Raw genomic sequence first — 143475 nt, 5'->3', positions numbered from 1 at the left:
TGAGTTTGAACTGTCCATAGTCCAATGTCCACTTGGATATATGTCCAACAATTTCACAACCACAGGGATAAGAAAAGGACAAATATCTACACATTCTCTCTAATAAATTTTTTTTTTAAAAAAAGCAAGAAACAAAAATAAAATAAAATAAGATGAAAATATCTTTAGATCCTCCCCTTCCTCCTCCTCCATAATTTGTACTCAAATTTTTGTGCTCTTCTTAATTTGCTCTCCTTCTTCTCTCTCTCTCTCTCTCTCTCTCTCTCTCCCCTACACCTTCACAATGAGTAGCACCACTCCATGGTGTACTACTACTACCACTACTACTACTAGTACTATTTCACCCTCCTCCTCTTCCTCTTCCTCCTCCTCTCTGTTACATCCATTTCCACACAATTCTCGCGCCGCTTCTCACCGGAGAAGAAGAAGAAGATTCCCCCTCCTCCGCTGCTGCGCCCTCCGCCGCGACGACGGAGGCGAAGTGCGGGATCGCCTCCTCCCCCGCCTCCTCCTCCACGACTCCCTCGACGCCGCCGGCGTCGACACGCGCCATGCAAGGGTATGATGATATTTTTCTTCTTGTTGGATGCGGGCGACAGGTTTCTGGCTCGAATTTTTAGAATTGTTGCAATCTAAGTCCCGCAATATAATTTAGTTGGCTAAATATTGACGTATTGTCGATGTGGAAGTGACATAATTTTTTAAATTATTAGCGTACCATCAATCACGATACTGTCAAATTGGATATAAAACTCGATTGTAACAATTCTAAAAGTTCGAGTATAAAATTATAATAAATTTAAATTTTGAGAACCAAATTGTCATCGATAATACGAAACAACTGTTATTTCTCAGAAAACTTAAGTTGTTTAGAGAAATGTAGCGGCGTCTTAACCTCTCGAGGAATTGGTTGTTTCGCATTATTTTTTTCTCGTGTTTTTATTTCCGAAGATTATGAAATTGTTGAACACGAGAGACGAGGATAAGCACAAGTGTAGTCGCAATTTCGACAAATGTGAAAACACATGTCGCTCTCTGAAAGCTTAAGCGGTGAGATCTATATTTTTAAATTTCTATTTTCAAAGTTTATAAAATTGTCGCCTCGAGGGAACGAGGATAATCAAAAGCGTAGTCACAAGTTCGGCATTGGGACTATATTCAGTGTGATCGAAAAAATAGGGGGCTCGAAAGAAATTTGCCATCCTAAATTTTGTAGCTCTATTATTGAAAAGTATGAACTTCTGTGTGTGTGTGTGTGTGTGTGTGTGTGTGTGAATTTGTTTGATTAATTTATAGGTTATTCGTAGTTTATAGTGTAATAGTTCAGGGCATATATAAAGGTAAATTTTTTTAAAAAAATTTAATCATCATATCTCTCATCATTTGTTCAGAGGAAAAATGTGGAAAAGAAAACAAATTATTCATTAATTAAAGATGAATAATCGATGATCTCTTAAATTATTTCATTGGTATGTAGTTTTCCACTCAGCATTCACATAACAAATAATTAGGAGAATGATAGGGCCGGTGAAAGTTCATGAATCATTATTAAGTTCATGAATTATTCACAATTTCTCTCCGAAATAATTGAAGAATTTTGTGATCATGCAAATGGGTGCACTCCACCAGTTTGATGTTTTGCCTCTGTGAGTGAAAAAAAAAATTTAAATTTAAATTATGCAATGATGGGCGCGCAGGCGGCGTGTGAGGGATTCCAGCGGCAGATTGGACGGCTGACGGCGATCGACAGCACGATGATCATCGCGGTGAGCAAGGGCGCAGACCTGGGGCGCGCAACGCTCCACGTGGTGGAGGAGGACGACTCGCTCGTCTCGCACTCGTCAGTGCCGCTCCCGGTCGACGCATTCGTCGACCGCCTCGACGATCTCTCCATGGGGTTCTGCTCCTCGGCCTACATGCCGCCCTCGGGCGTGGCCCCCGCGGTCTTCCTCGGAAACCTGGAGAGATACTTGTATGTTCACAAGGTAAGGTTGCTGTCCCTTTCTTCGATATCGCGAATTGCATATTCTCTCCCTATATGATACAGTAATTGAACTGAGTCGATTGGCTGATAGCACATTGTCGAACAACCAAGTTGATAATATGGAATGCAATTTCTTGACACCAGCAACCACCTTGGGTGCAACTACTGTAACTATTTCTCATCTTTGAAGCCAAATTGAGGTTTTGTTACAGTTATGTTAGTTGAGCTTTTCTTTTGTCAAAGCAACTGTTTAATGTGTTATTGAGGTGTCGGCAGCAGGTTTCTTTTGCTTGTAGCAGTACATTAGTACAAACCATCAGAAAACTGTTTTTGGAACTATACTTTGTTGCTAGACATGTGTCGGTACGTAGAAAATTCCGCGGCTTATGGTGTATAGATTTGCATCCCTTTCACTTCAACAAATTTGTTGAAATCGGAAAAAAAAAAGGGTTCTTTCGCCATTTCTTTTCGGACGAAGGACCATTATTCTGTGGCTTCTAGCGGTTAAAATGCTCTGATGATTCTCAATCTTTTAATTTTTACAACTGTATCTATGCCCAAAATGCTACTAACATTCTTAAGTTCGGATGCGAACTCTCTATTTTATTTGTAGTTTTCCTTGTGCGTTTTGAGAATTGTGATCGATCTTTTGAAACTACAGTGATGGAAAAACTGCAACTAGCTAATGTGCCATCCTTGATTTTTATCTTCATCTCAAGTTCATATATATATATATATATATATATATATATATATATATATAGAGAGGCCAGCTACTATACTCTTATGAGTACGATCACCTTCGTACTCATAAGTTGTTTTCGATGATAGAGCTTCCGAATCGACGATCCATACCGTTAAACATTATCTAGAGCATTTAAAACTTCTAGAAATCAAATTTTATAATTTTTCGATATCATTTACCTTACGATCAAAAGCTCACAAAATTGACAATTTTTAACGACCGGTATGAGATATTTGCTAGTTTAACGGTGAAAAGAATCGGAATAGGCTGAATTTTTAATAGAAAATTCTATTTACTACCTAAATAAAGATCAATAATTCCGATCTTAAATTGAAGGATTCGATCATCCATTTTTAGGATGTCGTTCGATTTTAATCGTTCATTTTATACCCTATATATATATATATATATATATATATATATATATGTATAACATCAGAGTTGTTTTACGACTACAATAGATTCGCATGTCGCTTTTGAAAGCTTCAGTTATAACATAACTCTTGCTCATAACTCTTGCTCTGTTGTCAATAATTGTCGCATAAGGCTAATCAAGTTTATTATAATCAGCTAACACCAATCTGTTGGAAATCACTAGCTGTTATTTCCAGCCTCCTCATCAGAGTCACAGTGTAGGACTGATTAAATGAGAACTAAAAGTGTACCAATTTTTTCTGCAGTGGTCGTGCAGTCGTGCTACATTTAATTTTGTTTGTCTTGTGCATATGATTTCAATGTGTTTCGAGTGTACTCGTTTGGAAAATTTCTTGGATTGTATTTCAGATATTGCTGTTTGATTGTATTTTTTTTCTGTCTGTGGACTTGGAAGTCATGTCAGAATTGATAGAGCTTTTCAGCATTTCAGATGCTGCTTTGTGAACAAGTGATCTAATATCTCTATCACACAGGGATTTCGCAGAATAAATGTTATGTCAGATGCTCGAGCTTTGTATCTTCACTCGGTATGCATCTCCTCTTGTTTCTCATTTCTTAAATCAACTCCGCATACTATTTTCTTCTGTTGCAGCACCATTCATCAACTATTTCTATCCAATAAGCAGGTTTTAACATGTCGATCGGGATCAGTTGTCATGCTGTCGTTAATATACTCAGAAATGCTCAAGATGCTAAGAATCTATGGCTTTCTCGACTTTGATGCAGAGATTTACTTTCCTTTTGATCTCAACAGTCTTCCTAGAGGGTATGAGAAACAAAAGAGCAAAATATCAGATGAGCCTCATATTATGACATCCAAGTTACTTTTGGTGAAGGTTGGTTAGCACACTACTCATCTTAAAGTATTTTGGGTCGAGAAAGTTTCACCTTTGCCAAATGTGTTTTTATACTCATGCACGATAGATATATTCGAAAAAGAACTGATATATAGTAGAAAGCAAAAACTTCAAATTCGAACTTCTACTTTTGAAGTTCAAAAATTTATTCAGCTTCTTACATCAAACTCTAAAACCTTTTTTTTTTTTTTTTTTTTCTGGCTTTTAAAGCGGAGATCTCCTTCAAAAGCTACGCTAAATTGGCACTTTAGTCGTATCAAATTTAGAGAGGGTTCTTAAAGTTTAACCAGCAATGGTCTGCGTCAATGATTTGTCGATGTAATTTACTATTTTCCTTTTTGTTTTTTGGTTGTAGATCCTAAAAGATCTCAAATATGCTTTCTGGCCATTCCAGTACGATAAGTCAAGCAGTTTATTTCTAAGGGCTGTGCGCACTTTAAACCAAACCGTAGGTAAAAGTTATTCATCATCAGATAACAGTGTGAGGTTAGGTTTTTATCTTTTTCTCTTTTAGATTCTGAACTCCATGATGTTATAATACCTACACATGTTGAAAAAGTATTGAGAATTCAACTGCTTTTGCAAACAGTTCTTTAGAGATAGCTTCTGCTAAAGCTGCTCAGCATAGGCTAGAGCGCGGAGTTTGGACTAATGTCCGTTTCGGAGATATGCGGCGTGCATTAGCAGGTATTTATAGGTTTCTTCCATTGCTTCAGACCTAATATCTAAATGCATGAATCTCATGGCTTAAGGCCTTCGAATCTCCATTATACCTATACACGCCAAATATAATACGAATATATTAGTATAGTTTAATGTAAGTATAGGTTAAATAGATGCTAAATATGATATATATGAAATACATTTGCATGTGAAAATCATTATTTATAGTTATTCTTATGGCATGATCTGCAACTCTGCAATTGCACAGTTCTATGTGCATGCCATGCCGCTTCGAATGAGTTTTTCTCCATTAGCCGATTGGTTATTGAGCATTTGGCTTGAACTCAGGCTCATGGGCTTCGCATTGTGAATGGGTGAGAATGTATCTTTCAGAAATTGTGAACTAGCATGTATTAAAATGTTGTGTCGCAAATATTCGCTAGCACACTAATGATAGTTCTGCTATTTGGTTAGTAATCGGTTCAGTTCCTTCAGTTATCACACAAATGCTGCAAACCATCTTAAGACAGTTTGATTCTTGGTGAATCCTTCTAGATCCGAACTAATGTTTTTGTTTGTATCTCTCTTTCGACAGCATGCGAGCGGCTTATACTACTCCACGATGATTATCGCGAACTAAGAGATTATGCTGTTCTTCTATACCACTGCGGATACTACGAAGATTGTTTGCAGTGCTTGACATTATACCATGCTTCAATGGTATTGCTTACTCTACCTGTGATGTGTTGGTGTTTTCGCATTACTCAAAACTTTGAAGGAGAACAAATTTGGATTTTTGTGTTTTTACAGGAAAAGGAATCTCAATCTGACCCAGAAGATGTTGAGGGCGAGGCAGTGAAGAATCTCGTGGCACGACTCAACCTGATTTTAGCAGATGAAGGTTGGAGCAAGCAAAGAACAAGCACGAGTTATTGGAATAAGATCTACGAGCCGTGGTAGCTCTAGTAATCTCGTTTTCTGCAAGTCAAGGGAGTTTATCCGGACCAAGTCGTGGATGATTATGACCAAATTGTTCTTGGAGCAGCGGTTGAGAACAATGAAGATTAATCAAATTGAGCAGTCGAAGACCCGAAAGGAAAACAGTAGTTAGAAATATAGCTATTTGTGTACGTTATTAATGTATAGCAAATTCAATTATTCGAAATTACAATAATTATGGCTTGTATATGTGATTTAGCAATTCTTGTACTGTTCAAAGTTAATTCTTTGTTATATACTTGCATTAGAGTCCAGCTGGAATACTTCTAATAGTAAATGAATAGTATTTACTGTTTACTTTTTAACCCTTGAATTCATAATAGTATCACCACCAAATAATAAACCCTAATCATCTAAGAGATAAAAATAGATATCTAATACTATTCCTCTACTATCAATAGTATCTATTATGTGCTACCATGGATATACACATTTGGATGATAGGTACAGTATTCAAAGCTTCAAATACTTCTTAAGCTCACAGGATAAACTTGATACTCGCATTCGATGAATTTAGGGAGCTTACTTTGTAACTTTCCATGTCAAGAAACTCAAATAATTCAAATGGCTTGTATAAATGATGATCTTCTTAATTACAACACCAAGAGAATAAATGTTGTTGTTTATTTACGAAGCAGGCCAAATCATAAACATTGCATTAATATTTGGCCTAAAATGACAGTAACAAAATCCCATACAATAGCAACATCCCATACAATGTTGGTTTCATCAATGTTATGACAAACAATAGTGAGGCTCATAATGCGACATAACTCTTAAATTCACCTAAATGGAGTATACGTACCGTTCAGTGCCTCAATTTTATTTTTTCTGGAGTCTGAGAGTGAAAGCCTGCAAGGACAAGAGGACTTGCTTCAGCCGTACTTTAACTTCCGGGTCGATCAGATTCCCCTCCCCGTCGAACTTCTGAGGCGGCTCGAATGCTTTGATGAACAGTTCTGGTTTGTTGATGAAATGAAGGTCGACAAAGACGCCCACTTGGCGGAGATGGTATTGAGATCGGCCACCTCCGAAGGCGCCCCCTGCGCTTATAATGGCAGCGGGCTTCCCGGCCCAGCAGTTCGGGGGTCTCGATGCCCAGTCAACAGCATTCTTCAGAGGAGCTATTGATATGGAACAGAGAATGGAACAATAAGGTTGAATTTAGCATCATTTTTTGTTTTATTAAAGGGAGTTTGGGGCCAAAAAGTATGATTATTTCCACCCATCATCCATAATTAGTTTGCAAACTCTCTTCATTTTTGGTTGAGGAAAAGGAGACTACATTTTCATATGTTTGTTGTTAAACAAACCATAATAGCAAATTAGGTTAAAAAAAAAAAAAAAAAAAACCTAGGCATCTTTAATCATATATAATTAGAGAAAAAGTAGTACTGAGAAAATATAAAATGATGCCAATCACAGCCTAAATTTTATTGATCCAAAAAGAAATTGCATTGATCATAAAATAGGCATTACCTGTAAATCATAGTCATAATCATATTACATGATGCAGCAGCTGAGTTTTTAATGTGGATTTGAGTTCAAACGGGGGGAATTTGAGCACATTTCAGCAGCTTTATATTTACTTAAATTAAAAATATTTCTTTGGTGGACACTAAAATTGTTTCAATTTGAGTTACTTTGCTTAATTCATTTGGAATTTCGTTTAAATTACAGCTCCATCAGATTTTAGCCATTAACAGTGAACAAAATCTACAATTCCATCGGCTAAAATAGCAGTTGGATTTAATATATATATATATATATAGAGAGAGAGAGAGAGAGAGAGAGAGTTAGGCTCCTATGCTTTCGAAAGTACAGAGGCTTCCGTGTTTGTAAATTATTTTCAATTATAGAATATCCCATTTGACGATCGGCTCCGTTAGACGTGATGTACGTTATTAGAACTATTTAGAAATCAAATTTCATAATTTTTTTATTACGTTTGCCTAGTGAATGAATAGCCTCAAAATGAACGGCTGAAAATAAAAATCTCATAAAAAGCTATGATAAAACACTCAAAATTTCAAATCGGAAGTATTGTTCTTGCTCTTGATGTTAAGTAGAATTTTCTATTAAAATTTCATATAATTTAGATTCTTCTACACCATTGAACTTACAAATGCCATATCGGCCGTTAAAATAGTTATTTTTGAGACGCTTTAATCACTTGGTAAATAATGTTAAAAAATTATGAAATTTGGTTTCTCATTAATTCTAATAAGGTAGATCATACTTAATGAAACCGATCATCGAATCGGATGTACTATCATCGAAAACAACTTACAAGCACAAAGACCTCAGTGCTTTCTAAATCACAAAAGACGTACTCTATAGAACTAGGCTAATATACTATTAAGCACCAAGTAATTGGTGCTACCAAGTTTTTGGCCATTGGATTAAGAGATGTGCAGTTAGGATGATGTGGGCCCCCTAGGGTTGAGTGGGTGGTTGGTTGAATAGTATGATCTAACGAGTGAAAATAGTCAAAAGGTTAAATCTAACGGTGGAAAACTTGATAGCATTAAATGCTTGGTGCTATCGATAGTATCCCAGCCGGACTCTCTCTCTCTCTCTCTCTCTCTCTCTCTCTATATATATATATATATAGATAGATAGATAGTACCGGATCTCTGGTACTATAGTCTTGTTTTCGATTTAGGATGTTTAAATCAACGATCTACACCGTCAAATATGACCTAGTATATGAAACTCTTAGGAATAAAATTTTAATTTTTTTCCGATATTATTTATTAAGTAAATGATGTCAAAATAAACGATAGAAATTGAACAATCTTTAAAATTTGAGGATAGGACTTTTGAATTCAAGACCAAGGATGCTGATCTTGATTTAGATAGTTTATAGTATTTTCAATCAAAATTTGAATAAATTTAGATTCTTTCACACCGTTAAACTACAAACTCGTCATTATAGCCATTGAAAATTGACAGTTTTGAAATAATTTGATCATAACGTAAATTATGTCGAAAAAATATAAAATTTTATTCCTAAAAGCTTCAAATACTCTAGATCAATTTTAACGATATTGATCATTGATTTGAACACCCTAATATCGAAAACGAGACTATAGTATCGGACCCTTATAGATATTATAGGAGCCTAGCTCTATAAATATATATATAGAGAGAGAGAGTAGGACTTATGTGCTATTAGGAGCACGGTAGCCTTCGTGCTCCTAAATCGTTTTTTATGATAGAACTTTCGAATCGACGATCGGCTCCGTTAAACTTGATATAGCGTATTTGTAAATATCAAGAAAATAAATTTTATGATTTTTCGATATCATTTACCTAGTAATTAAAATGACTAAAAATGGACGACTGAAAATAAAAATCTTACAAAAAGTGATGATGTAGCACTAAAATTTTCGATATGAGGTATTCATCTTGCCGTAGATAGTATAAAGTATTTTCTATCAAAATTTCATCTGGTTTATACTCCTATATCGTTAAATATGTAAACGGCACACATCAATCATTAAAAGTTGTTAATTTTGAACCTTTTCGATCTCTAGGTAAATAATATCGAAAAACTATAAAATTTATTTTTTAAATACTTCAAATATGTTAGATCATGTCTAACGGAGCCGATCGTCGATTCCGAAATTCTATCATCGAAAACGGCTTAGAAGCACGGAAGCCTCCGTGCTCCTAATAGCACACTAGTCCTACTCTTTCTCTCTCTATATATAAAGAATTAAGCTCCTATACTTGTAAAAGTACCTGAGTCATTGGTGCTTGTTGGTTTTCGGCCCTTGGATTGAGAGATGTGTGGTTAGGATGATAGTGATTGGTTAAATAGTATGATCTAACGGTGGAAATAGTCAAAGCGATAAATCTAATGGCGAAAAATTTACAAACACCTAATGCTTAGTGTTTTTAAAAGCACAATTGCCGGACTCGGGAAAAAAAAAAAAAAAAAAAAAAAAAAAAAAAAAAAAAAAAAAAAAACGTAGATCAAAAGAATTAAAAGTTGAATGGGGGTGTAATCAAAAGCAAGATAGTTGAGGGTTATATTCTAAAATGGCCAATAGTTGAGGAGAGCCCCTATACATACACGAAAATTAATAAATTAACTTAAAAAGAAGTGCTTGGACCCCTCAGAAGCCATTTTTTAATAAGCCTCTCAACTTTTTATAATCCCTAACTTTTATATATATCTATATTTGAATTATTACAATCAATTGAATAAGAAATTTAAATTTTAATAGCTCTTTTAGCTAGTAGCAGATGAGTCAAGCAAATTACTTAGGGAAAGAGAGAGAGAGAGAGAGAGAGAGAGAGAGAGAGAGAGAGAGAGTTAGCTAGGGCTACTTCGAGAATTAGAGCTTGGAGGGAGAGGGGAGAGTTGTGGCGTACCGGCGCGGAGGAGGCCGCGGTTGAAGGATCCGCGGCGGAGCGAGCCGCAGAGCGCCGCCACCCTCACGGCGGAGGAGCGCTTCGTCTCCGCCTTCGCCTCCGCCGTCGCCGGAGAAGACGACGCCCCCGCCGCCATGTCGCTCGCGCGCGCGGTCGCTTTTTCTCGTCGCGTTACGGAGCCGGTTTGGTTTATAAGGGGACCGCGAGATGCTTTAATTGGTGGAGGCGGAGTTGGTCGTGTTCGCTTATTCCCTGCACCGGACGTATAATTACATCTCATACACCGACTATGTATTAAAATGGCGGAAACTCGCACAACTTACCTCAACTATATACATAAAAATTTTTGATTCGGCACTTAACCTTTCAAAATTTTAATTTTGCTATCCGATTTTTTAATTTATTTAATTTCAATCTGTTGCGATATTTGTAATTCAGTATACTTTATACAGTTATCGCAAATATAAATTTACTAAAATAATGATTAACTTAAATTTTAACGTCGACATACCGTTGATTTACTCAAATCAAACATATGGAAAGATTGGATAGTAAAATCAAAATCTTAAAAGGTTGGATATCAAATAGTTTATAGTTCAACTAAATTCTCAACGATTTTACATATTAAATTTTATATATTTTTAACACCACTTTTAACACTATAGTCACATTATCACCACATAAGCAACACGTTATTATTTTTTTAATTAATTGGGCTAGTAATAATAATCTAGAAAGAAATTAACATTTCAATAGCTAAATTTGATATTGTCAAATATGTGTGTATTGTATTTGTATCTTGACTTAGATTTTTTTTTTTTTTTTGCTCCAGTAATATATAAATTAGTTTTAAAAATATCAACTCTCAATTTAGTAAGTTTGAACTTCGAACTACGAATCAAAACAAAATTGAAGTTGAAAGGCTAAAAATATTTCTTGCCTCAAATTTGGAGAACCAAAAAGGGTAATTTAGCCTTTTGGTTACATATTAGCATTGGTGTATGAGGCGTACGAATACACCGGGTTCAGAAAAAAGTTGCGTGTGTTGCAAAAGTCATGTGGTTGAGCGACGGTCCTCTTCTCCCACTTGCCACCGGTCTACGAAAATTCCAACACCTTATGCACCATTTAATAGAGTATCTCCAAGATTTTTTTTTTTTATTTTTGAAAAAAGGGAAATAGATTTCCTATCGTTTACCACATATACCATTTTATTTGTTTTGACACCCTGGAAAAATGATTATCCAATGGATTTATATGGTTTCATTAATAAAAATTATTTGTTTATTTTACTGATCTATAATATTTTAGAAATATAATATATTTTATATTTTTTAAAAAAATTATATATTTTATGTTTAAAATGACAAATTTGTTACGAACTTCTCATGTTAGCTTGAATCGGAAGATTATTAGGACTTAGCATGTTTTTGCTTATGAATTACTAATCATTCCTATATATTAAGTATAAAAATAATAAAATCTTCTAATTCCTAGAATTATAATTTTTTAACTTGAGTTAGATAGTAGTAATTTAAATTGTTTTAGATAAAAAATAAAAATATTTTTGAAATATTATTAAATTTGAAAGGAAAGGTCAATAAAGATAATTTAGGATATACCGTGTGGAGAAGCCTCTTGGTAGGGATGTAATATGGGCCGTACCGTATGTTACCTGGGGCGAATAATTCTCTATTTTTGAAAAAAATTCGTAGACGGACTGTTTAATTCGAATTTTCAATAATTCACGAATTAACTAACATAGCTAATGAATCAAAATTGTTTAGTCGACCAAAATCACTCTTCCGAAGGCCTGTGGTGGGCCTAGTGGCAGACGTCGGAAGGAGAGCACTTGGAGCCCGTTCTCCCCGGAAGCTTAGACCCCAAGGCCGAAGACAAGTTCCTTGGGTTCCGGGCCTTGCTGCGGGCTGCTTCTTGACATGGTATTGGCCGGGCGGCTGGTGCCATCCTGCAGCCCGGCCCGAGGCCATGCTGGTCCCGGCAGCCCACGAGTTGTTGAGCCCGTTTTACATCCTTGCCTCAAGGCATGCGCTGTTCACGTTACAACTAGGGGTGGCAATCTAGCTCGCTGTTCGCGAACCAGCTCATGTTCGGCTTGAAATGAGCTCGAGATCCAACCGCTCACGTAATAAACGAGTCGAGTACGAGCTGAATTTTTCAGCTCTGTTTAATAAACCAGCCGAAGCACGAGCTGGAGTCAGCCGCCTCGCTCCGTGTTGGCTCGATAACAGCTCGGATACATATATTTTATATTTATATAATTTATTTTATTTATATTTTATATATATAAATAATTATATATAATATATATATTTTATTATTTATTTTTAGTAAAATAAAAAATAAATGCGAGTTTAATTATAAAAGACTCATTTATATGTAAAGTTTAACTATTAGATCAAAATCTAATGGATAAGATTTTATAAAATTTTATTTTTATATATATTTAATCTTAATTCTTTAATTTATGTTCGTTCGACCAGCGCGTGTTTCGGCGTCGTTAATAAATGAGCCGACACGAGCTGAATTTCGGCTCGATCTTTAGGACGAGCCCAGCTCTGTGTTCGTGCTTGTTTAAGAAACGAGCCGAACACGGACGCCGACGCCAGCTCGCTCCGTGTCGGCTCGTTACACCCCTAGTTACAAATCGTAGAACATTGGGATGTCAATGGGTACGGATACCCAAAATTTTATCTGAATCCGAATCCGAATGGAGCGGATATATTCAATACTAAGCTGATATGGATTCGGATATGGATATCAAAAATAAAAACTCGACGGATATAAATTCGGATATGGATTTTGACTGTACCCAACCCAAACCCTAATCAGACCCGAATCCGAATTTATTTTGAATTATATATAATATATATAAAAATTTGATATTATATTTGAATTTGTGTTTTAAAAATTTAGATTTAATATAATATATTTTGACTTATTGAAAAATAATAATAATTGTTTCAGAATTTTCGGGTTCGGGTTTCGGATTTTCGGCCGAGTTCGGATTTGGATATGGATTTTTAAAATCCGTCTAGTTCGGATTCTAGTTCGGGTCTTGGATTTGGAGTCGGGTTCACGTTCAGGTTTTTAAAAATTCGCCCCAAATCCGATATGTTGACATGCGTACCCAGCTGATACCATTGGTGAATTTTTATTTTTATTTTTATTTCACATTACCTTCGCACAACAAGTACACTTATGATAAAATGACATAATGAAACACTAATTTCATATCATATTTTACAGCAAAAACTAAGAAAAAATTTGGTAAAGATATACAAAAATTACCTGAATAACGGATCACTGTGAATTAGCTACCCAACCTTTCAAAATTTTGATTTTACTATCCAGCTTTATAATTTTTTTGATTTGAGTTATTCAACGATATTGTAACTTTAAAAGTATGCTAATTACTTACTCCAACGAATTCATAGTTGCCAAAATTATATAAAGTATACTACTTAGATATGTAAAGATAAATACCGCATTCTAATTTTAAAGTCAAAGTATTGTTGACTAACTCAAATCAAATCAAAATTTTAAAAAGCTGAATAGCCAAATCAAAATAGTTTATAGTTTTGATAAGTTTTGTACAGTTTTACCAAGTACTTTAACAAGAAAAATTGCATCTTTCTAATTTTTACTACATACGAGTCTTATTCATTGAAATTTTAAAATAAATACAGCCAGAGCAAATTTGAACACGAATATATAGCTAACAAATGCATCCTTCTGCAGCTTCCTGGGAACTCATGTGTGCTAACTAGTTTACACCACTGCTGCATACAGTTACTAATAAATGTAATATATGATCCAAGTAGCACAATTCCTTAGAAGCAGAATAATCTGCACTAAATACGTTAGCAATGAATTTTCATATATAATTAAACAAATACGGTAGCAGAATTGACCCAAGGTTAGAATTCAAATTCTGCCAAACTCAATTTTTTTATTTCCCATGAATACAAATCATACGGATATAGACAAAGAGCTAAACTGATAAAAACAAAATAAAACAAATTATATATGTATAATTTTCTTATAAAGAAAAAAAATACAGAGCTGAATATATAATACAAGATACTATATATATAGCCTATAGTTTGCCAGGCCGCACAGAAGCACCGCCATTCATATCGAAGACAACATTTTCTTTGGTGACAGTGTCCGGCAGCTCGATGAAACGCTCGAAGAATTGGGTTCGTCCAGATTGGCGGCCTACCGTGGCAAGACGATCAGCCACGCTATTGCCCTCTCGGTACGTATGTTGGATGATGATTTTGGGAAAACTGTCGCGGAGGTCCTGACACTGTTGCACCAACTGTTTTGACCCCCGGGGCGCATTCTTGCTGATACCCCCGCCAACAAGGTGGACCGCGGAGGATGAGTCGCTCTCCAGAATGACACGCGGCAAGCCAGCCTTTTTTGCCTCCGTCAGCGCAGATCGGATGCCACACAGCTCCGAATATAGAGGATCGACGCCCCGGCAGTCCGAAGCTCCAGCAAAGAGGAAGTGGCCGTTGCAGTCTCTAGCCACGAAGCCGGCACCTCCGTTCGAATCTCTGCTTACGAAGGAACCATCGGCGTTAAGCTTTACCCAACCCTCCGGAGGTGGGCGCCAGGAGACGAGGTTATTTTTCATGGTGCGCTCGCTTCTTCTTTATCTTCAAGATCAGCAGGGAGGTCACGAGCGTTGTAGGGCTGCAGAGGAGACGGAACAACGCTGCCGTAGAAGCTGCTGCAGCTGCAGCGAGACGCGCGCGGGAATGAAGCTAGCGGAGGTGGAATCAAACTAAGCGAGGGGAAGCTGCGGCAGACGCGCGCGGGGATTCAAATTAAGCGAGGGGAAGCTGCGGCAGACGTGCGCGGGGATGAAGCGGACTTGGGAGTGATCGTTAATTGTGCGAGAGAAATATATATAAAGAAATCTTAAGTTAATTTTTTTAAAAAAAAACAGTTATATTCCTGTCCTACTCGAAGTACTCGACGTAGAAAGATTACTTCGTGTGCGAGTAGGAAAGGTTGCTATTATAATGGTTATAATAATAATAATTTTAACTAACAATATATAACATTATCCATATCTAACCAATCAAATATTTTCTTTGATAAAAAAATATAATAAAAATATTTTTCAAAAAAAATTAAGTTTTTTGATTGGTTGGGGACACCATATCATATCAGTAATATAACTATTATATTTTAAACTTTTTCTTCACACTTTTAGTCCAAGTGGGTTTAGGAATAGAAGTGGGACTGAATTTTCAATTAATATTCGTAAATAACATTCGCATCTATTTGATATTTGATTCGTATCCGAATTTATTTTTATAAAATTTATATTTAAATTTTAATATACAATTAGTATTAAAATTTGGATATAGATTCGACATAAAAATATAAATAGGATATGAATTAGGCACTATCCAATATATATCCCACCCATTTTCATTCCTACAAAATGGGTGTTGATTTTCAAAAAATATTCTAGACAATATTTTTTAGTTAAAAGCTAATTTCTATCGGTTTGATTTTTTTTTAAACAAGTAGTTTTTTATATACTTTATTTTTCAAATTTTATGAAAAATAGTGCTTTTATTTTTTAATTTTTTTATTCAGAAAATAAAAACTGCGAAAAGAACTTTTCTGTAAACAACAACTTTTTTGAAAAACAATTTTTCATATCTTTTCCAAAGAACTAAACAACTCCTAATAAAATAAAAAAAATAAAAAATAATTATAATAAAATTTTTACAAAGTAATTTATTATTCATGTTGGCTAAATGCATACATATAAGTGCACAAATGCAAATTTTTATATATGTTTTGCTTTAGTATTTATTTATTTTTTTTAGTACACTGCCAAAACAAAAAAAAAAAATCATTTGACCTTCTTCGTACACTTTATATAAAATTAAAATGCTATTATGTATTAATGTGTATTTTCCCAATAATATTTTTATTTTAAATAATCAATAATTAATAAAAAAAATTTGCTGATTAGACTAAAACTTTTCTTAATACTTAGAGCTAAAAACACCGACCGTATATAGCACAGTTGACTAAGGATTTAATGGTCAATATCCGAATTCCTAAGTTAAAAATCTAGCTGCTTCATACTCCGCGCTCTAGCTGCCTACGCTGAGCAGCTTTAGCAGAAACTATCTCTAAAGAACTGTTTGCAAAAGCAGTTGAAAGAACTATTTGAGATCTTTTAGGATCTACAACCAAAAAAAAGAAGGGAAAAGTAAATTACATCGACACATCATTGACTTGAACCATTGCTGGTTAAACTTTAAGAACCCTCTCTAAATTTGATACGACTAAAGTGCCAATATAGCGTAGCTTCTGAAGCAATTATCTGCTTTAAAAGCCAAAAAGAAAAAAAATAGTTTTAGAGTTTGATGTAAGAAGCTCAATAAGCTTATGAGCTTTAAAAGTAGAAGCTCTAATTTGAAGTTTTTGTTTTCTATCACATATCGGTTCTTTTTCGAATATATCTACTCAATTTGCAAAGGTGAAACTTTTTCGACCCAAAATACTTTAAGATGAGTAGTGTGCTAACCAACCTTCACCAGAAGTAACTTCGATGTCATAATATGAGAGGCTCATCTGATATTTTGCTCTTTTGTTTCTCATACCCTCTAGGAAGACTGTTGAGACCGAAAGGAAAGTAAATCTCCGCATCAAAGTCGAGAAAGCCGTAGATTCTTAGCATCTTGAGCATTTCTGAGTATATTAACGACAGCATGACAACTGATCCCGATCGACATGTTAAAACCTGCTTATTGGATAGAAATAGTTGATGAATGGTGCTGCAACAGAAGAAAATAGTATGTGGAGTTGATTTAAGAAATGAGAAACAAGAGGAGATGCATACCGAGTGAAGATACAAAGCTCGAGCATCTGACATAACATTTATTCTGCGAAATCCCTGTGTGATAGAGATATTAGATCACTTGTTCACAAAGCAGCATCTGAAATGCTGAAAAGCTCTATCAATTCTGACATGACTTCCAAGTCCACAGACAGAAAAAAAATACAATCAAACAGCAATATCTGAAATACAATCCAAGAAATTTTCCAAACGAGTACACTCGAAACACATTGAAATCATATGCACAAGACAAACAAAATTAAATGTAGCACGACTGCACGACCACTGCAGAAAAAATTGGTACACTTTTAGTTCTCATTTAATCAGTCCTACACTGTGACTCTGATGAGGAGGCTGGAAATAACAGCTAGTGATTTCCAACAGATTGGTGTTAGCTGATTATAATAAACTTGATTAGCCTTATGCGACAATTATTGACAACAGAGCAAGAGTTATGAGCAAGAGTTATGTTATAACTGAAGCTTTCAAAAGCGACATGCGAATCTATTGTAGTCGTAAAACAACTCTGATGTTATACATATATATATATAATAAGAGGTATAAATGAAATAAAATCGAACAGACACAAAATTGAATATGATATTCAATTAAATCGGAATATTGAATCTTTAATTTAGGTAGTAATGAATTTTCTATTAAAAATCAGCCTATACCGATCTTTCACCAGTTAAAACTAGCAAATATCTCATAACTGGTCGTTAAAAATGTCGAATTTTTGTGAGCTTTTGATTCCGAAGGTAAATGATATCGAAGAAATTATTATAATATTTGATTTCTAGAAGTTTTAAATGCTACTAGATAATTTTTAACGGGTATGGATCCGTCGATTCGGAAGCTCTATCACTCGATAAACAACTTATGATACGAAGGGTGATCGTACTCACTAAGAGTATTATATGCCGCTCTTATAATATAATATATATATATATAATATATAATAGTACATTGAAACTTGAGAGAAGATAAAAATAAGGAATGCATTAGTCTAATTGCAGTTTTCCATATGTATTTTAAAAATCGATCACAAATTCCAAAACGACAAAATACACAAATAAAATAGAGATCGCATTCCGAACTTAAAATAGTAGCATTTGGGCAAGTATAAGTTGTAAAATTAAAAGATTGAGAATATTGGAGCATTTTAACCCGCCGGAGCCACAGATAAATGGTCGCTGATCGTACCGAAAAGAAATTGGCGAAAGAACCCTTTTTTTTCCCGATTTCAAAAAAGTGTTGAAGTGAATCACCATCTATACAAATAACCGCGGAATTTTCTACTACGACACATGTTAGCAACAAAGTTAATTTCAAAAGCAGTTTTCTGAAAAATTTAGGTTTTAGCTAATTGTACTAGCTACAGCAAAAAACCCTGCGCCTCAAATAAAAACACATTAAACATTGCTTTGACAAAGAAAAGGCTTCACTAAAAATGTAAAAAACAATCATTTGGATTCAAAATGATAATAGTTACGTATTTGCACCCAGGGTTGATGTGTCAAAGAAATTGATCCATATATCAACTGTTGTCGATCATGTGCTATCACCATCAGACTCAAGTTTAATACTATAATATATAGGGAAGAATATGAAATTCGCGATTATGAAGAACAGAACAGCAACCTTACTTGTAAGATACAAGTATCTCTCACAGTTTCCGAGAAGACGCGCGGGGCACGCGAGAGGCATGTAGGCTGGAGCAGAAGCCATGGAAGATGTCATCGAGCGTCGAACGAACACAGTCAAAGGGAGGCAGCACCACGAGCGTGAGACGAGGAGTCGTCTCCCTCCCACGTTGGAGTCGTGACGCGCTCGTGCAGGTCTGCGCACTTGCTCACGCTATGAATCAGCAGTGCTGTCGATCCGCGTCAGCGTAATCGGCCGCTGGAAATCCCTCACAACGCGCTGCCGCCCATCATTGCATAATTTAAATTAAAATTTTTTTTTCAATCACAGAGGAAAACATCAATAACTGTGATGCACATTTGCATGATCACATACGTAAATTTTCATTATTCGGAGAGAAATTGTGATATTCATAGAACTTAATAAATGATTCATGAACCTTACGCCTATATTCTCCTAATTATTGTTAGTGACATGCGAGTGAAAACTACATACCAAATTAATATTTAATAGATCATCTATATTATCTTTATAATGAATAATTTGTTTTCTTTCCACATTTTTCTCTGAAAAAATGATGAGAAATATATATTAAATTTTTTAAAAAATTTACTTATATATACTGAAATATTACACTATAAACTACGAATAACTATAAATAATCAAACATTCCAACAACCAGACAATCACCCAAAGTTCATACTTTTCAATAATAGAGCTACAAAATTTAGGATGGCAAATTTCTTTCGAGCCCCCTATTTTTTCGATCACACTGAATATAGTCCCAATGCCGAACTTGTGACTACGCTTTTGATTATCCTCGTTCCTCGATTTTATAAACTTTGAAAATAGAAATTTAAAAAATATAGATATGTCCGCTTAAGCTTTCAGAGAGCAACATGTGTTTTCACATTTGCCGAAATTATGACTAGGCTTGTCCTTATCCTCGTCTCTCTACGTCAACAATTTCATAATTTCGCGAAATAAAACCGAGAAAAAAATAATGCGAAACAACACATTCTCGAGAGGTTAAGACCGCTACATTTCTCTAAACAACTTAAGTTTTCTGAGAAATAAACAGTGTTTGTAATTATCGATGACAATTTCGTTCTCAAAATTTAAATTTATTATAATTTTATACTCGAACTTTTAGAATTGTTACAATCGAGTTTTATATCCATTTGACAGTATCTGATTGATGTACGCTAATAATTGAAAATTATGTCACTTCCACATCGACAATACGTCAATATTTAGCCAACTAAATTATATTGCCGGACTTAGATTGCCAACAATTCTAAAAATTCGCAGCCAGAGAAAACCTGTCGCCCGCATCAACAAGAAGAAAAATAATCATTACACTTGATGGCGCGTGTCGACGCCGGCGGACGGCGAGGGAGTCGTGGAGGAGGGGCGGGAGGATGGCGATCCCGCACATTCGCCTCCGTCGTCGCGGCGATAGGCGCAGCAGCGGAGGAGGGGGAATCTTCTTCTTTTCTCCGGTGAGAAGCGGCGCGAGAATTGTGTTGAAATGGATGTAACAGAGAGGAGAGAGGAAGAGGAAGAGGAGGACGTGAAATAGTACTGTAGTAGTAGTGGTAGTAGTACGACACCATGGAGTGGTGCTACTCAGTTTGAAGGTGTAGGGGAGAGAGAGGAAGAGAGGAGAGAGAGAGAAGAAGGAGGCAAATTAGAAGAGCACAAAATTTGAGTACAAATTATGGAGGAGGAGGAAGGGGAGGATCTAAAGATATTTTCATCTTATTTTATTTATTTTTTGTTCTTGCTTTTTTTAAAAAAAAATTTATTAGAGAGAATGTGTTAGATATTTTGTCTTTATTATCCTGTGTTGTGAAATTGTTGGAATATATCCAAGTGGACATTGGACTAGGGACAGTTTCAAACTCACCATGCAACAATAAATCCATATTATGTGAAAATATGTTTTATATAAAAATTTGATTTCTAGAAATTTTAAATGCTGTAAATAACGATTAACGGTGTCGATCGTCGATTCATTAAGCTCTATCATCAAAAACATTTGAGTACGAGGCGATCGTACTCATAATAGTATAGTAGCCGACCATATAGGCCATGGCTACTATACTTTATGAGTATTGGAAGCCCTCATACTCATAAGTTGTTCAATAATGGAGCTTCCGAATCGACATCCCTCCGTTAAATATGATCTAAAGTATTTTGAAATTCTAGAAAATAAATTTCGTAAATTTTCGAAATCATAATAAAGTCCATCAAGGGGCCATAAATGAATGGTTAAAATCGAACGACGTTCTAAAAAGAAGTGATCGGATCCTTAATTCAAAGTCGGAGTTATTGATCTTTATCTATATAGTGAATAGAATTTTCTATCAAAAAATTCAACAAATTTGATTCTTTTACACCGTTAAACTAGCAAGTATCCCATACCGGCCGTTAAAAATTGTCAAATTTGTGACCTCTTGATCGTAAGGTAAATGATGTCGAAAAATTATAAAATTTGATTTCTAGAAATTTTAAATGCTGTAAATAACGTTTAACGGTGTGGATCGTCGATTCATAAGCTCTATCATCAAAAACAACTTATGAGTACGAGGGCGATCGTACTCATAATAGTATAGTAGCCGGACCCTATGTATATATATATATATATATATATATAGAATTGAGCTCCTATGCTTTTAAAAAGTACCAAGTCATTGGTGCTTGTAGATTTTTAACCATTGAATTAAGAGATGTGCGGTTAGGATGATGTGGGCCCCTAGGGTTGAGTGGGTGGTTGGTTGAATAGTATAATCTAATGATTGAAAATGATCCGAGAAGTAAATCTAACAGTAACAAACTTACAAGCACCAAGTGCTCGGTGCTTTTACAAGCACCATAGCTAGACTCTCTCTCTCTATATATATATATATATATATATAGAGTAGGGCTAGAATACTTTTACAAGTATCACCCAAGTGATACTTGTGTGTTTTTAACCATTGGATGGAGAGATGTGAGGTTGAGATGATGGGGGTAGGTGGTGGGTAGGTGGTGGTAGGTGGAATAGTGTTTGATCCAAGGGCTATTTATAATCAAAAAGTAGATCCAATGGCTAAAAACGTGATAGCAACATGGGGATGATACTTGTAAAAGTATCCTAGATCAACTCTATATATATATATATATTTAAAAATTAGGCATAAAGTTTTGTACCCTATATATCAAAAAGTCCATATTAATCAAAAATTCGGTGTGGACCGAAACTGGGCGGAATAATTATTAGATACAATGAATCTGTATTGATCACAGCTTGGACAACAAAGTGGGTCCGGATTCCAAAACCCCATTAGACTTGATTTTAAGCTAACTCAAAAAATTTAAATTTAAAAATATGCATTAATTCAAAATTTGAATGCAAATTTTTTATGTTAAAAATAAAATTGTAAATAAATATTTAAAATTAAAAATAATTTAATATAATTGTTTAAATTAAAATGAAAAAAAAAATGCTAAACCATACGAGGGAAAATTGAAGTTACTTGTTTCTTATGTAAAAAATAATTTATCCAAGGGTGAATTGAAGTAGTTGAGAAAATTAAAGTGTGCACATAATAAAATGTTATTATGCCCGTACTAGTTCAATCAATTTCTCATCAAATTTTGTTCTTATTATTATATAATGAGATTTTGGAATTAGTGTGAATTAAAGTTTATCATTTCAATAACTTTTTCTTTTATATAATTTGCTTTTAATGCAATCAAAATTTGTACTATCTCAATAAGGTTGCATTGTATTCACCCTTCATTAATCATTAATGCAACATGACAAAAACTAGCTTGTGTTATCATTAAAAGCAAATTAAATTATTAGATGACCAAACTAAATGGTCTAAAATGATGGCCTCTTCCTTGTATTATTTTGTAGTATAAAATGCAACATTTTGCCCTCTTATTATTATAATTAGTGGGGGATAAATGTGCAAATACCTCCTCTAAATTTTTAAATTTGAAAATTAGATATATTAAATGAAAGTCGCAAATGAATTTAGCATGTTCTTTGATTTATTTACATTCATTAGAAGAGTAGTTTTATTTTTTTATTTTGTATTTTAATGTTTTACAAGATTATCTATAAGAGGTTGTTTGGTTTCTCAAAAAATTGCAACAAATTATTTTTATTATTATTTTTGAGAGACAGTTAGCATGCTATCCGCTTCGTTTATTTTATTTAGAAATAAAATTAGCTGAAAATGTGAATCAACTAGGATTCGAACTTGGGACCTCGAGTACCAACCATCAAGCCCTTTGCCACTTGCTCCAGAAACGATCAGTCAAAAAACTATTTGTAGGACCAAAAAAAAAAAGTTTCAATGAAAAACATCATTTTCAGAAATTTTTTCTGAAAAATTCAAAAAATATAATGTGGAGAAAAATGTTCTAGAAGAACTATTTTTTCTTGGAACAGAACGGATGAAAAATACTTTTCTAGTAAGAAAACTATTTTTTAGAATATTTTTTAGGGAACCAAACATCCCCTAAGAAATGTCACCAGTGAGGCTGTTTAATTAGTTATTTTTCTTGAGGAAAATGAACCATTTAAGCAACATAATAAAATTTACAAATCAAAGTTATTAAAATTAACTTTACAGGGTCATTTAATTTAACAAAATTCTAAAGTTCAGAGGTGTCTTCTAGATTTTTCCATTTTTAAGCAACAATAGCATACTCCCTTAATTTGTATGAAAATTTTAGCATCTAAGAATATTAGTGCTCTATTAAATTTTTTTAAAAAAAAACTTCTAGGGTGTATGTGATATTACAAATTTTTTACCTAATAACTTAAGATCTTGCATTAGTTCAAACCTTTTAATTAAGTTTTAACATCTAAATTACTTGGCAATATTTTAGGGTTAATAAATTTATGGAGTTAGTTTTTTTTATAATTTTTTTTGTTTTTTGTCCTATTTAGTCCTATCATTGCCCTTATTTGATAGTTTCATCATTGACTTTATATTGTAATTTTGTGTTAGCTAGTCTCATTATGGATCTATAATGGCCCACTATAATTTTTTTTTCTATAATAATTGAAGAATAAGTTGAAAAAAAAAAAAAAAAAATGGTAGCATAGGCCTTACCTATGAACCTTTTTGCACATTTATTTTAATGTCGATTGAGTATAATACACGAGATGTTGCATAGCTTAAGTTTTCTAAATTATTGCAATCAAGTAGGGCTGACAATTCAGCTCGCTGTCGCGAGTTAGCTCGTGTTCGGCTCGAAAATAGCTTAATTGCTGGTTTAATAAATGAGCCGAACATGAGTTGAATTTTTCAGCTGGAAATCTTAACAAGCCAAACATGAGCCGAGATCAATTCGCTTGTATTCGACTCAATATAGCTTGAATATATATACATATAATATTACAATTTTTTGATTTAAATTAAATAAATCAAGTGGTTCTGAACTATGAACTATGAACCACTTACTTTAAATAAATTAAATATTACAACTTTAAATCCATTAAAATAAATAATTAGTTCAAATTTTAAGTTTAAAGTACAGTCGACTAATTTAAATCAAATAAATTGAAAGATTGGATAATAATATTATAATTTTGAAAGATTAAATAATTGATTCAAAATAGTTCATAGTTCAGAACCACTTACTTTTGAGTCAGTATATGGAGTATCAACCAACTGAAATAGACAGTGAACTGTGATATTTTTGGTTCCAGAAACACCAAATAATTCCTTACCCAAATCCATAGAAACTAAATTATAGAGGGATGATCTTCAAAGAGAAAAGGAAAACACTGTAGATGGATAGTAAGATTAACCAAGCAGATATTAATCTGTTATGATCAGGTCAGGAGGATCTGTTCCTGCTTAAATCCAGAGAGGCAGCATCATGCCATCATCTGAACATCTGAGGCTTTTGTAGTTCTTATTGCTTTAGCCTTTTAGGTCACATCATCCTAGATTCATAGTCAAAAGATCATCTGATTTGGAGATCTCAAAAGCTACTCCATTGCTTTTATGTCCCTCTTTAACTCCTAATTTAAAGCTCACTTTACTCATGTTCCTTACTGAAGATCATGCTAGCAAACTATACCATAAAGTTTCATCAGAGTGTGCATTTGATTCTGAATAACCTTTATCTGATTAGACAAAGAAAATATCGTAGCGAACGCTGGTTTTCATTAAAAATTTAAACTGTTAGACAACGATACTACTTAAAGCCGATCATGCCCTTTTACGTACAAGTTTTATACACATATATAATGCTTGCTTTATAGAGAAAAGTTAAAACCTAATAATGGAGATTGCAACTATAAAAGGCTTGCTTAATGTTGGAGTTACCCTAATAATGAAGCATTAGCTGTACCCAAAATTTCCACCCCACCCAATGAATCCCTTATTTACACTTAACTATCATCCTAACTATTTTTTAATCACATCAAAATTATGGAGATGGAATAGCTTCGTATCTGTATACATACATAAATATATGTATATCTCCTTGCATCACAAAATATAACCCAACCCCCAAAATATAATAAGCTAAATAATAATAATTATTAAAAAAAAAAAAAAAAACCCCAAAAGAAACAAAGAAATAAGGAAATTCATAAGAGTCTCTCTCTTATGCTTAATTTCTTTTAAATTTTTTTTTTTTTCTCCATCTCAAGTGACTGTAATCTCTGGCCTTGCTCACTCTCAGTGAAAGCCCTCATCATGCTTTTCTTTGCTGCACTGTTGCTGTGCTGTTGCTGCTGCTGCTACCAGTGCTGCTGCTATATGTCATTGCTGTTACTGTTATTATTATTGCTATTATTATTATCACGTTGCTGCTACTGCTATTATCATTTTCCTCCTGATTCTGCTTACTGATTCTGATTCTGCTCTGGGTTTCCCCTAGCAAATGGGGTTTGAGCTTTCATTGTCTGAGAGCTGCACTGGCTTGAGAAGGAACCTCTGCCCTCTTCAAGCATCTGTTATTATGTGAACACCAACAAAAGTAAAATGAATAATCCAACTTCGAAACAAGATTAATAGAGAAATTCAGTAAATCTGATTAGTTATCATCAACTGCCTCAACCAGATTCAATAAACCTGATCTGCAAGTGGCAAATGACTTGATGGTTGTACCGCGAGACCCAAGTTCGAATCCTAGTTGATTCACATTTCCAGTACGTTTAGTTCTAAATGAAATAAACAAGGCGGGTAGCGTTACTTATCTCTAAAAAAAAAAAAAAAAAAAAAATCAAATTTGCTTGCGTCAGAATCACCCTCCTGACATTATTTCTAATTATTATTCATCAACTGTATCCGACCAGATTCAATAAACCTGATGATTGCGTCAGAATCACCCTCCTAACATTATTTCCAACTTTTGAACCAGGGAAATGACTTCTAATGAATTTTAACTCCAATAGTAAAAAAATCCATGTGTATCTATACACATTTGTTTGTACCAAGAAAGATCCAAGTTTTAGAGCCATCATCCAAAATAAAGGCCACAAAAAAAAAAAGAAAAAGTTGGGACCTCTCTCTCTCTCTCTCTCTCTCTGTTCTGTTATCACATCAGTCAGGACACTGCAGATCCAAACAATAAAAAGGAAAGATTTTGAGATATTGAGATGTTTGTTTGACTAAGATTTCCACAACAGGGACCACTCAACTCCCCTGATTCCCTTCCAGATTTTGACCACTGAGAGAGAGAGAGAGAGAGAGAGAGAGATCAGGACCAAAATGTTCAAAATCACAAAGCATCTCACACCATAAACTTGTAAAAGAAATTTAAAAAAAAAAGGAAAAGAAAAAAAAAAGAGGACTTTGAAGGGTAAGTTGATTGATCAGCATCAGTGAGGACAATGAGAGGAGACCTTTCATAGATTTGCATCCTTTTCATCAAGATATGCAATTGGGAAGGGAAATCCCATGGCATTTATTGCACTGCCCATCAGAGGGATTCATGAATTTCTTGAAACTTGGGGGGGGAGGGGAAGGAGCAAAATCCCCACCCCTTTTTTGTCCTATCAAATCAGAATGTAGTTCCCTCCTTTATTCATGGGGGACCATTACATGAACTTTGGGTGTACACATGTCCAATTCCCTATACAAATGTTTCTCCTTTTTCTTTTTTTTTCCTTTCCTTTTTTCTTTTCTTTTTACACAAAAATACATAGAATTTACCTGCACTTTTATTAGAAGCTTAATCTTGTTACCCAATCTTTATTTTATTTAATGTAATCCATTTCATTGCTCTTTCTATATAAATTTAATTTCAGACTCACTACTTAATTTAATAAAATTGTAATTGTTTTTTTTTTTTTTTTTAACCTAGGGTCATGAATTACATAAAGCATATAGTTTTTGGGTGCAATAATCAAGCTTTAATCACATGTTATGTAAGTAAACTCATTTAAAAAAAAAAGAAAGAAAAAAACCAAAATCTCTAATTATTCTTTGCACTGTGAACATTTATGGAAGCATGGGAACCCTTATTCCTTTTGCTCCTCTACATACAACAATAAGTACACTTGCTACAGCTCATTTAATCAAAAGAATAAATCAATAAATAAATTTGCTGCAACACAGCAACTGTTTTAATCAACCTTAAAACTGACAAACTGACAGGGTAAACTATTTGAAAGCCCCCCACCCATCTACAAAGCCTTTTGGAATAGGCTCCTGAATTTCTTTTTTTTTTAATTGTTCATCTAATTTGGTTTCAACTATTTACTCAGCTAAATTGAAGAATTTATAAAAAATAATAATAAAATCCATGCACACAGAATCATCAATTCAACTGACCAGAATAAATCAGACAAAATTTTTTTTTTAAAAAAAAGCAAAGTTTATGAACTACTTCAAAACTGAAACAATACAAACAGAAAAAGAATGAAATAAAAAGAAGAAAAAAGCATGCTTTGGGCTTTTTCTGAAGTTAAAATTTCTTACTGAAATTCTTCTCACCTGTCGATTCTGGCAGGCACGTTCTCAGAAGACATGATCACAACTGGGATGTCTTTTAAAGAAGATGATCCCTGAATCAACCACACCACAAATTTTCCCCCTTTAATAATTGGAGAACAAAAAGAAAAATAACAAAGTAATTACAAGTGATGTTAAAGATTGAGCATATATATTATATATATAAAAATAAAAAAAGGCACCTTGATTCTCTTTAGGAGGTCATACCCAGTCATTCCAGGCATGCAGTAATCAGTGATTATCAAATTCACTTCAATCTCCTGCACACACACACCCAAGTTAAATTAAATTCATCACAAAACTCAAATTCAGCATCAAATTTAAATTCCAAAAAGAGATTTTTTTTCTAAAAAAAAAAAAACCAAATTTAGTTTCAAATTAGCAGCACACCTGGTGATCAGGGGAGGCAGAGGGTGGGTCAGCTTGATCACCAACATCAACACCATCCCTCAATCCCAGCAATTCCAATGCCTTGCTCCCAGAATCCACTGTAGTAACTAGAAAAATAAAAAGAAAAAAAGAAAAAAAAACATCCAACACAGTTAACAGATTCAGCCAAAAATAAAGGAAAGAGTGTGTACTTCATCAACTAACTAATTAATTATATGCATATATATATATATTAAAAAAAATAAAAAAATTTACCTTGGTAGGAAGAGTGTTTGAGGAGCCTCTCAATGAGCTTCCTGTCAATGAGGCTGTCATCAACAGCAAGAACATGGAACTGGGCTTCTGCATCAACAGCCATGGCTTCTTCCAACTCCTGCTGCTCCAAACTGCTTCTGCTTCTGCTTCTGCTTCTGCTTCTTATAGCACCACCAAAATAACAACAACAACAAGAACAAGAACAAGAACAAGAAGAAGAACAAGAACAGCAGCAATTACAAAAGCAATTGGATTAAAGAGGAGTGTGGAGGTGGAAAGAGAGGAGGAGGGGGTGGAGATTTGGTTTCTTGGTTTGGTTGGTGCTTTGTTTGTTTGTTTCTGACTCTTTTATCCTTTTCAATGGGATTCCACTATGAAATGTTCTAGTGGAATTGGGATACAAAACACACACACACACACACACACAGACACACACACACATACACACACACTCTCTCTCTCAAATCGCACCCAAATCCAGAACAAATGTTGCATGCACCTGGTGCACACAGCACAACTGCACCTGTAAAAATTAAATTAAATTAATATTTTAAATTTTTAAATATTGTGAATGGTATGCATTGCATTGGATTATCAAATATTAATTTTAATTACTAATATAATATAATATAATAAGCATTTAAGTATGGTACACAACAGATGTACATTTATTGGATATCTCTTCTACTTTTCTGGGAAATTGAGATCGCAAATCTCTCTCTCTCTCTTCTCAAAACCAGTCGTACAAGTGAAGCTGTTACACAAAGTAAAATTATTACTGCAAAATCAATTACGCCAGCGAGATCTTTAAGATTCGTGAGGTGTGATGATGGTGGAGATTTTGTGGGTTTTTTTTTATTTTTTGTTGAAGTAAATAAATAAATTGGGAAACGAGTGGTGGTGGAGGAGGAATTCTAGATTGTCACACCTACATCACGTCATTAATAACAAATCAATTATATTTCTTCTTTTTAAACAAAAGTATAATAAAAATATTTTTTTACAATCATGATGAGACATATCTCCCTAAAAAGAGATATTTGATTGCTTTGTTACGCCATGTCACCAATATACCTGTTGTGTTCTAGAATTTTTCGTGGTGGAGACCAAAAACGGTGCTCACTGCCGTGGGACCCAATTCCATCGGCCATGGACCGGGTCCACCACGTCAGCTAATAATTTATTATTTTTGGTAAAAAAATAACTTATTTTGAAGTGACTATCTATCTTTTTTTTTTTTCAAAGTTTTAATGTTTCCGAACCATTTGATTTGAATTCGTTAATAATTTTTTAACTTTAAAATTTAAATGCAATGTTTACCCAACAAATCTAATTAGTATGATTTATAAAATTATAAATTTATTAAAATAAATAATTAAGTTAAATTTTGTATCCAAGGAACTATCAAATAACTTAATCTAATAAGTTGGGCATTGAAATTAAAATTATGAAAAATTTATTGGTCGAATCAAAATAATCATATAGTTCACACTCTCTCAAAACATTTATTTATAAGAGTAACCATTGTTTCGTATAGTATAATATTAGCGTAATTGGTCTTAAAATTGAATATTATTAGACTATTAATTTAGTTTTTAATATTTTGAAAGTGTTATAATCACCATTTTTTATTTAAAATTTTATTTTAAAAACTTATTTGCCCCACTATACAATATGGAGTATAGTAGTGTATGTTAAATTGTTGTTTAAATAATGCAATTTAGAGAAGCGTGATATTAAAATTCCTACTAATTTTTTATTGTCGAAAAAATTCATAAACTCTAAAATTAAGGCCTTCGTTTTGGTCACATCTCCAATTTTTTATTTTTTTAAAACACTAATTTTATATAATTAATTAGTCAAAATAAATTTTTTATTATTATGATTGATTAGTTTACGATACATTTGGCTAAATAGTATATGACAATTTATTTAAATAAAAATTTGAAAGCAAAAAAATATCTCCAAATTTTTATTTTTTTGCTAAATAAAAACCTTTAATAAAAAAAATAAGTCATTCGCAATCCACGTACTTCTACACTTTTTTACATATAAATTTTATCTTTTAAAATAAAAATTTATACCAAACAACTCTCATTTTAGCTTTTTGAACTCTCTATAAAAAAAATAATCATTATTAAAATTAAAATCTAAATCTAAAAAAAGTTTCCTCTAGAATCAACTTACGAGCTCTTATAAAGCTCTGAATCGCGCTGTGAAGGAATGGTCCACGGTGGACCAGGTCCACAAAGGATTTTCCTTTTTTTATTTTAGGGGGGTGGTGGTGGGGATTGAGTGTTCCAATCGCTATCTAATTATTTATTAAATATTTTTAATACTAAAATTTAAAATAATTAAAATTTTAAAAATAATAATTTTTAACAAAAATAGAAAAATAATAGGTTGTGATAAATTAAGACTTCTCAAGGTGATGTGTTTTGAAACTCTCCATCTATATAATTTTTTTTAGTTAATTGCATATAGCTCCTTATAAATATAACAAATTATAAATATATATTTCTATAAAATTTAACTTTTTATATTATTTTTATAAAAATCCTAATATTTTCAAATTCACCCCTGCAGCTAGGATCTGTTAAAAAAATTTAGGTAGTCGTAGATAAAGTACTCAATCATGATCAGTTAACGAGATAAATTGACATTTTTATTCCTCTTATATTATATTTTCTCTCAATCAAAACTCAATAATGAAAACTCTTCTTCTTCTTCTTCTTCTTCATGCTAGTGTCGAACCTGCAACAAGAATTTCTCCGTTCACATTCATTCCCGACACGTGTTACTTAGCCCATGTCAAACGTGTGTTGCTTCCTCATTCAATTTTCTCTAAATTTTTTTTTATTTTGCTCAAAATAAAAAGATCTAGAAGAAAATAGGTAAGAGAAGAGATTGCAACAATTGTGGATTGAGTTGGGTTTTAAAAAGAACGAGATGATCTTCGAAATTTTTTGGAGGAACATTTCTAGAATTTTTAAGGGGATATTTCTGCACGATTATAGCAATTGAAAGTTTTTAGAGAGATATCTTTATGCTGACAAAATTGATATTTTACTTAATCTATTATTAAAAAATAAATAGTTTTTCAACGGTAACAAATTATAAAAATAAATATAAATATCACTGAATTTTTACAAAAATAACATTTGTAATTTATTGGGAAAACTTCAAAAAACACTCATGTGGTTTTGCACCTTTTTATTTTAGTATTCTTTGGTTTAAAGTGTATTAAGTTAGTACCCTATGCTTTCGCACTTTCTCACTTTAGTATCTTGTGGTTTAAAGTGTATCAAGTTAGTACTCTGTGATTTTATTTTTGTATCAAGTTAATACCTTGTGGTTTTTAAACTACAGGGGTACTAAAGTGAGAAAGTGCGAAACCACAGGGTACTAACTTGATACACTTTAAACCACAGGATACTAAAGTGAGAAAATGCGAAATCACAGGGTACTAATTTGATACAGTTTAAATCACAGAGTACTAAAGTGAGAAATAGTGAAACCACGAGGGGGGAATTTGAAAATTTTCCTATATTTAATATGGAGCGTTATGTAATAAGGAGATTTTTCTTTTTGGGTGGTGATGGAGTGGTGGGCGCGGGCCAATCTGGGAGGAAGATCCGCTGACGTCACGGCTGTCCACTCCTTTTTTTCCAGTTGTGTGAAAATCATGTGGTCTCCACCTCGGCTGCATTTCCATGTGATCTTTCCACAGATTTGCATTTTTTTTCCCTCTCTCTCTCTCTCTCTCTCTACAATTCTCTCTCTAAATCATTCTATTCTCTCTCTCTCAGATAAAATTATACACAACTTATTTGAATTATAAATTATTCTTAATCAGCTACCTAATTTTTTTTAAAATTTTAATTATATTGCAATCCAACTTTTTTTTTTCTTTTTTTCGATTTATTTGTTTTGAGTCACTCAACTGTATCTTGATTCTTGAGTTCAAAATTTAAAATAATTATTTATTTTATTAAATTTATAATTATAAAAATTGTAATTAAATCTGTGAAAATAAATAATGTATTTAAATATTAAAATTAAAGTATCGTGGACCGACTCAAATCAAATAAACTAAAAGATTAGATAGCTGGTTCAAAATAATTCATAACTCGGACAAATTAGTTGTATGCGCTTTTGTGGATTAGAAAATATCGTGCGCACTAGTTGTGCGAGCATGACTGTCTCATGCACCGCAATCTTAAAACTGTTCTGGTTATAATAAGAAAGCGCGATAAATTTAATTTCGCAAGTAATAACAAGTAAAGCGTATAGATTATATTGGTTCGAGTCGGATGTGATTCGTACAGCTCTATCTACCTGAACACGAAAAAAGTATAATTATACAGCACTTCTACGATTATGAAAAAAGAGTATAGTTATTATTTGATGATAATCTTTTAAATATGTTCCATCTGTTTTCTCGATAACTAAAGAATACTCATTCTATATTATTAATTTTTGAGAATTACTTTACGCTTAAATAATAGATTTTATAAATTTACAGCAGCATCTGTTGTCATCAAATATTAGATGCAATGTATGAGGCATATAAATAATACGAATAAACGAGGAATTCTATACTGTCACACTTGCACCACGTCATCAATAACAAGCCAATTACATTCCTTCTTTTCAAACAAAAGTACAATAAAAATACTTTTTTACAATCGTGATAGGACATATATTCTTAAAAGGATTATTTGATTGATTTGTTACGCCACGTCATTAATATACCCGTTGCATTCTAGAATTTTTCCGAATAAACCAAATACATAAGATTACCTCTCCAATTATTAATTTCTCTCTCTCTCTCTCTCTATCTCTCTCTTCAAATATATGGTAATTGTACATGCCCATCACCATCATCACTTTCTCTCTCTAGATTTGGTGGGTAATGGCATGGGGATTATGTACAATACACAAGTCCAAACCAAATCATGGAGAGCATCGAGCTATATCTTCCGTACCAACCTTTTGATAATCACTGTAACAATGAATGGTTTTAGTGCATAGGATACAATGCATGTATATATGCACCATGCATTATAGTTTTACATTTTTTCACTGTATATAGTATCCTATAATTTAAAATGTATCAAGTAAGTGTCATGTGATTTCATTTTTATTTTTTCGTCAGCTTTTTTGTTAATATTTTGTTAAATTATATAAAAAAATCTTCAGATACCCTACCTAGTTTTATCAAATATTCACTTTAATACCCTTTAGTTTTAGCTTTATCACTAATTTAACAAAAAAAATTAGTGGAATCGATAATAAAAAGATGAAAATAAAACCACATTACACTAAATTGATACACTTTNGTTTCATACGTTTTCACTTTAATACCCTTTAGTTTTAGCTTTATCACTAATTTAACAAAAAAAATTAGTGGAATCGATAATAAAAAGATGAAAATAAAACCACATTACACTAAATTGATACACTTTAAACCACAGAATACTAAAGTGAAAACGTATGAAACCACGAAGAAAATATTTAAAGTTTTTCCTATAATATAGAGTTGAGCTAGAATACTTTCAAAAGCACCAAAAGGTTGGTATTTTTGAATTTTTAATTCCTTGAATGGAGAAATATAAGTTTGGGATGACGGTGGTAGGTGGTGGTAGCTGATGGTAGGTGGAATAATGTTTGATCCAAAGGCTACTAGTAATTAAGGAGTAAATCCAAAGGCTAAAAATCTAGAAACACTAAGGAAATAATGCCTCTAAAAGTATTCTAGCTATATTATAAGTGTGACACACCTCATGTTGGGGAGTGCTTATAATTGTGGTCAACAATATATATTTTTAAGGGGAGGGTTTGATTTTTTTGGTTCATTATTAATTTGGTACAAAATTGATGGGTTTAGGTCCATGGGAACATGATCCACTTTGGATGAGTGTGAATTAAGGGTGCATGATGCATCTCATGGGTCTACAATTTTATAGGCTATATATGTAGGGGTGTTTTTTTAGTCTAATTGTAAAAGGGTTAGTTGCAGCAGTGATTTATAATGTCTGTAGAAATATTTTTTTTAAGATGTATAGAAATATATGAAATAATTATCTAGTCTTTAAAAATTTTAATTTTACTATTTAATTTTTAAATTTTTCTGTTTTGATTCGTTTTATGATTTTAATTTTTTTTTCTCCATATCTAGTGCATCTGTATATTTCTGCACCATACTTTCGTATGTATCTCGATCGATCTAATTGTTCAACCACTGTTACTTAATTACTTATAAATTTTTATACTTAAAATTAAATAACTGATTTTTTTAAAAAAAATGAATTTAAAATGAATAAAAGCCCTGGTGCACAAATGTTTGGATGCACTGAGTGTAGGGAGTAATTTTACAAAAATAAAATCAAATGATGTGAAAAGATATGCAGTTAGTATATCAAATCTCGAATAGTTATTTCCACATGACCATTTGCTTAGTTTTATGCAATTTTTATCTTAATTTTTATTCTTTAATTTTTTCTAGTCTCGTGCGTTATCATTTTGTAATCAGATATTTAACATTATTTATTTTAATGATCAAAATTCTTTCGTAAAAAAACTCTTTTAAAACAGGCAAAAATTATGATCATATGACACGTTTGTTACTGACGCAACAAATACTGCTTAGTATACCAAGAATTTGTAAACTAAATAATAAGAGATAGAGACTAAATTGCAAAAAGAGAAAGATGTGAGACTAAAATGAAAAATGGAGGACATGTTAAGACCAATGATGCATACCCATGGCAAAAATTTATGAAGATGCTGTAAAATTACAATATTATTATTATTGAGCCTATATATGATTTTTTTACCACTAAAAGCTACAAAATTGTATAAGCTTGTAGTATGGTATAAAATTAGAAGATCTTTTAGCTTTGGAATTATCCACATTGGACAAGATTGTGAGATCAATTTGGATAAGGATGGAGCACCATCTTGTTCATATTATACATGTGATTTTTGTGCCTCTTCTTTTGATTCTAGAAAGAAATGAAAAGGCGCTCCAGTCGACGGAAACTTTGATTAGGATCACAGAAAGAGTGTTTTACATGTAATAAAAATATACAGTTGGAAACCGACCGTTCCTAGAATAAGTGGCAAAGGGCTTGGTGATTAGTATCCGAGACCCAAGTTCAAATCCTAGTTGATTCATATTTTTAGCTAAATTTATTGCTAAATGAAATAAACGAAACAGATAGCATACTACCACCTATCTCTCAAAAAAAAAAACGGTTGGAAAAATAATAATGCATCTTGCAGATTCACTAGTTTGATTAAGATATAATTTTGATGGTACGTATTACTGAAAAACGAAAAAGTATACTAACGCAATGTAAATCACTAGTTGTCTAAAATGTACCATAAAATGAATGCACGGAACGATGATGAAATAGTAACGGCGCAAGGTTAAGTACTATAATTTTAAATTTTGAGGGAGAAAGTAGAGTTTTTAAAAGATAGGGGGATAAGAGAGTAAAAGTGAGTAGTTATAGGGTGTTTTTTTTTTTTTTTCATTTTAGGCACAATATTATTCTTTTTGGAAAAGTCAACTTACAGTAGCTTTTAATATACAAACAAAATCCAAAGATACCAAGGAAAGCAACTAAAGATATGATCCAAGGAATTAGGTATTATATTTAATGATGAATCATATTTTTACACAATTTTAATGATTTGACAGGTTGATTAAAAAAACAAATAATTCTCTACCCTTCTCTTTTCTCCTACCTCACAAAAACACAAAACATGTGACAAATATCGCCAAATCACAAAATATTCATTTAACTGTTCATTTGTACAATAAGATTTTTTTAGATCTTTGCTTTATTTTGTTCATACATAAACTAAATTATTCTTTTAGAAAAAATAGAAAATGATTAAGAGCCCCTTCTACTAGATTAAGTTACAAAATCTTCATTTTGCAAAAATAAGCATCATTATTTATAAAAGGGAGGATTTTTGGATGGCGAGATTAGAAAAATAAAATATCATAAAAATTACCACTATATATAAAATCAGATTCTCGACAGCAACACACGTCTAAAATAGAAAATAACTAAACTTGTCGAAATATATATAGCAAAGGTGAAAAGTTGTTAGTAATAATTTTCTTTTACAGTATAAGATAGATTAATTCTGAAAAAAATCATTAAAAGGAAGAAAATTTTCAAAGATGATGATTATTATGACAACAACAAAGCTGATGATGGCTCAATTAGAAGACCTAGTATCACAGCTTTTNGTCAAAGACCCTTAAAAAAAAAAAAAAAAAAAGAATTAATAATTATTTAGCCGTTCGTCGTGGATGACTAATCCATTAGAGCTAAAACCATGGGTGATTATAGTGGTTTTGAGACTCCATCTCCATAAGATAATATGTAGATCTTAATTTGGACTTGAAGAGGAAGTTATAGTAAAGGAGGGTATTGAATCATTGAATGATTGGATCCAACAATGTAATCAAGAGGTCAAAATTAAAGATACTATAAGATCTCATTCTTAATTGCATGCTATGGTCCAACTGTTTCTCTCCTTTTTTTTTTTGTCCTTTTTTTTTCTTTCACTAAATGATCAATTTATATAATTACATTTTGAGAAATGTCATATGGAGTACTTGTTAAGGAAAATTGCAACCTAGGTATTATGAGAGCAAAATTTGTACATGGAGCATATAAATGTACTATCATGAGGAGGGCTTAATTAGATACCATATAAAATTACTAAAGCTTTCAATTAAACTATTTAGATAATATTTTAAACATATACTTTAAATCAAGAAAAGAGAACAATTCATTGGATGATTGAGATCGGATGGTAAGAACACACATCTTCCTGTTATGTCCTCTTTATAAGAACTTCTATTTTGGAACTTCTAAAACTTCTTTTCAGGGCGTAAGTTCAAATCTAACGTAAGAATTTGCACTTTATATTTTCAGGAACTTCCGATTGAGTCTAATTAATTTACATACAATGCAATTTGAATCTTTAACCGAGCTGACTTAATAACCAGTTGAACCAAGTTTATTAAGTTTCAAGTCAACTCGCTGAGTTTTTGAATAGTTCTTACAGAGAATTTTAATAACATTTAGGGTGCGTTTGGTTCGCATTATGAAAGATTACTAGGAATAAAAGATATTCGAGAATCTTATTCCTATTATCCTATTACTAAGAATATGGAATTTTTGTGTTTGGTTCGCACGGTAATATTAATTAGCCATGTTATTTAATATTACAAAAAATATACAATTAATTAATTAATTAATTAATTTAATTTTAAATAATATTACCAAAAGTTTCAACATCTTTTTAGAAAAAAGGAAGAGAGAGTATAAGTTAGAGAGAGAGAGCGTAATTAAAAACATAGAAAGAAAAATATAGTCGAAATTAGAGGGAGTAAGAGAGTTGAAATTTTAGAAAGAGAGAGAGAGAAGAGAGAAAGCTTAGTTTAGAGAGAGAAAAAAAAGTTGAATTTTAGAGAGAAAAATAAGTTTAGAGAGAGATATAAGATTAGAGTGTAAAGAAAAATAATATCAATTAACCGGCGGGTAGGAAGAAAGAAAGAGATTAAACATATTATGATTATCCCAATCCATTAATATGAGGATACCCACCCTCCCTCAAGGAAATGAGATTAATACTTTGGGGTGAATCTTATTCCCAAGTGAATCCAATATTACCAACTAGATTACTTAGTAGGTTTAGCCAAACACCGTCATATTTTTTTATTCCCATTGGATTACTAGAAATCTTTAAAAGATAGCGCGAACCAAACGCACCCTTAATATATTAGAAGATATGTTGGTTTTTGGACAAGAGCAATGCATAAATAAGCTTTTCTTTTCTTTCTCTCTTGCTCCCTTTTTGGTTTAAAAAAATGATTAAGTTCATCCCACAAAAAGTGTCATTTGGCAAAACTTGAAAGGAAAATTATTAATAATAAATTAATAATACCACCTAGTTTTGACTCTTTCTAGAGCTAAAAATGGTAGAATTAAGACACCTCTGACCTGCCCACATTTTGACTTGTTGTGAATCCACTACTATAATTAGAAAAATTCTCATAAAGTTTCTAAAGTGAAGGTTAAAAATCACATTGCTTGAGAGAGAGAGAAATGTATAGATTGTGCATGTTGCTATGCATTGGATATATTGCTCTTCTAGAGAGAGAAACAACTTGTATACAGATATATTGTTACAATATCTACATATATCCATTGGTTGGAGCAACTTTGGAGTGTCAAGAGGATTATACATGCTACCCATTAAACTAACAATATCATTATGATACAAGTGGAATGCATCATATATATATATAAGAGGGGATACAAATATAGAATGCAATATTAAGAAGACTACATAGCGTAGTTCGCTAAGGGCTTGATAACTGATACCTGAGTGCAAGTTTGAATCTTATTTGCTTTATATTTTTAACTCAATTTATTTCTACAAAAATAAACGAAACAGAAAGTTTACTATCTTTCTCTCTAAAAAAAAAAGAGTGGAAAGTAAATAGGAAATATTGCTTTGAATATATTTAGAACTATTAATTCATAACTAACTAAATGCAACTAACTAGGGCTATATAAATATTAATTAAAGACAAATTGATATGTAACTCCTTGACTTTCAGACAATTGAAAAAAAGTTTGCTATTTTTCATCTTTTCATTTAAGCCTATGAATTTTAGATTTTACTTTGGAAACCTCCTCTCCTTGGTGTCCTTCAATAAAATTAGAAATATTTTTTTGGTATAGTTTATGATGTTATCTTTTAAATTTGATATGTATATGACTTAGAATTTTTAGGGGTGCAAAAAGGTGATCATTCATAATGTTCTAATCAAACTAAGTATCTCTTTCACTTCGTATTCCAAAATATGGTTTTAAAATAATAATTCGTCTTAAGAGAAAAACTTTTCTATTTTAAGTTCTCACACTCATATTCAAAAATAAGCATAAAAAAACGTAATAACTAGTCTTTTTATTCTCCAACAAATTAATTAAACTGCGTGTTAATATTAATTTGTATGTTGCATTCTCATTAATTCCATGCTTGCTTTTACGTTACTTAGCATCTAATTATTTTATTACAAGAATCTTTGACATCTCTATTTACAATTAAATATGTGTTAGATATCGATGATACGGATTAATTATTAATTAAGAAGGGGGCTAAATAATGAAAAGAACATATCTTATGTACCTCATGATCGATTTGTTTAATTATTTTGTCATTTATATACACTCTTTCAAAATTAAACTTGGACCACAATTATTCATAATAGATCATTCTCTTTCTGATCGATCTTTCCAGTGACCTAAAGACGGGAATGTAGATTAAAACCTTTAAAATGCAAAGTCGGAAAATTAAATTAAAATCTCGCATTATTACAAATATTTAGCCATGCCCAAACCCGGGTAACACACAACAATAATTAATCTCGAATAAATCATACTATGTGAACTTTACAGTAAGACTCTATTTGTATGTCAGAACAAGTTACTCGATGAGAACATATTTAGTAAAGAACTTTCTTAGAAATTTTGTAGCCATAATTTATAAGAGTAGTATATATTTTACTTACGAGATAATTTATCTTATTCTAAAAAAATGGCTTGAAGGCTAACTACCAAACAGTGAAATTTGTCTTTAATTAATCATGTCCAAAAAAAGCCAAATTTCCTCTATCAAAACCAAGATATCAAAAGTACATATAGAAGAAAATTAATCATGTCCAAAAAAAGCCAAATTTCCTCTATCAAAACCAAGATATCAAAAGTACATATAGAAGAAAATTAATCATGTCCAAAAAAAGCCAAATTTCCTCTATCAAAACCAAGATATCAAAAGTACATATAGAAGAAAATTAATCATGTCCAAAAAAAGCCAAATTTCCTCTATCAAAACCAAGATATCAAAAGTACATATAGAAGAAAATTAATCATGTCCAAAAAAAGCCAAATTTCCTCTATCAAAACCAAGATATCAAAAGTACATATAGAAGAAAATTAATCATGTCCAAAAAAAATAAATAATAAATAAATAAATAAAAAGAAAGGTACTGGAGGAAAAGGCATAATAAAAAATTAAAGTGATAGAGACACACTTGAGCTTTGTACAGCACACAGGAGACCACAATATCAGAAAGGGCACATGCTTTGGTGTGGCAAAGAGGTGAGCAGCATCAAACCCCTTGATTTCATTATTAAGGGGTCCCCCTAAATGCCTTTTTTTTTTTTTTTTTTTTTTTTTTTTTTTTTTTTTGCATCATTGCTTCTTCAACTGGGACCCAAAAAGGGGACATGCAAATTATTTTGTTCCATCTACTTTACATCATCATGATCTTGAGTATGAGATTGTATGCTATGCAACAACAGAATTTTGGAGAGAGTTGGATATATGTGTCAAATTATTAAGAACCCTGACTCGAATCGGATCCTGCTTCGTTCGCGGCAATGCGTTTAAGAGTGTAAACGAGCCGAACTCGAGCTAATGGTTCGTGAAAATCCGACCCGAATTCGGAAGCAGAGTACACTGTGTTACATGTGATTCATTCTTTTTTTCTTTTTTTTTTTTTCTCTTTCCAGTATTTTGATGGGCCTCATGGAGCCAATGTGAACGTGGGTTGTCCCCTCTTTGGTCTTTCCCTTTACAGCTATTATGTACTACATAATGATTAGGCCACACTGTTGAGAGGTGCCTAGATTCAATTTTTAAAAATTTAAAGTTTGAATTTAAATCATGTTGGGTGTTTATTCTTGGAGACAGTATTTGAACAGCACAAGATTTGGTTACACAAATGCATGTTGCCATGTTCTCAAATCCAGCCTAAAAAATGAAATGAGCCACATCTTGTTCACCAAAATTAATTTGGTCTCATTAAGAAATTTATGGATTTGCATATACATTCCAAATAGACCAATAAGATGAGATAAATTAAGCACAAATAACTAACTATAATTGAAACAACACTATTGTACTCCAACAAAGATAGTCTGAAAAAAAAGAAAGCAAAAAAAAAAAAAAGAATTTACAGAAAGAGCGTTGATTTCGGCACAAATCATTGCTATTAAGAAAAGATACAGAATCATTTTACTCTTTAACTATGCCACTGATAAACTTAAATAGGGCAACATCTTCCTCAGTATGCAACCAATATGCTCACATTTTAAAGCAACAAATAGAAACTCATTTTGTACAGCAGCTATTCAATTAGATCTCAACTAAAAGAGGATTTTTGGCATCTTTACTCCCACCATTCAATTCGCGCTTGACGCTTTACATTTATCAAATTATAAATAAAACGAAAAGGAACTAGAAAAAGATAGCTGTCTCATTCGCTTATACATTTACAAGACTAAAAATTAGCCATCTGCCACTAGGAATTTACATTCCTCAAGCTAAGATTCGCTCGATTTTCTCACACAAAAAGAAGAGAGAGAACCCGAAATATTTTTTTTTTAAAAAAAAGAAATTATTGTGTAAAATACCAACCAAGAACTCTTAGTTGCAGAGGCCCTGAATTTTTGTTTACTTTTCTAATGGGGCTAAATAAAACTATTGCCATCATACCAACCGGACGAAAGCGTCTTTCACGATTGGGGCCTGGCTCTAAATTAGTAATTCGTAAATTATTTTTAAGTCACATCTAATATTAATGAGATGCTTCATCATTGCCGATACTGGCGGTGGATTTATCGACAATGCGGATATTGTACTTCTCGTATACCCACGCGCGGTTCTCCGCCCACCATTGCTCTGCTTGTCTTTCACTGAACCGCTTTCGACTGCATTACACAAAATGAATATGAGTAAAAGCTTTTGAAAGGAGCAAATTGCACATATCTGCAGAAAAACATTATAAGTTTGTAGTACCAACAAGGAAGATATTTGCTTAATTTCACACGTCGGTAGGGTTATATCCAAAAAACCCCTAGAAGCAATAATAGGAAACTCATAAACAAGAGAGGCCTTGTGCGAGTACCTGAAGCGAACCCGTCTGAGTTCTCTAGCACCCCCAGGCAAAGAACCGAGGGTAATATAAACCCCAGGTTCATATTGCTCAACCCATTCGGGTTCGTTATTACCATCCGCATCGGTGACTTTGCTTCCATTCTTCACCACATCGGAAGAACCTCTCCGGAGATTGCTGATGGAACTTGCTCCATGTGTGAATGGAAAACCGTTAGAACCATTTGAATCTGGTTCACTTGAATTTAGTGGGCTGTTCACAAAATCAATGCCTGTGGATGCTGTTTCACTTGTCAAGATGGGTGCTACAGGAGGTAGTCTGCCATTGTTCTTGGTAGCTCCCACAGGAAGCCGTTCGGCCATGCCCTTCAACTATATACCAAGAAGAGCATAATGTCATGAGATTTGCATAAACATGTTAATTAAAATTTCCTGTATGGAATTGCGTACAATAGTTTCAAAAGCACAAAATCTAGCAATAAACGAAATTTGAACAGTAAAAGCCATGACGAGAGCACGCTTCTGACATAAGAGGGGGAAAAAGAAGCATTAGAAGAAGCCAAGCAACAAAAAATAGGCGTAGGCGGTCTAATCTACACAAATTGTTTCTTCCATCTATGTATTGCCACTGGGACTGCTAAGTCTTCATGCTGTCCATGAGGACGAAGCAGAAATTTTCATTTTCCACATGGAAAAAGCGGAAAACTAAAACTCCCTCTTATTGGGCAATCTGTAAAACAATTTCACGTGGAAAACTCATTTACATGGAACCAAACACTCCCTCTTATTGGGCAATCTGTAAAACAATTTCACGTGGAAAACTCATTTACATGGAACCAAACAGTAGGAAAACAAGTTTTTTACCCAAAAACTCTTTCCATGCAAGCAAAGACAACTTGGGCCAATTTTAAACAAGAGTGTGCTTCTGTTGCTTTCATTTAAGGGTTTAATGACTATAAATTGATGCCAGAAAGCTAGTTGTACCAAAACAAGTTACATACTGAATTAAGACTTTATCCAGGTCAAAGTTCGGAATATGCAATCTCACCTGTGCAGTGAGTGATTTGATAACTTCTTTTGCTGCTTTGCACTTTGCAGTTTCTTCCCCTGCAATAGCAACAGCCTCCTTCAACTGTTTAGTTGTCCTTTCCAACTCAGCTTCTTGAAGTTGCAACTTCCGAGTAAGACTCTCCACCTACAATAGATATAGAAGTTTAATCAGGATTATTATTTATATAAGCTGAAGTTTGTCACTTTCTTACTCTACATGGCATGTTTTCCATTCTTATGTTCTAATCAACTAGAATTTGGGACAAATAATTTGATGTTGATCCATGCAATTAATAGTTACGTTATATGGAACAAACATCAATAACATGCTTGTACTACATCAGCTATTAGAAGAATTGCACAGTGCTCATGACTACATCTCAAGACACAAATCAATTTATTAAGTCCCATTTTCTTTAACAAATAAGCATATTTTGCGTATAAACACGAGCAGCATAAAATAAGTGTAGCAGTGTTCTTTCACCGTAAAGCATGCAATATTGTATTTTACTCTTGCAGGTGGATGCTACTTGCCATGACTACAAGCATGGAATATTCGATACTCTAGCCACATATAAAATGCCAGCGGCATAGTGAACCACTTGGAATAATGGTCTTAGGATGGACGAGAAGATCAAAAGTTGGCATAGGAAGCAATAATGCGACAAAAACATTATATCACTTTGCTTGAGTCTTTATGAGAACAAAATAAAGCATTAAATAAGTGGTATAAAAATAGAAAACAAGTACCTGAGCTCTCAATGTAAGAACCTCTTGACTTAGGCTATCATTTGTCATTTTCGTATCATCCGCAACAACCTTCCAAGAAGTTAGTCCCCCAAGAGTTGGCGTTGGTGTTGTTGAACGAGGCGGGCTCGCCCTTCTTGATATAGGCGATGTTGCCCTAGAAACAATTCTTGATCCAGGAACAGAAGCTGAGAAAAACTTTTTCGAAGTTCCAAATACAGGATTGAAAGATTTCGAAATAGTAAGTCCACCCCAATGGGAATTTCCATTGGGGACCGGACTATTAAACTCAAATTTCTTGTTTTTCTTCAAAGATTTACTATCGGCATGCTTAAAGGACTCCATTGAAGACAATCTAGAAATTTGCACATTTGATCTGAGGTCCGGTTTCTCTTCCTTCTCAATCACGTCACCAAACCCTTGTATTACATTTCCTTTCCTGTTAGCTAAGGAATTGATTTCTGAAGCCCTATTTAGCCTGTTATAACAGTTGTCACAGACGCGATAGGGCTTGTTAGGGTTTGGTGACATCGAAGCCCTAAGAGACTTTTTACTGCTGCAAGAATGACAAAACACTAGGGCACAATTATAGCAATTATGGCGTTTCCTCTTAAAATTAAAAGGCAAGCGGCAGCCCGAGCACATAGACTGATCAACACCAGAAACCCATTTATGAATGCAGATTGCTGCAGTAAAATTAGTCCCGCAAACAACACTTCTGACTTGTTTATCTTTCAAAGCTTCAACCAACGTCGGTGAGTTCCGATCGTCAGTGTCGCCATGCCCTAATCGGCCATTTGCTCCTTTGCCCCATGTATAAACTTCAGTCCTTGAAGTCAAAACTGCAACATGATAGGCCCCACAAGAAATCTCCTCCACAAAGTTTCTGAAAAGCTTTCCCTCAACTAAAACGGGAAGTTTACCGTCCGCTTGAGGATTTCCAAGCTGACCATAGACGTTGCTACCCATTGTAAAGACATGGCCAGATGTTGTAAGGGCTACGGTCAGGCTATGGCCGCAAGCCACTTGGCAAAAATTTGGCTCAACCAAAGCAGCCACACAGGTTGGTACGAGTCTTGGTTCTCTGTCGCCATGACCTAGACGGCCTTTATCACCATCGCCCCATGTGAAGATCTTACCAGAAGAACAATTGCTCAAATTCGAACTTCCAACCATAACCTCTACAACCGCAGCAGTATGCCAAACCCCACAAGCAGCTCGCACTGTACGAAGCCCTCTTAGAGATTCTACTTCCCTAGGAATTAAAGAACTTTTGCGGTCTCCATGACCTAGGGCACCAAAAGTCCCATCTCCAAAGGTAAACAGCTGCCCAGCAGAAGTTACAACAGCAGTATGCCACGGCCCACAAGAGATTGATGAAACATGTAGGCCCTCCAGAGGCCCATTAACCCTTTTAGGGGCCCAGTGGCTCACTTGATTTCCATGACCAAGAAGCCCAAGATTGAAAGTACCATCTCCCCATGTGTACAATTCTCCAGAGAGTGTAACAGCACAAGTGTGATACTCCCCACAAGCTAGCAATTCAATGTTTGTATTAGCAAGAGCATCAACGAGTTTCGGATGCGAGGCATCAGAATCCATACCATGTCCTAGCCGGCCCCCTGATTCCTCCCCCCAAGAATAGACCTCTCCTTGCTTCGTCACAAGCGCAGCATGCCTCCCACCACAAGCAATAGTCTGAACATCAAGAATAACAGCTGATTCAAATGCTTTTGGCATAAGAAAGTCCATCTTGGGACCGGAACAGCTTCCAAGTCTATTGTTTCCACCGCCCAAAAGCCCTTCCCCAGTACCTTCCCCCCATATGAAAACATCTCCTAAAGCATCACCTTCATCATGACCAGAGCCTTGGCTTGATGAGCTAACGGCACTTGACAGACTTACCCTGTAGCCATCCATTGTTATGCCTCTTGAATGCCCATTAACGTTATCAGAGTACCCGGAAGACGCAGAACGGACGGAGCCAGAAGTCGAATCTGAAGGAAAGAAGCCCTTCGGAGGAGGAGCATATAATATAACATCGGGAAAGGGCTTCTCTGTACCATTCTTTGGTGGACTACCATACGGACTTCGAATGCGAAAATTTTCACTGCCATCCTGAGACCAAATATACACTCAAGATATATCTTGCATGCCATAATAGCAACAAAGAAAAAATGAAAAATAAAAAAGAAACAGAATTACAACGAAAAAGGAACCCTCCTTACAAATAATGTTCTCCCTTGAAATATTTGAAATCTACAATTTTAACCCCAGTGATACTATAAACAAAGTGAATGATAGCTGTCACATGAGGAACTCTGATTCTAGAAGGCAGAGTGATAAAAACTTGCAGCATAAGGGGCAGCATATATAGGCTTAACATTTCAGGGTGGCAAAGAGTGAAAATCACAATATTTAAACAGGGATTTCTTGCATTTTAGCGAAAAAGAATTATGATCGAGAAGAAGCACCTTCTGAAAGCTATCGTTGCTGCTGAAAGGAGAGCTTAAAGGTGAACTTCTACGTGTATATGTTCTTGGGCTGGTTGTGCCTGACGATATTCCATCACTTCTTGATTCTGTTCTCAATTTTCGGTGCTGGGTTCGTGAAATCAATGTCTTTAAACCAGCAAACCAAACTTCAGCTTCATCTTTATCTTTGCAGATCTGGTATAAATTAGAGCTTAAATAATCCGACCATGAAAGATTGCAAGCGCCATGAAAGAAACAACAAGTTGACCGTAAAAGATGAAAATTTTATAGAAGAACTTACAAGATCCAATGAGCCATCATTGTAGATGAGAGAAAATGATTGACACTCTTTCTCAGGCCGTGGATACCTCTGAAATATTGCCTGCAAAACAAAACTATCTCTTATGACTAGGTGGTAATTTCTAATACAAAGTTGCTGAAGCATGACTAACTGATATAATCCTCTAAAGAAAAACTACAACTAGATAACAAATAGACATCACAATTTCAAGAATAAGAGAGAGATTTATATTCTCAACGTAAGCAATGAGAAAAAAACTACAAGAGAATTTACGAACGGCTATGAAGATTCACTCTGAAGGTGGTAATATTAAACTACTAGAGACTTCAAAATTTCGAACAATTGCTACAAGTAAGACTGATATCATCCTTTTATGTTACCAAATAATTAGCAACAATGAGGATGGACAAAAATCAAGGGTGAAATTTATCAGTAAATAACCTTTACATAATTACATGGTTATCAGGAAAATTAGGGTTCTAGGTATAATTTGACCTTAGGAAGAATTTCCTAATTTTGTCAAATTCAGGACTGACATATGGATCATATCCTTTCAAGCCTATCAAGAAGCTGATTATCCTATCCAAGGAAACTAAATATATTAGGAAGTTTGTGCCCACACTATACTCTGAAAGAAATTTCAAGGTGACCGCTATTATGTCCTGGAGGAGCAGAAAAGGAGAAACAGGCAACAAAATGTCTCAGTTGGCCACTGAAAAAATTGCAAATCTACATACCTACTTAGACAGGACCCAACTCAAGACCTGTCTTGTACTGAGCCAAAAATACCAGGTTTCTTTTTCATTGATCAATAAACCTGGAACTTTTTACCTATAAATATGGTAAACTGAAGGTCCAAAGATCATCCTATAGCAACAGTAACCAATATAAGTGACATGGGAAAAATAACATAACATAGCCCAATAAACTCACATAAAAACAAATTAGGGAAGCATATTGGGCTATGTTATTTTTCCAGCATAAGTCATTTATATTGGTTGCTGTTGTTATTGGATGGTATTTGATAATATATTGATTGATAGAAACAGATGGATAAAAAATCCACCGTTAACACGCAAACGATGAAAGAAGACAGAATATGTGAAGATAAAGTATGCGAACATGATGTAGATCCAATTCCATAGCCGACAATTTAAATGCTATCTTCTTGAATAACATACCCTTCTGAATAAATTACTCAAAATATGGCAGCATAAGTAGAAAGCTAACTACAAGATAAATGGACCACATAGAGTAGAGAAACAACACACAAAAGTTCTGTAGCTCTAAAAGGAGACCAATACACTGGAATACGCCATAACAGAAATTTAAAGTACAGAAAGTACAAAATAAATATGAGAATGACAAAAAGCTTGAAAACTCGAAATAAGAAAGGATAATTCTATAGCTTAATTTATATTTAACAATGATGCCTAACAATTGTTCGTAATTTTATTGCATTGTTTTTGCCAATCGCTGAAGCACAATTATTGAATGAATGAGGGAGAATGGCACAAATTGTCAATTTTTAATTTTTTTCCCCCCAAAGACAGTTGAAAGCAATACAAGTTTACTATACCATACAGAAAGATCTGAATACTAACAGTTCGTTGTCCAGGAATTATTCTGGATACATGACTCAACTTGAGGTGTTTCTCCTCTTTGCCTGAGAACCATATTAGCACAGATTCATCCTGAAAATGTAAAATATTGAAGAAGATTCATTATAAAATAGAAGCATCATGTCATCATTACAGCAAAGTGCATTAAAAAGTAAACTCAAAAACTCCAAAAATGAGCGATTAAGAGAAGCACATGTAAATTCTCAGAAAGTGAATATATGCTACACATGTGCTTACATATTTTGGCACTTATGCATGCTGCATATACTGAGGTTAAAATTATCGACAAATCAGCAATTAGAAATCATTGGACCTAACTTTCCTAGGCACACAATGGCTCACATTTTCAATGCAAACTATGAGAAGAAGCTCCTTACTTCAATGTCCGTATTCATTATAATTCTTCTTTTTTGAGCTTGCTCCTTTAAATGACCAAAGAAAGACAACAAGAGGCAAAAGAAAAAGCTTGATAGCAAGGATTGTCCTTAACTTCTTATGGACAAATTATTAGCTTAAACTTCATAATTTTCAAATCAGCATGCTTTTGCCTATTCACATTCCAATTTTACGACCGAGGTTTACCGAGCCATAGAAAACAACTGAAATGCTCGATAACGGAGACTAATTCCAATACTAGATAATTAAAAAAGTAGAAATACTGGAAGGCATCACGACAATAAAAATGGAGTGCTTGATAAAAGTCCATTATTTAACTTGCTGAGGCAAAATATGAGAATGGGACAGAATGAGAAGAAAGGGAAAGTTTGAAGTTCTATTTTGCACTAACACTTTCCCATTGATTTTAGTTGAGTTCTAATGTTCTATTAGGAGTTAAGATTTAAATATGTCACTAACAAAAACACCCAATGCCAAGTTTGGTGACCATCTAAGACCAATCCTCACAGTTTTTACAAGGTTATCAGAATTCACATTTGAATTGAATTTGTAAGATTATCGAAGCATAACACTAAAGTTGAAGACTATTCGATTGATACATTTGGTCGTTTTGGTCTTTAACTAAATTTGGCAGCATATCTACATATCTTCATGAGAAGTGTGAGCATGGCATATAATTGGTATATCAAAACAAATGTGAAAAAATTGGTTAGTCCACTAACAAAATCTCAAATGTGACAATACATAGTGAATCTAAACTCACATTGGACAGCCTGAATGGACAAAATTTTGGCTTGCCTCGGCGCCCGTACTTGAGTAAGTATGCTCCCTTTTTAAGAGCAGTGATGGCCTGTAAACACGAGAAAAGGAAAGGAAATAAAGTGTCAAGGCTGCAAGAAAAACATATACTGTCATCTTAAAGCAAGATCCTTCTACTTGAAGAGGAAGGAGTCATCTATTCCCCTACAAGGAGTGAGACATTTGATAAGGGATGGATCATTCTAATAATTTCTAATCAAAGGCAATCCAGTGTATCATTTAGAGCTAGTTTGCCCAATCTTCTTCAACAGCCTATATAGGCTTTTGATCCAAAATCTCAATTTGCCAAACATACTACAGGCGGGTAACTTTTACAACATTATCAAGAATGATTCATATAGGAGATCACAAACGGTAGCACATGAACAAAAAAAGCTAAATCAAAGGATAATGTTACTCTAACTCTAAGCAAAGGCAAAAATGCAAAGCACTCAACCCTAAGTGAGCTTCATACCTGAAAATGAAATCAAGCATAGCAATAAAACAGGCTGTAGAAGCAAATATAGTGTCGTCGCAATCGTAGGAAATTCCACAACTTATACATTTAATATAAACAGGTTGACCTCTTTCAATCAAGACCATAAAACTATTTTTTTTTTTCCAAATATCATAAAATGGTGGAAAATTGTAAAATGATCATTTGGCAATGGAAAGCTCACGTTTCAAATTTTCAATATTTACCAACAAAGCATTGCCTCATCAAAGAGCACAAAGTACAATTCTACTCACAACAGCAACTAAACCAAACTAAATCCACTACCATATGCATGCAAAATCACTTCACATAATCAAATTACACTAAATCGTAGCAATTCAAACCATTGATTACATACCACCACCACATCCATAGCAATCAAATCAAATCAAACTTAAATTTTGAAACTAATAGAACAAATTACACCCTCACCTGCTCAACATCCCTCTCGACCGGCCCCGCCCGGCCGAGATCCGCCGCCGCCATTGACACGCCCCTCCGCCTCCTCCTCCGGCTCCGCCTCCGCCGCGGCCGAGCATCAATGAGCCAAATCCCCCTCTCCTCCTCCTCTTACTCCCAACTACGGCCCAAACCCTAGTCACATTCCCCCAAACCAAACCCCTCTCCCTCCTCCAATCCCTTCCAAATCCCCTCTAAACACCAAAACCCCACCGCATCAAAAACCGCTCTTCTCAACGCCGCTCCACCAATCCACCCCCACCCCCCCTCCCCCTGATTCCCTTCCCCAAAATCAAAGCAAAAAAAAAATCTCGGTCGATGAATCGCGGAGCGGAGGAGAAGAGTAATGAGAGAGAGAGTAGAGAGAGAGAGATGTATGTGTCTCCCTCTCTCTCTCTCTCTCTTCGTTCTCCCTCTTTTTCCTTTTCCTCTGCGTTTTACTCTTTCTTTTTTTTTTCTTTTTCTTTTGTGGGTTCTTCTTTTTTAATTATTTCTTTTTTTGTGTTTTTTTTTTTTGGTTTTTTGGTTTTTGCTTGTGTTTATTACTGTATATATATAGTGTTTACTTAAGTAGTAGTACTACTACATTAGTTTTTACTACTTATGGTTTTGTTCCAATAAAAAGGGGAAGAGAGATATTATTGGTAAAAAAAAAATACAATAAAATATCATAGATTAGCTCTAAAAAAAACCCTCATTGGATAGTTTTGATTCGCTGTAGTATGATGTATTTATTTTATTCTTATTCTTATAAAAAAACTTATTATGTATTTTTAATATTATTTTTTAAAAGAAAAAATTAAACTCTATAGTAAAGAATTATAGCCTTTGAAAAGGATCGAGGATTCCTGAAAAACTCTCCACTGATATTTTGTTTCCGACGAAGTAACCATGAATTTGTTGTAATATCTGGCTCGAATTTTTAGACTTAACATGCAATCCAATTTAATTGATTAAATAATAATGTGTTGAGAATGTGAAAGTAATTTAGCAGTATTAAGATGTAGCATTATTTTTACAGTACCGGACAGACACATTAACATTTTATCAACTAAATTGGATTGTAGGATTTGATTGTAACTATTTTTAAAGCGCAAGTCAAAAATTATAATAAATTAAAATTTGAGAACAAAAAATAATTTTCTAATTTTGTTTACCGATTTTATGAAAAGATAGTTTTTATTTTTAAATATTTTTCTAAAAAAAAGTGTGGAAAAGTTTGTTTTCTATAGAAAAAAAAAATTCAGAAAATAATTCTCCAGTTTTTTGAGGAACCAAACACCCCCTTAATTTGAAAACTAATAGGATGGGCTATGATTAACCACTTCTAATTGTTTTACTTTTTATTCTACAAACCCTAATCATGTCCACAATCCAAAAAACTAATCTAATTAAAGAACAACCTATGACTATATTTAATAGGATTGACTCGAGTATAAGCAAAAAGCCAAATGAGTTTGTACGTTTCCAAAAGTAAAAATTTTAATTTAGAGCTGCAAATTCAAGGTTCGGTGCGAGATCGAATTAGCATGAATTGGTTTTCACATTAAAATGATTTGATTTTTGATAAATTTTGTAGCACCTTTATTTGGTACTATGATGATCTGGAAAATTTGGTGGTTCCACAACTCAAGGTTTAGGTGATATATTTATTTGTTTACATTTCTTCTAATGAATGTTCTTGTGTGTCCCTTTTGTGCCAAAAATTTATTTTCTTTAAATTATCCAAAGGACTTGAATACAAATATGCCATATAAATGTTGCTGAAGTTTCAACTACAGATATAGCATACAACATCGAACCTAAAAGCTTAAATCTATGAATTTGAGCATACGCGGATCGTTTTGGTTTTATTTACTATTCTATGTGGAATTAATCCGACATACGAATTTTCAATACTATAAAGTGAAAATTTAAATACTATCAGGAGCTACTGTCATCTTTGATAAAAATTATTCAGAAGACGGAGAAAATCAAAGATTTTTTTTTCTCCTTCTAAATGTATAGATATTATCTAATCTATTGGCCATTTTCAAATGGCTCTATACGGCTCTGAAAGTTCTAAGTTTCCTACCTCATATATTACTACTTTTTATTTTAGAAAATTCTTTCAAGCTTGTTTAGATTTTCACTAGAGTTAATATTTTTTTTTAAAAAAAAGAAAAACTAGATAGAGAGAGAGAGAGAGAGAGAGAGAGAGAGAGAGAGAGAGAAAGAGAAAGAGAGAGGATCGATGGACTTTCCATTACCAAGCAATTTAGAATTTATGACCAGAGGAGATGTTGCAATCAAATGACCATGCGGCTTTGTAGCATTTAATAGGTGGCACCATAAAAAAGTGTATATATATATATATATATATATATATATATATATAGAGCAGGGCTGCTGTGCTCTCAGGAGCACGGAGGCCTCCGTGCTCCTGAGCCGTTTTCGATGATGGAGTTTTCGAATCGACGATCGGTTCCGTTAAACTTGATCTAGCGTATTTAAAGTTTTTAGAAAATAATTTTTGCGATTTTTCGATATCATTTACCTAGCAATCGAAAGGATTCAAAATCAATAATTTTTAACGGCTGAAAATAAAAATCCTATAAAAAGTGGTGATATAGCACTAAAATTTTCGATCAGAAATATAGATCTTGTTGTAGATAGTATAAAGAATTTTCTATCAAAATTTCATCTGATTTGAATATCTTTCACACGCGGTAATGAGCTTGAAAAACGGCAGATATCAATCATTAAAAATTATGGATTTTGAATCATTTCGATCACTAGGTAAATGATATCGAAAAATCGCAAAAATTATTTTCTAAAAACTTCAAATCGTTAGATCAAGTCTAACGGAGCGCATCGTGCGATTCGAAAATTCATCATCGAAGACGATTCAGGAGCACTGAGGCCTCGTGTCCTGAGAGCACAGCAGCCTGCTCTTATATATATATATATATATATTAATATATATTATTATAGAGTGAGGCTACTATGCTATCGGAAGCACGGAGCCTTCCGTGCTTCCAGTCGTTTCGATGTTGCGACTTTCGAATCGTCGATCGGCTCCGTAAACTTGATCTAGAGTATTTGGAGTACTAGAAAATAAATTTATTATTTTCGATATCATTTGCCTAGTGATCAAATGTGCTCAAAAATCAACAAATTTCAATGGCGCGAGTGAGCCGTTTGCAATTTAACGGTGTAGAAATATCTAATCATGTGAAATTTTATAGAAAATTCTTTATACTATATAAAACAAGATCAATATCTTTGATTTAAAATTTAATGTCATATTATTACATTTTGTAAGATTTTTATTTCAGGCCGTTCATTTTGAGCCCCTTCGTTCACTAGCAAATGATACGTAAAATCATAAATTTATTTCTAGATACTTCAATACTCTAGATCAAGTTTAACGGAGCCGATCGATGATTCGAAAGTTGCAACATCAAAAACGAGCTGGAAGCACGATGGCTCCGTGCTTCTGATAGCATTAGTAGCCACACTATATTATATATAATATATATATATTATATATAAGAGCAGGGCTGCTGTATCTTCAGGAGCACGGAGGCCTCCTTGCTCCTGAGCCGTTTTGATGATGAAGTTTCCGAATCGACGATCAGCTCCGTTAAACTTGATTCTAGCTTATTTGAAGTTTCTAGATAATAATTTTTGCAATTTTTTGATATCATTTACCTAGCAATCGAAAGGATTCAAATCAATAATTTTTAACGGCTGAAAATAAAATCCTATAAAAAGTGTGAATAGGCACTAAGAATTTTCGATCACAAATATTGATCTTGTTGTAGATAGTATAAAGAATTTTGTATCAAAGTTTCATCTGATTTGAATACTTCTACACCGTTAAACTTAAAAACGGCAGATATCAACCATTGAATATTATGGATTTTGAATCCTTTCGATCACTAGGTAAATGGTATCAAAAAATTACAAAATTTATTTTCTAGAAACTTCAAATGCGCTAGATCAAGTCTAACGGAGCCGATCGTCGATTCGAAAATTCCACCATCGAAAACGGCTCAGGAGCACGGAGGCCTTCGTGCTCCTGAGAGCACAGTAGCCCTGCTCTCTCTCTCTCTCTCTCTCTCTATATATATATAAAAGAAAATATGACTCATAACAATCAATATGTTTTTGTACTTTGTTTTTTGTTTTCCTTTGCCAAGCCCTAAACCCTAAATCCTAAACTCTAAAAGAAAAAGAAAATTGCAATTTATCTATTTCGTCTTAAATGAGCCGCTTATTTTTTAAGAAAAAACTTTAAATTTGATATTTCAGATGCTAATAAGTAAGCATATAGCCAACTGCATTAGATGCGATTTTTTTTTTTTGGTTCCAAGTGAAAAAGAGTGATGGACCATAGCTAGCTGATTTGATGCTCCATATCTTCCATCTAAAAAGTTAGGAGTAATGCTTCTATACTCTTTTTTTTTTCGTTACCGTCCATTCCCTCCCATTCAACGGTTCAGATTTAATTTTCTTAAAATTATGATCTGCAATAGCAGATCACTTTGAGAGAGGTACCGGTTACCAGGTATCTCGAAAAAGGATATTTTTATTTTTTAATATATGAGCAATTTAGTCATTTTATCTCTACTATATTATCAAAATTTTTATTTTCTCTTTGTTTCTTTTTTTTTTTCTCTCTATCTTTCCTCTCATATTTTAGCATTTCATATAAAAAAGTTTCAAATTATTTGACAACAAGAACGTGAGATTATTTTGTGGACCAACTATGATTTTGTCTAAATATCTATCTTGAATCCGACCCGAATCATATATAAAGTTTAATATTATATTCAAATTTATATTTTAAAATTTTAAATTTAATATAAAATATTTTGAAATATGATAAAAAAAAATAATTGTTTCGGGTTCCGGTCTTTGGGTTTGGGTTCGGTTTTGGGTTTCGAAAAATTGGTCAGTTTCGGGTTTAGATATGGATTTTTGAAATCCGTCAAGTTAGGAAATAGATTTTGCGATTGTTAGTCGGGTTCGAATTCAAATTCCTAACCTTTTTTCTGAATAGTAATCCTAATATTTTCAATTTTTATATTTAAAATTATGTTAAAAATATTTATTAGCTCTAACTGTTAAAATGTCATTCTGTTAAAAATGTTTATTATCTTTAACGGTTCCAGATTGTTCTTAATCTTATTCAGTTTAATAGATTGAAATCAGATATTTGATAGAATAGTTTAAAGTCTGATCAGTCAAATCAATCGGTTCAATCTGGTTTTTAAATCATTGATACTAATTTAATTAAAATGAATAATAAAAGTTAAGAAGCTAATTGTAAACCAAAAGGTAACAAACTAAAATTTTAAAAAATCAACTAAAAATTAAAAATATTTAAAGATAAGAGTCAAAATCAATTTAAGAAATCAAATTAATTGGACTGATCAAATTAATAAAATATACAAATAGCCTAGATTTGTTCAATATAAATTTATTTAATTTATCTACATTTCTAATTTTGTTTACTCTAGTAAAACTCTAGATATTTATTATAAGTTTAAAATTTAAATTATACAGTCTAAATCTATTTATTGGTAAATTTAAATTGCACTACACTATTTAAATTTATTGGAGGTTTCTATTTACCTTTTAGGTTCTAAACTTCAAATTTTATTTGTTTTCAGCTTATATTTTAAATTACAATATATGATCTTATTATTTTAAAAGATTAATTTTTACTATTAAAATTTGAATTAATTTTATCTATACAATTCTATTCTAAGAATAAATTTGAATTATACCCTATATTTCTAATCAATTATCCACATTAAAATTTTTAAATAGTGATAAAGAATTAATATCTAAATTAGAAAAATTCTTAACTTTTTTTAAACATATTAAATATGTTGAATTTAAATATTTGCCCACATTCAATTTTTTTAAATTAGTAATACAAAATTAATGTCTAAGATGAATTCATAATTTTGTTAAACATATAAAATATGTTAAACTTAAATATTTACCAACATTACAAACTTTTTTTAAATAATGATACAAAATTAATGTCTAAGTAGAACAATTCTAAGTTTTTTTTAACGTATTAAATACATTTAATTTATAATTTTTTTACCTACATTCAAATTTTTTTAAATAAGTGATACAAAATTAATGTCTAAACTATAGAAATTTAAAAATTTCTTAAACATATTAAGTATGTTGAATTAAAATATTTATCAACATTACAAATTTTTTAAATAGTAATACAAAATTCCTCTAACTTAAATTTCAATTTTTTAATTTTAAATATTTAATATTTAATATTTAAATTCAATGTATTTAGAAATAGAACTATTTCTAAAATTCCTATAATTTAAATTAATGCCTAAATTTTAGAATCACTAAAATTTCTAAAGTAAATGCGTAAATTAATGCCTAAATTAGGGTAATCAATCAATTTTCCAAATTAGTGCAAATTAATGCATAAATTTAGGATATCTATTAAAAGTTTCTTTAAATATTGCATAGTTTAATTACCAAAATAACATTGCATAATGTAACCCTTTTATTTGCTAAATATTAAAATTACATTTTTACCCTCTATTAATCGACGGCTAAGATTTATTTTATTTTTTTAATAATAAAGTACCGAATCATTTCTCGAAATTTAGAACCTCTCCATGTGGAGTTAGCATTGGTGTGTGGTCTCATCACTAGAGTGGTCAAGCTTTATCACTATTTGAAGAATTATACGAAGAACCACCCATGTGAAGTGCTCGAATCTCAAAATAGTGTGAACGAAAAATCAGATTGCCTTTTCATGGAGAAGCAGAAGTTTTCTGTATAATTTACGTTCCAAGCTGTTGTCAAGCTTCGAAATCGACGATCGTAATCTCTTTCTGTGTTGCATTATATATGCAACGAAAAGGAGATGAAATCATTCCGCCCATGCAATTACTAAGCAAAATTTGGTATGGTTCAAATCAATTGGGTTCTGATATTATAACATTCAGTTGATTCTGATTAGAATATATAAGACCTACACGTTAGTAATAATAACTGGATTTAAACATTTTGGACCGGTGGTGTGGGCCCAACGAGTTATTGTTACTAGCGGTTAGGGTCGTTATAGATATGGTTCAGCTACGAGCGCCCGATCCAATATCTAGCAGGTTGCAATGAGATTCAACAACCAATAGTTTATTGGATTCGTATTCGTATTTAGATTTTGATGTCTTTGAATTCCGACCGAGTATCATTCTTGAGACAAAATGAAGTTCGCTTGCTCTTACGTCTTAATCGAATCGGAGCCTGTGTTTTATGGTTTAGATTGGATTCAGAATCAATATCTGATTAAAAGTGGAGTTGGATTTAGGTACACACCTCTACGAATCCGCCCCGATATCGCCTCGCCAACCCATAAGAGGAAAGCAAAGCTAGTAGTGGTGTTAAAGCTACTTCAAAAGATAACTTCACATCCCTATCAAGGGCCCTCCTTATGGTATAACTCATTGTGTCCACAGCTCTCTCTCTCTCCCTCTCTCTCTCTCTCTCTCTCTAAGGGAGGCAATTAAAGTTGCTTTTAAGTTCATTGAACCAATCAATAGTGGTGTCAGGTTAAGGTGGTGTCACAACTTTTTTTTGGTTGTACATTCCCTACAAACTAGTGGATGAAAAATAATGGAACTCTCAAACTCCATATTGGCCATCATCTAAAAAACTGCTATGTTCAATAAAGCAAATTGAGAAAGTTTTAATAGTTTGTTTTCAATATTGGGTGGAGCCTCACTTACATCCATAGTTTTGCAGTAGGGGTGAATACATTTTGTACTATTTATTGACTTATCTATAGGGATGCAACTGGCACATTGTTGTAAGTAATTGTGATCTCCATATGTCTCACTGCTCATCATGATGTAGACGAGGGATTGGACACATGATGAAATAGCGGCTAACAATAGCCTTCTCATAATATGACAGTCTAATCAGAATGTGTGATGTATAATCTTCTAATCTTAATCTTAATAAAACATTATACTGTATTTCATGACACGTGTCACTTGAATAATCTTTCAATCTTAAAACATTGTACCGTATTTCATGATGCGTGTCACTTGAATGATAAGATAGTTTTTAATCTACGCTTCTTGATGAGAAGTGTGGAAATTATAACATCTATAATAGCACAATGTATACTAATTTTGTATCATTTTCTCAGAAACACAATTGAGTAATGTGATCAGAAACTTAACTGCTCCTGCAGAAGATAGTGCACACAATTAGATCAATCATAAAGAAAGGGGGGGGAGGGGAAATAAATGAATAACACAAACAATTTGCACCATTTGTAAACAAATAACATAATGTATTCCTACAATATAATAACAATCTATATGAATACGCAAAGCTTCAAGGAAAACCAAGAAACCATCTCAAGTATTAAAAACATCCAAAAATTGAACTAATCTACATTTTTATTTTTTTAAGACCGGAGTATTTTATAAATTAATATCCTTTATGAGATTATATTCATGCTTCCCATTTTATGCAAACATCCACAAAGCTATCTATGATTGAAAGCTGAACTTGGATTTAGCAAAAAATTTTTAATCAAATATTTGTTTCCTCTCGGTAATTCCATCAAAGGAACGAAAATGATTACAAGTTTGTCTAGAGAAATCAAGTTTTTCCGACTAAATTTAAATTGTTTCTAAAACAATCACCACATCACAACCACTTAATGATTCCTCACACTGAAAACAGCTTCTGAGAAATAAATGTAGAAAAGAAAGTCCTACTTTTTACCTGGAAAAAGATAGTTCCGAAAACTGATGTTCATAAATTACAGTAGATAGTTCCGAAAACTAATGTTTGTAAATTACAGTAGATGTTACAGATGCCTGTGTTTATACAAAGCTCAAAAGCTTAGACACATACCCCTCTGCGGCTCATACAATAAACATTGTCATCTGCAAACGAAGAGTGTATCATTGGGGTGCAGAGCCACGAGGTAGCGGTGGCGCCGGAGGCTGCGGAAGACCCATATTACCCATCATTCCAGGCTGCGATAAATCAACTTTGGAGCATTAGTTCCATAAGCACTGATACATCAAGTAAAACTGATGCAGGCATGTAGTTGTTGCCCTTTAAATAGTGGACTTCTTAGCTCTAAGTATTCAGCAGTGCTGTCCGAGTAGAGAGAGCTATCAACTCGGAGGAGCTCTAATAGCTTCATTAGAGAGAGACGAAGAGAGAGGGGAAGAAAAAGGCAGAAACCAACAGTTTCCTGCTGCAATAGAAGCAGAAGCTTCAACTTGGTGCTTCTGTATGAGAAGCTCTTGTCAGCTTGCTTCCACAGCTAGAAGCTCTAGGCTTTTCATTCATCAAATTTTACTTCTCCAGTAGACAAGTAGGTGATTAAAATAAAAGAACTGCATGGTTCAGATGTCGCCTCTGCAAGAAGTGCAGCAGGAATAGAGAGCTGTTCCAAGAAGCCCTAGCAGATTTTCATTAATCAAGTCCCTAACGATTTCCTGCAGCAACTAGAAGCAGAAGTTTCTAGCCCCTCTACTAGGTGCTTCTGCTTTTTGATCCCACAACCTAATTTGGACTTTAGTAGCACAGTTAGAAGTTCTAGGATATCTGTTTGACAAAGCTTTTGCACACCGAGCAAAACTGATTCAAAAGCCAGGCCAAAGAGGCGCTTGGGGGGGGGAAATCCTCTTTATAACAATTAATTACATATCAAACTGAAAGCAACCCAACTCCATTGTGACACATCACAGTGAGAAGGTCACATTTCGAGCCCTATAGTAACTTCAAGGAAAAGAGACAGTAAAAAGACATCATAGTCAATAGGTTTAACTCAAGGTGGCAGTGTTAGTGCAATAACTGTTTATAGAGAAGATTTTCTCGCACTTAGGATTTGCTCATGCAGAAAGGCTGTTTCAGAAGCCGGACAAGAAGTGCAATTTATAACAAATATTACCTTAAACTGTACAAAGGGCAAAAGAAGTCATTTCCTACCTGGTAGGGATTCAATCCTGGAAGCGGCGGCATTTGGCCTTGAGGGGGGCGGTTAAACATGCCTCCAAAAGGAAAGTTTTGCAAACCGGCTGCACCAGGAGCACCCTGCATATTTGCCATATTATTTGGAAATCCTCCCATCTGAGGCATATTGCCACCGGCAACAGACCCAGGTTGCATCTGATTAAGGCCCATCAAGTGTGCTTGCGGCATTTGAGGCGACATCATCTGATTTGCTGATCCTTGCATCACCTGGAAGAAAGAATAATACAACACACTTGGAATAATGCGATACAGTTAATTTGTTCGAATATGTAGATAGTTGAGGTTGAAAGTAATGAGGCGCTTGCTTTTGAGTGCAAGTTTTTGGTATGGTTGCTTTCATATATGGAGCATTAACAGATGCATCAGCCGATTCCATAACTGTTCTCACTAGATTGTACAACAAAAAGTCAATAATGACTTGTAGAAACTTACCATTGGATTGGGTAAAGGCGGTAATGGAGCCATCGACGATGGCATCGGCATGGATGGGGATATACCCATGGGCGGCATCTGAGAGGGGGGCTGGTGGGGTCCATGCGGATGCTGGAGTGGCGGCAGCTGCAACGGCGGCTGCAGATGTGATAAATTCGGAGGAGTATTAAGAGGCAATTGCTGCGGAAACGGCGGATGTTGTTGTTGTTGGTTTTGGGAAATTTGCTGGGAGATTTGTTGAGGCATTTGTTGGTAACTTTGCTGCTGCTGCCCAGATTGCAAAAGAGAAGGATGCGGGCCCGGCGGTAGAGGCGGTTGTCCAGGTGGCAGAATACCAGGAATATGTGGCCTCTGTTCTCCTTGATCGGGCCCGTCTAAAGGCATCGCAACTCCAATGCCAGGAATAGTCCCTAATGGGCCCGGAGTTGGTGGAGGCTCATGGGCCGGGAAATTGCCCATAGTCCGGCCCAGAAGCATAGGGTTTTGGTCGCCAAAACCTGGAAAGAGGAATTAAAACTTTTCAGTTTTTTTTTTTTTGATAAAATCAAGTTGTTACATATTTGTAGTAAAAGAACCTGGATTTGGGCCAAAGCTATATTTGTCACGAGAGAGATCGCCCGGCCGGTTTCTGCACCAGAATTTTGTTGTGTGATCGTTGCTGCCACTGAAGAGAAATAATGCAGATGAGCCTGAGGACATTTATGTATAAGCTTGCTCTAAAAAATGATTATCTAAAAGAGAAAGGCACATTCACAACATTTTTTGGAAGCCAGTGCATGTGATCAAATATCCATATAGTCAAAAAGTTTCTTTTTCTTGTTGAAGCAGCTGAAATTCATTAACAGGGCTGAAGCTTCAACAATATGGAATAGCTTTAATACTAAAATACAAACATTAATACTAACACTGTCGCCTACTGACATACACTTTGAGTCTCAGTAATAAAATTATGATTCAAATTACTCTAAAAGTTAAATTTAGGGGGAACAATAAAGCGCATATTATGGCATGACATAAATATCACAAACTAACCATCAAAAGATGATAATAATATTACTGCTTTCCAATAATTAGATGCACCAAAGTTTCTGATAAATCAAACAAAAAATGACCATTCTATGAAGTAGAAGTTGCACTTTAACTTTATCTCATAGGCCACATGTGACACCCCAATAGTCCCACATCGGATGGGAAAGGGGTTGTCATTGGGTTTATATGAGACTTAGACACTAGTAATAATAACTGGGCTTAAGCATTTTGGGCCGGTTGTTGGGCCCAACGAGTTATTGTTGCTAGTGGGCTGGGTCGTTACACCACAATAGGTTAACCTCTACAGGAAGGAACCTTTGGCATCCACCAAAGAGGCAGTCCACCAAATTGTGGTAAATAGAATAGCATAAATAGGCATACATAATTTGACAACAATAGATAATAATTGCCAGATATAGATTGATAACATAAAGAGAAGAAGAGGGGAAAAAAAGGATAAATAGAAAAATATCAAATAAATATAGATTGAAGCCCATAGCGATGATCAACCAATTAAAGATATTCGCACCTGCAAAGTAGATACCCAACAGGATGCCAAGCAAGATCCCACACACTATTATCATGTGCCCCAGGTATTTCAACCTGAGGGGTCTCATGCCTGCAGAACAGAAAAGCAGTCTGTGCTTAAGAAAAAGAAATACGCATAAATAGATATAACCATTCATCCTAGTTATGACGCTGATTCAAGGTGAAATATATTCTTTATGGATGCAGTGATATACTAGCAAACTGTACAGTGATAGGTAGAAGATTGAATTCATTCAAGAGATTTTTAAACATGGCAAAAGGCATAATAAACAAAGCCAGTTAAAAATATTTGGGTACACTGCATAGCTAATTTCTGAACTTTTTGGCAAGTTTCACTTTGATCCTGGTACTTTTAATGACAAATGACAAGGATTAAAAAAAATTATAAATTAATTATTTATACAGTCAATGTAAAAAATCAATCATCAATGAAGAACAAAAGATTACCCAACAAGCCAGTGAAAGATAGATCCATCAAAGCTGCCACTGACAAAGTACTCTTCGTGAAATGGATGCCACGCCAAAGCTAGAAAAACATGGAAGCAAAGTGTAAGAAAAAACTCATTAGTCAAGCTTACTGACAATCAAATTCAAAGTAAAACTTTCAGAACATATTACTGAAACTTGTTTATAAACTGGAAAGTAGGTTACAATATTGTAGATAACTATCCATGAGTAAAAATATAACAAATACTAATCAAAATGCATTTAGCATTAATCTTTTCTAAGAGTGACATGAAATGGAAAGCATGACAAATGTCCACTGACCGGTTATATCCTTGGTGTGTCCACGAAATGATTCAAGTTCTTTCATGGATCTAATGTCGTAAAGCTGTAATGAAAACACAAAAATTTCAATAAAGCAAGACAAAGAAACAGAAGTTGGTTCAATATTGAGGAATACGAGCACAACCAGCAATTTAAAAGGCGAAAGAGGTAAAATCAGTAGTTCGTAATCAATGAGTTTAATATGCATGATAAAGAATCAACCTTAATTATCTGATCTTTCGAAGCAGTCAATACCCAATTCCCATTCTGATTCCATTTGACACAAAGAACAGTGTTTTTGTGACCATGGCTGCACATGTGACTAATCAGTGACCACAAAAGTATTCAATTAGCATATAGTCATAAGAACGATGAGATTGCACTTACAAAGAACATAGCTCTCTACCCGTCTTTGCATCCCAGAGTTTCACAAGATTGTCTTTTCCACCTGCCGTTATGCATGCAAAGAAAGTAGAATTGCAGGCCACAATTTTGAAAGGGTAAGACTGCCCCCATGTGCATGTCATTTGGATACAGGTCCTGGAAACTTAAAAACTAATATGCTGTTTGATATTCAGTCAACTTCTACCAAACTCAACCTTTTTTTTTTTTAATGTGACTATATTCTGTCAAGTTACAAACTATTCAGCCAAAAAAGTTTTAAGGCCGAAGTATTGACAAAATTTTAAGAAATCAAACAGTATATTCTTTTAGAGGGTTCAGATATAAAAATAGAATAAATAACCAAAATATAGGGAACTGTTCCAAAATGACCGATAGTTGGAGGTCCACAAATTTGCCAATTAATGTACAATATAGATATTGTATAAATACCTGAAACAAGTAAAGACTTTGCTGGGTGCCAATCCACACTTTTAACATCCCAACCATGGCCTGTCTGAGTTGAAGCACAATTTACAGATTCAGGTTACTTAAAGCATGCTCTATTGAAAAAAAAACAAAAATGCTGATATCTAAATGACCTATTAAAAGCAAAACAGATACTACATAAGGAAAGAATAGGACTCCAGTGGCAAGTGGAAAAAAGCAGCAATATGAGTGGCAAGGAAAAGTTTTAAAACATTACCGGTTAATGATCTCTCTTCTTGGCACCTTGCGAAGTCCCAAACCTTAACAGTTGTGTCATCAGAGCAGGAACAGAATTTCAGGTCTGTTCTAGAAAAGCTGTTAAAAGATAAAAATTTTAATAACCTAAGAGATCAATCATTACATTAATAAGCTGAAAAAGAACACTATATGAGATGCACCTCAAGTCACGGACAGACTCCTTATGGGCAGATTTATTTGCCTTCACATTGTTCATGTTATTTTGCCAGTACCTAGCAATAGTTAGATAGCAAAGGGTCCACATTTAGGATATTAACCCAAATTATAAAATTTTAAAAAAAATCAAGATAATTACATACAGACTCCTGCAGAATTATTTACTTCCATTTATATATATTACTGCAAATTTTGAATTTTCATGCATGCCCTCAAAAAACTTAGTTTCTACACAAAAATCCGTGTGTCATTGAATATTGCCCATGAGTATTGAACCCATGAATTGGATAAGTCCTCATCTAGATATACAGATACTTATAGAAAAATTCACTATCAAGGGTATTTATGAAAATTAACATTTTACAGGGTTTTATATGCATATAGATGATTGTGCAGAGGCAAAAAACTATGCCAACAATGAACATCACTAATCATGTATGTAGAAAAAGCAACATACTTGATGGCACCACCATCATCACCTGTGACCATCCAATTCTCATTGTGACTCCAAACCATTGACCTGATTGCTTGATCATGAGCCTGGAGGGAAATCACATTTTTTTGAAAATTAATATGAGTTGTATGTGAGTCATTAGCAGTTTTAATTAAAGAAATTGGCATGAAATACCTGAAGAATCATCTCAAAATTAAAAGACTGCCCATTCCAGAGAGTGAATTCACCACTCTGTGAACCAGTAATAAGACGACGCCCTGTAGGGGTCCACTGCATCCCAAAAAATGCAATATTAGGTTAAATCAAATAGAAGGCAAAAGTCAGCTATACCATCTAAGAAAAACTTATATGGCAATAGTTTTGACACATACTAATCTGAATAATTTTACCATAAAAGCCACATACAAGTCTTACCATTTTCTGTTTAGAGGTTCGCAAATAATAATTGCTAAATATATCAGAAAGGCAGCACAAAGGGTAAAATCCTATCACAAAATGCAACCAAATCTGCAACCAAATCTCTGTAGCATGATTGCATCACCAACCACAAAGAAGAAAATAACTATCATCTAACTTACCAAGACTCGGTTTATGGAACATTTATTTTTGTTCGTTGAGACATGAACAAATTTAGCAGCAAAGCTTGTTGACGGATTGTCAGCATTTGCAACTGGAGGTAACATCTGCAACCATGATAAATTTCAGAAAATCATAATAGGTAAATATTTTAAAAATCAAACATTTTGTCAATTGGTTGCGACAGGGATTTTTAATAACCTAGGCTCTCATTTTCCTCATTATTAGGCATAGCAACAAGTAAGCAAAAGGTCTAACATCGCCATCAAATTTAAGAAGCTCATATCTTATGCAATCAAATTAATGATAAAGGAGAGATGGCTGGACTACTAACATCTATGACTGCAGCAGGAGTAGGTTGCAGTACAGTCCTGTCCCTTGCATCACGCTGCCACATTCGTGCCTGCATAAGAAATTAAATCATCAACATCTCACAACTCCTGTGAAAATTAGCTCAATGAAAGGCAGTTCCAATATTGATTTTAAGGGCATTATAAGAGTGTATGGTGAATGTAGCACATTGCAAGTATATACTACAAGAAGATAAGTACTAAACATAGAAAAAGAAGTACTAAACATATTTTAGTAAGAAATTAAAAATAATGAAGCAAAAAAGCTACAAACAAGTCCTTTACAAACAAACAGATCTTTGCAGTTGTCAAGGTATGTTTAGTATAGCAATGAGTAACATCATGGTTAAGTAATTGAATCCCTTTGGCAAAACAAAATGTGCAAACCTTTTCTAAGACATGAGATGGAGTTTGTTTAAAACACACTGGAGAAAGATGGTAAAGCAAGAAAAATGAGTAATCATAATAAGCAGAATAGCAATCATGAAGATATTATTAATAATTTACAAATATCAAAAAATTAAATAGCATATTACCTGCACATATCGGACAACTGTACTGGTATAGTCTACGGCTCGCCGTTGGACAAGCTTTCGCATTCTTTTAGCAGCAAAACTATCCGCATGAACTGAAAACAAATGATGAAATACACTATGGTAGTACAATTAAATACAATTCTTGATGAATACCAAGATATAATAGAATACTCAGAACAAGTGAAATGTCCAAAAGAAAAGAAGATTGCATTTGACATCTCAATGCTAAAAAACTAACACACTCTCCATAACCTCATGGATGGATTAGTGCAGGTGCATTACTTTATGACTGCATCACATAGTCTGCACTAAAAATCATGTAGAAAACCTATGATGCCAAATGAAAGAAACCTGACAACAGCAAACACAAACAGAGAAACCAAAAAACAAAATACAATATTCATGAAATCAACAGTTGCAACGATTCATAAGGCTGTCTGATCATCATCATTCCACCTCATACCTTAGTCAAAGGAACTACATATGGCAACTAATGGATTACCAACATCGACATATCAAGTTAATCAAAGACTAGTTTTACACAGGAAAAATGAGTTATTGTAACTGAGAGTGTTGGAGCTATTGAATATTGATGAAGCTAGCCTTCAAGTTTATTGACCTTATAGAGAGATTAGTAAGCAAGAAGAAAAATAGGACAATAAGAAATAAAATAATAATTCCCTAACATATGAACCTTGATGTGCTCAGAAATTTGTGAGCTGATATTAGGTTACCAATTGGGCTCTACGAAGGTGCCCTTGATATAAACTGCTTTTTTATCGCTTTTTTATCCAAAAACTGCTTTTTGATCCTAACGCTGTCTCGATGCCTCTGATACTTCTTCCTAATGCTTAAACAAGTGTTCTGGCCCAGATTTTCATTGTTCAATCACATTTTGCCTCTATAAGGTAACTTTTCCTACTAATTACTGTAGTAATGGTTAATTCAGTGTCAACCAGCTGCGTTAGCTCATAGAACCATTAATGCTTGTTCAATTAACATACTTAATACTGTCGTCTATCGCTAATAGATCGGCAACAACGCGCTGATACTAAACCAAAGAGAGCACTACACGTACACATGCAAAAGCAAAACAAAGTAGGGATCTCGTACCATCATAGGGGGTCGGGGCGGGGTGGGAGTAATTGGTGGAGGACGCCGAGGGTTGTCGCATGGGAGGCGGGCCCCTGGGGAAATCCCCGCCGCCCTGCTGCTGCTGCTGCGGCGGCGGCGGCTGCTGCGGCTGCGGAGGGCGCTCCCCGTACATCATCTCCTCTGCCGAGGGAATGGATCCTCCGAAAGCTAAAGGAAACCCTAACCGTAGGAGCTCAGTGGGAGGAGAGGAGAGGAGAGGAGACGAGGCGAGTAGGGACCAGGGAGTAAAACCCTCGGTCTCGGAGCGGGAAAAGAGGGACCGGAACGAAAAAGCACGTGATGTTAGGGTTTGCTGTGAGAAGGAGACGAGTCTATGGACGAGTATGGTGAGCCGGTCCGAACCAAAGCGGACCGGACTGGACCGGACGACTCGGTTTGGTGGCTTCGGTCCGGTTCACTTCAATTTCGTTGCAAAAAAAAAAAAACAAAAATCAAATTTTTTTAAAAAAAAATTAAATTAATTTGTTCGGATTAACCATCCATCCCTAAATTTGGCATTATCGTATTTACAATTACAACTAGATTTCAAAGATATTTTTTTAGACATTACAGAGTATAATTTTTTAAATATAAAAATGTGATACACACATCATCTACAAAAATTATAAATAAAGACTAAATAAACAAATTTTATTTGTATATTTTATATTATTAATGCAACTACAAATGTATTAAAATAAATGATTAATTTAAAATTTGGTATGAGAAGAATTGCCAAATTATTTAAATTAAAAAAATTAAATATTTAAATTAAAATTTTGAAAGATTCGAGGTGGAATCAAAATAGTAAATAGTTTGGACAATTTTTATAGATTAAAAAAAAAATCTCTTCCCTCTAAATCCCTCTACATACCTACCAAACCCTCTCCCTCTCACCCCCTCTCTCGAGCGCGGGCGCCGCCGCGCCTCCGCCGCCGACCGCCGCCCCTCCGCCGCCGCTCTAGAGAGAGAGAGAGAGAGAGAGAGAGAGAGAGAGAGAGAGAGGATGCTGTACCTTGTGGGGCTAGGGCTCGGGGACGAGAGGGACATCACTCTAAGGGGACTCGACGCCGTGCGGAGATGCAGCAGGGTCTACGTCGAGGCCTACACCTCTCTCCTCTCCTTCGGCGTCGCCTCCGATGGCCTCTCCAAGCTGGTAGTTGCATATGCATACATCCCCCTCCCCTCCCTCTCTCTGTTCACTCTTCCTCTCGTTCTTCATGTTAATCTTTGATAAATACACTAGCAGCTTCCTCTGCCTCGATGCTTAATTGAGTTCCTCTTCTTTCTCGCCTTTGCGCTCTAGCTTTTTGTTAAAATGCCGTAAAGAATCACGTAAAGATCCTCCTATCAATAAACGATAGTGCATTTTGAAATGAGTACTTGAACCTTCGAAGTTACGATTTTTTACTTCAAAACCCTTCATTATTTGTGGTTTTAGGATGTTCCTTCAAGTTCTTTGCGAATTCGATGGTTTTCATCAAAAAGTTTGAATTTTTACCCAAGTAGCAGAATATTCAGCCATGTTCTATAATATTTTGTAAAAAAAAAATTAAAATAAAAACACTGTTGATTTCTGACAAAGCGTTATTTAAATCAGGCACATTTTGGAAGTTTAGTTAAAAAAAAAAAGGTTAAATTTTCGAACTCTTATATGTTTTACCCAATAATGTCGAGCTGGTGTAAACATTAAGATTTAGGTTTTTCCCTTGTCGCGTCATTGAGCTGGGTTTCCTCTTCTTTCTCTCCTTTGCCTATTAGGTGTATGCAGCAATGCATGCTTGAATATTAAACTCGGTGTTACTATGAATTTGGGCTTACTGGGTGTTGTTGTTTTTTGTGCGTAGGAAGAACTATATGGGAAGGAGGTCACGGTTGCCGACCGGGAGATGGTTGAGGAGAAGGCAGATGAGATATTGTCGGAAGCGCGGGAATCTGATGTGGCCTTTCTAGTTGTCGGTGATCCCTTTGGGTATGTGCCATTCTTCTTCTCATTATTTAAATTTTGCTAATGATGCAATGAACATGTAAAAGCGAGTCCGTAGGTTTTTCGCTAGTTATATTACTCGAGTGACCCTTAGTATTAACCATTCCAATTCTAGTAAAAATTGGCAATGTAACACCAATATAGGAGCAGCGTAATGAGTAAAGGACAATTATAAAGATTTTGCGGATAACTAGGAATAATATGACGGATAGCATACGTGGAGTGATATTGAACTTTCCGATTATTCAACAACATAAATTACACAAATTTGTTTCCGTGTTCATTTATACATTCACTGTTCTGTGGATTGCAAATATATCAGTTATCTATAATTACCATGTTTTCAGTTTCCTTTGATCCGGTTTTTCAACATGAATTTGCAGAGCGACAACACATACCGATCTGGTTGTCCGGGCAAAGAATTTGGGATTGGAAGTAAAGGTTATTCATAATGCATCGGTTATGAATGCAATTGGCATTTGTGGATTGCAACTCTATCGCTATGGTGAGACAATATCTATACCATTCTTTACGGATACATGGAGGCCAGATAGTTTCTATCCAAAGATTCAAAACAATCGACGGCTTGGACTGCATACGCTTTGCTTATTAGGTGATTAATATTTATAACGCTTTCTTCCTTTCGTTAAAGCCTTTACCATACGCAAGTTGAAGCTCGTAGTGATGCAAGGAAATATGCACAACGATCATGCGTGTAAACTTTAGGACTTACTGATCATGTATTTAAATTTCAGATATACGTGTGAAGGAACCTTCATTTGAGTCATTGTGCAGGTACGTAGCAAAGTATAAGTACTCAACTTTTGGTATTTATGTTTCTTCTATTGATGTTGGTTATGCGCCAAGGATTTAAGTGCCGTGGCACGAGGTCGTGCCATAAAGTTGCTAGCACGATACGGCACGGTGCGTGCCAGATGGTGTCGATGCATGCCAATCACAAAAAGTACATGTATGCCGACACAGAATAGCATGACATATCTTTTTTAAAAATAATAACATACTCTAGTTGCTTATTATGTATCTTTATTAAATCTTTTAAATTTTATTTAAAAAATTATGACTAATTTAAAGAATATATAGTTTTAAGTTGTGCCATCGGCATAGGAGTTGTATCGTGCCGATATTTTGTTGGCACAGTGGATATGGTCTGTGTTGATGGGCATCTAAACTCTTGTCATGCGCATTTACCAGAGACCCGGAACTAACCTTTCGGTATACAAATAATTATGTTGAATTAGCATACTGGAAGGGCTTTTTGTAATCGTCTGATATGCTGCTCTTGGCTTTCGAATTTCCAGAGGAAAAAAGTGTTATGAACCACCAAGATTCATGACGGTAAACACTGCTATAGATCAGCTCTTGGAAGTTGAGGAATCGCGTGGAGAATCCGGTATACTTTCAACTTCCTAAAACTTTAATAAGCCTATGATCTTCTGCAAGTGATAATCGCAAATCCAATATCATTCTTATATATATGCGTATGCAAGAAACAGAAGAAACGAATGGTTGCTTTACTCGTTCTTCGTTGCATTGCAGCATACGGTGCGGATTCATTATGCGTAGGAATAGCTCGCCTCGGAAGTCCAGATCAGAAGATAGTTGCCGGTTCGATGAAACAACTACTAGACGTCGATTTTGGTCCGCCGCTTCATTGCCTCATTATAGTAGGAGAGACTCATCCGGTCGAAGAAGAGATGTTGCAATTTTACTTAATCAAGTGATTCTTAGTGGATAAACTTAATCTTGATTTACAGATCTTTTCTTTTTTATTATTCTCACTAATGTTTCAATGTGTGATTGTAATCGATGTTCCGTTAAATTATCATACGGCGTGTTTGCTTGCTTCTGTTATGTGTATATATAATCAAAAATTTTCATTGTCTAGCTATTTACAGCAATTGGTGTAGTGTGAAATGTAAGAGATGTAATTTTGGGGGAGATATAAACTATGACTTTGTGCTTAGCTTTTTCGCTAGATTATCCTTAAAAAGTGTAATACTAAACAGAAATATTTACATAATTTTATTATTTTTGTTAAAATTTGATGCGGACTATAATCGAGATTGATTCGTGGACGTTATCGAGATTCGTGGACGTTGTATTTATATGTTTTAACTTTGTCGCCCTCCTCTGGACCTAGACCAAACCCAAATCCAAATACCCTACTCAAAAATGCGCTCGAACCGGTCCGGTCCGGGTCGAACCGAACCAAACTCGCATCGCTGAACCCTGCTATAAAACCCTACCCCAAAATTAACCCTTCCCCTTTTCCCTCCAAGAACCCTAATGCCCGTTCCACGGCGACGAACCCTAACCACTACCACCACCGCCGCCATGGTCGCTAGGGTTTCCTCCCACTCCGACACCGACCTCCGAATACGATCCCTCGTGAGCTCCGGCATGGTCGACGCCGCCGCCTCCCTCCTCCGCCGCCGCGCCGCCGAGCCGAACCCCTCGCCGCCGCCGCCGCCGCCGCCGCCTTCGACCGCCTCCTTCAATCTCGTCCTCTCCTCCCTTGCCCGATCCCGCAGGTTCGATTGCGCCGTCGATCTCTACTCCTTCATGTGTCGCGTCGGAGCCGATCCCGACATGATCAGCTTCAACATCCTCCTCAATTGCTACTGTGAAACGGGCCGTGTAGATTGCGCTCACAAGGTGTTCAATGAAATGGCGTTGGGGTTCGACAAGCCGAATGTGGTGTCGTACAATACTTTGATCAAGGGGTACTGTAAAAAAGGTCTAATCTTGGACGCATTGGGGGTTTTGAGTGTGATGAGGGAGAACGGTCCACGGCCCAATAGCCGGACATACTCAATTTTGATCGATTTTGCCTGCGGCTCCTCGAATTCGGAATTGGGTTTGCGTTTAATTCGCGAAATGCTACGAACTTGCTTGGTTGTGAGTGTGCCGGCTTATAATTGTTTGTTGGCAGGGCTTTGTAAGGAAGGGAAGATGAAGCTGGCGAAGAGCCTTTACTCGATGATGGTGAAGTTGGGAGTAAAGGGAAATGTGGTTTCATACACAGGTTTCGTAAGTGGTTTGTGTCGGGAGGGGGGTGTGATTGAAGCAAAATTGCTTTTTGATGAGATGTTGGAGGCGGGTTGTTCGCCTAATGTTGTAACATACAGCGCTTTGATTCATGGATTTTGCATGAATGGGAAGGTTGACGATGCGCTAGAAATGATGCAACGGATGGTCCTAAAAGGTCTAAATCCAAATGTGGTCACTTATACGGGAGTCATGTTGGGGCTTTGTAAGGAAGGGAGAGTGGGAAAGGCCCTCGAGCTTCTAGAGGAGATGAATCTGAAAGGAGTAAAACCTAATGAGTTCACATTTAGTATTCTATTAGACGGATTATGTAAAGAAGGTAGGCTTGAGGAAGCGACACAGCTATTCCACCAAATAGAAGAGAGAGGATGCCGAAACAAAGTTGTGTTTTATAATGTTTTAGTTAGTGGGTTTTGTAAAATGGGTAAAATGGAGGAAGCTAGGGAGCTTATCCGGGAGATGAGGGACAAAAGTGTATTGCCGGATGTGATTACGTTTAACACATTGATGGACGGTTTCTGTAAAATTGGGAGAATCGAGGCTGCAAAAGAGGTATTATGTGATATGGAGGGGGAAGGTGTGAAACCAAATGTCGTTACGTTCAACACTATCATGTCTGGTTTAACTCGGCTGGGGGATCTTGAGGAAGCTATGAATGTGGTAGAACAGATGGCGAGCAAAGGAGTTGAACTAGATGTTATTAGTTATAGTATAATTTCGGAGGGGATGCGTAGAGCAAGTGCCTGCGAACCTGCAGAAAATCGTATTCATAAAATGGCTGAGAATGACACCTGATCTGATGTTAAAACCAATTAATCCATCCATAATGCCTGTTTGGCCTGATTTACGGAACTTCTTCTTCACCCCAGGAAGTAGAAGCTTTTGTTAAAACCAATTCATCCATCCATAATGCCTATTTGGCCTGATTTACGGAACTTCTTCTTCACCCCAGAGAGCAAAACCTTCCATAAGTTAGGCATTTGGCAAATAGAAAGCATAGAACTTTTGATACAGCGGCGAGCAAGAATGAGCTTTTGGGGACTTACTAAAGCTCCAATTTGAAGCTTCCGGTTGTGTTATAGCAAAACACCCTTAAGAGGATTTATATGAAAGCGTTGTTATTTATACAACACGGAATGGATGCTCCGGCCATGCTAAACATTCCTTTGTACCACAATGCATCCTCAAAATATGCAGCTTCTTAAAGCCAAGCATCATCAGATGGATGATGCAGATGGAACCTCAAATATGGTTGTACATATATAGTGACACCACACAGCAGGGTTTGTCACATCAGAGATGAGATTTAAGGAAGTGGTAAGAGGACCTGCATGATGCTTTGTTATTGGAACTTCTCCGTCGTCAAACTATGCTCAAATATGCTTGCTTGAAGTTAGAGGTGAAGTAGACGGCGATTATCTTTCTACACTAGATCTTTTCTCATGGCTTGCTATTTTGATATGGGAACTTGATATGTTATTTGTACCCGGAAGAAGCAAATGTTATTATGACTCTGACATTATAGTGTGCTCATCATCTCAGGACTCGTTGCTCGTAAGTTTTGCTCACCTGACTCTCCGCGGTTGGACCTTGAAAGAACAAGGAGATGTGATATTTATTGTTCGGTTCACATGATTAGGGCAGAACATAAGTTAGTTGGGTAAGAGCAATAACCATAACATAGTTCGAAAGGTGCGCGATGACATCATTAAAGCTTTTTCTATTAATATTGTGCATCTCTTCTGCAGATTGCAATAACCTTTTCTTGAAATTGTTGTTGCAGCTCATCAAAAGGAAGAAGAGTGTCTCCAAGGTTTCATCACAAAAAATGTGGATTTGTTGTTGACTGTAGGTGAGTGTTAAAATTTTATCTTTAACTGAGTTGCAAACTTTTAGTGTATATTCTGTAACTCCTTGATGCCATAAGAGAACAGTTCATTTTATTATCTTACTTGCTTTTTCCTGCTGAATTGATTCCAGCACATACCAATGTTTCTTAGTGGTTTATGCTAGAAGGGGGAGTTAGTATATGCCCTGATTAGACGAAGATTCTATCATTCCGCCGACTTTCTTGTACAGTGTTCCCAAAATTAATACTGACAACTCACCTGAACTTGTGTGCATTTGAACCTATCGTAGTTGTTGAAGGGTTTGTTTCACATTTCTTCCATAAATATTGCGCCTTAATATCTGATTGTCGATAAACATATACCTTGTTTGAAAAAAAAAAAAAAAAAATTGACCATTTCAACCCCTCTCATAAATTGGTTCACTTATTTCACTTTCCTTCAAGTAGGGTTAAAAGGTCATTTCTCATCAAATGGTTCAGATTTTTGTTAAACTTATATTTGTGTTTACTATTTAGTTTCTTATCTGATGTTTCATAAATTTAGGTGCTTCTGAAAGAATGATCATGTACTTGATTTCTGTTGTAGATAATGCAAGAGAATAAAAGCAGAAAGTCTGAAATAATTCGACGGGATTTCGTTCCCTATCAAGAAATTGCTGGAATACGGTGCCATAAAACGAACAGTTTTGAGGTTTAGTTTTCTTCATTCGCATCGAAGGCATCGACCGTTTGGAGCGCGCGGCTACAGATTGGAACATGAAGGCAACTTTGCTTTTGTGAAAATTTCTTTGATACCTAAACTGACCCGAGTGAACTGAAGGAATGGCACCTTAAGTTTCATTATGGGGTTTGTGTTATACAATCTTATGTTTGATTAGTTACAAACTAAAGTTTTTTTTTCACAATTTCGAGTCTTCAATCTATATGGCGTGTTCAAGTGCAAGCAGGTCTGGTCTTGTGCTCGCAATAAATCCGGATCGTACCCAATTAGGGCTTTTTGTAGGTCTTACGATGTGGCGAGGGCGTAAGTTAAATCAAGTTAGTCAAGAATGTGGAATCAGATTAGGGGACAAAACATGGAGTTAGAATCAATGTCTGAGTTTTGTGCATGAGACTTACAATGACATCTGCAGCCTCACTTTACACTCTAACCCTAGGGGGGTAAATGAGCAGTACACGAGTGCGGTAAGCTAAGCTGGATTACATACAGAATCACCCTAAACAACGAAAAATAAAATGATCTGAACCATGTTTTGTTCGAAAGAGCGACAAAAATCGCCCAGACAAATGATTGCAGTTTACAAAGAATTTGTTCGAACAGCACCAATTTCACACCGTAAATGAGAAACAAAAGCAGAACTTGCCCACACACGTTAAGAGGGAAGAAGTACTTCTTTCATAGGTAACCTGCAGTGAACACTTCCAAACATTTCCAGAGAAAATAATTGTGAAAAAATGAAGAAACTAACAAGTTTACAAGAGAGCGATGGTTTATCGGGTTTATTTGTTAATGGAAAAACAAGAACATATAAACGTTACAAAATTCTTCTGCAACTTCACATCTACTAAAGAGCTGCATTCCGATAGGAAAATCTCAGATTAATTTAAGTCCGTTTTAGAAAATAAAAAGTTCGTCAGGAGAATATTACAGTGGTGGCCGCCGAAACAAAAGGTACAAATTCGACAATTGAAGTAAACTCAAACATTCCGTGATTTGCTTCACCAACATTTGCTTTCCGAGTGAATCACCCAGAAGCAGTTTTGTCGAAAAGCTCTTAACCAAGTTATTGTTGTGGAGCGGTAAGTTGCCTCAGGTTGTACTTTAAAAGCTCCTTATATCTTTCGACAACCCCCACCAAGCAAATAGTCTGCTTGTTTTAATGCAAAAAACAAAAGAGTTGTTATAGATTTCAAATCATTTTTGTCAGCAAAAGGATGAGTTATAACATATTGTTATATCCTCAACCATTAATCTCAAAAATAAATGTAAGAATCAATATCCAGAAATGAAGCAAGAGATTCTCCTCAAATGTCACATTAAGTACACAGCAAAAAATAAGTTCAGGGACAAGAAAAGTTTACAAAGCTGGAAAAGTATTAACAAACTCTTTTAAGCCAACAAAAATCTAAATATTACTACATTAAAGCAGTACGATATTGCAAAAAGAGAGAAAACACATCCGAAAGGTTGCAAATAGCTGATAAAAGATCGTGACAAAGCTTTAAATTTTCCATGATACTTGCCAACCCTGGTGCGTAAAATAAATAACCTCTATAAATCCTGATTCTCAAATATGGCGAATTTCTGAATAATAGAAATAGTGCAAACACCATTTAACAGATTTTGGGTCTACAACTTTGTTTTGGTAGAATGGGTCTACAAGCTGTTATTCCTACAACCAAGGACAATCATTAAAGTAAATTAGCTTAAGAATCTGTAAAATAGACAGCCCAGTTATGTAAAAGACCAGCAAAAGACAGCTTGGATTGCAATCACTGAACATTCATTTCATTTCTACACGATCACATTGGAGAAGATGCAACATAATATGCAAATAAGATTAAAGGAGATAGATTAGTCACCTTGACGATCTCGACAACAATGGTCTTGTCTGGATTACTAAGATCAACTTTATGTGGAGGGGGTATAGATTTTGCAACCGCATTTATGATTTTCATCCTATCTATACCCGTGTTTGAACGCGCTTCATACAACACTGCAAACTACATAAACTGAAGGATTAGATGAGCGCTTGCCAAATTAGTAGCAAAAATTGAAGTACGGCTAAATGAAGGAAGCTTCCTCTGTTAATATCACGATATTCAGGTTGTCCCCTCAGAAAATTCAAAACCTACATTGTAGGCATTGACCTATAGGCAAAGTGAAAATTTAGAGTTCAATATGCTCCAACATTTTATGGAAACAAAATAAGAATCAGGATATATCTAGGGGACTTTACGGCATTTTAGCTTTGAAAGATTAATAACCTTTTATAAGGTATCCCAAATAGAATACACTGTTTTCTCCTCGTAGAATCAGATGACCCCAAAATATTCATTCACAGTACAAGCAAACATCGGTAGTTCTTCGCTGTGTCAACAGGTAAAAAAAAAAAAAGATGAGGGATAAATCATACCTTCACGGGAGTAGTAGCCGCACTTGGAAAATATTGTTCGACAAGTGGTTTGATCGCTTTTGTTATTTCCTCCTCAGAAGCATAACATGTCAGCTCAGCTGGTAAAACTCTCAAGATAAATCTACAGAAACAAATATGTAATTAGAAAAATGCGAGCTACAAAAAATCTATCGAACTTGATAATTATCTAAGCAACTTATTTCACGCTTCACTACTGCCACATCTTATATATGGGAAGAACTGAAACCTACTTTACATAGGAGTAGCATGCCGGTGTTAGTAACTTCCACTTAAGCATTTTGGGCCATGCGGTTATAGCCTATGAAGTTACTAATACTGATTGGCTGATTGTGTTTCTATATATGGGACCTTGTAGCCCAAAGCAGGGTCCAACTGTTTATTTGGGATAGTTTTTTGCAAGTAACTTTTAGGCTCATTTGCTTAGTGTTGCGGTCAAGAATGACATTTGTGCTGGCGCTAGAAGTGCTTCGCAATTAAAATTGAACTGGTTAGAAGGGCCAAACAAACCTTAAGTGTGTATTACCCCTACTTCCACACCTCTAGCAGAGCATTTAGCAAACAACAAAGTTTGGAGTGTCCATTGTGCCACCAAGCTAAATTAGATCAAGGCCCAAAATGAAGCAGCTCCAATAAAAGAGAAGTTGTTTGGGGGATTTTACAATAATGCTTTACCTAATAGCACTACACAAACAATACTATACCCTACACGAGGCCAAATAGGCCCTAATGTAAAGAAATCATAATACGAGAAAGAGGAAGGCATTGACTGAAAACCTTGACATGTGTTTACGCGTGGAAGCAGCTGAAGACATCATCCGTTGTACTATGTCAACAGGACTGGGATCACCAGCTCTTTTATGCATTTGAATGAAGACGACTCCATTACAACCCGAGTCAAGGCTCACAAAATGCCTCTGTTTTGAACAATTTGAGTAGAATTAATTCATAACAAGGAAACTAAGAAAATCGAGTAATTGAAAACTATTTCAAAAGTAGTACTACAACATAATTTGCTATGAAACTGGTAGTGTTGCCTTATTGCTCGTTCTTGTCAGTGCAAATATTGTGTACTGGAGGATAGCCTAATGCAAAGACTTAACAGCACATTTTATTAGCATGGTGTATTGTTACCCAAAAATGCAATTAGCGGCAACAAGTAAACCACTAGACAACTGAGAAATATTACGATCAAGCTTTATCCCTCATAATGCAATGCAGAACAAATGAAAAGTAATAGTATAGTTATTTAAGTATGTGTACTAGTCTCACCCTGAAGTAAAGAGACCAATCACAGGCTAGAAATATGCATATCTATATAGAGCAACGAATATATATATATATATATATATATATATGTATGTATATATATATATATATATATATATATGAATATGTATGTATATATATATATATATATATATATATGTATCTATATATATATATATATATATATATATATATATATATATATATATATATCTAGTTCAACTACTATACTATCGATAGTACTAAGTACTTGGTGCTATCAAGTTTTCCGTCATTAGATCTACCCCCTTGACCATTTCACTTGTTAGATCATACTATTTAACCAATCACCCGCTCAACCCTAGAGGACCACTATCATCCTAACCACAAATCCCTTCATCCAAGGGCCGAAAACCTAATAGCACCGAGCGCTTGGTACTATTATAGTATGCCTAATTCATATATATATATATAAGGAGACAATTGGCAGGAGAAATTATGTAGAAACATGAAGTTTGAAGGGATTAGCTGCGGAAATGCAAATACAACAAGTGATTAGCATATTGAAGCAAGTAACAGTACATGGATATTAAATTATACAGTAGAACATGCATTTTGGCATAATAAGTGGATGAATAGAAAAGAACTTCTTACATAGTAACATAAAATGTGATAAATTCTAATTGCAACAATAAAATAGTAATAAAAATATAAAAATAAATTTTCATCAATTAAAAGAAACCTTCTTTCTGTCTCCCAACTCTTTGAGCTCATCATCAATTAAGTCGCCGATAGACTTATCATTAGCTTCATCAGATTCTCTATTCACACAGGACGATAAACCTTCTTCTAGTTGTTGTGTCTTTGATTGTAACTCCTTACTTTCTTCTGCAGATCCTTCTTCTAGTCGTTGCTTCTTTGATTGTAACTCCTCACTTTCTTCTGCAGGTTCTTCAGCATCCAGTTTTGCAATTTGATGGGGTCCGGACGCTTCTCCTTCCTTCGACGGCATTGTGTTACTTTCTTCTTCACGATTCTCAACATCTAGCTCCTCTTTAGTAGAAGTCTCATCCTCCTCGCTAGAGGAATCAGAATCCTTAAAAATAGTTTTTTTGTTCAGTGGTTTACTCAGACTAACCATAGATTTTACATTTAAATCCTTTCCATCCACTAGCTCTTCATAAAACTGCATTTAATAGAAGAGAAGATTACTTTGAAGCAGAAAATGGGTCTTTATCAAAACAAATCCCTCAAAGAGGGAAAAATCATCAAACACTATAAATCCAACATGCAATTCATGAAAGTGTAAGTTGTATGATTTAATGAATCTAAACATGGCCTACGGCTAAAAGCAGAAGCACACCCTAAGCAATTCTAATTTCCAAATTGATTGCAACCATTTTAGCTCATTCAAAGCAAAGTCTAAACTACCCAAACAATCTTTTCACCCAATTAACACAATATTTTATCATAAATTTAGGTAAACGAGCATACGTGCACTGAAACCAAACCTAGGAAGCATCAAAACTCAAAAAAGATCACAAATTATCTCTTTCCATGCGTTTTCACGCCTTAAGTAATCGAAGTCAAATTTAACCACTTTATCTCAACACCCAAGCCAATTCTACGAATTTTTTTTATTAATAGACTAAAAAAAATACTGTAATTATAAAAATAATCCTCCAAAAAATTTATTTACAAAACTAGGTCTATACGGTTAATGAATTGTAGCTTTCTAAATGCAGTAAATTATTCATTGTTTTCTTCAAAGGATTAAATTATTTTTAGTGTTTAATACCATACATCTTTTGAAGTTTGGATGTAAAAAATATATAAATTAGGGTAAAAGCGGTGAATAATTCACCGCTTTTAGAAAGCGGTAAACGAGTCACCGCTTTTATCAACCTATTTTTATAAATAAAAATTTTGAATACCTATTTTTATATTTAAAAAGTTTTGTAGGCTTAGTAGCCCAAAAACTCCGACAAATCTACACTACCAAAACAATCTTTTTCATCCAAACCTATGAAGCGTCTTAAATCACAAAAAGATCTCATCCTAAAGACAAATACTTCAGAAAAAGAGTAAAAATAAGCGGTGTGAGAAGGATCTACGCACACTTTCGAGGAGATTTAGGGCTTCGTGCGTGGCCTGGCGCTCCCTTCCCCCGTCGCACGTTAGGAAGAAGCCCTCCACCCCGGGGCGCAAGGGGTGCGACCCCTTCCTCACCGGCCTCTGCGTACACCGTCCCCACATCCATGACCGATAGAGGGTTAGAGCGAGATCGCGAGAGAGAGAGAAAGAGAGAGAGAAAGAGATGTGTATACCCCACGGGGAAGGTACTTCCTCTTCTTGCCCTTACTGTTAGGGTTTGCGGCAGCGGCGGCGGCGGCGGCGGCGGCGGCTGGGGCGGCGGAGGCCATGGAAGTGGCACCTTGGAGCTTCTCGGGGAAGCGCTTCTGAAGAGCTTGAGAGAGAGAGAGAGAGAGAGAGTCCTTAATTTGGAGACGAGGAAATTACGAGGGTTTTTGCCACAAGGATGCGGGTCTACTGGCCTAGTCTTTTTTTATTACCTAGATCTGGTCCACCACGTCATCTGTGAACCACACCTCCATTTTTTTTTTCTTTTTAAAGCCATCGCCTTCGACAGTGAATTTCGGTTTATTAAAATTAATAGTCGAGAAAATTGTTTTCTTCAGTAAAAAACAAAAACAAAAAAGGCCAAATAATACTGACCGAAAAGGCCAAAACCAAATGAAAAAATCGATTATCGTACCAAAAAATAACCAAATAAAAATCAATTTTCAGGTATTGTTCTGGTTTTGTCCCTTACAAAAAAAAAAAAAAGAAAAAGAAAAAGAAAAATACAGTATATAACACAATGTAGAAACATGTTTACAAACATGCATTACAAGATAACAATGCAAACAACATATAACAAATTGATCCAACTCTTGATCCAGCATAAACATTACAATCTACATGACAATGTGCTCATAACACATTCAATGGCTCAGAAGACACAAAAGGAGAGGATTACACGATACAAGAACTAAGATTAGCACAAGAAAAGAAAATCCACACATTTCATGCACAAAATTACACACACTAATTTTTTCTCTTTTTCTTTTTTAACATGATTTTTTTCGAAAATATAACAGGGGCATAATTCCCCGACAGCACCTTCAAAGAGCCATTTCTTATGTAATAAGATTGCAGGAAAGAGGAAGGTCATGAAGAAACAAAGAATGTCACCTCATCACTATACACTGGAAAAAGATAAAAGGAAAGGGAAAGGAAGAGATTAGAAAAGAGGCTTAAGAGGTTTCTGCACAAACACCAGCTTTATATTTTGACTTGTAAAACAATCATTCCCCTTTTATACATTTGCACAGAGAGATAACATGTATATATTCTATACCGGAGAACCTTCTTTTATCTATCTAATGAATGTGCAGCAGCAAGTAGAGCGGCCCCAATCCCCGACCCATCCTCGGAGACGCGGAGGATGACGTTTCGGGCGACCTCCTCGCCCAGTATCTCGACCACGGCTTCGTTTAGATAATCCCTGAAATTCGAGTAGCCCGTGTAGAGCCCCCCCTCGATCGCGACGGACGTCCTCTGCGATTTGCTTCTCGATCTTCCGCTTCCGTCACGACCAATCTTCTTCAGTATCCCGACGATCCCTGCCGCCGCTAGGCGGGCGGCCCGTCGGGTGACGATGTCGCATACTCTTATGATAAGTCTCCTTGTCTTCAAAGGAACATGCGGCATCTGAAATATATAATGGAGAAAGGTGCAAAGAACTTTTGACTCTCAACGAGATCATATTGTGATAGAGAGAAAAGAAATGCTATAGGTACCCTGGAAAATTCCCAAACGGAATAAGATTTCAAATATGGCAATATGAGTCGCCTTGCAAAAGTTGACTCACCAGCCGCGCTTCAGGGCATAGTATAAGGTACTTACAGCATTAGCACTTCGAGAATGCGTAATTACCTGGAAATTTTGTTCCATTATCTGTCGGACTCTTTCCAAATCAGGTGAATCGTCCTCATGCATGGCGGCCATTATTGGTGTGCTGGAAATTTGAAGAGAGCAAATTAGAGAAGCGAATCATAAACTGTTCTTTTTACATAACGAGTCTAACGATGCTAGTTTCACTTTTATCACTCTTTTACATCAATCAAGATATCACCTCATTACACATATATAAGTTGAATGCTTCTCCACCGGATTTCCACAACCATTTTTCTCAAATTGCAGGAGCACAGTTCCAAAGATCTTTCAGATTTTTGGTGGGCTCTAAAGCATCAAAGGAGTTGCATTTGAAGACTGCATTCCCAAACTAGGTCTAATTTCAATATCAACACTCTTCATTAACTCTATTCTGACATGCAGAGGATTTTTAAGCGATTCAAACACATGACATGGATAGAAATAGAGTAAACATCCCATTTCGAAGTCCAGAAACCTATAAATGAACAATTATTTTACCTGGAGATGCATCATCGCTGTACCATAAGAAGCAACATAGATATTTCAATTCGATGCCCCATTATACATCTTAGAAGAGTAGAACCTTAATAAGAGATTAATTTTTTCATTGTTAGGCTCATGAATGGGAACACTACAACTATATCTAATAAAGAAAATCAACAAAGAGCAGGTCAAAAAGCGGCCTTGAACACAACCACTGCATTGCAAAAGCTTTATAACAGTAAGGTGGCTCGCCAAACCCCCTTTATCAATGTTGACTTAATTAGGACTCGAAGTAGAATAGGTCCCAATTAGTCGACAAACTTTTTTAAGACCGACTAACAGACATGAAATAGGTCAACATCTCTCAATAAAAATCATAGATCCATGTGAATTGGCATGCTACTCCATAGAAGGAAAGATGATAGGGAGTGGCAACAAAGAGAGAGAGAGGGGGAGAGAGAAAGAGAGATGCCAAAAAGGAAAAAAGATAAAAGAATCCACACTGAAGTTGCATTGTGCAGTAAATCGAGAAAAATCCCACAGTAGCTGTTACATACCTTAAACTAAATGGCACAGATAAATTTTGAGTAGCATCACCGAATAAATCCGACTCCTGTGCCATTCTCTGTAGCACTCTTCTTACTACTTCGCCCAAATACATTCCAGAGATCATTTTCTCAAAGCCCTATAGTACAAGAAATACTTATAAAAACTTAATGTTTTACCAAAAACTTGCAATGCCAAACATAAATCAAACATGAAACAGATAAGATTGCTCTTGCCTGATCATTGCGATTAGGGCTCTCCTCATCTAGTGCGATATCGTAAGAAGTTCTCGGTAAGTGGGATGACCAAAAATTCCCCCACTCCATGTTGACAACCTAATCACCATAACACTGTAAATAAAAGAGACAAGTAGCAATTAATTGCTATAAATAATCATATAGCTCAGAATTATGAGTACCATGCCTCCGGAATTTGTAAGAAGGCCTTGACACTTGATAATTGCATCGGTGCGCTCAATATAGCAAGCATTAGTACCCGTTCCAATAATCACGGCAGCCACTGTATCCTGATCGTAATAATGACCCAGAGCTAATGTGCCCACCGTATCATTCACCTGATTAATAAGATTAAATAAGGATCAAATATAATTTCTCAGGCAGCATATTGTATTGTTATTCGTAAAAGAAGAATCATTGCGTTTTAGCAACTCAAGTGGGATAAAAAGGATGGGCAAGTATCAAAATGAAAACAAGCTAGATTGTATCACAGGCACAATCATCTGCCATCAACTAGTAATTTTGCCATGAGAAAGAGTAAAAAAGCCTGATGGCCAAGAAAGATCTAAAATAAAAGACAATTGTGGTCATCTTCAGCCAGCTCCTACCATTTTGGCCTCTTTTGGCAGATTCAACAGAATTTTTAGTTATGGTTCAGAAGATTTTCAAGCAATTTTACTTCAAAAAGGCATGGTGTGATATGCAGTACAGCAATTTCTCCATAATGTGGTACGAGGGGGTAAGATTTCTTGGATCGCTAACACCAACGGCCGTTCGCCTCGTAATGTCAATGCGAACTGACATATATATAAAATGAATGAAATCTCTTTTGTTACCGTAGAGCTTTTTGTTAATTATTATTGCCAGAATTGGTATCCTTCGTCTCTACCTCCCTCAAGTGTATAATTCTTTTGTTTAGGTAACTTGACAAATTAATCTAGGAAATTCAAATTCTTTTTCACTAATCCCTGTTCACCACCTTTTTTGCGATCCAGATCACAAACGCACTGTGAATATTCTATGCGATCCTAAATGATGTTCCGAAGGGTCAGCACTGATCCAGGTAACGCTGGTTTGACACCTCATTTCATCCATCTTATGAATTTATTTCGTTCTTTGATATAATTCTATTTCAACATTTCCTAGTATCTTGATATCAGATGAGTATAGAAGTTCGATCAACACTCTACAGTAACAGTAAAGTCTTATAATGTGTAGATGAAAACCGCTTTTCTCATTAAAGGAAATACTTTAACGACTGAGTGATATAAAAATTACAAAATTCCAACTTAAAATATACGTACTTAACAAGTTTATATCTTTTCAACTTGAAAAAAATTTACCTAGTTGTTCCAATCTGGATCACTGGCCAATATATATGATTCAAGATAATGTCTTTAGGTTTCATTCATTTTCACACTTCACGACTCATGACATTTCGCTGTTCGAAAATAATGTGTAACTCACTTATAGGTACATAAAATCTTTGCATTGCATAGTTATTTACGCAACAAGATTTGTTAAAAGGACATATCAGACACAATATACATTCATCTTACCTTTTCTTTGATATGCCTTTATATTCTGTGACTTTAGTGATTTTGCTTATTATTTAAAACTTCTTATTATTCTGTAATTTCAGCAGCTTCTCATATTATCTAAAACTTCTTCAAGGACGATTGCCAGCTCCAAACTAAACTCGTCAAAACTTGGTCTAAGAAAAGAGACCCAGGCTCGATCACTTCCAAGCATGATCCTAACTCCTGATAGCAATCAGATTGACTTCTCCTCGAACTTGAAAGGTTGATTAAATTGGTTTTCAATATTGGAAGATGATATCAATTGGAAGTGTGCCTACACACAATCAAAGTTGCTGCCAGTTGGGCTTGACTAGCTCAATAGGATTAACAACTTCACAAATGACCTTCGTAACCACATGGGAACACATTAAGTATACTAGTATTCACCCAAGAGTTTTCCCACATATAGAATTATTAGGTGGTGGTGACAAGATAGGTATTTAACATATCTCATGCTCATATTATCTAACCCCGCATTGAAGTGTTCAAGCTAAGTGAGTAAACTCATGCAGGTTCAAATAATTTAAGCAAGTGCATCCATATATTCAGCGTCTCATGCAAGGAAAAGTGTTCAAAGCAATTTTCAATATGTTGCAAAATTGCGGTTACAAAAAGCTAGATGAACCAGAGGACACTCGAATAATACCAAGGCTGCCACCCGCATATTCAACCCTTTCGTGGTCATGGCCTCCTCTAAACCTCGAGCAATATCCTTACCAACCTGAAAGTTCAAAGCTGATAAGTCTAAGTACAACTTGCAATATTGCATGATAAACATTAACCAACATAACTAAAAGAATACCCATCTAAAACAACACTAACGAAGTCAACAGAAAAGAACTTACAGATGATACTCAAAAAAAAGGGCATAGTTTTATAGCTATAAGAATAAGTCATTCTTTCACAGGCAATACAAATAGATATTAGACACATTCATTTCACAGGTTACTATTTTAAAGATGCAGCTAAATAGTTTTGAACATAAAGGAGCCAGCGTTTATCAACTGAATTATTAAGAACAGCAATATACAATCCAAGTTTCATTAACCTAAACAACTGAAAAATCACCATGAAGTTGAACCAACCGATCAAAGAAGATTCAACTTACAGCATCTTCAATTGAAAATCCTTTTGTCCACTTGATAAGAAAGCCTGAGGAAACGGAAGTTTGTCTAACAGGAAAAGAAAATGTAAAGCCAAGTGCCCTTCTCTCATCTGTCTTTTGTTGGGAATCATCTTCCTCTCTTTCAACAAAGTTTTTTAGCGTCGATGCAATATAGTCGAACAGAATCTGCAGGTGGGGAAAAAAAAGAAGAGTAATATACACATTACAGTGTAATGTTTACTAACAAGTGTGACATTCTAGAAACTATAAATTACCTCACTTGTTCCGGACTTTAATTCTTCCGGAAGAGGTTGGGATTCAACTTTATGACTTAAAATCATAGACCCTTTACCTCCTAGCTGAACCCGCAATACTCTAAAATTAGTTCCTCCAAGATCAAGAGCATAATAGATGCCTTCTTCGCTCCTGTTGGAAAAGAAGGATAAAACAAACCAAAAGAAAGATTAAGCATAAATGAATGATAATTTATAAGAAAGACACAGAAGCCATTATTTGTAGATCGAGAAAGAGTAAGTCTTCTAGCATTGCAAACCAGCAATGAGTATGTTTAAGCAGATGAGAAATTTTAACATGTATCTGACATGATGACTTACAAGATAAATTGTTTGTTAGAATATTGGATTTGGGAAATCCGTGAGCAGAACATTTTAGTTGAATTAGCGTCTTACGACGGATAAACTAAAGTAGAACAAGTCCTCTCGACAAATCAATCTTTATGACCATGTAGGAAATATTAAATCTTGGAAAACCCTTAATATTGCATTTGAGAATCACTAGGTTAAGATTTTGTATGTGACGATGAAACTTAATAAAGTTCGATCTAGAATCTATTGACAGATCTAGTAGAGATATCATGCTCCCAGTTAGGTCATCAAAGTGCAGGGTTTTAAAACTCATGCAAAAACCTTTCAAATTAGGCAAAAAAAAAAAGAACTGGCTTAGCGTGAATCACATGAACAGCTGCATAAATCAAAGTAGCAATGTGATTTATCCCACTCTTTTTTCAAAGTGCCATAAACTTGGGAATATTGGGCTATAAACTGTAAAGAGTCGTATGTAAAGATTACAAACAGCAAATAAGAAATTTTCAAAAGATAGTGACATCAAAAATGTATAAAGAAAACAAAATAGTGTCAATGTATAGCACTGAAACTCAACCTCCATCAAATAAGCCCACTATCCCTGCAATAGATCAGTAGACAACTACTCAAGGAACAGAAAACAGATATAAAAAACCAAAAAAGAACTCAAGTTATTGAAGCCGTCCAAAAAGTATGTTAATACAAGCTATGGAGATAAAAATGTTTTCAAAACAAGACCGATGAAATAAGAGTACATGTTACCCAGATACTGTAGGACTAGAGTTCATCTTAACAAGTTATCTTCCAGGAAGAATCAACTAGCTAGCAAAACCCAAGAAAAAGGACAAACTAAAACCAAGAATCCGGCACAAATTTTGAGCATCGTGATCTCAGCACATGTAACATATCAAAACATCTGCGACTATGAAGAAACCATAGAACCATCTTTAAACATAAAAAATGAGAGGAAAAAAGAGAGAGATTAGCTTATATCTAAAAAAAAACAACATGTTATGTCCCTGAAAGAATCAAACAGTCACTGCATACAATACCATGAAAAAGTTTACACAGTAGCTTATCCTCTTCATCACATTGATCGCTACTATTGATTAGCCTCATTGAGTGACTATTCATTAAACCACTAATGAAGCAACAGGAAAAACCAACAAAAAACAACAACCACGCACAAATTACAAACGACGTAATCACATCACAACCAAAAGAAACAAAACCCGATAAAGACGACACCTTGACGCATCCACATCAAAACCCTCTCGATATATACAACAAAATTCCATAGAGGAATCTCCCAACAGAACCAATGAGAGAGAGAGAGAGAGAGAGAGAGAGAGAGAGAGAGAGAAAGTAACTCATCCTCTTCCTCACATTGAATGCTACTACTAGTATTAATTAACCTCGCATCAACCACAACAGAAGGATTCATTAACCTCGCATCAACTACAACAGAAGAAACCCAAGTAAAACCAAGGATCCAACACAGATTTTAAACAACATAATCACAAAAAAGACTAAGAACCCATTGAAGTGAGTTTCTTGGAACACCCAAATCGAGGGTCTCCCCAAACATAACACAATGAGAGAGAGAGAGAGAGAGAGAGAGAGAGGTATACCCATCGGGGAGCGTGTCGATGAAGGTGAGGAGCATCTTGAGCTTGCTCCCACCATCGGAGGCCAAGCCCGCGTGCATCTCCACGACGAGCGCGTCCACCACCTGCCTCAGCCTCCCCAGCGGGGTGGCGCACCCCTCCTCGAACTCCCCGACCACCTCCACCGCGCGCCACCACCGCCGCCGCGCCCTCACCCTCCGCCCCACCAGCGCCGCCGCCACCGCGCACGCTGCCACGGCGCACGCCGCCGCAGCCGCGAACCCCACCCTCCCCATCTCCTCCTCCCCCCGCTCCCTCCTCACCGATCGCTCACACCATCACACACACACCCCTTCCCCACCCCCGCAACGCCGCGAAACCCTAGCTTTCGCACCCCCCCCAGCCCCCTGGCGCCGGGAAACGAGGGGTAACGAAGGGAAGCGCCTTCGCCAATCAAGTGTTCGACGAAGCGCCCCAAAGAGAAATGAAACAGAGAGAGCGAAGAGAGAGAGAGAGAGAGAGAGAGCGAAAGAGAAAAAAGAAGAAGAGAGAAGAAGCAGAGGAGACCGAAAAAAGAGAGACGAGAAAAAGAGAGTGTGGTGTTTTAATACGATTTCTTAAAATAAATAAATAAATAAATATAATATTTTTCAATAAATTGTTATTTATTTTATAAAAACTATTTATTAATATTATTAATTTATTATTTATTATTATTATTTAAACTCGCGTTGGACAGCGGAGTGGTGTGTGCGTGCTCGGTGGTGGTGGACTCCTTTTTCGGAAAATAAGCGTCTCGTGAAATGACGGATTTGCCCCTGGAAATGTCACAAAATGACGGATGTGGACGTGGCGGGTTCAAAAGCCGGGGCATGGGTTTGACTTGTGTCGATAGCGACGCGCCGGGTCTACGTTTCAGAAACTGTTCTCTGCACCCGGTCCACCACGTCGCTGTGGATCGCCCAATCATCCGCCGCTCCCTGTATAATATATATATAAATAGTAAAATAATATACTTTCATGTGTTTTTGAAATTTCTAATATAAACTATAATTAGCCACATATTTACAGCTTCTCTAATGACTTATAACTAACTAACCTCATATATTTCTTAATCATAATATTTTAATTATTATTTCATAATTTCAAATATTAAAGTCGTAAAATTATTATAATATAGTAAAGCTTAAACGCTTTGCAGTTTGAGGTCCAGAACTGTAATTTACCCATTTTTTAAAATTTTAACCTCTTTAACAATTCAAAAAAGTTGTGGGTGCACGGATGACGTGGCGGACCGAGTCCAGGAGTTTATTCTACTCCACGGAGTCGTTAGCGTGATGAGCTCCAATTATTAGCCTAAGAATTAGGATTATTTACTTAAACGACACTTAAATTAAGTATTAAGTGAGCGTATCCCTTGACCATGGTCAACCCGTCGCACATAGGCTGTACGAGGGGGAGTAGATCCCCTACGCTATAGGCCGTATCAGCTCCGTACACGTGTCGTATTGTAACTGGCTCGCATAGTCGTAGGAGATTTACCGGAAACAAAATTAATTGAGTACGACGAATTGGGAGAATTGGCGAGAAGGACAACCAATAGGGTATTGCCACGTGGATACGCTGCAAAAAGTTTCCAAACTGAATGATGAGTTGAATAATTTTATTAGCGTAAATAAATTTGTTTTGGATATAGTGATTATTATTAGTGAATTGTGTTAAATATGTATATATATATGGTATAATTATTTTAGTGCTATTAAGAGCATGTTTTGAGTGAGAATATATTTGTATGTGTATCATTTTTATTTGATTACGATGTATTTTGTAATCAGTAGTAAGTGAATCGTATCCAAAATATACACTGCCCGTAAATTATTTTCTAAAATCAAAATTTTTGCAACTATAATTATGAGGATCTCATGATAGATTAAGATCTAATCCCAGAATTTTCTCGACATCTCTTTATTGATCATTTTGCTACGCTAACTATTTGCCCTCGTTGTGAATTATAATATTTAACTTTAAAAACAAACAATGTCATCACTGACGTAAAAAGGTTGTAAAATTATTAGTAAGCTCCCTAGTTTTTTAAAATATATTATTTTATTCTTGAATTATACTTGTCCTTTGTATCCAAATAATGAGCTTAAAGGTTCACAAAAGATACACCAAATCCAGTTTTTTTAAATTTAGTGATCTCATACATTAATGGTGAATCTATTCGCTTGAGAAAACAAGTGGAATATTGCTTACATATATACCCTACAATATGAGAGTTAGTATATATGTCTTTACTACAATGAAAAGTTTATTCTATATATGGATTATAATTAACAACATTCTTAAGAATCATAATATATATTGTCGATTGTCAATGACCACAAATTGCAAATTTAATTAGGAATAATTATTTGGTTGGAACTGGTCTACTAAAGGTATTGATTGCGGGCCAGAAGCGCGGCTTTTACATTTTAGAAAGCCAAAAAATTTCAAAAGCATTTAAAATTATGATGGTAGCCACCTCCGGAGAAATATATAATCACATACATTTTCAATACATTTTATAGTGTTAGAGAAAAGATTAGAAGCGTTTTTAGTTATTTTGGAGTTTCAAACAATAAAAGCTATGCTTTTAGTTACTGCATGATCAAACTAGTTCTAAATTAGTATGTCTTGTAATGTAATATACATTTTTTTTTTCCGGCGATGAGTTACACTATCAATCCTCAAATTTACGTGATTTTTTTCTTATTTAATTTTTGTGATATTGGCCTATTTCAATCAACTATTTTCTCTTAAATAGTTTGTAAACTTGGATGAAAATTGCTATTCGGTAAGATTTGATGCTAATGTGCCCATTTCTTTTCAAATTAACGAACGATTTGACAGAAGACGCCTAATAATTAAAATATTTTAAAATTTTTTTAAAAAATACTGAAGTGCGAAATTCAAAAGCCTGTATGCTATGTAAATTGTAAACCTCAACCGCCTTTCTCCCCTCCCAAACTACCTATCGAACTCGTGATCTACGTATAATTATAAATTGGGTGTCTTATATGTTAAACATAAAAATATAAGAATATAATTCTCTACCGGATTAAGTTTTTAGAGAAACTAATTGTTTCATACTACTTAACATTATCTTTTTAGAAAAAGTGTTTTTAGTCTCAGCTATTTTATCTGAAAATAATAACATTATTAATTAGACTTTTTATTAGCTTATATGGTGGCACAGTAGAATTGATTTCAGATATATATCCACCTATTATAAAAAAAAATAATACGTTTTTTTTAATCCACCTACACTAGGGTAAAACAATCCACAAACAAAAAAAAAAAATGGTGAACCGGGTCTAGGGAACAATTTTCTCATTCTCAGACCAAGTGAGTGGTTCAGAGCAGGGTCAAAACCTCACAACGGGGGCATTTTAGGGCATTAACCCCAAACCAGGAGGGCAAAATTGGAAACAAAAATTATAAGAGAAGAGAGAGAAAAGAAAGAGAGTGTGCGTGCCTCGTAAAGCGTGCGTAGTGAGAGAAAGAGAGAGAGAGAGAGAGAGAGAGAGAGAGAGAGAGAGTGGGGGGGACAGGGGACGCGGCTACAGTTCGGGACAAAAGAGAAAAAAAAAAGAGGAGTAGGACGCATCATCCCCTGCTCCAGGCGCGCCACGTCATCCGCGCACCGCGGCCAACGAGCGCCCTCCGTTCCGCCGCTTCCCTCCGAATCTCGCTCGGTTTCTACGGTCGGATGAGGGGCCGAATTGCGGCGGCGCAGGGGCCACGTGGTGCCGCTCGGCGCAGCGGTGTACCCCACCGCGCGAGGCGGATGAACGGCTACGGGTGCTGCGTAACCTCTCGCCTCGCGCGCTATTCCCCATCCCCCGCCGTACGATTCCCAGCTGTCCTCCGCTAATTCCAGCTAAGCATTTCGCAGTCCCTCTCTCTCTCCCCACCCCACACCCCCTCTACCTACACCATTCTCATTGCATACCCCTCCTATGCTCACCCCATAACACCCCCCCTAACTCTCCCTCCGCCTCTCCCCGCGATTCCAGAAAGCGTCTGTATCGCTCAGAAAGTGTGATAGAAAAATATCTTGATATTCTATTTGCTCGGTTTGCTTAGACACGAAATGTTAATATTGCCTTTTGTTCTACTGCTGTTGATGTGCTGGTCTGATATACTGCACAAAATAACTCACAATAATGTGACGATATTAGGGTGAAAACGGATAGAATATTATTATTTGAAAATATTCAGATCCGAATAGAAAATATTAGGATCTGGTCGGATACGGATGCGTATACGAATATTGTTTTAAAGAGTTATTTTTCGAATATATGAAAATAACAGATATAGCTGTAGATATATATATCCGAACTTTACTATTATTATTTTTATATTCTTTATATTTTTTGGATTCGTCTATCTCAATTTTGCCCGTCCATCCTACCCAAATCTCTTTCCTCCGGAGTTGATTTTTCTTGTCTACTCGTCCAATCAAGATACGGATAAATAATTAATACATGTTGTGAAAAAATAAGGTGACTTTTTTGTATTATTCCAGTTATTTTATAATGAGTTATATATTAAAATTATGTATTTTATATGTAAAGAAATATAGTCAGAAAATAAGGTGGAAAAATAAAATAATTTTTTTTGTATATGTGCATATTATATTATTATCTGAATACATATTCGATTCATATTCGAGTTTGAAAAAAATATCCGACCACATCCCGAATCTGTTTTTAACGTATATAATAATAAAAATTTAGCATCCGACATATAAAAAATATGGATGCGGTTATGGTTTCGTCAAATATCCGGCCATATTCGATCCCCTAAACAGTATACGCAATAGTCGATGATTTGTCATTGTACATTTGACAGTCAGGCGGCAGCGGGATCTAATTCAATGCTATAGGTCTCGCATTGTAATGCAAAATGCAGGGTACGATGAGACTGAGTCGTCGACTATATTTTGGGGGACGTTGTGGGGGTAGGCATAAGGAATTGGCGAGAAAGAGAAAACAAAAGGCAAAAGGTTCGCCACTTCCGCAGCAGCGCACCGCACTCCTCGATGCGCCACCGCACAGCCAGGCTGGACGACCAGATAACCCTAAGCTTACCCATTAAACTACCCAAACTACCCCAGAAAAAAAGGAATTAATTTTATTCAAGTCCCTGTAAATATAGTAAATTACAAATATATTATTATAAAGTTTAATTTTTATATGTTGTTTCTACAAAAGTCTAAATATTTTCAAATATGTTTCTCTGATTTGTTATCGTTAAAATACTGTTTATTTTATAAGTGAAATGACCTTTTTGGCAATACAAATATATTTTTCTAAAAATCTCAACCACTAATTAAAGAGGGACGAAAAGATCAATTCACCTCATTAACTAACTAATGTTAAGTATTTAATATATGATTAACTAATTTTTTATAACGGATCCTAACAGTAGAAATATATTTGAAAATATTAAAATGTTTGCAAGGACAATATATAGAAGTTGAACTTTGTAGGAATATATTTACAATTCATTATGTTTTGTAGGGGCCTGTGTAAAATTAACCCAAAAAAATTACTATATTTGACACTTTTGCTATTATTTGGGGAGTAAATAAATTTTGGGAGAAGCTATCATAACTTCGTAACTTATTTGGACTATGGACAATTTTTAGTTGATTATTTAAAATTTTAAAATTTTAATTTTACTATCCAATTTTTTCAATTTATCTGATTTGGATCAATCAATGATATTTTAACTTAAAGTTTTAAACTATTTACTTACTTTAACAAATTTATAATTGCAATAATTATATGAAATATTCTATCTAAATCTGTAGAGAAAAATAAAACGTCGTTGACTGACTCAAATCATGAAGTATGCTTAAAATATCATAAATATGTGCTATACGAAGGATCAAAAATAGTTATTTACGAAACAATATGATTTTCCTGCAAACACTNATGAAGTATGCTTAAAATATCATAAATATGTACTATACGAAGGATCAAAAATAGTTATTTACGAAACAATGTGATTTTCCTGCAAACACTTTTAAAAAATAAAAAACAAAAGAAACCTACTTAAATTATATCCATCTTAATTCCATAATCCAATCTTCATAATCTAACTTTTCAATCTGCTAAGAATGATTTACTTAATAACTTCATTGCTAGAAACTTTGAGAGAAATGTTTAATCTAATAAATATATAGCTATTACATAACAACAAATACTCAAATTAAATTTCTTAATGTAAACAATACAACAAATTTTTCTAGTGCAAAATGTTAGTAAACGAATGGGGGTAAATTTGCACTTGGGTAGCTGTTTGGTAGAGGTGTACTTTTGCTCAGTCACTTTTTAATTTAATTTTTTAATTTGAATTTTTAATTTAAAATTTTAATTTGTGGCGAGGGCGTCGTAAATCGCCCTCGTGATTGCGGGGCTCGAGCCGCTGCTGGGGCCCACCACGGGGTGGGGGTGGTGTGTGGGGCCCACCACCTCCCGCCCAAACAACCCATACGAAGCACCCGCATGCGACGAAGCGCGGATCCACCGTCCGGAGTTCGACGGACGGGGGAGGATCGCCGGTCCGCGTGCGAGCCACCCCCGGGGAACGGCCCGCGTGCGGGGAAGCACGAATCCACCGTCCGAACGTGGATCCACGGACGGCGCTGATCGCGGCGCCCGCATGCGGGCGCGGGCGTACGGTGGTGGGGCTCGTTCGTGCGGAGGCGTTTAACTCGTTTTCCCTACTCGGAATAAGCTGCGATGCGATTGGTGGAGCGGGTGGGGTCGGGACGTGGTCGGAGAATCAGGTACGGTCGAGGGGAGATCGTACGGCTGGTAATCAATGGCAAAAGAGCCGGGACCGGGGCTGTGTCTCCAGGTGCAACTGTTACATGGAACCGGTTATTATATAATAATTAATGCGGTGGAAATGTATGAATACCCCCCTCAACTATATGATACTATGAAATAGCCCCCACAAGGATATGCAACTTTTTAAAATTTTGATTTTACTATCAAACCATTTAGTTTGCTTAACATATTTTGACTTCAAAATTTAAGCTAATTATTCACTTTAGCAAATTTGTAGTTGCGAGAATTGTATAAAATATATTAATTAAATCTGTAAAAAAAATGATGTATTCAAATTTTGAAAGTCAAAGTGTCATTAATTACTCAAATCAAATAAATTAAAAGATTATATAGTAAAAAATCAAAAGTTATTTCAGATAAGTTAATACATTTTTACCTATTATTAAATAACCTGCTCAACTATCTTTCTTTTCTAGTAAAAACGCATGCATTTATCTAAACTACGTACCATTTTAAATTTGACTACCCTATTTTCAAATTTTTGATTTTACTATCTAACTGTTGAGACAATTAAGCGCGGACAAGATCGGTGCTGGTATTCCCTTCAAAAGCATCTATTTGGTCGTGCACCGGGAGCACCGGAAAAGTGTAAAGGAAAATAAATCGCGCCAATTGAAAGAAGTTACGATAACCGCAAGCAGTTACATGCGGTTCTAATCGGTTAGATGTGGTCCGGAATATGAGGAGATAGTGGCCGATCGTGTAAGAGCAATAACTGACCAAGGGGGTCATCTATAAATAGGATAATAATACCCTGAAAAGAGGTCTTTGTCCTTGCGCACAGAAGACCACCCTTATTTTTCCGTATCTTTCTTTCTCGCATTTACTGCTTTCCCTAGGAGTAGTTCCTGTAACTTAGCATCCTGGAGTCTGTCTGCCCTTTAGGCATCACTCCGTTGTAAACTAAAACCCTCTTTTCTATACTTTTTCCGTTCTCTTTCAATAGAAGGCAGTGTTCGGCTCTTCGGGCCGACCAGTTCTTGTGCTGTATTAGACATTCGGCTCATTCCTTGGTTGAAATTCTGATTTCTCTTATTCATTCGGCTCATCCAGCTGAACCAAATTTACTGTAGAGATTTCGAACCCGGCTGATCCGATTCCTCGTCAGCCGAATCGCCTGATCAATCGAAGGGCGCAAACTTCAAGGGTCATTATCCACAGCCGTTCCTCACTCCGACACGCTCCCCGAGGAGGATCTTTGACTGGATCAAAGGTCGGAAAATTCGGCTAGCAACACTAACTTTTTAATTTGTCTGATTTCAATTAGCTAACGGAACTTGGATTTCGAAATTTAACTGTATCATTTATTTTTACAGATTGAATTAGAATATTCTCTCCTACTCTTCCGTAACTATATTTATAAAAGTAATTAGCTTAAATTTTGAAGTCAAAGTATCGTTAACTCTCTCATATTTAAAAAATTGAAAGAGTGGACAGTAAAGACAAAATTTTGAAATGTTCAGTAACCGACTCAAAAAAGTTTATAGTTCAAGTTTTTGTTTGTTTTTAACTTTCTTTTGTTTAGATTGAGAGCCCCTCAACTTCTTCTTTTTTAAAATTTTATTTAAGTTTTTATACGTAGTTATATTACAAAAAATATATCAAATTTGATGACTTTGTATGTTATCAACTGTTAATCGATTTAATTTTATTTACTAGAAAGTAATTAAAATTATTAAATTTGGTAAAATTAGCAATGAATTTGATAAAATCTTGAAACTATTTTTTTATTTTTTACTGAACTTGAATTTTAAAATATTAGTCGTTGAACGACTCTCAACTAAAAAAAAAATAAAAATTCTAGTTGTACACTCCAAAAAGGACGTAGATCTCGCCACCCCCTGTTTTAGAATTCACAAAAATTTAAATAATTCTTAATAAAAAAATTGATGTGACTGATAAAAATGGCGATTATTCTTTTTTTTTTTCCTTAAATCTCGTTAGCCAAAATAACATGGCGATTGTTTAGATGATTTGGTACTAGCACGGAAAAAATTATTCAAATTAACATTTTTTTTATGAATTAATTTAATTTAAGGTAATAAATAGAAATTAGGACCTCTATTCTAAAACTTAAAAAGGTGAGAGACTAAATTGAACTATCAATTATTTTTTTAAAAGCATATAATCTTTAATTGTGGGGAAAAAAAAATCTTACACATAAAATTGAAATATTCAAATCCCAAACTCAATATGCAGAAGATATTCTATTTAGAAATAGTAATATTGAACTTAGCTCGACTATCGTCCATTTTGATTTTACTAACTAACCATTAAAAATTTTAAATATTTCTATCCAACCTTCTAATTAATTTGATTTGAGTCAGTTAATTACTCTATAACTTTAAATTTAGAATGTACTGCTTATCTTTATAGGTTTTATTATTATATTTCATGAAAATCGTACAATTTGCTTAAATTAATCTTGCATCGAAAGAGCCATCAACTGACTTAACTTAAACAAATTGAAATATTAGATATTAAAATTTAAATTTTGAAAAGTTGGATAATCTACTCAAAATTGTTTAAGTAAGCTCTATATATTTTTTACCTAAATTATATGCTAGTATTAATTTGAGAAGTTCTCTTAACTATACAACATTTATACTGGAGCTCTTGTCAAACTAGAGGTCCAAAAAGCCTCGTAGACTATAAGCAATACTATCCGTACATTCTATAGTATAAGTGTAAATCTTATACCCTTAACTGCTTCTGATTTGTATTACTTTATCTGTCTGAAGAGTGAGGCTACTGTACTATCGGAAGTACGGAGCCTTTTCTACTTCCAGTTCGTTTTTGATGTTGCAACTTTCGAATCGTCGATCGGCTCCATTAAACTTGATCTAGAGTATTTGGAGTACCTAGAAAATAAATTTTATTATTTTTCGATATCATTTGCCTAGTGATCGAATTGGCTCAAAATCAACAAATTTTAACGGCCGTAGTGAGCCGTTTGCAAGTTTAACGGTGTAGAAATATCCAAATTACGTGAAATTTTGATAGAAGATTCTTTATACTATATAAAACAAGATCAATATCTTTGATTTAAAATTTTAATGTCATATTATTACATTTTGTAAGATTTTTATTTTCAGCCGTTGATTTTGAGCCCCTTCGTTCACTAGGCAAATGATATCGTAAAATCATAAAATTTATTTTCTAGGTACTTCAAATACTCTAGATCAAGTTTAACGGAGCCGATCGACGATTCGAAAGTCGCAACATCGAAAACGAGCTGGAAACACGGAAGGCTCCGTGCTTCCGATAGCATAGTAGCCTCACTCCTGTCTTAATATGTTTTCTCTTTTTTTTTTTTACTGAAATTTTAAAAACTTTCCGACCATATCTAATGTTGTCAGCTAAAGGATTAATACTAAATACGCGAGGTTCTAAGTTTAAAGTTTAGGGTGTGTTTGTTTGGGTGAAAGTGAGGCGGAAGTGGAGAGGGGGGAAGTTGTTTACGCCGTAAACTATCACTTTCGTTGTTTGTTTTGTCGTAATTTTATTACGGCCGAAAGTCGAGTTCACCCAAAATAGGGTAATTGACTTCGCCCTCTCACGGGGCGAAGTCAATTCCGGTGAAGTGCAAAGAGGCAAAGGAGCTTGTTAAATTTGGTTAGGTAATGTGATCAAATTTGGTTAGATAAGTTTTAAAATATTTTTTGTCTAATTTGTATATTTAGAAAATGATGAAAAATGAATTTGTTAAATGTTAATAATTTTTTAATTTTAGAATTTTATTTGTTACATTATAATAATTTATATGCAAACAAATAATATAATTTTTTTAAATTTTATTTTATAATTATACATATATATAATTATATTAATTTTTATTTATTATAATTTATTATTCACTAATTTACAAAATAGACAATAATATCACTTCGGAGGTAAGTATGCCGGGGATGGAGAGCTACACTTTTTACGTCATCTACTTCCTACTAAATAAACAACAGAACTCACAGAACTACACTTTCACAGTTAAACAAACAGCGGAAGTGAATTAATTTGTACCTAAACTCCACTTCAATCTAAAGTTCACTTTCACCCCAAGTCTACTTACGTTGAAATAAATATACCCTTAGTTGTTTTATATTTCTAGTTCAGTTAAGAAAAAGAATAACAAAAAAAAGAAAGAAGTGTGACATATCACAGTTGCAGTGAACAGTCCAAGCCATGGAATGGATATGGGGGTTTGGAAAGCCAAAGTACAAATCCAGCACATTGTCCTCTGGCCAACAATGGCTTTTTTCTGCATAGAAGCACTTTTTATTCCACAAAAGGGTTAGGTGGGAAAACCTAAACAAGCCACCAAATAACTACCCAAACCCTAAGTTTGGGTAGCTCCTTTCTTAATTATTATGGGAATTATTTGATTAGTTAAGCCTACTTATGTTAATTCCTACAAATAATGGGAGTGGAAACAATCATATGCCTTGTCAATGGCTCCTCAACTTAGTTTTGTGGATCAACAACAAAATTTATATTTGATTGGCCGCTTGATTTAATTTATATAAAATAATGAAAATAATTTGAGATATATATCGATGGCTGCTTTTTCGTGCAAGCAACCACGCTTAAAGACTCTTGAAAAGTAAAATAAAGTGAAATATCTTTTTTTTGAGAGAAAAAAAAGTAGCATATTATCCGCTGCGTTCATTTTTTTTTTTTAAGATAAACTTATCTGGAAATTAATGTGAAGCAATTAAATTTCGAACTTAAAATCTTGAATACCAATCATCAAACTCTTAGCCATTTACGCTAGGAACAGCCGACAAATAGAATAAAAAGTTTTTTTTTTTTAATTTTAAGGATGGTTTTTTTAATTTGGCTATGTGGGTTGTCAAAGAATTATTAAGAGGGACCAAATTGAGAGAGAGGGAAGTTGAGTAGTGCCAAAAGGTGGTTAAGCCACCAAACCCATCTTTCCAAACAATCAATAAACTTCAAGTTGGCCACATGGGATGGCCACAACCCCTCTTCTTAGCCAACCCAAAATGGAACAACACAACACATTATGTTGAGTGTGAGGACACATTTCTTTTTTTTTTTAAAAAAAAATTGTTTAATTCTTAGAGCTTCCTCATTGATAACATTGTCACATTATTATTTTACCCCTCATATAGAGTTGGATTTGGAGATTTTCTGAAAATACTATATATAGTCGCAGATCGTTTGGCCAATTGGAAATTCACCAACAAAAAGTTTTTTTTTGGGTTTTCTATAGATGAATTTACTTAGTCTGTACCCTTGATTAATTAAAAAAAAATTTGCTTTATGGCATGTTTTTCCTCAAAAAGAATATATATATATTCTTTTTTCATATGTCAAAATAAATAATTTGATAAAGTTTAGGGCGTGTTCTTTTTTCATATGTCAAAATAAATGAAAAACATATATATTTTATAAAAGGGTTTACAAAACTATATATAATACAAGCAACCAAAACGATTGTGTTATTAGTAACTTCATTTGAAGACGTAGACTTATTAAATAATTGGATAAAGTTTAGAAGATCCAGTCGCCAAAACTAAGAATTCATACTCTAGGGTACCGTTTGGTTCGGGTATAAGTAAGAACTAGCTATTACAGGGATAGGTACAAGCATGGGGATAAGAAAAATAGTGTTTGGATGAAAATTGGGTTGTTCCCGGAGATAAGAACAATTTTAAATAGTTTTATATAAAAAATGGAGGTGATGGTGGGGATAACCGAGAACTACTATTTTCGGGTAAAAAATTAGCGTTTAGGTATAAAAGAGGAATAAGGGGCTATTCCTAGTTCTATCCCTATTCCCTAACCAAACGTTGCCCGGGGTCTGTTTGCTGAAGTGCTAAATTAGGGGGGTCTTTGTGCATTTTTCTATATATATATATATATATATATATATTTCTAATTGGACCAATGCGTCATCACGCTTGCAACATGTTGACGCAAAACTCTTTTTAATTAACAATTGCTTCAACTTTTTTTTAAATTTTTTTTAAAAAAATTAAGGTGGTTAGCATATGCTCATATAAATATTTCCTAAAGTGATCCTATGGGCATAGTTTTTAATTTGCACCATTTTAGTAGTTGAACTTTTGGCCAAGTTTAGGTAAAATTAATTAGAAGTTCTTAATTTTTTTGGTTTAAATTTGAGTCTCAAGTTCATGAAGTTTACATTTCGAGAACTACCGTGGCAAACTTATAGTCTGTATAGCCTTACTGTAGCTTCTGCAAAAGTTCTAGCTGTTCGAAAAGTCTGATTAGTATTTTGATTAAAAATACTTTGATATTTTATCGTAGTTTTAAATTGAAGTTTTTTGCCTACATATAAAGTTTAAAAGCCTTTTGCGCTTTTCCGTTCCTAGTAAAAAACTTTTGAATTTTTATTTGCTAAGCACTTTATTTCAGAAGTAGAAAGTATTTTCAGACTCCAAACACGAGTGTTTAATTTTGTTAATTTGAGAGCCTTGATCTTAATTTACTAGCCCAAATAGTGTTTTCGCAAACCCTTTTGTTATTACTTAAGCATGAACTCATATTACATTGTAGATTTACAATTATTAAGTTGCAAAACCTCTCTCTTTCTCTCTCTCTCTCTCTCAGGGATTCAAGCTAATCATTTTTATTTATCTCACTAAGCATTAGTCCATAAGCTAGAAATTCAATGTCGAATCGTTGGCACTAACCATTAATCCCAAAAGCTCGAACTGTTAGAAATATACAACCAATTCACTTAAAGTGTGCAAATACAGCACCCACGGGTCTCGATTGTGACTCGGCTCAACCAACCTCACGCCACTTCGAACATGACTCGGCTTAATCCAACCTCACGTCATTTTAAATATGACTCGGCTCAACCTGGGCTACAATTACAGGATAGNAAAAGCTCGAACTGTTAGAAATATACAACCAATTCACTTAAAGTGTGCAAATACAGCACCCACGGGTCTCGATTGTGACTCGGCTCAACCAACCTCACCGCCACTTCGAACATGACTAGGCCCACCCAGCCTCACGCCATTTCAAACATGACTCGGTCCAACATTGCCTCCCGCCACAGAGTAGAATGCTGACCCATTTAAGCCAACATTCAACACAGAGCAAACAAAAAGAAATGTAGTCAATACATTTGGGCTCACAAGATATCCCCAAATCCACAAGCAATGAGTGTGAATGCCAAAGAATATTTGATTAATCCAAAAGCATGGCCTTATTTGCCAAATCACTCATTACAATATATTACAACTTATGTCCCCATCTAAATTGATTTGAAAGGGAAAGGGGGGATTGTACTTCATCATAGGATTAGTTAGTGCATATTATGTTGGTGACTTTGTTAATATTAGTGCTTCTTAATTTGTACCCTTTTCACATTAGTAGCTAGCTCTCTTTAGCATCCATTGGTGCAAGTTTGCTTATGGGTTTGCGCATTTGTGCTAACAAATATCAAGTTCCTAATTTGCTCTTGTGAATTAGATTGGACTTGAAGAGAAGAAAAGGAAGGAACATGCTTCGATTGATCATAGCAGTGCTCTTATTTGCTACGAATGTGCTGGCTATGTACAACACAAAACAGTAGGTGAATTATACGTCAATAAAAGAAAAAAAAAGAGGATGGAGGGCATGCTAGAACAAGTAGATTAATAAAGAAAAGGGGACAAAAGGCATGTTAGAATAAGATCTCATACCCTCTCTTTTTTTTGACCAAATAACCAATCTAAGATAGAAAGAACAACTAGGAAGCTCAAGTTTTTGATGTAACCATTTTAAGCCCTAAAAAAAAACTAGGTTGGAGCAAGGTCCAGTTTATATATATATATATATATAGATAGAGAGAGAGAGAGAGAGAGAGAGAGAGAGAGAGAGAATCCGGCTATTATACTCTCAATAGTATCAAGCGTAGTGCTATCGACTTTTCAGCCATTTGATCTACTTTTTTTACCATTTCCATCCGTTAAATTATACTAAACAATCAACCATCCACTCAACCCTAGGGGAACACTATTATCCTAATTAGGAATCATTATTACTCTAACCGCATATCTCTTTATCCAATGGCTGAAAACCTAATAGTATTAAACAATTGGTACTATTAATAGCATAGTAGCTTAATTCTCTTTCTCTCTCTCTCTCTCTCCATATATATATATATTGAACTTCGTTCATTTTTTATAAACAAATTAAAAATGCAAAACAACTAGACTTCAAACTCGAAATCTCAGATACCAATCACCAAACTCTTTGCCACTTGCGCTAGAGACGGTCGGTGATATTGGCCCAAGTTTCAGTTGATTCAAGGGTGAAAGCTCCTTTATGCTTGGCCCAAATCTTAAGCTATGGGCCCTCAATAGGGCCAAGTTTGGTGGGCACAGCCCAAGCCCAACAAGAAAAATCAAACCCAAATCCTTAATCCGCTATCTATTTTATGATTTCTATAAACTGTTTTTCTTTACATGTATGTTTAATATATTGGCCCTTATAATATAAAAGAATGTTTTGATATGTTGACGCACGTGTTTCATGTGTGTTATATAAATTGCTAATATATTTTAGCAAATTCCAAGCATTCTTTTTTTATAATCTTATATACAGATCACATCTTAGTTTATTGGTAATATTATTTACGCACTGATTTGTATCGAGCTATACAATAATCTCATTACTACGTTTTTTTTTTTTTTTATTCCTACTTCGAATCGAAATAATCTACCGCCTAGGTAAGAATAATTAAACAATTTGGCATATTTAGAGGGAGGGTTAAATACGTGCAAAAAAAAAAGGGAAAACTTCAAAAACCCCCTCTGTGGTTCCACACTTTTTCATTTTAGTACCCTGTGGTTTAAAGTGTATCAAATTAGTACCCTGTGGTTTCTCACTTTATCACTTTAGTACCCTGTGGTTTAAAGTGTATCAAGTTAGTACCCTGTGGTTTTGCACTTTATCACTTTAGTACCCTGTGGTTTCACACTTTATCACTTTAGTACCCTATAGTTTAAAAAACCACAGGGTACTAATTTGATACAAAATCAAAACCACAGGGTACTAAAGTGATAAAATGCAAAACCACAGGGTACTAACTTGATACACTTTAAACCACAGGGTACTAAAGTGATAAAGTGAGAAACCACAGGGTACTAATTTGATACACTTTAAACCACAGGGTACTAAAATGAAAAAGTGTGGAACCACAGAGGGGGTTTTTGAAGTTTTCCCTTTTTTNAAAAAAAAAAAGAAAAAGAAAAAGAAAAGGGACCATCGCTATGGCGCCAAGTCTCTTCACGCTCTCTCCCACCACACCCATCGCCTCTCCCCCTCCTCTCCCCCATCTCCGGCCCCACCCACCTCTCCCCTCCTCCCTCTCCCTCTCCGGCGCCGGCGTCGGCGGCGGCGGGGGGCGGCGGAGGAGGAGAGCGGCGGAGGTGGTGAGGCCGAGGGCGGGGGGGCCGAGCACGAACAGCCTCATCCTCGCCTTCGTCCTCCCCCTCTCCCTCCTCGCCGGCACCATCTTCACCGCCGCCCGCGTCGCCGACCAACTCGACGAGAAGTACCTCAACGAGGTAGCCAACGCGCCGCCCACCAACTGTTCGACCCATGTCCTCAGTGAATTCCGTTGTGATAATAATTCATGGAGAGAACCCCCCTTCGCAAATAGCAAATAGGCCCTTCAATTTTGCAGTCATTTTAGTTATTAGAATTAGATGTTTTCGACAGTTACTTACTGCGCCCGCACTTGCTCCAGCTGCAAAACGGCTAAAGTTGTGATCTTTGATGCAAATTACTGATCAATTTAAGGGAAAATAAAGCTGCAGAATGTTTCGTCAAAATCATTTACGTGTGCGAACACGCTATAAAAGTTAGATAATAAAATCGAAACTCTGAATACTCACTTTTCTTTGTCGCGCAGCTTGCGATGAACAAGGCGATCATGGAAGAGAACGAAGCGGCAGCCGAAGAAGATGGCTATGATGACGACAACGACGATGAAGAAGAAGAAGGAAATGCCGTCGTTTCGCCGGAGAAAGAGGAGCGAGTGGTTGCTCTTCCGCGTGCTCGGAACAGGCCTATAAGAGAAGTGTAAGAATAGCTTTTAGAACATAAATGATATATCTTTGCTTGTAGACAGTGAAATTGGTATGTTTTGTAGAGAAGCAGCATAGCATGATCCTGTGGTTTCCCCTGGAAAATACTATTATGTTCTCACATGAAGTTTAGTTTACCAAAGAAAACTTTTTGAGTGTTTGGCATGCAACAAGTTATTTATTCTACCTTGTTTAAGCATAATTTTGCCCTAATGAAGCTTCTCAGGAAATGTAACCTCAACAAAGTCAGAAGCTCAGATATCATATTCAGTGCATATCACCATCATCACTTTGCTTCTGCAATAATACATGAACCACATTAAGGATTAGCAAATTCTTCTGTTAGATGTTACTTCCTAGTTCAGTTTTTGCCAAATTTGTTACTGTTCTTCGATGATCTTCGATGATAGATTAAGAGAAACAAACTCGTAAGCGCTAAATTACCACAGTATGATGAAATCAAAATCGAGGTCAACTTTTATGCTTAGCATATATGCTGAATCCTAAACTGATTACAAAGAGTAATACATTACTGTCTTGATCTACCATTTGTTTCAAATTTCATTTCTAGGCTCCTTTTCTCTGCTAGGAACTGACCAAATAAACTGCCAAATGAACAGAGGCTTTTGATGGAAAACACATCCAGCAGTGAAAGTGCAAGAATTAGTGATTTAGACATAGTTAGATTACTGTGTTTAAGTGAAAGATCGAGGACCAATTTGCAATTTGACAGATTGCAAGGACTACTCAAGCATTTCAACTAAGCTATGCTTGAACAATTAGAACAGTTTGGCATTAAGCCGAAATAAGCTACAATGACTTAAATAAGTGTGACGACAAAGTCACTCTTACAAAATTGCCAATCACTAATACATTAATTTACAAAAAGAATAAAATGGAATACTTACAAGGCTTGAGCATTTTGAGTTAGCAATACTGTACAAGATTAGTACGCAATACACAAAATCGGCGAGAACTACATCCATTACTGCAGCGTCTGGTTCAGACACCCCCTTAAGGATTGAATGCGGTAATTCCCACACTAGTACTGTCCACAATAGTAGTCCATCCTCTTCCACCCCTTGTGGTAATTCCAATTATTGTTCCTCCTCTTATAGTAGTTGCAGCTATAGCTCTTGTTTCCCCACTTCTCCCCTAAACGGTCGCCCGTGCTCGCCCACGACTTCTCACTAACTTTAAGTTCATTCTTGGGTGCTGAATCTTCCACATCATCCCACCCGCTTGGGATGATCTCGTACTCGATCAAATTCGGTGCGTAGCCAAAGTTACCGGTCTCATTCTCGTTGTTCTTCGTGGGAAGTGGATCTTCTTCGTCGTCGCCCCACCCAGTGGCCGGGACTTCTTGATTAAGGGACTCCAAATTCAAGAAGCAGTTGCTTTCGGTCTCACTCCCGTTTTGGGGTGGTGGCTTTTTGTATAAGTCTTCTATGAGTTGAGGATCAATGATCGTGTCTTGATCAACCACGTCGATGTACATGTCAGGGTTGGGTAAGGGGATGTCGCATTTTAGGCCATGGATCTTCGCCCAGTACCTGTTGAATATATTAATATCAAAACACCGTTCTCTCGCAGCTTAGAGTGAGACTATTGAGTATTAAAACAATGGGGTCTTTTTCCACATTATCCCCTGCAAATATACAAAATTATGTAAATAGTCACAGGTTGTTGATATCTACATGTATGCCTATGAGAACTTTGCGTGCTAGCACGCATTCCCCTCAGGGGAATCTATGCAGGAATCATTTTTGCATATATAACCATGGCAAGGGCATGAACGTAACAAAATTTGGTTTTCGGGAACAAATACATAGATACTGACTTTATGGGAAGGGGTATAAATGCTAAGGAAGCAAAACCAATAATCTATCAAAAGTCGTAAGTCCAGTTGTTAGGTAATTGTTGAATATTAGGATTATAAAAACACAGTTCTCTAATAACTTAAGCTTTTAGAGGAAATCAGTTGTTTCTAATTACCGAGCCTTGGCGTTCTGGAAGGCCTCCTTCCCCTCGGAGTCGTCCCACTTGGCGACATTCTCGTACAAGTACATCAGCTTCTTGGTTTCGCACAGCTTCTTCCATGGGATCGAACCCTCGCTGGTGCAAAAGTCCCTCTCCCAGCGGGGAACCGTCTGCCCTGAGATCGTAAAAACGAGAAGATTTTAGCTACATATCATGGAAGCGCACTAAAACCTTAATAGAACTCACGAACAGAAGCTCATTTTCTTGAATAAGATTCATACAGAAATCTGACAGCAGATAACAGATAAACATTGAAGTGTGATTAGTCTTTCGTCGTAATAAGCTCAAAGTAAACAATTCGATATTGAAATTGAGATCCTCTAATACTACATGACTAAACAAATTGTAACTTTGAGAACAAAATGGAAATCTCTGTCAAAATTCACAAGTAAACTTATGAAAATTGAAATTACAGTCTCAACTCCAGGAATTCTCCATTACTCTGTTAGAAGTGTAATATTGTTTTCAGATTGAGAGAGAGGAACACAGTTTCAACCGTGTGAAAGCTAGGAGGAATTTGTGCCTCTACTGCGAATAGAAGAAAAAAGTTGAAGCTGTTAAGAAAGTTGCATTTGGTGCACGACAACAAAGAAAGTCAAATACAAAGACAGATGCCAGCTGAAACTTAAGGAATGCATAGGCTGAAATAGATTGTCTCCATGCCTTAATGATTTTCTTTTCTTTCTTTACTTTGTTATTTTTGCTTTGAAGAAGAGCATGATTTTCTTTCCTTTCTTTTCTTTTTGATTTTTGCTTTGAAGAAGAGCTTCAAAACCTTGTAAAGAATCAGAATCAGATATAGTTGAAACTCAACTAAAGTCATCAACACCTCGAAGACTTTCACATGAAAAGAATCAGACTGAAAATTAGATCTCAAAAGAAAAAAAGGGAAAACAACAAAAGTTAACAGGCAGAAATACCGAAAGGGGGGAGGGGGCGGGTGTTAATTTTTCAAAAAATATCCCAGAAAATAGTTTTTTGGATGTAAAAGTATTTTCTGTCCATTTAGTTTGTAGGAGAAGTACTTTCAACTTTTATGAAAAAAGTAGTGTTTTCGTCTTCCGAAGTTTTTATCAGAAAAATAAGAACTTTGGAAAAGGCTCTTCATCCTGAAAAAGAGTTTTCCGTGCTTTGCAGAAAAATTAGAAAGAATCAAGACGCAATCTATTAACAAACCATCAAGCATCACCAAAATCCAACCAAATCAAGGAGCTACAGAAACTTTTTTAAAAAAATGGTAGGGATGATCCCAATATGAGACTGCTCTATCCACCATTCACGTACGACACCTTGAGATTCAAGCCGACCGTGTGATAGACGTATGATGGAACGGTCTCACGTTGGGGGACCATCCCCATCAATTTTTTGTGCAGAGAAATGTACATTTCCAACTACTCATCACGCACGTAATTCCTGACATTCATCAGACAACAATATCAAGACTCAAGAGCGCGAACCCACCGAAAAACTAAACACTCTCGTTGCAATCAATGATAAGTTTTCTTGCATAATAACAAAAACAGAACTTCAATTACATTACATAGCCATTAACATTTCCTGCTCCAGTTTCCTGTTTACGGAGCAACAAAAGGAGAATAATAGCCTGAGAAAAGGCTTCTTTTTACACCAAAACCCTAAAAAGATCACCTACATTACCATCTCAACATGAACGCGACATGTAGATTGAATCCACACACAGATCATCAAAAGATCAACAAAATGAAGTGCTCCCAACAACAGGGCTACTAGAAACCCTAACATTGATCCCACCACAAACGGAATCCAAGGAACGTAAACAACAACAAGCATCATTATTAATCCACAGGTTAAACAAAAACAAAACCCTAGACACAAACCCTAATCCAAAACCAAGACGAGCAGATTAATCTAAAAGATAACCCAGTTGAGCAAATCACCTGAACACGCCCTAGGCGGCTTGCCGTACCTCCCCGCCTTCTTGCCGGCGCCGCCGCCTCCTCCTCCTCCTCCTCCGGCGGCGACGTCGCCGGCGCGCCACCACCCGCCGCCGCCGCCGCCGTCGGAGGAGTCCGGTGGCTGGTGGGGCCAACCGTGGTCTTCTTGCCACTTCCCAGCTCTCCCTCTCCACTCCCCCATGATTCTCCTCCCAAGCAAAATTGTAGTACAAATTGGAATAATCGGAAATTATCAAAAACAGGAAACAAAGATGCTTCTCAGAGAGAGCGCACGCTCGCAAAAACTACTACTTTTCTAAAATTGGCAAAATCTCTCTCTCTCTCTCTCTGACACCTTAAAACCCAACACACGTATAGAGACTAGAGAGAGAGAGAGAGAGAGAGAGAATTAGAGAAAGATAAGGAGAGAATTATAGAGAGAGACAGAGAGAGAGATGGGAATAAAATAAGAAATATAGTTCGGATTACGAAATAGAATTGATTATTTAAGTGATATTTTTTTTGCTGGGATAATTTCATACAGTTTTTTATAAATATATCGAATAGCAGATATATATAAAATTTAAAAAATTTAGTAATATTTATATTTATTTTTCTAATTTATTATTATTAGATTATTATTTATTTTTAGGCTAAATTACGAAAAATTTTTCTGTCAAAATTCGATTTTTTATTTTCCTCATGTCATTTAAAAATCTACACTTTGCCCCCTTGTAAAATAAAAAATGTGCACTTCACCCTCTACCGTTAGTGATCCGTTAGGGTTCTATTATAAAATATTTTTTTATACCAAAAATACCCCTCCGCCCTATTTCCAGTTGCTTCGCCTTCCTCCGCCTCGCAGCCGCCTCGCCCTCCTCCACAACCTCGCCCTCGGCCACATCTCCGTCCGCGCCCACAAACACCCCTTCACCCTCCTCTGCCGCCTCGCCTTTGCCGTCATTGCCCTTGCCTATCTTTCCATCTGTGCCCACCTCGATTTCCTCCCTACTGTCGCCGAAATCCAGGGGCGGCGAGAGTGCAGGAGGAGAAGGGTAGCAGGTGGAGAAGAAAATGGAAAGAAATCGCGGCTGATCGAGGCGTGAATCGCGGCCGATCGAGGCGGCTGTTGAGGAAGATAATTAAGGGAAGAGATGAAAATGGCGAGAGGCAAAATGGTCATTTTACCATCACAGTACCCCTCGTGAACATTTTTTATTTTACAAAGAGGCAAAGTATAAGTTTTTAAATGACATGGGAGAAAGTAAAAAATCGAATTTTGATAAAGAGATTTTATGTAATTTAGCCTTAGGATTAAGTAGGTGTAAGATGTACACTCCACTTTAGGGTGTACTTGTAGCATTGCTCTTTTAACAATACCATCACAAATATAGAAGCCCCAAGGATTAGAATTATGCAAAAATATTTTCTCAAAAATTTCTATATCACCTTCTTTTCTTTATAAGTGAAATGTCATTTTTATGATTAGAAATATAAGAGGGGTAAATGCGTCAATTTATTTTATTAACTAATCAGATTTAAGTATTTTATCTATGACTAATCATATTTTTCTAGGAATCCTAATAATAATGGTATATTTGAAAACGTTAGTACTTTTATAAGGATAAATATGAAAAATTAAACTTTATAGGAATATATCTACTATTCGTTATGTTTATAAAGAACTGAATGAGATTATCTTTTCTTCTTTTTTTAGATAAGAACAACTTCAGATACCCACATTTGATTTAGTATTTTCTTACTATAGTACTTTTATAGTTGAATGTGTATCATTTTGTACTCTATCACTATGTTTTTATACTCTATCACTATGTTTGCTTGGGGTATAAGGGTACCCAAACAAAAAAAAAAGATGGGATTACTATCCCACCCCTTAACGGGTTATTCTGAAATAGATATTCTAAATTTTAAATTGATATATTTAATTTTTAAATTTAAAATTTAAAATTTTATTTTTCTAAATTTATATTTAATCTTAAATTTAAAAAGTGAAATTGAAAATTTAGAACTTTGAATTTTCGAATTGGAGATTTTTAAATTCAAATTTTAATTTTGTATTTTTGAAATTTAAGAGTTATATATTTAAATTTAAAATTTAAAATATAAAACTAAAAAAATTTTATTTCAAATATAATAAAGAAGACAATATCATTATTTTTCTATTTATAATCCTTCACTATTCTTCTTATTTCACTTATTCCAACCAAATACTATTTTGCTTATACCTGGACTAAACCCAATACTCAACCAAATATAAAATTACTCTATACCCATCTTATATCCCATCTTATACCTATCTCTGGAACAACTAACGAAGCCAATTTTATTTCTCTCTCTCTCTCTCTCTCTCTCAGTTCCCCGTTAGGTTTTTCGTTAAAGTATATAGAAAAAAAAAAACTTCAGATACCCCCCATGATTTATCGATATTTTACTTTAATACCATATGGTTTTAATTTTTTATTACTGGTTATTGAAGGAAATAAGGAATAGATAGTATACTAACACGATACACTTTAAACTATACACTTTAAACTATAAATACTAAGTAAAGAGGGTGTTTAAAATTTTTTCATGTTTTTTTTTTTATAGCTTTGGGTTTTTTTTTTTAAATTCTTCTATTCCGTTTCTGTCTCTCTCTTTTTTCTTTTTTTTTTTCTTTTTTTTTTTAAGGTCTTTGAGTAAAATGTATAGGAGTCCCTACAATACTCCGAATTGTGACTTGGTCCCTGTATAAAGTAATATTTTTTAATTATTTTTAAATTAAATGAGAATAGTTGAGATATTTTGCAGATGAAAAAATAGAGGGGCCGTTTTATAAAAAAAAAAATTACACTTGTTTAGCAGGACCCAAATTTATTTATAAGTTCAGAATGTTTTTTTTTTTTTGTTTTCGAATGAGACTACAAAAAATATATTATAATTAATTTACTGTAATATACATTTAAAATATTTCTTCATAATAGACTTATTAAAATTTTCCTCAATTTAATTATTTTTTATTTTTAATGTATTTATTAAATATCATGTTAAAATAAACTGAATATATACTCTGTCAAATTTTACCAAATGTTTTAAAATAATTTTTATATAAAATTATAAATTTATATTATTTATCACTTATTATAGTACCTGGATTGAAAAATATGAATAGTTGAGTGGTACTTTTCAAAAAAAATACAATATAAAAAATTAAAAAAATATAATATAATATATTGTATAGTATAAAATAATTGGTAAATTTCAAATATCACCCATGTGGTTTTGCACTTTCTCATTTTTGTTCCCTATAGTTTTATTTTATTTCTTTTCGTCAGCTTCTTCGTTAATATTTTGTTAAATTATATGTAAAACAACTTCAGATATCTTATCTAGGTTTATCGAATATTCACTTTAGTATCTTTTAGTTTTAACTTTGCCATTGATTTAATAAAAAAAATTTAATGGAATGAATAATAAAAATAAAATAAAATTATAGGGTACTAAATTGATACACTTCAAATTTTAGGATACTAAAGTTAGAAAGTGTGAAACCACAGGATGGTATTTAAAATTTTTTTAAAATAATTAAAATCTTTTTTAATAAATTTAATATTTATTTACTTCCTTTTCATCGTATTGCGGAGGCAAGTAGTAGTACATGTAACGGGGCTTTTGTGTCGGGGTGCAACACCGACACGTGCGGGGGCCGTTTTTGGAACGTAGCGTAACGCAAGAGAGTTTGGGGGACCCTGGTGTGACACCTGTCCCCCGAACCCTCCCCTACTCTATATATATATATATATATATATATATATATATATATATATATATAATTGATCTTCTATACTTTTAAAAGTATCAAGTCATGGGTGTTTGTAAGTTTTCGGCCCTTGGATTAAAGAATATGCGGTTAGTGTGATGTGGGCCCCCTAGAGTTGAGTGAGTGGTTGGTGCAAGTGTGATAGTGTAGAATTCCTCACCCTCACACTGGGTTACAAACTACAACTATTTGGCCCACGTGTAATGATAACTCGGTAGTTTCAAATTACTAGCCTAAAATGCTTTAGTTATTAGTATTAGTGCATTCGTCACACATATAACCCTCCTCGCACTCTTTCATACCATTCGATGAGAGACTATTGAGATATGTAATATACTTCTCTCTTTTATCTGACGTTCTCGTCAGTCCAACAACACACATAGTTTAAGATCTTCAGATGATGTGAGACTCATCTCACATTTTCAGCTGGTGAATCAGTGCTGATATCAACTGTAACGATCTAGCATATTAGAACTAATAACTAATTTTAATCCTTTTGGATCAGTTGTTTGGGCTCAATAAGTTATTACTGTTAGTGAGTTAAGCCATTACAGTTGGTACTAGAGCTAATTCATCAACCAAAAATGTGAGATAAAACTCACATCACTAGATGATTTTGGGTGGTCGCCGAGAACGTTAAGATCTAAAAAGAAAAAAATATGCAACATCCAAATAATTATACATCGGATAATATGGAAGAGTGTGGGGGGACTTATGTGCCTGCATTTAAATGTGGTTGAGCCTTTAAGTGCAATAAATATGTCCTTCCTATCAGCATGTACTTTTGGGATAATTAGTTAGCGTTTACCATCCACATTTAGTTTCAAAACAAAAAATTATTTTTTAAATTTTTTTAAAATAATTAGAGTTTTAAAAAACTTTTTCTAAATTTTATAGACAACCATGGTCTTTATTTTCAGATTTTTTTTTTTTGAAAAATGAAAACACTAGTTTTATAAAAAAAAATGAAAAAAAAAACTAAAATTAAGTTTATTTTTTCTGGAAACCTAATAGAAAATCATTTTCAAAATACTGTTTTCCGTAATTTTCGTAGGAACCAAACAGCTCCTTATTGGAGTGCTGCAGCAGAAGCAGCAGCTACAGAAAAGATGTCATAACTTCTTAGCACTCTTAACCTCCAAACTATAATAAATGATCTCCGATTTGCTCGAGAGCCGCGTCACAGAGATTGTTAATCATCTTCAACTCGAAAGGGAGCATCTTCAAGCAACATCCTAATCAAGATCTCAAGTTCGCAAGCACTCTTCATTACAACATTAAATGAAAACTCTCATCGTTACAAATGATCACAAAAGACACAAAGATACAAATAAAAAAAAGTACAACATCCGCCGCATATGATTCCGCCGTCGACTTCTCTGATGTATATTTGTGAACAACAGCCATTTCAATTACAATCATAAGCAAAACTTCTCTCATCCAGCCATCAATTCCATCTTATACACCGAACAGCGGGCGGAGAAAAACAACAATTTCTTTCATCCGAAAGCATCAACCAACCGACCAATCAAAACTCTGACAGAAGAATCGCTTTTACATGTGTCAGTGTGAGAGCTCTGTGCCGATGTATGTACATGCGCCTCCGAATCGTCTGGAAGGTTCTAGATGGCCTTCGCAAAGGAAAAAAATGGAAGCCTCTTTTGAGCTTGGAAAAAAATCCGAGAATGTGGAGATTTCTCACTTGCGGAACGATTTTGTGCTCCCATATGTTCGCCATTGGCGCCCACCGCTACTCCTTTCATATTGGCTGCTGTAGTAGCACTCCGAGGACGTCTTAGGTGTACTGCTCATAGTATAACCTTTCTTTAGGGTTGCCCTAATCTCCTCTTCTGTGTCATATTGGGATCGCTACAAATAGAAAAGAATATATTACATGTCCACCGTTTTGAAGAAAAAGCAGTATAGAGTGAATGCGAGCAAACTAAGGTTTGAGGAACATAGATTTTGCCACTTCCAAGATGAAAAATATACAACTGGAAGATTTTGCCACCGCTTGGTTTGCTAATATATGTTTTCACTTCTAAAACTATTTTGTTTGGCAATTGGTGCGATGAAATGATTTTAATACAGAAGGTCATCATCAATCATTTCGACCAGGAGGACTGCTCTGTTTTGGTTGTTGTCAGTTAGCTTGCAGCCTGATTTTGTCTCTCTTTTTTTTTTTTCTTCAAGAATAGAGAAAAGGAAAACAGTCATTAGATTTTTGGTTAAGTTGCCCAACAAAAACATAGATGAATAGATTGCAACTATCACCATTCAAGCATATAGAGTATTAGCTTTTAAAAATGAACAAGAAGAAAGTGGAAGGTAGCCAAATAAAACGAGACCAAGCAGCTCAAATATTTAATTAACATATGCCAACACAACATTAGCATATTACAGACTGTCGGACACATCATCCTTTGACATGACTGTCAACCCTGTTAAGATGACATTCACAGCTTTCTTGCTTAAGGGTTTGTTTCCAAGTGTTTATGCAACTAATTATCTACATATCACGTGAACTTGCTAATAACTACTTTAAATGCACGATAGCAGGGTTCCAACTTTTACTCTTCTCATTATATGATACCCAAGCTATATATCGATGTGGTCGATGTGGTTATCAAAAGATTGCATCCAATTTAGTGTTGAAGAAAGCGAGATTAATCATTTTTTTTCCCAAAAAAAAAGTCTTAATAATATACCAGCACTAAACTATCATGAATAACACTACAAGTTCAAAAGTTATACCTTGGAGGGATCCGAGAGTATAGTATATGCCTCCCCTATCATTTTGAATAGCCGATCAGCATCTCTATGGACTTCGTCAGCGAGTTCTCTCCACAGAGCATCATCAACATTGTCAGTCCTTACTAGAAGCTGACTTGCCTGCAAAGTCAAACTTGTTAGGGAAGCAAGTTCAAGAAAAAGAACGGTATCAAGCACAAAGTTAGGGTTAAGACTTTGTCAGGATGATGCCGAAGTGCAGCCTTGCGGTATGCCTTCTTTACATCTGCTGCAGAGCTTGATGATTCAATCCCTCTGCATACAGAAGCAGGTGAATTCTCATTAGCATGTTTCTGATAAGATATAAAGACAACAGAAGAGATTTATTATCAATGTTAATTCTCATTAGTATTATTTCAGATAAGATATCAGATAAGATATCAAGACAACAGAAGATTTGTTATCAATGCCGGAAAATAAAGATGCTATTAAAAACGACGTAATACCGCCTAAGCAGAATACTGAAAAGTATTTTCCAGGCCATGAAAAACAGCACAAATGAAAAAACAGACAAGTACTAATAAAGTCTTCACCAACCGCAAAACAGTTTTAATTAACAAAGATAAACATATGCAACTTCTAGCTAACAGCTCAAAGTTCCCAGCCTTTATCAATATAGTAAAGTTCCGTCATTACAGGATCACAAGCTAACATGCATGGATATAGTCTTGGGTATACAAACGACAAAGGAAGAGAATTAATATTCTAAAGTAGACAGTAGAATAATAGGGAAAAATAAGAATCATGGAGGGGGAAGTTTGTCAAAGACTTACAATATTAAATACATATCCAAGGGAATATCCTTTCTGGCCTCATCCTCCACATGAGAAAACCGAATACGGGCTCGATTTAGATCACTAGAGATACTCGTTAATTTGCCTGATACTCCAGGTGGATTCTCTTGTATTTGTTTCTCAAGAAGAGAAATTAGTCTGCGTAGGTCATTAGCTGCCTGCCCATAGTCCCTGATCATCTCGTGTAAGGTGGCCCTTCTAGAAATGGCCTGAAATAGAAAGTCTTATTAGACAAAAATATGCTCAATACGGTAATTTACAAGAAAATAATACCTAAATTTGAATTTTCTAATATTTATCTCATGCTCCCTTTTCTTGGCTCAAAAAATATAACTTAATTCCAACAATTTTGTACCAATATAAACAGGTCCAATTTCTTCATTCAAACTCTAATGCAAAGAGATGAAAGACTGCGTTAAGCCTGTATGACCCAGAAAGCAGGCAAAATACATCCATAAAAAATGCAAATGAAAAAAAAAGAAACAATAAAATGATTTGACACAAAGGCATCGATGATATACAAAATCATTTTCAATGGTGGACGGAACAAAATAAAAAAAACATCTAATGTAAACAAATAACAATTCATTGTAAACATTTACGGCAGAGTACTTGGACTTCAAGAACAATAAAACAATTGAGAAAAAAAAAGAGTGTGAGGCTACTATGCTTTTGGAAGCACGGAGCCTTCCGTGCTTCCATGTCGTTTTCGATGTTTCGACTGTTGCTTCCATGTCTTTTTCGATGGAAGCACAGAAGGCTCCGTGCTTCCAGAAACATAGTAGCCTCGCTCAAAAAAAGATATCATTGAAATACATCAACTAAAGAAGTCATTTAACTAGAAAGGTGCTAAATAAGTAGGACATGTCGAAGAAAAGGCCAGAGTGACCGACCTTTGGATAACTAGCATCAAGAGCTATTGCCAGAGAACAGTCGGCTATGGCATCTGTAATTTGACCCAAGGCTTGATATGCAGCTGCGCGATTGCAAAAGCATACTGCCGCAAAAGAGCGAGATTCACTGTTGCATGATAAAGCAGAAGTATAATGTTCGACTGCCTCTGAATACCTACCAGCTTGAAAGGCTTCATTCCCAGCAGCCTGAACATGGGAAAATTTACAAGTAGCATATGAGAAATTTGTTCATCCTCATTAAACAAAAGATTAAACTCTATCAACACTGCTTAGACTGGGGAAAACAAACAGTAGTTCTCTCGGCATCTCAAAATAATTAGGAAGTAATGTATTGTAACACAGTCTTGATAGTAGGTAAAAATAGAAGTATGAATGAGTTCAATAAACTTATACAAGCAGGAATATACTCAAGATCAAGCTACATCTTATATAACTGAGAAGTGTCCGCGGTGACTTGAGTACAACAATACAAACCTAAGCCAAAAATTCGCGGCTCTCTAGTTCAAGAAGATGCAAGTTACAAAAACCCATATCTTTAATTTTATATCCAACTTAATCATTCGACTCTAATAAAGGGAAAATTCTAGGGATGGTATATCAGCACTACTGTAATCAACTAAGCATAGTAATTATCATTTAAAATAAAAACAATTTCGAACATTCATGAAAACAGAAATAGACAATTTCAACTACCAAAATTAACAGTAAAGGATATCATAACCACATACTTTAAGCCGTAGGAGTTCGCGCACGATTCTAGCAAATGATGAAGCAGAATCCAGAGACTTCTTTCCATACCTGATCATTTATTTTCATGAAATTTAGAAACTGAAAATCACAAAATGTTTAGAGCTTACAGAAGTAAAGGAATAACAAAAATAGAAAAGGAAATTAGATTAACCTATCTACGATCGGTTCCACTTGCTCATGTTTCTTCAGTAAATCAAGAGCCTCCTCAAGTTTCCCCAAATAGAAATTAGACTTCGAAATAAGACGCCATCGCCAAAGCCTTGGATAACACTTGACTTGTTCAGAATTGTTAACATTTTTGGATTGACCATCAGCAGAACAGGAAACAGTATTTCTTTCAGCCAAATCGAGAGTCTGCTCACAAAATTGAATTACTTCTTCATATCTCCGAAGCTGTTAGATACACAGAAAAATGTGTAAGCAGAGAGAACAGATGCTCAATTGTGCCAGAAAGGCTAATGCAAATTATACTAAATAATGTGATTTACTGACTGGTGACATATAGCCATAACATTATCAATGACAACTAGTGAAATTCTATCATTGATAAGCGATAACATGAAGTAAAGGATAAAAAATAGCAGAAACAAAGACCATTAATAGAGCCTCTGCTTTCATCTCCATTAAATTATCTGAATGAGTACTTATTGTAAGGGCCTCAGAGATAAGTTGTAAGGCCCTTGACACTTCATCGGATGTCCTTTTCAGTAGATGTTCCTCAGACTGGATCATGTAATCAGATACTTTCTGTCAAGTAAAAACAGCATTTGTCAGTCAAATAAATGTAGATATATGTATGTCTGTATGCATGTACGTACGGATGTATGTATGAATGGATGCAAGCATGCATGTCTGAGAAATGGATTTGTTTGTTACTTCATAGTCGGGAAGGACACTTGTTAGACAAAAGAAAGTATGAGGATCTCGATTAAAAACAAAGAAAGAAAGCATAAGGACCTCAAAAGGCAAAAAATAAATCAAACGGTATGCAACATCAAAATATAGTTATATCAGAGGCACAACAGACTAATTAGGAGGTCTATTGGAAAGGGTATTGTAATTGAAGAAGTAAAATAAACTCAGGTTACATTTACTTATTTGTGTTACACTTGATTTCTTTAACAGTTACCGTGTGAGAAAGTACAAAATGATGTTTCCTTCTACTTAATGTGTCCATTTGTATTATTCATAAATACAGTGCAAAGTTAAGTAGCTTGATATTTGAAAAGAGTATTAATAGAAAAGAGCGTCAAGAAGACATGGACAGCAAACTGATCTGTGAAAGTTAACGAATGTAAGAACTGAAACATTTTGAAAGATTTAATCTTCAATTCGCCCTTTCTTGCATCTTCTTTTTTCAGAATTTCAATTTTCTTAAAATGGCAAAAGAAATATAATAGCGCAAAACATCTGATAATAAATTTACTTATAATGCACACCATATTGTCATATTTGGAGGTCAATTGTTTACAATTTGCACTTTAACACAATATTATTCATAAAAGAAAAATATTCCTTGTCATTCAACAAAAAGCCTCAAAACCATAAGATGTGTTTACTTTTTCTAGGTTTCTGTTTGATGCACAGTACATTTATAGAGGCACATCTTAGCCACTCAAAGAATGCTCAAAGTATATATCACAAATTAATGAAACTATAATGAACAAAAGTGAAGCTGGCTATGCTACCTGAGCTTTTTGCAGACCCTCAGAAGCTTCTGTTAAGATTTTTTGGTCTAAAGTCGCTTCCTTATTTGATTGCAAGCACTTCTTGAAATTCTTCAGTGCATCTTCAATCTCTCCAAGTGCAAGTTGGCAGCTACAACCATCGAATGTAGATTTAGTTTACTGTCCTTATTCCTTTTGAAGCAGAAGAACAGGATAGTAAAGTTGCTTACATACCTACTTTTTTAAATAAAAAATCCTTTTTTCAACAAAGCCAAGCCAAAAGATTTTCTGATTGATGGCATTGTCATATGACTCAACAAGCAGAAGTCAAATTCAGTGCATCAGTAGATACAGCACTGAAACATTAGAGTAGGTTGTGACTTGTTTATTGTCTGTGTTATTAATTTTGTTTCCCTAAGTAATTGGGATTAAAGGTACCTGCCTATGGTCCTCGTCAATTTTGCTTATCAGGTTCTTTGCAGAGTCAATCTAGGTAGCAGTTGTTTTGACAACAAAACAACATTTCACCAGTAACATTTTTTCTGGTTCTTTGTTAAAAAACCAAAAAGAGAGAGAGAAAAGAAAAGAAAAGAAAAAGAAAAGAGAAATTGCGAGCTAACAGCCAATGACAAAGTTCATCTCTAGATGTCTTGAAACACTAATGAACTTGGGAAAAACCAAAGATAAAGACATCAATAATCCCAAATGTTGCGTCATTTATAAGTTTTCTTTTGTTCTTATTACTTTCAATCTGCAGAAAACTGCAAAAACAGCTAGTTCACTTCTTCTCTGTCTGATACAAAGACAATCATAGTCCCAATTCTCACTGCCCAGTGATCTTCATTCATATATTTTTGCAAAGATGACTTTTAGCATTAATTATCAGCATATCCTATTGTCCATCATGAATGGAGAAATAATAAAATTTAACATCTTAGACTTCATACAGTAATATATTTATAAAGTTTAAGGTTCAGTTTGATAAGACGATTAACAAATTGAAAATTCTTACTTTGCAGCCCTAACTTGTGCCCTGAGGAAACTGGGATCAATTGCAGCAGCCGCCATACAGTCACTAAGTGCTTCTCTCATACGCCCAAGGGACATTCGCGTAGCCGCACGGTTGCTATAGCATAGCATCAATGCTCGCATGCAGCTACCAGAAGTTTCATTCGGAGGTATAGAATTAATCCCGCGAATATAATACTCCTCTGCTTTAGACAAAAGTCCATTCGCATAAGCTTGGTTACCCCTAATGCACAGAAGCAAAATCAGGTCACGAATGAAATCAAACCATACAAGCAAGTCAAAGCTTATACAGGAAACTTCAACTGTCACTTAGAAGCAAATAGAAAAGCGAACAATTCATATATATATTCCAGCAAAGCTATATATGTATGGACTAGACCCTCTGGACTTTTTATTGTCGACTGTATCCCTCTATGTTTTTCAAAACTGAAAATTTGACAATATATGTTTTGCAGGAACAAATCCACAATCTCTGAACCTTGCAGGGATGCATATGTATTTAACTCTATGGAAAAGGTACCTACCTTATACGCCACTTCTCACAGGCTTCCTGCGCCACAACACTAGCCGAACCTGTAGCTATAGGTTCTTTAACAACCTTCTGTGTTTCATTGGTTTCTTGTTTATTATCATCTACACTTTGAGATACAGATGGTGTTCCTTCTAGTGTTTGTGAAGCATCTGACTGCATGGAATTGCTGGCAACTGAAAACATACTATTAAGAGCCGGGGAAGGCTGACGACTTCTACTCCTATTTTTCTTTTTGAAAATGCGCTTTGATGCTGATACTGGACCTTGACTAAAAGGTGACGTTGCAAAGGTGAAGCTCAGACCACCAAAATTTTCAAAACTGGATGAAGAAGTAAAATGTGTTTCAGCTTCCATTGCAGAGGAGGCAGTGACATTGTTAACATCAACATCCTTTGATTTGAAACTAAAAGGTGCATGTGCTGCTTCATCAATACCAGATGACTTGGAAACAAAATTATTATCAATACGATCTATATTCTCCACACCACGATCTTCCTCACTGATTACCAAGTTCTCCGTTGAAGAAACCAAATCTTCTTCTACATAACTAGACTTTTGTCTTTCACTCGATGCACAGTGAGAGAAAAATTGGACGGACTCATCAGATGCCACTGAAGCTTCTCTTGAAAATTGCTCATCTGCTAAAATCTCTTGATAAGGAGAACAATCCATTGGAGAATACCCGCCAGGAGATTCTGGTTGCATATCTTCTGGGGAACCGTTTTCCCTCGTAAAACCTCGTTTAGAAGAAGTCTGATGGAATGGGGCAGATTTCTTCGTTTTAGTTCTCCTGTTTGTAACTCTTGTACTTTTAGCTTCTCCCTTCTTCTCTCTGATTTTAGCTTCTCCCTTCTTCTCTCTGAATGAAAACAAGCCTTCCTTAACAAACCCAGAAGCATCCTCTTTAGTGGCTCGAAATTCCATTTTCACTGCTTCTATACCTTCGCGCATGCTTGTGAAAACAAAAGGCGCAGCTTCTCCTTGGGGCTTCTCTGGTTCAGACTGTGGAATAGCACTGGTTTTTACATCGCTGTCCTGTTTGTCGGCCTGAAAAGCAGCTTTGCAAGAAGTAGAAGTAGAAGCATAAGCACATTCAGAAAGGCCAGGTGAATCCTCCTTTTCTCTGCTGATATTTAACTTCTCTATATCGTCATTCAGCATACTTACTGCAGTCCCTTCATACTTATGAGATACATTGTTAGCTCTTCCAAAAACAAACACATCAAGCCGATTACCATTATTAGTAGAACCTCCAGCATGGATGCTATCTTCTGGAGGTTCAGCAGAATTACCCTTAACAGAGTTTGCGGATGAACTTGGTGCATTGCTTCCAAATGTAAATACATTTTTCACATTTTGAGATGATATTGCACTTCCTATATTCAACTTGTTCATCTCCTCCGGCAACTCTTTTGAATCAATACCACCAAAAGAACTAGGAATGCTTGTATTGGCACTGGAAACAAATTTGTCGCTCTCATCCATCTTACCCCTTTGATCGGTCTGCTTTGTCTTCTCATAACCATCATCACCGCCTGAATTCCGCAAATTCAGCTTCCTCATCTCATCAGGAAGCTTCGAAAATGAGCCCTCATCTGAACCAAGAGAAGAGCTCTGAGTTGATTCCGAATGTCCACCTCCACTTCTTCCAAATGCAAAGACACCCGAATCAGAATCCCCAGATCTCTCTCTTTCGTTTCTTGGTTCAACATCTTTCGCATCCGAATTCGATTTTGAGCTCATACCAAACAGAAAAGGTGCACTTTCTGGCCTCACTGGATCAAACCCACCAGTTGCCGAGGCAGGTTTTCCCATACCAACCCCAAATACAAAAACACCTGCTGCATCATCATTCCCACCACCTACTTTCCCTGAAATAGATGTACCATCTACTGTTCTATCCAATTCAATGTTCTTCATATCAAGTTGCGACGCATCATTATCAGCACCAAAAGCAAAAGCATTTACTTCCGGCTTTTGAGATTCAGCATTTCCACGATTTGTACTTTCCAAACTCTCGGACGAATTCACACTCAAATTCCAACTCCCCTCCACTCCACTCTTGAAGACGCAATCATCCTGCTTGTTTTCGGGAGCAACATTCTCCTTATTCAATCCCGGCGAAGAACTCGCCCCGAAAACAAAAGCAGCGCCATCGGAACCCTCCCCTTTAACACCACCAGAACCGTCCCCGAACACGAACGCGCCGGAAACCCCATCCGCTCTTCGATTCGACTCGGAATTCGAACCGAAAGCAAAACTACTCGCATCCCGGCGGCTCGAACGCTCCGGATTGAACGGGTGCCAGCCGCGGAGCTTCTCGTGCAGCGCCGCCCCCGCGGCTCCGCCTTCGGAAGGGGCGGAAGCGAAGGGGTTGAACCCCGCCGCGGGGGGCTCGGCCGGGGCGGCGGCGGCGGCGGAGGCGGAGGCGGCGGCGGGGACGGGGGTCGCCCGCGCGCGCGAGGAGCCGAGGTGCTTCCGCAGCTTCGTCAACCGCGGCTTCGACAAGGCGGGGGAGGAGATGGCGGGGAACGGAGAGGGGGCGGGGGAGGGGAAGGGCGGGTCGAAACCTAGGTCGGGGCGATCCATGGAAGGAGCGGCGAGGGGAATGGGGGGGAGGTCGGAGTGGGGAGGGATCTGAGGTTTTCTAGGGTNAATTTATATATATTACTACTGTAACAATTCTAATATTTTTAAATATGTACTTCTAATTTATTAGTTAAAAAACTATTTATATTTTTAATTTTGCCATTATAAATATATCCCTTTAAAAATTATAATAGTATAATATAAAGGGACAAAAATATTAAAAATTAATTCGGGTTAAATATTTAATCTATGGTTAATTAAATTTTTCTAACGGATTCTAACAGTAGAGACGTATTTGAACACATCAGGACTTTTAAAGAGACAACATATAAAAGTTGAACTTTATAGGGAGATATTTGTTATTCACTATGTTTATAGGAATTTGTATGAAATTAACCTTTTTTTTTATTATTATTATTATTATTATGAAGTATAGAATTTATATGAATTATTATAAATTATTCTTGAACCTACTATCTGGAATTTTATAGTTTTGATATTATTGTCTAATCTTTTAAATTGTTTGATTTAAATCAATGAACGATAATTTAATTTCAAATTTTAAATTTACTCTAATAAAATTTATAAAGATAAATATTGAGTTCAAATTTTAAAGTCAAACTACCGTCGAAATTAAATAAGTTGAAAAGTTCATATAGAAATATCAAAATTTTGAAAAGTTAAATAGCTCACTAACATAGATTGAATCTTGCTAAAATATAATAATATAATGGTGTGTTTGAAAAAAAATTATATAATATAGTAATAAAAAATAATACTAAAGTACAGTATGATATACTATAATTAAGCCATAAATAAGTTGAAAAGTTCATATAGAAATATCAAAATTTTGAAAAGTTAAATAGCTCACTCAAAATGATTCATAATTCAGCTAAGTTTTGAACCTCTTTACTTTTTTTTTTTCATATTTATTTATGGCTTAATTATAGTATATCATACTGTACTTTAGTATTATTTTTTATTTGTTATATTATATTTTTTTTAAGATATTACTATATTATTTATATTTTATTAATCTTTATATTTATAGATTTATTTTTTCTTTTCCTACTTTATACTATTTTCTTTTTTTGTTGATATTACTAAACTATTTTTTTGTCGCCAATCTCTATATTGTTGGTAAAAAATCTATAATTTTACACAAAATCTAAGACAATAGTTAAATACTAAAAAAATGTAAAATAAATCCTTTTTTATATATTTTGTAAAAAAAATGTATATATTAAATATTCATAAATTGAATATATATTGTCACACTTAATGAATCTTTATATTATAAAAATAAATCTTTATATATTAAAAAAATTTTCACTTTATAGTTATTTTTATATATTTTGTAATTTTTTATATCAAAATGAATTGAATATATATTGTCACACTTAATCACCTTTTTTTTAACAACTTTCATGTAAAACTAGTGCAGTGACCCGCGTGTTACGGGAGGATAGATACTGTTAAAGTAAAAATTTGTAAAAAATAAAATAACAGTTTAGTATAAAAAATAATAAATAAAGTCTATATTATAGACAAACACTTTTTTTAACAGAAAACTATAATGAAAAAGAATCAATCGTTCCAACAAAATTATTCAATCTTGTTCAAAAGAGGTCGCATATCATGCAAATGGATGGTTAAAATTATTTTTATAACACAATAATCAAAAAAATATCATATTGCAGTTAATATGACTAAAGAAAGGCTCACAATAATACGTAAGACAATTTATAAGCATTATATATATATCACTTTTAATTAATTAATTGACTCCGAATATAAAACACAACAAAGGTTCGAATTTGCAAATTTAAGAAAGAGGGTGGAAGACCAAAAGGTAAAGAAAAAGGGTTAAAAAAAAACTTTTTAGGCCTTAGTAAATTTAAAGAAAATGTGAAAAAGTAAAAAAAAAAAAGAAAAAAGCCCCACTTCTCCTCAAATTAAAGGGGTGGGTACATGTAGGATTTAGTCATGGGGATTAATATATAAGTAAGTATAAGTACAGAGGTATAGATATAGATATAGATTATAGGTTAATTAATTACTTATAATTGATTGGTACCTTTGGAAAAAATTAACAAAGTGTAAAAAGTAAAAAAAATCTATAAAGTACAGTAATGATGGCGCCATAAAGTCTTTATTTATTTGTGGTGAGGTTGGAATTTGAAAAGAGAGTTGTGCTAAAATATTATTATTGTCGTTATTTATTATTATTATTATTAAGAACTGAAATTTATGTTGTGGCTAGTAGGAGAATAGTGTTTGCTATAACCTTTTTAATTATTAGGTGTTTAAGATTGATTATTTGTTGGTTGTATTAATATGGATTCACGTGCTAAAAAGTTTATAGTAAACAATATTTATTCACTAACTATTGTATAGTAGCTTAACTCTATAATAATAATAATAATAATAATAATAATAATAATTAGGTAGATTGTGTAGAACTAATCTAAGTTGTGGTTATTATACGTGTAACTATCTAATTTTTAAAACTTTAATTTTGATAAACAATATTTAAATTTATTTAATTTGCATCATTTGATGATTTTTTTGGTATAAAATTTAGAGATATTGTTTATTTTAATTGAATTGCAGTTACACGTATAATATGAAATATACGAACAAATAAAACGATGCATCCAAATTTTGAAATGCATACATACCCACTCTGATAATTCTATGCTTGAATATAAATCAAACACTTTCTTAAATTCCAATTTGTGGGGAAAGCTACATTTACATAACGTGTGGACTATTTCTTCCAAATTATTTAATTTTTAGATAAGTTCATCAAACAAATTATTTTAGTTTAGTCAAGTCCAACAATATATAATTGTTAATCTTTTCTCTTGCAAAAGTTTATGAAACAAATTAGAAAAAAAAAAAAAAGTTGTGACATAGGTATATGAAGCTCAAGTTTTCAGTTTAAGTTATGAATATTTATTGTTTGTTTAGATATGATAGATTTCAAGAATTTGTGACATAATATTATATTACAAAAGTACTCAGATACATCCAAACGAAACACCTTCACATTTTAATTCTAAGACGATTCATACGAAAATTTGAACTCGTGATTTTATAGTTAGCATTTAAGTATAGTTTTCTACTTTTGCTGAAACAAACACATTCTTGGTATTGAAGAGGTACTTGTGACGTGGAGGATTATACTTCAAGAACTTGATCAACTACACATTATGCAAACGCATAAATGTCAAAATTAAGTATCAGTGTTTACATGTGTGTGTCTAGATAGGTAGGTACAATAAAGTAGACCTTTTTGCCATAGATTCATATATACCTATATAAACGTGTACCTATATCTTTATTTTACCGACTGTCTCTAGAGCAAGTGGCAAAGTAGAATTTTATATNTACCTTAATTACTAAAGCTAAAATTTTACTGTTTTAAATTTTAAATTTTAGTTCCTATATTTTAGATTTTAAATTTTATATTCAAATTATGAATGCTAGCAGCTAAATATATATATATATATATATATATATATATATATATATATATATATATTAACTCGAGGATATGAAAATTTTCATGGTTCAATAATAGACAAAGAAATGCATAGGTATCTACTCTATTAAATTATATAAAATAATTATTGTTCTAAAAAAATTTAAGATTTTGAAGAATAACAGTTGTTTATATAATTTAACATAGTACCGGAGGAGAAGATTTTAAGTTTGAATTCGGCGAGGCTCGTAATATTATTAAAAAATCTTGAGTTCAGATATGATGGGGAGTATTGAATATAAATATTAAAAAATATTATTCTCTCATAGTTTACGCTTTTGGAACAATTATTATTTCACATAATTTAATATAGTATTAGAACAGGAGGTTCTAAGTTCAAATCCCGTTATGCTCGTTTTGAGCCTATCAAAAAATCTCTAATTTAAACATAATTCTCTGGTAGTTTAAGCTTTCGAGAGTAACATATCAATATTTTTTTGGGTCACATGTCTTCTTTAAGATCTGAAATTTATTATTTGTCAAATTCTATGATTGTATCCATGTGCAATATTTTTCCTAATCATTTAATGATGTAAGCAAGCATATTTTTCTCCACTATTGTATGACTAGTTAGTTCCCTTCAACACTAACAAGTAAATTAATAAGATAGTGTCTATTTAATTGTCTATATTGTTGTCTTTATATGTTTCTGTCTTTACATCCTTGCAATAATTATCTTCAGTAGAGTATTCGACAAATGAAAAAATAAATATTATTGCTGTGAAATATAAGTAACAATATGGATCTTGAGATTCCGAAAGGATCGAGAGAATTTGATACAAGAATGTGTTGGAAAATCTTTCTGTTCTTTTATTATAATATTTTTTAAAAATAATTCGAAAGTTTAATTTCAGGTTTAGAAAAATTTTGAGAAAGAAAATAAATAACAAATACTGTAAAAAAAAGATTCAGATAAGGCCTGTGAATCGAGACATGCAAAGCACTGTCCTAAAAACGAAATTGCCCCTCCACGTGCGAAAATTCTCGGCAATTACTTCCAGTGATGCGAGACTTCCCGCCAATTACTTTCAGTGATAGATTCAGATAAGGCCTGTGAATCGAGACATGCAGAGCACTGTCCTAAAAACGAAATTATCCCTCCACGTGCAAGACTTTTCGGCAATTACTTTCAGTGATACAACGATCACGTTCCACCCCGCCGGCATGCTTTTAACGTTGCCCCGCTCGGCTCGTGCGTGCGTATATTTAAACAAGAACATAACTCTCATTATTTTCCAAGCAACTAGCTTGAGAATAAATAAATGTATAAATATCATCAACATTATTACTTATTAGTTTCTAATGTGGGACTAAGCCTCACACATGAAAATTTAAGTTGGGCTCTCAAGTAAGGTCCATTAATTATTGGGCTGCCCAAGAAGCCTGAACAAATTTTAAATCACAAAAATTCAATAAAATACAATAGAATGTTGATGCAGTGGTTCTCCTAAAAATGTTATTCAAATTAAGACTTTTATGCACCAAATGGATTGCATAATAATTGCATCTTCATACTTATTATATTATTTGGCTTAACATCCGAAATTACTTCTTTTACTCCAAGAAGCTAGCATTTGCAGGCATTTCGTGAATACAAAAAGTTGAGTGTTTTTTTTTTTTTTTTACTGTAGGAAAAGCTTGGATGAGTTTCTGGGTCTTAATAACATAATCTTTATAGTAGTTTGAAAAATTTTAATAAAATCTTCTGTCTTTTCATATATATTTGTTCGAACATCATCTTACAGAAGCTCCTGCTGCGCCAAACAGCACTTCTGCAATGCATGACACTTGTCATTGTGTCATCATCTATAGATTATCACTACTGATGCACCATCGCTTTGCTGCGGATACAATGGATATATTGTTAATTATATTTATTAAATATAATATATATTATGATTAAATATTTATGTGTTAAAAATATATTTGTATCAATATTTGATTTCAAAATATAAAATTTTATTGCAGGCTTTGTCTCTAGGTACTTGATAGTTTCTATTTAGATCTATAGGGTTACATAAACTTTCAAAATTTTTTGAAGCAAAAATGGAAAATTTGTAATATGCTTATTTTTTAGGCTAGTTTATCCAAATGGGATACATATCATCTGTTTGTTTTTTTTTTTTTTTACTTCTTATTCTTCTAACTCTATTCAAATCATTTTTGTCGATCTATGTAAGTAATATCGAGAATTAAAAATATTATGATAAAATCAAAAGTAGTTACTTGATTTGTAGTTTTTTAATTGATCTATTTTATGATGTTTTTCTAAAATTTATGAACATATATTTAATTTTGGAGGAAATCTCTAACTTCAGCAAAATTAAGCACCAACGCTGAAGAAATTAGATATAATTTTTCTAAGATTCGGACTTACAGTAGATAATGGATGAAAAGTGGATGGATACTCCAATTAATTGGTTTAATAGTTGGTAGGCAATGAAGCCGTTAAATTTAACAAATCTTTTAACCAATTTAGAAAAATAGCTCAAATCGAAACAATTAGAGGTTGATGAGATATTAATCAAATTAATATTGTTGAGGGGTCTAATTTAAAGTGGCCTTTAGTCAAACTCATTGACCACACCTAACGTATATATACATCTCATATACACCAGTAAATTTATGCAACTAAAATATAATTAATTCAAATTTATTTTATAGTATTTAAAATGTCTACGTGTTAATATTTATAAATTTTAGATGTATTCACTAAAATAAAATTATATTTTTTTATTGGGTCCATGGTGTATCGGGTGCACCAATGGAATGGACACATATCGACAAACAATGCTCCTCTCCATTATTACCTGCACTTGGTGTATGTGTACATTTCATACACACAACTAAATTTATATAGTAGAAAATGTCAAAATTGAAATTACTTAAATTTATTTATAGTATTTTAAATATTTATATATTAAAAATTGTAAAATATAAACACATACAATAAAATAAAATAAAATTTCTTATAGGATCACAGGGTGCACTGAATTATGGATGGGACACGTAAGAGTATTTCACAATGGATATATGGCCTTTAATGGAACTCATCGACTACACCTAGTATATATACATATGCATATTATGCACATCAGTAAATTTGCACAATGGCTATGTCAAAATAAAATTTTAATTAATTCAACTTATTTTATAGTATTTAAAATTTTATATGTTAATGTTTATAAGGTTTAGATATGTTCACTAAAATAAAATTATATTTTCTTATTAGGTCCATGATACACCGGGTGCACCAACGGAGTGGACACATGCCCACAAACAGTACTCCTCTCTGTTGGAAATTATTGGCTGGACCTGATGTTTGTGTACATTTCATGCACAACAATAAATTCATATGATAAAAATATCAAAAATAAAATTTTAAAATAAATTTAATTAATTAAATTTATTTTAGAGTATTTTAAATGTCTCTATATTAAAAATCATAAAATTTAGATATATACATTAAAATAAAATAAAAGGTTTTATACAATCTATGGTGCACCAGGTGCGCCGAATTTATGGTTAGCATACAGTTTTTATTATTATAATAATATTTAAAATGTGTATACGTTAATATTTATAAAGTTTAGATAGGGTTCATGGTGCACTGGGTCCACCAAAAGAATTGACACAAGTGGACAAACAGTGCTCCTCCCTGTTGGAAATTATTGGCTGCACCTGATGTATGTGTACATTTCATACAATACAATAAATTTATATGATAGAAATATCAAAAATAAAATTTTAAAATAAATTAAATTAATTAAATTTATTTCAGAGTATTTCAAATGTCTATATATTAAAAATTATAAAATGGAGATAATATACATTAAAATAAAATAAAAGTTTTTATACGATCTCTGGCGCATCGAGTGTACTGAATTTATGGATGGGACATGTGTTAACACGAGAAAAGTGCCCCGCGCACTTTAGTATATAGTAATAGATAATAGACAGTAATAGATGCCTATGTTGAAAATTGACCATGACCAGAGGAATCCATAGATATTGCCACTGAGTGGGTTCAATAATATGTTGCCTTGTGTGGACTGTGAAGAGTCTCTCAAGTGCACACAAATGAAGAGACAACATACTTTTGCCAATCACATCTATGCAGAGAATAAACCTTTAGATGAAAATGATACAAATATAGACCCCCTTTTTTTTTCTGATTATTCTAAATATGATTATACAAAGGAAACCTTTGTTAGAAGAAAAATAAAATATTTCATGAAAAAGAAATTACAGTGAAGAGATAAACTTGCAGTTTTCTAATTAAGATTGGCTGCAGCTGGAATCTGTAAAAAAGTGTGATGGCTTCTACTGAAAGCTCAAGAATTGTTTGGTTACTGCAAATTTGGGCTACATTCATCAAATAGAGAAATAAGATGTTATTGATTGGCCAAACTTCAGAAAGGCTTTCTACTGGATTTTAGAAGGCCGCATCACTAAGCGACCGTTTGGTTGTATGTAGTTGCAACTGCATTGCAGTTATAACTGTATGTGACTGCAAGTTTGGTATTTGGTTTAATGTATTTAACTCTAACTCCTACAATAGGAATTGCAGGAGAAGGCCTAACTATAGCATTTGGAATTGCGCCTAAATTGACCGCAGTTCCAACTGCAGCAGTTGGAAAGAGTAACTTCAAACAAAAGTTATGCATACATTTTTAATTATTTTTTAGACAAAAAAATATATTTTTTAATATTGGAGGTAATCTCATCATCATATATATAAAATGATAAAAATCATTTCTCAACTACATGTAACCAAATAAATTATTATAGTTACAACGCTTTCTACTATATCCAACCAAACAAAATACATATAGTTGCAGCTGCATGCATCTCCAACTATACTATATTTGTAATTATATCAAACAAACGCCCCTGATAGCAGTTCCTGCATTATTATTTAATTAATTAAAACAAACTGGTGGGAAAACTATGCTTAATAATCTCTCATTACATAAAAGCTTGGTTGATTTTAGGACTGTTTCAGTCGCTTGTATTTCGTGTGATTAAAGATTTATTTTTATAAAAAAATAAAAAAATAAAAAACAATGGTTGATTAATACAATTGCAAAGTTTATATAATTTATTTTAATCTTTTAACGTTCAAACAATGGTCTGTAACTGAGCGAATGTTTGAGGTGTCCTAAGCTTATTCCTGACTCATATTAATCTCTTGCTTATATAGTGAAAAAAAAACAAAACCAAAACAAAAAAGATGAGGATTGGTGAGCCATGTTTGATAAAATACACATCTAAAGGTAAAAACATTTATAAACTAATCTAAACTATAAATTATTTTGTATAGGTTATTCAACCGTTCAAAATTTTAATTTTACTATCCAACTTTTCAATTTGTTTGATATGAGTCAGTTAATGATATTTTGACTTCAAAATTTCAGCTAATTATTTATTTTAATAAATTTATAATTGTGAAAATTGTGTAAAATATACTAACTAAATCTGTAAAGATAAATGACACATTTAAATTTTAAAATCAATGAATTGTTGACAGGCTCCAATCAAACAAATTGAAAGATTGAACAGTAAACTCAAGATTAAAAAAAATGAGATAATCGATACAAAATAGTTCTTAGTTCAGATAAATTTTATACGTTTTTATCTACTATTCTAAAATGATAAAAGCCTAATCATAGGAGGGGAAGAATTATTGCCCTAAGAAGCTAGAGGGCAAATCAGATGCTTATCTTCTCACTAATACAACAAATATTTACAATTTCTTTTCTTGATGTTAACTTCAAGAAGACACAATGGCACACCTCCTTCTAGAAACTATATCACTCAAAACACCCCTAACACACTTTTCTTACCCATCCTTATAAAGATAAAAATATACAGAATTTATATGAACTACAGAATATTTTGAATCGATTATCCGATATCTTTTAAAATTTTGACGTTACTATCTAGTCTTTCGATTTGTTTCATTTGAGTTACTCAACAACATTTTAACTTTAAATTATTTATTTTAATAAATTTATAGTTATAAAAATTATGTAAAACATAATAATTAAATATATAAAGATAAATTTAAATTTCGATGTGAAAGTGTCGTTGAGTAACTCAAATCAAATCAACTGAAAAGCTTGATAGTAAAATTAAAATTTTAGAAGGTTGTACAGTGGACGCAAAATGATTCATACTTGAGATTTTTTTTTTTTTTTTTTTTTTTTTTGGGCCTTATATCTCTATGTTGATGTCACCATCTGACATCACACAGCCCAAATGGTTCCAACAGAGTCAGTTTTATCTCTTTTTCACAGTTATGATACTCTCCCCTCTCTAATTGGCTCCTCCTAAAAAGCCCATTTTTAAGATGGTTTTGTACAATGTGTCTTTCTAAGCACTTAAAAAAAAAGAAAAAAAAAAGAAAAAAAAAAAAAGACAACCAACATTTGGTGTCATGAAGCAGGTGGTGGTTGCTTCTGAAAAATCCTCTGCCCTGGGGCTAAGATGTTCAGAGGATCATAAGCTTCCTTCCTCTGCTTGAACATCTCCCACCTGTCCCCAAAATGAGCTCTCCACTCCTCCTGTGTGCTGTAGTGAGGCAGGTACTGTTTCATTCCGATGCGCGCGCCGTCGCAGAATTGCAGTATCCTTTCGTTCTGCCGCAGCACCTGTTCGAGGCCGTCGGGCCCCACGGAAGACGGCGCGGAGAGGAAGCCCACCAAGTAGAAGATCTCCTCGTCTGGAATCACCACCGACGTTCTGTCGTCCCACCTTCATCAGAAGTAAATACAGTTCAGCTGCACTGATAGTAAAATGCATACATACACATATATACTGCTTTGAATACGAAAATTTACTTGGATTTGTTCACTGGGTATAGCAGTATAGGGCCATTGCTGCTGTCCTTGAGGATTTTTCCGAAGACCCCGCTCGCGAATTCGTGGATTCGGCTCTTCGGGATGAGGAGATTGAGCCACGGGTGCGGGATTTCCCACAAGCCTTGAGATCGCAGCTTCACCTCCGAGACGTGCACCCGGTCTAAGAACTCAATGTACGGAACCTCGGATTGGAATAGGGTGGATGGTATGTACCGAAGCCGCGATAAGAGCTCCTCGACTTCCTAAAACCGTCGAAGAGCAAGAATCGTGCGATCAGACTGCGAAAGCTATAGTTTTTAGTTGAAGTCTTTATTGGCAGAGTAAGTTCATTGAATTATGTAGAGTGAATCGTGACCAGATTCAATGAACCTACTGCTGCTCTGCTCGTGTCGTTGTTTATCGTTCACCTGTTGCATGGTCTCGGCCTCGTCCGGGTCGTAGTTCTTGGTCATCTCGAGGCAGAAGAGGGTCCTCCCGTCGGAGTCGAACTGGCTGGCTTGGGCCGGGTCCCGCGGCTTGAACGACGACCGCCAGTTGTTCAGGAGCCCCGTCCGGTTTATGATCACGAAGCCCTCGATGTAGTCGAACGTCCTCTCACCCGCCGCGATCAGCATCTCCTGGTCCTCGGTGAAGCTCGCGAAGTCCGAGTACAGGACTCTCATCCACTTCACCTGCGAGCACAAACAAGCTAGTAGTGTTACACAACCGCTACGATCGAAAACATGTTTATCGTTCACCATTTTTAGAGCATTTACCATCTTCGGGGCCGGCTCGAGCACGATCCTCGCGCGGGTGATCACTCCGAATTGGCCGAGGCCGCCAAGAACACCGTAGAAGAGGTCCGAGTTCTCTTCCGCCGAGCAATTCAGCACCTCTCCCTTCCCTGCGGTTTCCGTTATCTTTTACAAACTATTATTCCGCAATCAAAGGTATATATGTTTTCGAACTTAGTTTCAATGCTCAGGAAGGTTGATTCTTTCGAACCTGTGACGATCTCGAGCTGGCGGACGTTGCTGATCTGCGGGCCGTGGCGGAAGGCCTGCCCGCTGATCCCCGCGTTCGACAGCGTCCCCCCGACGGTGAGGTGGAGGTAGTCGGTCCACGACTTTGGCGCGAGACCATGCTCAAGGCTCTTCCTGAGGACATCGATCCAGAGCTCGCCGCCGGACACGTCGACGTAGGGGGATTCGTCGAAGTCGGCGCCGTGCACGCTAGCCTCCTGGCCTGCGAGCGCCTCCATGTGGACGACGATCCCCCCAGGGGCCTGCGCCTGGCCCTGGAGCGAATGCGCGTGCCCGCGGGCCGCGACGGTGAGCAGGGACCGACGGCCGAGCCGGTATACGTGTCCGACGATTTTGGCGATGTCGGACACCGATCCCGGGTAGAGGACAGCGGAGGGCAGGAGCTCGAAGCGGTGGCCGAAGTCGCGGGCGGCGTGGGAGATGCCGCGGAAGGCGAGGCGGCCGTCGAGAGGGAGGGTTGCGAGGTCGAGGTCGAGGTCGAGGTCGGGGTCGGGGTCGGGGTCGGAGACGTGCATGGCGACGCCGGTGAGGGCGAGGAGCATGGAGAGCTTGAGGAAGGAGATGGTGGTGTGGTGTTTGTGGAAATGCATGGTTTGTAATTGTTTGTGTTGTGCTATTGCAGAGTGGAGGGAATGGGAGGGGGTGTGGAGGGAGATTTAAAGGAGGAGAGAGTGTGTGTGAGTGTGTGTGTGTGTGTGTGTGTACATGTGTGTATGTGTTTTATTTTTTTTATTTTTTATTTTTTATTTTTTATGTTTTTTTGAGTTATGTTGTATTGTGGGGAGATGAGTGGAATGGTCAACCAATAATAACTTTGTTTGTGGTGGTGTCAGATGTCTTAGAAACCGTATTAGGACTTGCTACTACTTGTGATCCACCCTTTGAAAAGGTTTCTTTTTAAAGCTAAATTGGTCCTTCATGCTTTTTTATTATTGGCTTGTGTTTTAAATGGCACAAATAGAGAGAGAGAGAGAGAGAGAGAGAGAGAGAGAGATTATGAGTTAATTAAAAAGGGTGAAGTACCTAAAACATTTGGATTGTTCTGCGTTTGTGAACATCGTCATGTACTGCACTTTCGTTTTCATACAATAATGTAATCTTAGTTTGATCCGCTAAAAACTAGTGTTTTAAAAATTAAAGGATTGACATGTAATGTCAGAATTATCTTTTTTTTTTTATAGAGATAGATAACATATGATCCGCTTTATTTATTTCATTTAGAAATAAACTTAGCTAGAAATATGAATCAACTAATATTTGAACTTTCGAACTTAAGACCTTGGGTATCAACCATCAAGCCCTGCGCCACTTGTACTAGGAACGGTCGGATAATATCAGAATATTTTTGTATGTTTTTTTCTAATCAGCTAAAAAATAAAAAAGTAAAGAGAGAGATGCCAAAGGTAGGAAACTAGGAAACTCAAATAGCTAAAGCTTAATTCTCCCGTGCTCTCTCTCTCTCTCTCTCTCTCTCTCTCTCTCTCTCTCTCTCTCTTCAAAGTCCAATAGTGAGTGCTCTCACCATCATCTTTTGTATGGCTCACCCAAAAGCAGCCCCCACCTTCTAGAAATGATCCACCACGGGCCCACCGACACTCCGGTTCGCCGACCGCTCCGGACGGCGATCGCTAGCAGAACCCGCCACTTGTCGGCGTGCGACCGCATCCACGATAGCCAATGCTCGTAGTTCTCGCCCTAATTGTCCGAAGAGCTACAGATCAGCCATCTATGTACTGTATAACTCACTTCCAGATGAGATTGCACATAGCCAAATAACAATTAACCTGACATGTTATTATGCGATTGGTCTGTAATGAAAAGATAAAAAAAAAAATTTTATAGTTCTCCTACAGCCGCGATCGCGGGGCCGGGCCCCGGGCAGATGGTGGGGGAGCGGGTGATTGGGAGAGCCCACAATCACGTGGACCGTTGAAAATATGGGCCTGGTGAGCCAAGTTCAACCCCCCTGGTGAAGGGGTCACTAGGGGTTCGGGGGGGGGGGCCTGGAAAGTATATATATGAAAAGTGGGGGGCCAAATAGTAAAAAGCTGCTCTCAGAATATTATGGAGTGGTATGTGTAAGTTGAAGCTCCCTAAATTTTATCAGGTTCCCTGGCATGGGACAAAGCTGTGCATAGCAATAAGAACAAAATAATATGCCCTAGTTTGTAGTTACTGTGTTCCAATAGAAAAACTAGGGTTGGATACATGCATGGCCCCCTTCTTCTTTTTATTTTTTTCTTTTTTTTTTATAACTTTTTTTTTGGTGTTTTGCGTTCGCTGTAAAACTATTGTCTGTTAAAAAAAAATAAAATAAAAAGATATTTACGAATTCTTTAAAAAAATTGGAATTTTAGTTTCTGCTATGAGAGAGCGAAAAATGAAACCCAAAGTGGGAACACGTGGCTCACCTTGAGAGATTTTGCACGTGGTCCATGAAGTCCATTTCACCTACTGAATCGTCTGAGAGAGGATGAAGGGATGTGCGATTAGGGTGATCGTAGTTTTCCAAAAGTGAATGGATGATCTAACAAATTGAAATATTCCAAGGGATAGACCTGATGACAAAAAAACTCGATAGCACCGAGCTTGGTACTATCAATAGAATAGTAGCTAGACTATATATATATATAATATTTTATTTTTTATATACATATGCTATTATATAATATTTTATTTATAACTATATATATAGTAATTTATTTTATAATATGAAATATATTCTACTATATATTATATTACATATTTATTATATAATATATTTTAAATATATATTATTTGTGAATATAAACTATAATAATAATAAATATAGTATGATAATTATTACATATTAATAATATATAATATATAGAATTTGAGAAAATGTATATAATAATTTTCTATTTATCTTTTTTTTTAAATCAAAAAATCTTGATGGAAAATTATTTTTCATTTACTACAAACCAAACGCTAAAGAGCGCAAAATTTGTTTTCCTCTGAAAATGTTTCTTCATCAATTTTTTTTTTTTAATCATAGTTTTACGTGGAACCAAACAGTCTTTTGTGTTTTTATTTTGAGCTTGGTTTAGGGTTTGGGTCGAATAATCGCGTTGACGCGCTCCGCGAACCGTGGAACCTATTTGTGTGTTTTATAGGCTCTATTAAAAAGATTGGTTAAGCCTAAATTTGGGTTTAGGTCCAAATTAGGTAGGATTCGTATCTAATTGGAGCCCACCAATCCACTTGCACTTTAATTTTGCTTTCCCCTTGTAGTTGAGTATTAAACAGTGGTAAAATATATTCCCATTACTTTATTTAGCACACACTCACACACATTGTATCTTTTTCCTCTATACTATTGTTGTTGTTGGAATAACATGGTGATCCTTTTTTTTTTTCTTTTTTTTTTTTTTTTCTTTTTTAAAAGGTAGTAGTTGATGCTTCCACACTACACTAGTTTTAGCCAACCATTACCTAAAACATAGTTGTGTGCAAGTAAACTATTTTGCATGCTCTTTTTGTGTATGGTATATCAAAATTTTAGGAGTCAGGCTCTTATGTTATCAAAAGTACGAAAACTTCTGTACTTATAAGTAGGTTTTTATGATGGAACATTGATTCGGCGGCTGATTTCGTTAGATATAATCTATGTTATTGAATTATTTAAAAAAAATAAATTATATAATTTTTTGACTTTATTTGCCTAGTAAACGAGTAGCCTTCAAATAAAGAGGTGAAAATAAAAATTTTACAAAAAACAGTGATAGAAGACTCAAATTTTAAATCAAAAGTATTGATCTTGCTATTAATGTTAAGTAGAATTTTCTATTAAAGTTTCACATAATTTAGATTATTCTACACCGTTGAACTTAAAAACGTGCCGCATTGACGGTTAAAATAGTCATTTTTGAGACATTTTGATCACTTAGTAAATGATGTCGAATAATTATTAAATTTAGCTTCTAAATAGTTTCAATAGCGTACATTATGCATAACGAATCCGATCGTCAAATCAGATGTCTTATTATTGAAAATAATTTATAAGCGTGAAGGCCGTCGTGCTTTCTGGGGCACAAGAAATGTACTCAAATTTTAGCCTTTTTCTCAGTGTAAGTTTCCATAAGAACAAAGGAATTGGAGTTTCACAAGGATTCACCCCCCTAAAATAAAAGAAAATTCTATCCACATTGTTGAGTGTAGGAACTTCAAACAACTAATTGGGCAATGCTTACTTTGGATTGTGTAACACATTTGTAAATGGACATTCTTGAAAAGAGAAAAAGTAGAAACAAAACTATCACCAAAATACATAAGAGGTACTGATCGTCCCTAGCGCAAGTGGCAAGGGGCTTGGTGGTTGGTACCCGAGATCTTAAGTTCGAATCCTAGTTGATTCATATTTCTAACTAAGTTTATTTCTAAATGAAATATAAGAAGCGGGTAGTATGCTACCTATCTCATTCAAAAAAAAAAAATAAATAAATAAATAAATACATAAGAGGTGGTAAAATTTGACCAAATCTAAAAGATCAAACCCAACTTGCCTAACAGTAGACCTAATATTTATGAGTTCGCACCGCTTACTGAATAGTTTGATGATCTTTCAAGCAATCAACTTTTATATCGATTTCTAGGAAAAATTAGGCCAAGCCTATGTCGACATAAGCTCAAATTTATAATGCACCTATTAGGATCATCATAGAACCCTAAAAATTTTGACTTCTCCACCAAAAGAAACTATAGGGAAAACATATAATATAGTGTTTCTTCTTATAACATCACTATGATAACAACTTCATCAAACACTATAATATGACCAAATATAAGTCCGCGAAAAAGGAGTGCCGCATAATCGAGCTGTAGAAATTCTCTACTCTAGATGTCATAACAATTAAAATAAATTTATCCCCTCAACAACTTGATTAAGACACCCATAAAAATAAAATTTTGAGGTCAAAAAATTGCAACATGCCCATCATGCATGCCATCTAAGTAGAGCTGCTGCTACTACTACTACTACAAACTTAGGGCCCGCTTGGTGTAGCTTCTGAAAAAATGATTTCTGCAGAAGTGATTTTGATTTGGAGAATTAATTTTGGTGAAAAATTGTAGAGCGTTTGGCTGAGATTAGGTAAAAGTGATTTTTCTAAAATCATTTTCTAAAGTTGTTTAGCAAAAAAAAATTTTGATGCTTGCATATATTAATATTTTTACTAAATTTTATTTCAAGAGATTTGAAACTTAAAGTTAAAATTTAAAATCTAAATTTTAAATTTTAAATTTAAAAAGTTGAGATCTAAAAATTTAAATATGAATTTAAAATTTTAAAATTTAAATTTAATGTTAAATTTATATTTTGAATCTAAAATAAAAATAAAAATAAAAATTTAACGTTTGAGTCCAAAATCAGAATCAGTTTTGGAGAAGTAGTTTTTTTCTGTTTCTGATTCTGGACCCTTTAAAATCAGTTTTCTGATTCTGCAAATCAGAATCAGATTTTCCTTCTGTCGTTTTCAAATGCTCTACTGAGCTCAAAGTGATTTTGGGCTCAGAATCACTTTCGAAAAGTTAGACCAAACATCCCCTTCATATCCTTTCATTGGGTGAAACCAAAGTTTTTAGAGCCTTTTTTTTTTTTGTTATTTTTTTTAGGTAAAAGCAAAAACGTGTTTTTCCCATTGTCACACACCCTATTGGTAATTCATTAATCAATATTATAAAGCATTGATTAAAAGACCCATGTTGATGTGGAGAGTCAATGGTAAAAGTATAAGTGGGATTGGAGTGGATTTTATTTATATGTTTTATTTGTTTATTTTTTTATTTTCTCCGAATCTCCGACCAAATTTTGACCCGAACCAGACCGGAATTATGGACCCAATTGGGTTTGGTCGGTCCACTAAAAAGATGTCTAGAAAAAGTTGAGCCAATCCATATTTGGCTCAAAGTGTATAAAATGGCCTTAATTAAAAATTAGGGACAATTGCTTATATATACCTAAAAAGTTTCCGACTTTCTGATTTACCTCTCTTAAAAGACTAATATTGAAAATACCCTTTTTACGTTCCAACCTATTTCAAATATACCTCTAGAGTTAAAATCTATTAATGAACTCTGTTATCGGTATAAAATTACTATTTTGCCCTTTCAAATATACCCTTCCACCATCACCGACTTTTTTTATTTACCCTTAAGTCAAGGGCACAAAAAGTATTTTGACTTTTAGTCTTATCAAATATACCCCTCTACCGTCAACAATATTTTTTATTTGCCCTTAAGTTAAGGGTAAAATTGATATTTTAATTTTTTTTAACTATGGTAAATATTTAACTCACGTTTAACCCAAATTAATTTTACATGTATAATTGCGGGGGTAGTTTGCAATAACGGTGGAACATATAAGGAGTATTTTAGAAAGGAAAAAAAAGTAGGAATAAATCGAATATTTTCAAACGTAGGAGGGTATATAGGCAATTATTCCTAATTAAAAAGTGTTCAAGTGCTCACACTTTGGCTTCTGCTTTTGGAGCTTGGAATTTTATTTTAGGCTTCCACAGCAGCAGAAGTTTTAAAAATTTTTAAATTTTTGCGCGCAAAACACGCGGTTGGAAGTAACTATGAGTCATGAAGATTTTAATCTAAATTTGAATCTACAATTCAAATTGAAATCGTATAATTAGATTTAAGAATTCTCCCTCCCAAATTTTTTTTTAAAAAGAATTGTACCGTAAAAAAGCCTCTGAGTCTAATCCGATCCTAATCCCAGAATTAACTTTTAGTCAAATCTGATGACTATATCAAACATAGGACTAATGGAGGGCCAGATTATTTTGAGTTCAATACTCTCCCAATCTCATATTCTTTTTTTTTTTTGAGAGAGAGAAAGATAACATGTTTGGGATCTTGGATACCAACCATCAAATTCTTTGTCACTTACGTTGGTGACAGTTGGTTCCCAATCTCATATTCCAGATATGCCCGGTAGATTTTGATATGGTTTAGAGCATTGACGATTATTCTTCTTATCGCCCTTTAAAAAGTTCTTTTCTACCTC

At 34.8% G+C, this 143475-nt stretch overlaps 12 protein-coding genes and 1 long non-coding RNA gene across 16 annotated transcripts; 4 read left to right on the top strand and 9 right to left on the bottom strand.

Annotated features, from left to right (window-relative positions):
- On the top strand, positions 226–5937 carry LOC109720734. Its single transcript, XM_020248025.1, has 8 exons — positions 226–559; positions 1698–1985; positions 3638–3691; positions 3791–4000; positions 4377–4507; positions 4611–4708; positions 5280–5404; positions 5495–5937. Exons 1-8 carry the CDS (start codon positions 284–286, stop codon positions 5642–5644), a joined length of 1332 nt encoding a protein of 443 aa, XP_020103614.1. The 5' UTR covers positions 226–283; the 3' UTR covers positions 5645–5937.
- On the bottom strand, positions 25834–28669 carry LOC109719927 (two-component response regulator ORR4-like). Its single transcript, XM_020246774.1, has 5 exons — positions 28235–28669; positions 27980–28086; positions 27772–27849; positions 27572–27642; positions 25834–26303 (listed from the first exon to the last, which is right to left on the bottom strand). Exons 1-5 carry the CDS (start codon positions 28335–28337, stop codon positions 26270–26272), a joined length of 393 nt encoding a protein of 130 aa, XP_020102363.1. The 5' UTR covers positions 28338–28669; the 3' UTR covers positions 25834–26269.
- LOC109720382 lies at positions 41428–50798 on the bottom strand. The gene is made up of 9 exons (XM_020247447.1): positions 50549–50798; positions 49586–49672; positions 48409–48498; positions 46805–46885; positions 46504–46698; positions 44033–46147; positions 43281–43427; positions 42246–42604; positions 41428–42048 (listed from the first exon to the last, which is right to left on the bottom strand). The coding sequence occupies exons 1-9, from the start codon at positions 50600–50602 to the stop codon at positions 41916–41918; spliced, it is 3261 nt and encodes a 1086-aa protein (XP_020103036.1). The 5' UTR covers positions 50603–50798; the 3' UTR covers positions 41428–41915.
- On the bottom strand, positions 59220–68037 carry LOC109720656 (flowering time control protein FY). The gene is made up of 18 exons (XM_020247911.1): positions 67711–68037; positions 66598–66689; positions 66046–66114; positions 65714–65818; positions 65310–65405; positions 65139–65221; positions 64666–64737; positions 64485–64582; positions 64232–64291; positions 63785–63845; positions 63620–63707; positions 63398–63461; positions 63077–63155; positions 62610–62699; positions 61627–61715; positions 61052–61548; positions 60575–60826; positions 59220–59610 (listed from the first exon to the last, which is right to left on the bottom strand). The coding sequence occupies exons 1-18, from the start codon at positions 67865–67867 to the stop codon at positions 59536–59538; spliced, it is 2127 nt and encodes a 708-aa protein (XP_020103500.1). The 5' UTR covers positions 67868–68037; the 3' UTR covers positions 59220–59535.
- On the top strand, positions 68659–71702 carry LOC109719922 (probable diphthine methyl ester synthase). The gene is made up of 6 exons (XM_020246769.1): positions 68659–68887; positions 69579–69703; positions 70102–70331; positions 70474–70513; positions 71038–71129; positions 71276–71702. The coding sequence occupies exons 1-6, from the start codon at positions 68738–68740 to the stop codon at positions 71458–71460; spliced, it is 822 nt and encodes a 273-aa protein (XP_020102358.1). The 5' UTR covers positions 68659–68737; the 3' UTR covers positions 71461–71702.
- On the top strand, positions 72018–75541 carry LOC109719960 (pentatricopeptide repeat-containing protein At1g12775, mitochondrial-like). Its single transcript, XM_020246817.1, has 4 exons — positions 72018–74186; positions 74330–74479; positions 74571–74639; positions 75223–75541. Exon 1 carries the CDS (start codon positions 72026–72028, stop codon positions 73580–73582), a length of 1557 nt encoding a protein of 518 aa, XP_020102406.1. The 5' UTR covers positions 72018–72025; the 3' UTR covers positions 73583–74186; positions 74330–74479; positions 74571–74639; positions 75223–75541.
- LOC109720464 (THUMP domain-containing protein 1) lies at positions 76076–81544 on the bottom strand. Of its 2 annotated transcripts, XM_020247602.1 has the most exons (7): positions 81367–81540; positions 81158–81274; positions 79782–80225; positions 78569–78708; positions 77774–77894; positions 77220–77360; positions 76076–76504 (listed from the first exon to the last, which is right to left on the bottom strand). In XM_020247602.1, exons 1-7 carry the CDS (start codon positions 81460–81462, stop codon positions 76421–76423), a joined length of 1143 nt encoding a protein of 380 aa, XP_020103191.1. In that variant the 5' UTR covers positions 81463–81540; the 3' UTR covers positions 76076–76420. The 2 variants fall into 2 exon arrangements, with proteins under 2 accessions (XP_020103191.1, XP_020103192.1); XM_020247603.1 differs by lacking the exons at positions 76076–76504; positions 77220–77360 and adding an exon at positions 77367–77507 and having other exon boundaries at positions 81367–81544.
- On the bottom strand, positions 82224–89493 carry LOC109720463 (hexokinase-3-like). 2 transcript variants are annotated; one of them, XM_020247599.1, is made up of 9 exons: positions 89222–89493; positions 87264–87414; positions 86992–87174; positions 86530–86604; positions 84486–84641; positions 84304–84402; positions 84079–84206; positions 83039–83120; positions 82224–82813 (listed from the first exon to the last, which is right to left on the bottom strand). In XM_020247599.1, the coding sequence occupies exons 1-9, from the start codon at positions 89491–89493 to the stop codon at positions 82475–82477; spliced, it is 1485 nt and encodes a 494-aa protein (XP_020103188.1). In that variant the 3' UTR covers positions 82224–82474. The 2 variants fall into 2 exon arrangements, with proteins under 2 accessions (XP_020103188.1, XP_020103190.1); XM_020247601.1 differs by lacking the exon at positions 82224–82813 and adding an exon at positions 83537–83621.
- On the top strand, positions 105320–106319 carry LOC109720836. The gene is made up of 2 exons (XM_020248174.1): positions 105320–105650; positions 105998–106319. Exons 1-2 carry the CDS (start codon positions 105354–105356, stop codon positions 106169–106171), a joined length of 471 nt encoding a protein of 156 aa, XP_020103763.1. The 5' UTR covers positions 105320–105353; the 3' UTR covers positions 106172–106319.
- LOC109720837 lies at positions 105762–106085 on the bottom strand. Its single transcript, XR_002219079.1, has 2 exons — positions 105981–106085; positions 105762–105832 (listed from the first exon to the last, which is right to left on the bottom strand). It is a non-coding gene; the product is annotated as an uncharacterized LOC109720837 (long non-coding RNA).
- On the bottom strand, positions 106325–110566 carry LOC109720835. 2 transcript variants are annotated; one of them, XR_002219078.1, is made up of 4 exons: positions 110129–110566; positions 108168–108327; positions 107081–107725; positions 106325–106469 (listed from the first exon to the last, which is right to left on the bottom strand). XR_002219078.1 is itself a non-coding variant. In XM_020248173.1 (3 exons), exons 1-3 carry the CDS (start codon positions 110325–110327, stop codon positions 107215–107217), a joined length of 870 nt encoding a protein of 289 aa, XP_020103762.1. In that variant the 5' UTR covers positions 110328–110566; the 3' UTR covers positions 106993–107214. The 2 variants fall into 2 exon arrangements, 1 of the variants encoding a protein (XP_020103762.1); XM_020248173.1 differs by lacking the exon at positions 106325–106469 and having other exon boundaries at positions 106993–107725.
- Positions 115182–125069, bottom strand: LOC109720196. Its single transcript, XM_020247115.1, has 11 exons — positions 122414–125069; positions 121873–122112; positions 120882–121011; positions 119788–119940; positions 119345–119586; positions 119172–119241; positions 118423–118629; positions 117509–117738; positions 116912–116990; positions 116700–116837; positions 115182–115814 (listed from the first exon to the last, which is right to left on the bottom strand). Exons 1-11 carry the CDS (start codon positions 125008–125010, stop codon positions 115644–115646), a joined length of 4257 nt encoding a protein of 1418 aa, XP_020102704.1. The 5' UTR covers positions 125011–125069; the 3' UTR covers positions 115182–115643.
- On the bottom strand, positions 134995–137065 carry LOC109720604 (cytokinin dehydrogenase 4). Its single transcript, XM_020247836.1, has 5 exons — positions 136405–137065; positions 136176–136303; positions 135828–136091; positions 135400–135662; positions 134995–135313 (listed from the first exon to the last, which is right to left on the bottom strand). The coding sequence occupies exons 1-5, from the start codon at positions 137030–137032 to the stop codon at positions 134995–134997; spliced, it is 1602 nt and encodes a 533-aa protein (XP_020103425.1). The 5' UTR covers positions 137033–137065.

Source organism: Ananas comosus, linkage group 14 (assembly GCF_001540865.1).
Source record: "Ananas comosus cultivar F153 linkage group 14, ASM154086v1, whole genome shotgun sequence".
NCBI classification, from domain to species: Eukaryota; Viridiplantae; Streptophyta; class Magnoliopsida; order Poales; family Bromeliaceae; genus Ananas; species Ananas comosus.
This window is presented reverse-complemented; position numbering and strand designations above follow the sequence as displayed.

Excerpts from the sequence above, each read along its gene's own strand:
- LOC109720734 (XM_020248025.1), top strand. The coding sequence starts at position 284 with ATGAGTAGCACCACTCCATGGTGTACTACTACTACCACTACTACTACT. Across the intron at positions 1,986-3,637 it reads GATACTTGTATGTTCACAAG|GGATTTCGCAGAATAAATGT; the intron begins GTAAGGTTGCTG and ends TCTATCACACAG. Across the intron at positions 5,405-5,494 it reads CATTATACCATGCTTCAATG|GAAAAGGAATCTCAATCTGA; the intron begins GTATTGCTTACT and ends GTGTTTTTACAG.
- LOC109719927 (XM_020246774.1), bottom strand. The coding sequence starts at position 28,337 with ATGGCTGTTGATGCAGAAGCCCAGTTCCATGTTCTTGCTGTTGATGAC. Across the intron at positions 28,087-28,234 it reads CAAACACTCTTCCTACCAAG|TTACTACAGTGGATTCTGGG; the intron begins GTAAATTTTTTT and ends TTATTTTTCTAG. Across the intron at positions 26,304-27,571 it reads GTGCCTGCCAGAATCGACAG|TGGTCAAAATCTGGAAGGGA; the intron begins GTGAGAAGAATT and ends TCTCTCTCTCAG.
- LOC109720196 (XM_020247115.1), bottom strand. The coding sequence starts at position 125,010 with ATGGATCGCCCCGACCTAGGTTTCGACCCGCCCTTCCCCTCCCCCGCC. Across the intron at positions 121,012-121,872 it reads GCACAAGTTAGGGCTGCAAA|CTGCCAACTTGCACTTGGAG; the intron begins GTAAGAATTTTC and ends CGATGGTTGTAG. Across the intron at positions 119,941-120,881 it reads AGGGTCTGCAAAAAGCTCAG|AAAGTATCTGATTACATGAT; the intron begins GTAGCATAGCCA and ends TTTACTTGACAG.
- LOC109720604 (XM_020247836.1), bottom strand. The coding sequence starts at position 137,032 with ATGCATTTCCACAAACACCACACCACCATCTCCTTCCTCAAGCTCTCC. Across the intron at positions 136,304-136,404 it reads CCAGCTCGAGATCGTCACAG|GGAAGGGAGAGGTGCTGAAT; the intron begins GTTCGAAAGAAT and ends CGGAAACCGCAG. Across the intron at positions 135,663-135,827 it reads AGGCCGAGACCATGCAACAG|GAAGTCGAGGAGCTCTTATC; the intron begins GTGAACGATAAA and ends CGACGGTTTTAG.
- LOC109720463 (XM_020247599.1), bottom strand. The coding sequence starts at position 89,493 with ATGGGGAGGGTGGGGTTCGCGGCTGCGGCGGCGTGCGCCGTGGCAGCG. Across the intron at positions 84,642-86,529 it reads ATATGCGGGTGGCAGCCTTG|GTGAATGATACGGTGGGCAC; the intron begins GTATTATTCGAG and ends CTTATTAATCAG. Across the intron at positions 82,814-83,038 it reads TAATGGAACAAAATTTCCAG|ATGCCGCATGTTCCTTTGAA; the intron begins GTAATTACGCAT and ends TATATATTTCAG.
- LOC109719922 (XM_020246769.1), top strand. The coding sequence starts at position 68,738 with ATGCTGTACCTTGTGGGGCTAGGGCTCGGGGACGAGAGGGACATCACT. Across the intron at positions 68,888-69,578 it reads CCGATGGCCTCTCCAAGCTG|GAAGAACTATATGGGAAGGA; the intron begins GTAGTTGCATAT and ends TTTTGTGCGTAG. Across the intron at positions 69,704-70,101 it reads GTTGTCGGTGATCCCTTTGG|AGCGACAACACATACCGATC; the intron begins GTATGTGCCATT and ends ATGAATTTGCAG.
- LOC109720836 (XM_020248174.1), top strand. The coding sequence starts at position 105,354 with ATGGCGCCAAGTCTCTTCACGCTCTCTCCCACCACACCCATCGCCTCT. Across the intron at positions 105,651-105,997 it reads ACGAGAAGTACCTCAACGAG|CTTGCGATGAACAAGGCGAT; the intron begins GTAGCCAACGCG and ends TTTGTCGCGCAG.
- LOC109720464 (XM_020247602.1), bottom strand. The coding sequence starts at position 81,462 with ATGGCCTCCGCCGCCCCAGCCGCCGCCGCCGCCGCCGCCGCCGCTGCC. Across the intron at positions 77,895-78,568 it reads ACGCGTAAACACATGTCAAG|ATTTATCTTGAGAGTTTTAC; the intron begins GTTTTCAGTCAA and ends TTGTTTCTGTAG. Across the intron at positions 77,361-77,773 it reads CGGCTACTACTCCCGTGAAG|TTTGCAGTGTTGTATGAAGC; the intron begins GTATGATTTATC and ends CAGTTTATGTAG.
- LOC109719960 (XM_020246817.1), top strand. The coding sequence starts at position 72,026 with ATGCCCGTTCCACGGCGACGAACCCTAACCACTACCACCACCGCCGCC.
- LOC109720382 (XM_020247447.1), bottom strand. The coding sequence starts at position 50,602 with ATGGCGGCGGCGGATCTCGGCCGGGCGGGGCCGGTCGAGAGGGATGTT. Across the intron at positions 48,499-49,585 it reads GTCCATTCAGGCTGTCCAAT|GATGAATCTGTGCTAATATG; the intron begins GTGAGTTTAGAT and ends TTACATTTTCAG. Across the intron at positions 42,049-42,245 it reads CTCAGACGGGTTCGCTTCAG|TCGAAAGCGGTTCAGTGAAA; the intron begins GTACTCGCACAA and ends TGTGTAATGCAG.
- LOC109720656 (XM_020247911.1), bottom strand. The coding sequence starts at position 67,867 with ATGATGTACGGGGAGCGCCCTCCGCAGCCGCAGCAGCCGCCGCCGCCG. Across the intron at positions 65,819-66,045 it reads CTCCTGCTGCAGTCATAGAT|ATGTTACCTCCAGTTGCAAA; the intron begins GTTAGTAGTCCA and ends TCATGGTTGCAG. Across the intron at positions 59,611-60,574 it reads CAGGATTGAATCCCTACCAG|CCTGGAATGATGGGTAATAT; the intron begins GTAGGAAATGAC and ends GATTTATCGCAG.
- LOC109720835 (XM_020248173.1), bottom strand. The coding sequence starts at position 110,327 with ATGGGGGAGTGGAGAGGGAGAGCTGGGAAGTGGCAAGAAGACCACGGT. Across the intron at positions 108,328-110,128 it reads GCCGCCTAGGGCGTGTTCAG|GGCAGACGGTTCCCCGCTGG; the intron begins GTGATTTGCTCA and ends TTACGATCTCAG. Across the intron at positions 107,726-108,167 it reads TTCCAGAACGCCAAGGCTCG|GTACTGGGCGAAGATCCATG; the intron begins GTAATTAGAAAC and ends TATATTCAACAG.